Below are 144,179 nucleotides of genomic sequence, written 5' to 3'. Positions count from 1 at the left end.
CCTCATAAGGCATAGCATTTATTTTCCTTCTCGTCTTTACTAGATTCTATGCTGCAGTGAAACTCACATGTTTTGAATTGCCTCTTCCTAAACTCATTGTTTTCCCCTATTCCCATTTGAAAGTGTTTATATTTTAAATATCTGTGTAAGTAACCTGGGAATGTCTACTGGGTAAATAGAATATTTAAATATTCAAGCTGCAGCTGTGCTGGGGATGAACACATCTTGCTTTAAGTCCCTGCAGCTGCAAAATATTTTTTTTTAAACACACACACTTCTGAAGAGAAATAGATTATGACAGTAATAACCAGCCTGGGGGACATGGTTTTCAAGGCATTGTTTATATTTATCATTCCCAAAGACAATCATTTTAAGTGCATCTTATTATAATTCCTTATCCAGCAAATTAATAACAAGCTGGAAAATGTCCTTTCTAACGACTAGTTCTAGAAGCACTCTATTATTATAACCCCTTTTCAGCAATAGCAATCCATAAACAGGGTCGTCTAAAGGTTATAAAGGGCACTTGAGCAAGACATGAGTAACTTTCCCTCAAGCAGCTAACAGCCATTCAAGTAACAGCCATCTAAGAGCTACGGTTCCCAGTTCACCCTCACAGAGCTATAGTTCCCCAAACCCTTAACAAACTACTATTCCCAGGGGTCTTGATGTGGGGTTGTGCTTTGAATGTACGGTACTTTAAAAGGTATGGTGTGGATCTGCCAATTGTTAAAGGAAAAAGACAGGCCGCTCACTAGACCCTGGTACCATCAGGTAACTGCAGGTAGGATTGCCATACATTGGGAACATTACTGACATGTCCTGGTTTTCAGATGTAAAAATGGCATCAGACGATAATTTTGCAGAAAGTGGCAAAACGTAATTTAAAACCTGGATGTATAGCAACACAATGGAAAAAGCAGCGAAAACCTCTCAAAAAAGCTTAAAATCACTAATTTGGGTTTGTCCCCCCCCCCCCAAAGCTCAACAATTCCTTAAAAAAAACTCAACAACTTTGCGGGTGTCAGGAATTTTACTTTTTGACATATGGCAATCCTATGCAAGGGCCTGTCAGTGTCAATGCCTAGCTGGCTTAGGCATCTGAATTTATGAGTTACTACTTTAATCCCCACCCTAATCACCATGACTTAACACCAGGACCACCATTTTGATTTCCTACAATGCTCCAGAGAGATACTGTTGGAGGCACTGTGAGAAATTTAAGATGGGGGTTTGTCACTGCCACCAGAAGGCAACAGCCCCTCCAAGTGTCCCTATTTTCCAGGGACAGTCCTGGATTTAGAGAAGCTGTCCCGGTTTCTGATTTAATCCCAGAACGTCCCTGCTTTTCCTTAGAACAGTGGTGCTCATCACCAGCGCTATAGCCACCCCTGATAGACAGGGCTGGGCCAGGGCATTTTGCTGCCTGAGACAGAACAGCAAAGGGCACCACCTCCTGCCCAAATCAAGGTGCATGTTTTCCACAGCTGGCCAAAGTATTTTGGCATCTGAGACATAAAATCCCACAGCAGCCTTTCCCTGGGAGTGAAACTATAACCATATTTTTAAAAAAACAAAGCACACACAATTTGCTGCCATTTCCTGACAACCAGAACCAGCTGTCTGAGGCAGCCACCTCACTTTGCCTAATGGTAGGGCCAGCCCTGCTGCTAAAGAGACTGCAAGTCAGAAGATAAGACTGGCAGCATGAGGCTGTATCAGTCATGTTGCGTGCACACAAGGGGGAACTTGGTGGTGGGCAACATGGCGAAAGGACATTTCTGCATGAACGGAAAAAGAGCACGTTGCTAACACTTCTCTTCTCAGAACTCCTACAGGTACATGGCCTCAGGGCTCCGAACACAGCAACTCCTTCAGTTGGGGATGGAAGGACAAGCACCACACACAGGTAAGCAAAAGGAGGCCGGTGTCTGTGTATCAGAGTACTAAAATGGCTAAAAAATGCATGCCAGTTATCCATAATCCCATGCAAGCAATGGAAACTATGTCTTTGCTATGGTGTACGAGGAGTCTAATTCACTCCACATTTGGGAGCAAACTTACCGAGCTTGCCCCCTCAGACCCAGGCACAGATCAGAACATAAATCTGCAGATTAAGCCCCATGTCTGATTATTCGATCTGCGGATGGGTTCATTCCGTAGCTACAAGGTGATCCGAGGGCTGCCTTTTTCTTTCCTTAACATTTCCCACCGGCTTAGAAAAGATAACACTTCCTCCGTGGCTGTGCAGTAAAACAGCTGCTTTGAAATGCTCCCAGGAAGCAACTGTACATCATGACATTAAAGTCCTTCCGGGGAATTGTACAGAGAAAAGGATGGCTGTCCCTGTGTACCTATGGGGGCAGCCTTTCCCCCCTCCCCACCCATGGTAGCCTTACAAGGACATTGTACTGGGGGGGGGGGCGCGCAGGCAGAAATGCCTTCCCTATTATACAAGGAAGCATGTACAACTTTCCCAGGAAGAAAGTGCACCTTATGATGTTCCATCACTTCCTCGGAACATTTTATAGCCGATTTTTGTTCTACTCTATTCAGAGGAAGCATTAGAGGCCGTAAAATGTTAAAGAAAGAGACAATCCTCAGACATGTGTGTGTGTGTGTTTATGTGTGTGAAAAACTGGTGGATTTTCCTTTAAAATCCACCCACAAATACACAAAACCTATCTCTGCTTCACAGAATTCTGCGGCAAATCCATACAAGATGGAGAAAGCGTCCAATCAGTGACTATACTCTCTCCCTTAATTCTGGGAGGGAGGGAGTTTACTGGGGCTCCAGATCCAGAGCTTGTGCATTTGTAGCAGCTGACCATTACACTTCTCCTGTCTTCCTTGACTTTCCACAGGCAGCATTCCAGCTGGCTTGGAAGGCAGGACTTTTCTCAGTCAGACTCCTAGTGAGGTCTACAGCAAAACCAGCAGATGCCAGCAGATTCCTGGTCCTTTGCTCCAACCTTCTCAACCCAGCTACTGTAGCTTTGAGGGCATCTTGCTGGACAGTTGTGTAACAGGTGAAGCCCTACTCAGGCATAGGAGACCAGGAAGGTTTGTAGCTCCATTCATATCTTCTTCCTTTTTTTTTCTTCCAGAACCTGCCTGAGCTGTGATGCTGTTCAATAAAAGCTCTGGTTTTGTGGCAGCTGTTATTTCTTTGTCAGCTGGGGTTGCAGGTAGGAATCCCCGTCCATCCTGTTTCTTCCTTGCTTTAGCTGGCCTCGGGGTAGGTCTCTGTCTGGGAGCAGGGCTCTGGGACTTCCTGCTACAAGGGCTCAGGGATGGCAGAATCTCCACCCTCTGATCAGTAAAGTCCAGCAAGGGTAAAGGAGATCACAGGCAGCGCCATCACTGTGGCTAGAATGAAGGAGGCAGGCAATGGCTGGGAGGAGGGGCATGGTTGAAAAGGTCTGCTGATGCAAAAAGCAGGAAGCTCAGCCAATCTGCAAATGAGCAAGGGCGTGGTGTGGCTTGACAGGATAGCTGTAATGGTTATAGGGGTTGCTTGTGCGTAAGTTGCCGCCACTCCTGGCTAGGTTGCCTGGTTAAACCTTTTCTGTCTGGACAGCCCTTCACTTCGTGGCTGTTTCAGTCGCTAGCAGAATCTGTCAGTGGGCGTTTCTTGAACCTCTTCCAGCAAAGACGTTCTTTGATGCCAAGTCTCCGCCTACTCTCCCTGCGCGGAAGTCTTCTGTGCAGGGTGGGAGTGGGCAGCGGAGGACCCGTGCTCTCCCTGCTGGTCTCCGGCGAGGAGTCCTGGAGCCCCCTCGCCGATTCCCCCATCTGCCCCCCTTTATCCCTGGTGTTACGCTGATTTCCTTCCCCAGCCGATGAGCTGCCTCTCTCCCTGCTGGGCCCTTCTCCAGCATCACTTTGGAGCCTTGCCTCCGCCTCTAGCTCCGATGGCAGTTCCCTGACAATAGCTGTTGCAAAAGGCATACAATTTCTAAATGGGAGTGTTCCCACCTTCAGCAATCTCATGGTTAGTCATTGCAATACTTTTACAGGTGTCCCTGTGTGGACTTCTGCCACACAAGACTGGGACTTCTTAGGTAGCAAATACAATGCCTTGCCTGAGGAGGTATGCCATCCTCATTATTACCGGTAGGTGGCATTTTAAAACACTCCTGTTCACTCAAGGGCTGAAAGATACTGAAAGACAGTGGAGTAGCGACGGCTTGGGTTGCCAGTACCCAGGGCCACATGGAAGGGTAGTGGTGGGAGGGAGGGAAACAGATGGAGTATGTATGTGCATTCGGCATCTGCATCACCCAGGAGAGGTCACTCAGCTACAGACATAAGGGGGTAAAGTTGTTCCATTGTCTGGAGAGGTCACTTCCTGGTTTGCATAGAGAAGCCGTTTTCAATGGAGCCCAGTGATGGAAGCGTGTAGCTGTATTGAGGCAGCACCGGGTGTTGCACCCCTAATTTAGGATTGGAGAGCTGAACTTGAGAGCATAGGATCCAAACCGAATGGTTCCCTGGGGGGACAATAGGGGATGATAGAATTGCCTGGCCCAACACTGGTCTCAGAGGATAGGCATAGATCATTCAGAATTGGACAGGCAAGGGCTTAAAAGGTAAAGGTAAAGGTACCCCTGGGGTTGTGCGCCCATCTCACTCTAGAGGCCAGGGGCCAGCGCTGTCCAGAGACACTTCCGGGTCACGTGGCCAGCATGACAAAGCTGCATCTGGCGAGCCAGCGCAGCACATGGAAACGCCGTTTACCTTCCCGCCGGTAAGCGGTCCCTATTTATCTACTTGCACCTGGGGGTGCTTTCGAACTGCTAGGTTGGCAGGCGCTGGGACCAAGCAACGGGAGCGCACCCCGCCGCGGGGATTCGAACTGCCGACCTTTTGATCGGCAAGCCCTAGGTGCTGAGGCTTTTACCCACAGTGCCACCCGCGTCCCAAGGCAAGGGCTTACAACCTCTAATTAAAACCTGGATGAAATCCATCTTCATAATCTTGCCCTTATGCAGAGTCCCAGGGGCACATCAGTCCTACATTGGAACCTTTGCAACTGCAAGAGACCAGTGAATAAGGGATGCTACATTTAATGAATTAGCAGAATATTAACTGCATCAATTATTTAATGCTTTGGGACCCGTCTAAACTATTAGGAAGATAATAGCAGGGATCATTTTGCTACTATTCCACACAAGCAATAAGTTGGTGACCTGTAAGAGTTGGCGCCTGTTTAGCAATATGTTGTATGTTTGCATTGTTCCTATTAATAAACCCTACTTTCCTCTAAGGGGAGGGCTGTTGATCTGTGGAAGAACGTAGACTTTGCAGTCAGATGGGTTACAATCCTTGGCACCTCCAGGGAGAGCTGGGAAAACCTGCTCCCCAAAACCCTGGAGACCCACTGCCGTTCAGTGTAGACGATACTGAGAACCATGAAAAATAGTAGTGTCCTTTCTGAAAGCAATATCACCACCATGTTGATTTATTAGGAGCCTACTAATGGAATGCTTCTCCTGAGTGAGAAATGAAGCAAACAGAATCGAGGTGACTGACAGTCCTTCAAGCATTAGTCAAAAGCTCATCAGCCCAGCCTAGAATGTATTGCACTGATGAGACAAAGGTGAAGGGAGGGGGCAGGACTTTACAAAGGACGAGTGAGCATGGGGGAAGGCGGTTATTCGGGCAATACGATAAATAACATCCACCTAGCTCATACATCAGGATAGCAAATTATTAATGGCTGCTTAACTACTAGCATTTAAGATGCCCCCCTTTCCCAGTTCATAGTTAACCTATTTTCTGTCATTTGACAGCGTCAGAAAATAAATCTTTTGTTAAAACAGCCCAGCCGCTGTTGGATCAAGCCAAGAACAGCATGTACAGCGGACTTTTTGTTCACATCTAGATAGGATATGGAAGTAGAAGTGTGCTTCCATGCATACACTCTCTCACTGGACTGGGGTGATAATGCACATGCTGAAAATGAGTTCCTGCAAGATCTGCCGCTGCACCTCAATGCATATCAGGGAGATGCTACATTTGAAAATTTTCAAACTGAGTATGGTAAGGGTAAAATATAGTACGAGAAACTAAGGCATGAGTAATGGACTATGTGGAAATGGCGAAGCTGACAGCAGTATTAACAGATCAGAAGGATGAACTTTTTAAAGAAGAATGGAGGTCTTGTTGGACTACAGTGGTACACTGGTTCTCAAACTTAATCCATTCTGGAAGTCCGTTCCAAAACCAAAACATTCCAAAACCATGGCGCGCTTTTGGAAAATAATGCAAAATGGATTAATCCGTTCCAGACTTTTAAAGACAACCCCTAAAAAAGCAACTTAACATGAATTTTACTATCTAAGGAGACCATTGATCCATAAAATGAAAGCAATAAACAATGTACTGCAGTCACACAATCAATCAGTAGCTGAACTGGGTTCTACACAGGCACACAAAAAAAGAGAGTCACAAAAACGCAAAAGAAATAGCAAAAACAGACAGATCTCAGTGTGGAGATCAAAATGGAAGTGTGGCACTCAAATTGGAAGCATAACACTCAAATTGGAAGTGTGGCACTCAAAATGGAGCACGTTCAGCTTCCAAAAAAAGTTTGCAACCCAGAACACTTACTTCCGGGTTTGCAGTGTTTGAGTACCAAGGCGTTTGAGAACCAAGGTACCACTGTATTTGAAAAAAGTATTATAGTCAAATGAAATTGTGGGCAGGATTCGAGATAGGAGCAGCAGAAGAAAAATGATAAAACAATTGAATTAGAGGGGTTTCCATAATAGAGTTTGATATATAACACAGTAGAAAAGGGCTTGAACAAAAACACTGTGGAGGTGTGAGTGGGAAGTCCATTTATGAAATACTGTAATGTAATTATTTGATTTGAAGTCAAATTGTGAAATTTAATACAAAATTAGACAAAAGAGAAAGAAACTAAGAGGCGCCACTATTTAGTTATATATATTTTTATTCCACTCTTCAAACAAAAAAGTCTCCCAGAGGGTCTTAGAGATTGCTTTAAAAAAGAGGGGGAGACAGTTGCTGCCCTCAGGCTTTCTATCTTAGAATACATAGCACAGAAAGAAAATGGACAAGGGGTGGGGTGGGATGAGGAAATAAGGAAACTCAGGTACAAGTTCTTAGTTGCAAGTTCTTCTTCTGACCAACTAGGGTGGAGAAGTGGAAGGAGAGGAAGTAAAAGACATTGCTGGTGTGTCGTGAGCAGCCTAATGGAATGGTTGTTGTTGTTTAGTCATTTAGTCGTGTCCGACTCTTCATGACCCCATGGACCAGAGCACACCAGGCACTCCTGTCTTCCACTGCCTCCCACAGTTTGGTCAAACTCATCTTAGTAGCTTTGAGAACACTGTCCAACCATCTTGTCCTCTGTCGTCCCCTTCTCCTTGTGCCCTCCATCTTTCGCAACATCGGGGTCTTTTCCAGGGAGTCTTCTCTTCTCATGAGGTGGCCAAAATATTGGAGCCTCAGCTTCAGGATCTGTCCTTCCAGTGAGCACTCAGGGCTGGTTTCCTTAAGAATGGATAGGTTTGATCTTCTTGCAGTCCATGGGACTCTCAAGAGTCTCCTCCAGCACCATAATTCAAAAGCACCAATTCTTCAGCGATCAGCCTTCGTTATGGTCCAGGTCTCACTTCCATACATCACTGGTTACTGCTGGGTAATTGATGAAGGAGGGAGCATAGCTTCTCAGCAGTGTTGATGGGGCCTGCATCTCTTCCCTAACCTCCTCTACTGCAGCCTGATGTGGTGTCAGTATCTGAGCATGCCATTGAGGTTCCATCATTCATGTGGAAACCAGGTCCTTTGCCACATGTGTTGTGCGGGGAGATGAGAGTTGGGATCCTACCTTTTACTGCTGCTTTGCTAACTAGGGAAGTCTAACTAGATTAAATACCTTAAGCCCGCTTCCCCTCTCTCGGTTTTAATTGGATGCAGTATTGTACCAATATTATAAATATGTTTTAATATTTGCAAAGGGCTTTAACGCTCAGCTGGAAGGTGCGAAAAATGCAGCACGCTAAATATAGGAAGTGGTTATTAATATAGCACAAAGGATGTGAATTGTTTATTGAGAAATAATCACAATAAACAGCAGTTATAATGCCTTGGGTTTTGCACAATATTCTGGAATACAGCCAGGGTGCACAATGATCAAGGCTGGTTTGCATCTTTTGCCTACCTGAGCAGAGCTGGATAAGATGAATTGAGTGCTCCCCAAATCCTCTCTGGATTCACAAATGATTTTTCCAGTTTCTGTGAAGAGACGACTCATGGTTGGAAGCATTGTACAAGCAGAGGGGGGAAAGAGGCAGCACTAAACAAGCAAACCTCAGAAATGGAAAAGGAGTTGTATCTGATGAAGACTTTATACTCCAAACTCATTAAATTTGGCAAAAATAAATAAATCACTTTCCCCAGCATCTTCTCTTTGTCTGCCTCTGTTTGGTTGGTGTGAAGACTTTTATAAGCCTAGATTCACCCGGATCACTCAGAGGGATGATAGCTGTTGCAGGCAGAAAGTTGACTTTCTAGGATCTCCAGTTAACGGGATCGGGGGCTGGCATTAGGATGTTCTGCCTGTGGTGAGTGTAGTGCACCACTTCAAGTCAAAGACAGTACTAGGCTACATGGACAAAACAAGGCAACTTTCTGTGTTTCAGAATTCCTGGCAACATAAGTGAGGGGTGTTAATTCATGCAGGAAGCCAGCTGGAGACAATGTGAGCACTAAGCAGGCCTGACAACTAACAGTTGAGCAAATTGGCCTTGGGGGGGGGGGGTGTATCTTAGTAAACAAAGCTCGTTTCTATCAGAAGACCAGTGTGCTCTCTTTCATCTTAGCTGAGCTTTCTTATTTTGGCCATTTTTGGATGGACAACAAACAAAGTCCAAGGCTTCTCTTTTAGGGGCTCTGTTGCAGCTTGTCGATGCAGTGGGTAATGGAGACAATTGGATTGATATAATAAAAAGGTTGCATCTTATCTATATCTATTAAAGATATATATGGATAAGGAGGGTCTGGAAATGTCTGCTTCATGCATGATAAAATACATTTTGAACTACTGGAAATAATTTTAGAGGTATCTAGGGTGAATTGGGTGTGTGACTTTTCTAATCTTGGCATTTGGCTGCCATCTCGACAGCTAAGTACCTATGAGGCTGAATTTCTAAATTACTTTAAGTAGGTAATGCCATAACCTATAAACTTCCTTTGTCTTATCATGAGTAATTGCCCACTACTTGGCAGGACTGGGCCTTTTTCAGTGCAAAGGACATAATGATAGACAAGATCATTGTTTCAAGAGGAAAGGTTTATCACTTCCCACCTTTGGTAACAAAAGCTACAAATGATTATGAAACACATATAAATAAAACAGACCAGTTCAGCTCAAATTTGAAGTCATTTTTAACTATTAAGTGGCTGTTTTCAGGGGTGGGGAATTATTGGGGTGTTGTACCCGACTTAAAATTCTCCAGCTCCTCCCTGGGCATTTTCAGGGAGTTTCTTCCTGCTAAGGAAAGAGCCAGCAAGGAGAGCAGGCTGGGAGGCTCGACAGGTATGTGTCGAAAAACAAATAAAGTGCGCCTTCAGAAATACTGTTTTATTCATATGCATAATTCATCAATTGATTAGGCAATTCATTAACAAACTCAGAAAATTAATTGGCTAAGGTTTCTTGAATTGGATGGCAGTCTAATTACAAGAACACAAGGCATGATAGATCACTTCGATTCCTTACACTTTCAGTGTCTGTGGTTTAATAGCGTTACCTGGTGCCCTTGGCAAGATATGTCTGCATGATGCCATCTTCCCTTATATCTTTAATTTCTTGAGTTTACCTAGACTTTAATCCAATTTACATCCGCTGCACTGCTCACTTTGACAGGATTTCTCCACCCACCACAGATGTGCAATTTCTGGAAGGTTCTGCATCCATGACTCATAGATTAGTGTGTTCCAAACATCCTTGTTGTTTCATATGAAAGCCATCCTTTGGATTGCTGATGAACCTAAGGCAGCAATCCTATCCACCTTGACCTGGAAGTAACTTCCACTGAATGCAGTGGGGTTTAGTTTTGAGTAGGTCTATAGGATTGCGCTGTGAGCTTCATCTGAATTAGGTACACATCTGAGCCTGTGTAAATGTTCTGCATATTATCCACAAACATCCTGTAACTTTTTTAAAAAGGAATGTATAATAATTAGACTGAAAATATAGACGCTATTAAATTTTTAAAATGCAAACTGTTTAATGTATTAATTATGTACCTGCTTATGTATCATAAATATTTCATACTTCCCTTCAGTACAGAATTCCTGAAGCAATTTATATAAAAGAAAATAGAAAAACAAGCAAAATACAAATATTACAAATCAGAACTGACACAAGCATTCAAATGCAGCATAATCTTAACACTCAGGTCAGATTTCCTCCTAGCTCTTTCTTTATACAGCTAATCATATTTATCTGGAATGGGAAAGTGTCATATAGGTTGGTCCTAAGACCTGAGGGATGCGGGTGGCGCTGTGGTCTAAGCCACTGAGCCTCTTGGGCTTGCCGATCAGAAGGTCAGCGGTTTGAATCCCTGCAACAGTGTGAGCTCCCGTTGCTCTTCCCAGCTCCTGCCAACCTAGCAATTCAAAAGCATGCCAGTGCAAGTAGATAAATAGGTACCACTGTGGTGGGAAGGTAAACAGTATTTCTGTGCACTCTGGTTTCCGTCGTGGTGTTCCCTTGCGCCAGTCATGCTGGTCACATGACCTGGAAAGCTGTCTGTGGACAAACGGTGGCTCCCTCAGCCTGAAAGCAAGATGAGCACCGCAACCCCATAGTCTAAGGTTACCAGATTTTTTTCAATGAATCCGGGGACACTTTTCAACTTCAATGGATTTTGTATGGGGACTGATTTGTAAATCTGGGGACTGTCCCCAGGAAATGGAGATGTCTGGTAACCTTACCATAGTTGCCTTTGACTGGACTTAACCATCCAGGGGTCCTTTACCTTTACCTTTACCTAAGACCTGACAAGGCAGCACCAGGAGTCTGGTCTCAATGCCACAACCAAAAAGGACTCCAAGGCTAAACCCTGTGCAGATTACCATTTCTGAACAGTGGCAGGAGCAAATTATCTTATCGCATCAGCACAGCATCAGTCCCAAACTGGACACATGAAATAAGTTAGTGAGCGAGCCTCACTGCAGGGAGAAAAGACCTGTTAATTTCTATCCTATTTCCAATTGTTTCACCTAGTTCCACAGCAGACAATGGAATGGTGAAATGGGATCAATTTCATCCTCAATATAAACTTGGTTTTAAAAATGTACTTGAATGGCAGGATATGGCTGGCTTGCAGTTTATTGATCTCATTTCATATATTTCTATACTGCTTAATACCTGAACAGTCTCTCAGCAATTTACAAGGAATAATTAATACAATATAAATGTGTGTATATTAAAACAAAACATTTTTTTTAAATGCTACAATACCAGATAAACCCCCCCCAAAGCAAAAATATAGCAACACATAATGAAAACATCTCAAGAGTTGGGAAAATAACTCAGTATATACTTTTGAAATACACTAAGGTAATATATTCGAATCTCCGCGACGGCGTGAGCTCCCGTTGCTCGGTCCCTGCTCCTGCCAACCTAGCAGTTTGAAAGCAAGTCAAAGTGCAAGTAAATAAATAGGTACCACGTCGGTGGGAAGGTAAACGGCTTTTCCGTGCGTTGCTCTGGTTCGCCAGAAGCGGCTTAGTCATGCTGGCCACATGACCCAGAAGCTGTACGCCGGCTCCCTCGGCCAGTAAAGCAAGATGAGTGCCGCAACCCCAGAGTCGTCCGCGATTGGACCTAATGGTCAGGGGTCCCTTTACCTTTACCTTTAAGGTATAATATTGTATCAATGCTGCTTCCTCTGCTGGGTGTTAGTTCTGACATTTCCCAGAACTCCTGAGGGAGCAACAAAAAAAGAAAACAAGCAGTCTTCTGCCAAAACCAGTTTCCTCTGGTCTATGGCTAGACTTGTATGCTATGGGCAAAAACGAGACCTCAACCATTCAAATCTCCACTGCTTCTAAGTCTTTAAAAAACTGTCTTCTGTTTACAGTGTTTTGCAGCCCACTTTTGCCCTTGTACTAATGGCAGGACCCTCAGCACCTCAGCTGCTGTGCTCCCTCAATGCCTCACAGGATGAGGCCTCTAAACCTGTGGCTTTGAATTCTCAACACCCTAAATTTCCCCAGTTGGTGTTCTTATGAGATGACTGAATTTGCTGTCATTACAACAAGAACTCTGTTCTTGGAACGGTTTCTCAAGCCGTGAGATGGTCCCTTTCCCTCCCCCACCCCACCCCCTCCTTGGGGGTGCAATCATATGCACATACCTGTGAGCAAGCCCCACTGAATACAACAGGACTTACTTCTGAGTAAACAAGCATAGGCTTTCACTGCCTGTGCTCCACCCTCTCTTCTGAGAATCTGCTCCTCTGCATGCAAAATTGAGCATATCATTGCTATCTCCTCTTCAGGGTGCTTCTCTCTGCCACTGTCTCTCTTGCTCTCCTTTCTTCTTTTCTTTTTTAAATGCAGCTAGACTCCGTGGGTAATTTTCCAAGGAGATTAGCAAGGAGCAGCAGGAACAATAAATGTTACTTAAAATAATGGGAGAAGAATTAAGGAGACAGACCTATCACAATATATCTAGCCTCCCTATTTTGCTAGGATTTGGTTTTATTGAAGGATATTTTTCTGTAGATAAGAGTAACAAATTGTCAGCTTTTCAAATCATAGGGAAGCACAATAGCTTAATTCTTTGCGATCTCTTCTGAGTGTCTGCGCTTCATCTTCCTACAAATGAGTTCCTTGTAAAAATGTCACATCGCAGGGCTGCTGCTTCAAGGCTATTTAATATTCTTCTTTTCCTAACAGAGATATGGATTCCTTCCCTTACATCTGAGGTTGCTTTAATCAGCCTCGCATAATAGCCTAGCTCCCCAAACTGGTGTGCTTACACAAGAAAGGAACAGAAAAGCAAATTATAACATTCTGACCCGCACAAATGAAGTAACAAACTGTAACGTTTATAAGAGCTAACATTCTTCTTCTCTGCAGCTATTAGACCCTTGCAAACAAAGAATGAATTTCAGTGTATCTTTCTGCAAATGCCAAGTCTGACAGTTTGGGTCCAGGAATTCGGGTCACCGCTGTACAGTCGCAAAGCAGAAGGGAAGGGGGTGATTCCCCCCCCCCCGTCCCAACTTTTGCCCTGCAGCAAATCCCTCTCCCTCTCCACCACTCCCACTCCCAATCCACTGCCTTTCTCCAGCCATATATTTGATGATCTGGAGGGTATCCAAATGGTATCCGAATTAGTGATGTGATGCATTCATAGTGATGCATGTAGATTTTCATCGTAAGTTGACACATCAATTACCAAAATTCTCGCCAAGGCCTTTAAAAACCTATGGATTTGGAAAAAACCATCCCCTCATCTGGTACCATAGTACTGAGTCCTGCTGCACTCACTTTCAGTGGACGACTTAACAGGACTGCCAATATAACCAAGATAAGAATACTGTACTTATATGAGCCTCGGGGGATAGAGTGGCTGTTTACCAGTTACCAGATTTTAATTTTGCTGTATTCCCAAGATTAATGTATATCATTAATCTCTATTATTAGTATTTTATTATTACTATTTTGTTGTTGGTTCAGCAATGGAAAATTCCCTTCCGTTGATGCCATAAGCATGTGCTTATTTTGCTTAATGGTTAATCCAGCCCTGCAGCTTCGCTATACAGAGGTACTTCGGGTTGCAGACGCTTCAGGTTACAGACTCCGCTAACCTAGAAATAGTGCGGCAGCGGTGCGGCGGCAGCGGGAGGCCCCATTAGCTAAAGTGGTACCTCGGGTTAAGAACAGTTTCAGGTTAAGAACGGACCTCCAGAGCAAATTAAGTTCTTAACCCAAGGTACCACTGTATGATGATGGAGATAATGGGAATTCCCATCCTGGCTGGAGTCAGCAGGGATGTAGTTCAGGTTGCCAAAGCTTGACTTAAGAGAATCAAGTCAAAGGCTGGACAAAACTGCCTTCGTCACTTGCTCACAATCCCCCATAGCCAGGGGCGTTCCGTGGCGGGGGCGGGAGAGTGGCTCGCCCCGGGTGCCATTCCAAAAGAGGGGTGACAGAATGCCAATCCCCGATCAGTGGCACCTCCCGGGGCACGCTCCACTCACTGTGCACCCCCTGGGATGCACGCCACTCCCCCTTGAACATGCGCCACTCCAGGTACCAGAGCAGGTTGCTCCGCCTCTGCCCATAACTTCTTGGTGGAGACAGAATAACCAAGGCTCCCTCTACTCTTTCATTCCTTTCCTGTTCTTAGCACTGTAGCAAAGCAAACAAAGAAAGAAAGCCACGCTTATGTATCCAGACATAGCACAAGGAGTCTTGATGTCCAAGGTGAAGTCACTTTCAAAACGCAAATAAATGAAAACCTGAGCAATTTTGTCCTTTAGTGTGTGCCATGGTAGCCTTAACTCTGCAATGTTGCATGCCACGGTAAAATGAATTGTAATGACCTTCCCTATTTCTAGGTGGGTTTCATCACTCACCAGCAAACCAAAGTGGTGCAATTAAAGTTGATCTGCAGATTCTGCACGTTAAACCTGCTTCTCCAGAAGATCCAATTTTTTGCAATAAGGGAAGTGAGGCAGAAATGCGGGACAACTTTTGCTTGAGACAACGTCCTCTAGCCTCTCTTCAAACAAATCAGAAAGATAGTTCAGTCCATAGCCAGCATCACCTAACTTCTGTTTGCAGGATGAATGCTCAATAAACAGGTCGGTGGGAACCGACTGATGCCTCCCTAGAAACCATAAGCATTGTGGAAATGTAAGCATAGCTTAACTGAGCTAAGAGCCATGCAATTAATATTTGAGAGAAAGCAATGACTGTAAACCATGATTTGATTTGATTTTTGAATCATTTATAACCCTTTAAAATGGGGGAAGCCAGTGAGAAGATGCAGAAAGTAGTTTGCATAGTGGATTTGCTTATTTTTTTTCCCTTAGCCGTTTCTACCCCACATTTCAATAGAAGCCTGTTCAAGGCAGCTTCCAGCATCAGAGACAATTGTGTTGTTTATTAAAACAATAAAGTCTGCAAGCCATAAAAAGAACACAAGGATAAAACAGCAGAGCATTTGCGGCATTAAAACGATCACATCAGAAGTTTAAAAAATTAGGAATAAAAGGATGCTGAAAAGTCATTGTCAGGTAAATTTCCCTGTGCAGAACATTCCACCAGGTGGAAGAACAACACATTCCTCTGTGCTATGAAGAAACAACAACATCATTTAGCGCAGGCAATGACGCTCCAGGTGTTGTCGGACTCCAACTCCCATCATCCCCAGCTAGCATGGACAATGGTCAGGGATGTTGGGAGTTGTAGTCTGATGTTCGGAGGCCCACAGGTCCCCTATGCAACATGGTTGTGTATACACTACACTTACTATGCCTATCCCCACAGATCTTCCCCCCACAGATCATTGCTCACCTCTGGGACTTGGCAACCAGGCTACCTAAGGATCACTTCCTCACACGCATACCTACCCAGACCTGAAAATATTGCTACAAAATCCGGGTGCCTGCCCCTCTCTCTGCTGAGCAGCAGCCAGAGCCCATGAGGTCCCAGGCACACTCACAGGGTCTGTGTCCCTTTGGAGAACGGAAGGCATGGCAGAGACTGTTGTGCTTTAAGAAACCAGGTTTATTCACCTATTTACACCTTCAGTCTACATGGAGGGAGTCCAGATCTTACGGCATGCACATTTTCAGAGGCAGCAGCACAAGCAACCTTCAGGCTGCCTCCCTCAAGGATAGACCCCGACTTTTCTTCCTCCTTCTTTCACCCAGAAACCCCTGCTGAAAAATACCGTACATCCCACCACCTTGGCAACCTTTCAAACCCCTTTCTCTGTCCACACCTCAGGGCAGGGGGAAAATTCTCCTGCATTGGCAACGACCCTCAATGGTCCTCTAAAAGGTAAAGGTAAAGGACCCCTGACAGTTAAGTCCAGCCGCAGAAGACTCTGGGGTTGCAGTGCTCATCTCGCTTTACAGGCCGAGGGAGCCGGCGGTCCGCTTCTGTCACAACAGAACACCAAAACCAGAGCAGCGCACGAAAACACATTTTACCTTCCCGCCAGAGCAGTACCTATTTATCTACTTGCACTTTTTGGTGTGCTTTCAAAGTGCTAGGTTGGCAGGAACTGGGACCAAGCAATGGGAACTCACCCCATCGTGGGGATTTGAACCGCCAACCTTCTGATCAGCAAGCCCAAGAGGCTCAGTGGCTTAGACACAACACCACTCGTATCCTCTATTGTTCCCGTAATGGCCCTAGCTTGGCCAGGCTGGTTTCCATAAGCCAGTCGAGGAATTCCCTGAATTCCCTGTCTGGCACAGTTCTGCACTTTAATCCATATGCCAATTAATGATCAAAACCCTGGCATTTATTAATTTCTAGGGTTTACCCAAATCTATAACAATATTCATTCAAGGTTCCAAAGGGTCTTCTCAGTGGCAGTGCCCAATTTGTAGACTACAAATATAAACTGTAGAATACAAATTGGTATTCTACAATGGAAAGACTTACTTAGTGCCATGACTTTGCCATGCCCTCCAACATATCTCCGCTGCATTTCTGTGATTTTATGTCCTGCCCACAATCCCATCCCATTTCAGCTGTTTGAATGGTGTGTATCTTTTCCAGTGTTCTGCCAGTGGAGTGGCACAGTGCCAGTGGCTTGCCTTGAGATTTAGCAGTTCTGCCATATCCTGTAGCTCCTTGACTGGTAGGGTTTTAAGCGCTGGGTTGTTCCCTCAATATCATTTCTATGCCAATATTAGAACATTTGTATTGCATTCACAAGACTCCCTCTGGTGGCTAATTGAACGTTCCAGAACACAAGGCAAGAGTTCCTGGAGGGTTGGCATTGTTTTGTTTTTGGCAGTCTGCGTAGTTTACTGGATGTTGTAAAAGACTATTCCAAAATATAATTGAAAAAATATACAAACTGGTTAAGAAGCAGAGATGTGCTATCTCCACTTTTTGGCAAGGTCCATGAAAATAAAAAAAGCAATCCAACATTATAGGAGAGCTTTCAACAACCTTGCGCCTCCTATAATGTCGTTGGACACTTGACCCTTGACCATGCTGGTTGGGGTGGATGGGAATTGTAGTTCACAACATCTGAAGGGTGCCATGTTGGTGAAGGCTGTTCTAAGGAACTGCATCTATACACTAGAGATGGAAAGCTGAAGAATATGTCTCTAAAACAGGGGTCAACAAACTTTTTCAGCAGGGGGCTGCTCCACTGTCCCTCAGACCTTGTGGGGTCCCAGACTATATTTTGAAGGGGGGGAATGAACGAATTCCTATGCCCCACAAATAACCCAGAGATGCATTTTAAATAAAAGGACACATTCTACTCATGTAAAAACACCAGGCAGGCCCCACAAATAACCCAGAGATACATTTTAAATAAAAGGACACATTCTACTCATGTAAAAACACACTGATTCCACGGGCTGGATTTAGAAGGTAATTGGGCCGGATCCGGCCCATAGCTGTCAACGTTTCCCTTTTTTAAAGGGAAATTCCCTTATTCCGAATAGGATTCCTCACAAGAAAAGGGAAAAGTTGACAGCTATGAGATTCCGGTCCCCGAGCCTTAGTTTGCCTACCCATGCTCTAAAACCTCTTACCAATATGCAAAATGGATGACATTTCCAAATGTGGCATTCTACTCTGCATTCTGATTTAATCTTCCATCTCATTTCAGGAACAAAATTAACGGTCTCTGGATTGGTTCTTTATACTAGGCCCCAGCTGGGAATCTGCAGGTAGATTGTTTTCCTGACAGAATAGCTGTTTAAAATTAAAACCTCTTTGTCAGCACTGGTCCTATCAGGCAAATCTTGTGAAACTTCAGTGAGATCTTGCGAGATCCCACCAAAAGTCAGTGCCACTGCTGTTCCTTTGTAGGGAAGCCGTACAAAACAGGTGAGAGAAGTTCTACGCAGTTGGGGGCACATTCCTTTTTTGTGTCAAGTGGCGAAACAGGATGTGTTGCCCCTGTCTTTCCCAAGCAACATTATTTTCAAAGCGTTCCTTGTCCATCTCTTTCCCTGCAAAGAATCAGAGGTGTTATCAGTATGCATCTACTATCGGATGCTTTTCTGTATGTGGACACAGCAATTTTCTTCTCTGTTCAATTTCTGTGTGATTTAATGTAATCTCCACTTCGCTGATGCACTGAAAAACCTATCCGGAAACACATTTCCTTTGAAGTTCTGCTTTTGCCGGGTGTTTGGCAAGACAAGTATTCTTACGTGCCACCATAATAGCTGCTTTTGATAAGGGCATCTTAAACTTTGTGATGGCAGCAAACTATCTTGGCCACTGTTAATATAGCTCTGCTTAACACATCAAAACACTGCTTGCCAGGTTCTCTTGTTACTAAGAGATAATGAATAGCAGGTCCTATAGACATCCACTCAATTGCATGTAGTGTATACACGTTTTCACATCCCAAAAGGGTTTTTTGCAAACACAAACTGCCTTTAGAAAGGAATTTGAGCAGACTTAAAAAGAAAAAAGAAAGAAATAGTGGCAAGGCTCCCTTAACACATTAATTTATTTTCTCATTTTTATCCCACCATTCCTCAGAACAGTGTACACATGGTTATTCCCTGTCCTGTTATAGCTTTACAACAACCTTTCAAGGTAGCTTAGGCAGAGAGAGTGACTGGGCTAAGGTCAAGTGACCTTGTGGTTGAATGGGTCTCTCTGGTCCCAGTCTGTTACCCAAAGAACATCTGGAAAGTCACAGGTTCCCCACCCTTGCATCACACCCAGGGATGTAGCATGGGTTGCTGACACCCAGGGCAGGGCAAGTGCTGGCGGACTGGGCAGCTAGGGTGGGGCGCACACAAGAGGTGCACGCATGGAGGGTGAATGAACCCTGACTCCAACAGGCTCCTCAGGATGACTACAGGCAGATTCTGATACCAGGTGCGCATCCTGTAACTTTAGAAGCCCATGACAAAACACCCACCAGTTTTAAAGGAACAGTCATGTTTTTCCTCTGCTCAGCAATGCCTACAGATATATATATGCTGGCATGTTAACTCCTTTATATCAGTAACCAGAGACAAGCAGCAAACATGCATTTTAAACCCTGCAGTGGTCATGTGTGTGTATGTGTTTGTGTAGACACATGTGGGGCAATCTGGAGTGTTGAAACAAGGCAGGGAAAGGGTTGATCACACCCTTTCCCATCCCCCCCCCCCGTACAGGCAAACCTTTGGCACGCCAGATGTTGCTGAACTACAACTCCTATCATCCCTGGTCATTAGCCATGCTTGCTGGGGCTGATGGGAATTGTAGTTCAGCAACATTTGGAGGACCAAAGGTTCCCCACAACTGGCCGCCCTGATCTCCATTAACAACCTGCCATCTATACACTCAGTGTTGTTTTATGTGACTCTTTGCTAGGAATACTTGGAAGGGGAGAGCACCCCTTTCTTTACGTCAGTGTACAAAAACCATCATCATTACTCCAGTTTTCAGTATTGGTTTTCATAAGTGTGTCCTATTTAATTAGCCATGTGCATTTTGAGTTCCTACACAGGAAGCCATCCAAGAGCGTCTAATTTTAGCATGATCTGATTTTTCTCTGGTTGCCGTTCCAAACACCTGGGGCCAGCCACATGAGTAAATTAGATTGTACTAAAATGTGTAGTAATGAGGCTCAAGCAATGGCTCCCCAAAGGGGAAGCAGAACTATATTTAGCTTTCTTCCCCTCCCCCTCTTGCAGCTAATGCTTTATTCTAATGTACAGAAATGTATGGGAGGGATGCTGTGCAGAACTCTGAAAGAAAACCACAGATAGCTGTTTAAAGGCAGAAGGTTTACTTCTGGGTAGCAAGTGCATGGCTGGTATCAGCCACTACTTGTTGGGTGGGTCACCTATCAAACTGAAATGGCTGGAAGCATCTCTACAGAGGGCCTCTTCTGAAATAACCTTTTGTGGAACTTGAGAAGATGCCTTAAACCAGGTCAGAGAACAGGTCCATTTCACCCAGCAAAATATACATCAGGAGGCTTCATTTGCAGACCCTGTCCTTATTTTCCAGAAACAGTCCCACATTTACAGAAGCTGTCCTGGTTTCTGATTTGATTCCAGAATGTCCTGCTTTTCCTTATTACATCCCTATTTTCATCTGAGGAATGTTGGAGGATATGGAGTTATGTGACACCCCTGAGCCAAGGAGATAAGTAGCTATAAAACCAGTGCTTTTTTTCCCTGGGGGGTATGCAGGGGTACGCATACCCCTATACATTTTGTGATCAAATTTGGCCTCATTGAGGGGCAGTATTTCAATATGAGTAGGAAAATGAAAGTACCCCTAAACATTATTATTATTTTTTAGAAAAAAAGGACTGTATACAACCTTTATAAGACACCTGAAGACAGCCCTGTATAAACAAGTTTTTGAATGTTTATTGTTTTATTATGTTTTTATATATCTCAGAAGCCACCAGAGTAGCTGGGGCAACCCAGTCAGATAGGCAAGGTATAAATAATAAAATTATTATTAATAATCATCATATGGAATAGGATGTCCCTTTTTTCACCAGACAAATGTTGGAGGGTATGAGTTTGATCAGAATTGAGTATACACTTCCAGAGTTAATGCTAAATACTTTACTTCTGGTAAATGAGCCACCATAGCTGCTAGAGGGCCATGAAAATGTGTGTCCCGGGCTTTTTAGACTTGTCTACCCATTACTACCCATGTAGGGACGCGGGTGGCGCTGTGGGTAAAACCTCAGTGCCTAGGACTTGCCGATCGTATGGTCAGCGGTTCAAATCCCCGCAGCGGGGTGAGCTCCCGTCATTCGGTCCCAGCTCCTGCCCACCTAGCAGTTCGAAAGCACCCCTAAGTGCAAGTAGATAAATAGGTACCGCTTTATAGCGGGAAGGTAAACGGCGTTTCCGTGTGCTGCGCTGGCACGCCCGAGCAGCTTCGTCACGCTGGCCACGTGACCTGGAAGTGTCTCCGGGCAGCGCTGGCTCCCGGCCTCTAGAGTGAGATGAGCGCCGCAACCCCAGAGTCGGACATGACTGGCCCGTACGGGCAGGGGTACCTTTACCTTTACCCATGTACTATCTGAAACCAAAGGGACGCACTGGTTGCCAGATGTGATTTTTTTTTAGCTCTCCTACCCCACTTCCAGGATCAGCTGCTGTTCTCTCTCAAGCATGCAAATAGTTGCAAACCCACTTACACCAGGTGGGAGATGACCCCAAGGTACTGTTTGCAAGAAACGATAAGAGGAGCTTTAAATGGCATAGAGTCACACGCCACCTTAAAAACCAACAAATATGGTGTAAGCCGCTTTTATGATAAGCTTTCAAGGATTCAAACCCATTTCGTGAGATGCATGAAGTGAAATCGTAACTGGCAGGTATATTAATGAGAAAACTGTAAAGCGGGAGTTGAATGGCAAGAAGATGCAAAAAAAATACAGCCAGTGAAAATTAGAGCATAAATGTATGTTAAATAGGCACACAGTAGTAGATTCAAGGTGCCAAGTCCCTGGAGCCCTGGGTGCCTGAGCACCCACAAAATTTCCCATGAAGGGGCTGGGCACCACAAATTTGGGTACCAGGGCCATACACACTGCATAGCACCCACGGCCCCGGGCTCCCAGGGTCATGGGCCAAGCTGGCACTCCTAAGCAGATCGGTGATAAGCATTGTGGAGATGATTGCATCAACCTCTGTAGCGGAGCCAGGAACTATTCGCAAGAAACAGGTCACAGATAGCACAGATACCCTGGCATTGCTCAGTTGACTAACACACACAAGTTGATTAAAAAACAAGCAAACCCTTGTCTTGATTTAACCCACAAACGATAACACCGTATTTCTCAAGAAATTGCAATCTAGCTACTTCATGATGCACTTTTCCTTTGCTCCAAAATGCCTGCCTTAAGGTCCGCCAGAGAGGGTTCTGGGAAGTTAAATTGTTCTCCCACTGTTCTATGAATGTTAGCATTGATTTTTTTTATTTTATTTTTTGCAGACAGAAAATCAGCTAAATTCATACTGCTGGACTCTCCAACAGTACATGCAGGGATCGTTTACAAAGGTCTCCCATCAGAAGCCGTGTAGGACACGGAACTCTAATGAGCTTTTATTTTCCGCATTCCTTTTTGTGTGAGTAACCTCAAAGATACTGGAAATAGAGCTGATATTTAAGTATGCAGAAGAACTGCTCTTTTTTCTTCAGTGCTTTAAGAAGCCCTGAGGAGAGAAGCAAATTAATCAGAAATAGAGGATGATGAGAATAGGTAACAAGGGACTGCCTCTTCATTTCTGTGTGCAGAAGCAATTAATGTGCACAGAGTGCCTATTAATTGGAGCAGATTTTTATTGCTACTGGAGCACAGCTATATACACCAACCTGACTTCCCTGCCAAGTTGCTATTCTTATTGTACGGCGTAATAAAAATGGCATAATAGTATATAGGATACAAATTTAACAGCATGGGAAAGGAAGAGTGCCAGTCATCTATCGCACTAATAAATACTGCATCTTAGAAGAAAGAAATGCGACTGCAGCAACTCTGCAGTCAGATGTGGGAAAAGACACATTTTAAAAGATTTATATCCCACTTAAAGGAAACAATGGGAGAATGTGATGTTAACATTTGTCCCGACTGTCTAGTGTTCCTATTGCTGTCTTTTCAGAGGCCTATGAGGCTGTGTACACTTACTTGGGAATAATTCTTCCCCCATTGAACTCTATGGGACTTACTTCTGAGTAAACATGCATAAGAACGGGTGGCATCGCTAAACTGCAGAAAAGACAAATCGTCCACATCTTTGACAATGCTGCTGTTGATATAACAAGATGTAATCCAAATTAGATTGTGTAGTTTATGTTTCCCCAGTTAGAAATCCTGTTGATTTGCTAAATGTTTTTGTATATTTCTTACATTACTAACCTTCTGAACTAAGAGTGCATTTTAACTGGCTAACAGTGCGGTCAGACTACTCAAACTTACACCTGTCTGCTCAGAAGCAAGTCTCATTGAGTTCAATGGTACTTACTTCCAGGTAAGTGCAATAGGATTACAGCTTCAGTCTACTTCTTCTTTGAAGCAATCCCAACATTCATTGGTGTGATATGTGAAATGCACAGGGTGTGGAGTTTGAGAGCCAAATTATGACTAAACAGCAAATGATTGAAATTCATTGGTTCATTAACTTTCACAAGACTGCCAGCAATTAGTTAGACTGCGTTTTCGTGAATATGTCAATTATACAACATTGCTGCAGAATGTTACTATGATTAATAACCAGCAGAAATGTTCAAAAGGCTGTACAAATTAAAATAAATGTATACCACAGCTATGAGTATCATGTCAATTTTCAGTCCCTGCTCATTGAGGGCAGGAGGGGCGAGATGTCATGAGAATTATCAGAGTCTATGTAAGGGTTTGTATACAAAGGGTAAACCAGGAATCCCTTGATGTGGCTGCCATATGCAAAATGATAGATATGGGCTGCAATGTTTAGTTCAACGATCACTTCGATTAAAAACATTGTGCTTGCTTAAAAGGGTACCCCCTGATGAAACTGGCAGCAGATATTTCACACCAGAGAGAGTGGCTTCTTTTAAGATGAGTCACCCACATGCATCACCTAATAACAAAGGAAGAGTGCTTTGGGCTTAACAATTCTTGTTATCCGTATGGAATTGTGTGCAGATTATACGGTTAAATTAACCAATAAAACTCATAAATTGGTCGATGTGTTTAATTCAATGCCCAGCCAAAATGATCCAACCAAACTTTCAGCACAATCCTATGCCTGTCTAAGTGAGTAAGTCCCATGGAATTCAACAGAAGTTACTCTCGTGGAAACATGTACAGAATTGCAGTCTTAAACATGGCTAAAGGGCCTCTTAGCTGTGACACTGAGACTGCGAAACTCCCGCCCCATCAAGGTTTGCTCCTTTTCATCTTTATTGGCCTTTTGGTTCCAGGCAAAGGCAGTTTTATTCTAGAGACCATTTGAGATTATTTGTATTTTCTGCCATTTAATTACCTATGTTTGCTTCAACTGTTTGTCCTGTTTAATTGTCTGATGGGTGCTTTCATGTATATTGTGGCTTGTCCATATATATATATATATATATATATATATATATATATACACACACACAGAGAGAGAGAGAGAGAGAGAGAGAGAGAGAATATATATATATATATATATATGCAGGTTTTGGTGTCCTCGGGTGTCTTCCCGTGTAAAAGTTGGGGTGTCTAGGCGACGTTTCGACGAGGTCTCACTCGTCATCTTCAGGCTGGTGCTTTCGGCTTCTTGTTACTGGAACAGAGCGGGATCTCAATGTTTGAGTTCCTATAAATACTGTAGAGGGGGTGTGGTGTCTAGCCTCCAATGTTCTGGGCAGAGAGGAAGTTCCCAGGCTAGTGTGCCTTTTCTTCTTTTGTTCCTTAATTACTTGAGAGATACCTTGAGTGATTTCTTGAGTGATATCCTGAGTACCACTTAGGTGGGTCATTAGGTGTGGATTAGTTGCTAAAGTCTTTGTGTCTTGACCTCTTGAACTTTGTGAAGAGTTTTCCTGAGAAGATGGCTGTATTGCACTTAGTTGTGCTTTGGCTTGGCTTCGTGTATAGGGGCGAGCTGTGGTTTTGTGGCTTGTGTCAGCCAGATCTGTGTAGGGATTGCAGGGGGGTGCAGCATCCGGAGGTGCCACCATGGATTGGCTACTGGATGGTGTCAGTAATTCATCTGTGGAGAGGGTCTGGGTTTGGGTCTGGTGTGGTTGATTGGTGTTGGCGTTCTGTGTGCCTCTGGATCTGGTGTCAGTTTTTGTGGAGAGGGCTAATTTCCAGATGTCTGGCAAGCGGGATGTGTCGTCACGCTTGTTCATGTTGTGAGGGTGTTTCTCTATCTCGATGGCTTCCATGATTATTCTCTTGTGGTGATGTTCCGTGTTAAAGAGCAATTTGGAATCTGCAAAATTAATTTCGTGTCCTGTTTCTTTCATGTGTTGGAAAAGAGAGGAAGTTTTTTCTTCTTTTTTGACGGCATTCTTGTGTTCTGCGATACGTGCATTTATTCGTCTGTTTGTTTGTCCAATGTACGTGGCTGGGCAGACTTTGCAGGGTATTTCATAGATCCCTTGGTTTTCCAACTGGATTTTATCCTTGGGGTTTCTGAGGATATTGGCTATTTTTTGGTTGGTGCAAAAGGCTGTTTTGATATTGTGTTTATGGAGGATTTTGCTAATTTTATCTGTAGTGCCCTTGATATAAGGAAGGAGGGCCATGCCATTGTTTTCTTCTGTGTCTTGGTTTTTGGGGGGTGTTTCCTTTTGGATTAGCTTCGTAATCCTGTTTTGCTGGTATCCATTGGCAATTAACACATTTGAGAGATTCTGTAACTCAGTTGTCAAGTGGTCTTTGTCAGCCAGGCGTTTGGTTCTGGAGATGAGAGTCTTGGCTACGGAGTTTATTTGTGCAGGGTGGTGGTGTGATTGTGCATGTAAGTAGCGGTTGGTGTGTGTGTTTTTCTGGTAGATAGTGTGTCCTAGGGAGCCATCAGGTTTTTTGTAGATTAGGACGTCAAGGAAGGGAAGTTGGTTGTTGGCTTCTATTTTTAGGAACTCAAACATTGAGATCCCGCTCTGTTCCAGTAACAAGAAGCCGAAAGCACCAGCCTGAAGATGACGAGTGAGACCTCGTCGAAACGTCGCCTAGACACCCCAACTTTTACACGGGAAGACACCCGAGGACACCAAAACCTGCATTCCTGTACCCGTGAAAATCTACGAAAGCAAATATATATATATATATATATGCATGCCACCTTAGGAATTTCTTTATCAAAAGACTGTAATAGAGACATTCTAATATATAAATTCGTCTGTTTCTTCCATTGAGAGAATTAACCATGTGCTTAATTTTCTCCCATTGAAATCAATGGCCACTTCCTCCTGGGTAAGTACATGTAGGAATGCATCATACATATCTGCTCAAAAGTACACACTCTTTAATTCAAGGAGACTTACTCCCAGGTAAACATATATAAAACTGCATCTTACATCTGGCACTGAGCCCTAATTTCTAATCTGATGCACATTGTCTCATGCCTTCTTTTCCCTCAAGCGCCAAAAATGGTCTACACATTGCCAATGCTTCTTTTACTTTATCCTCTGTGCTGTAATTCATCTTCCCCCTCAGCTATTACAGTTTATTTGGGAAGGTTTTTTATACTGTACAGTACATTGCACATAAGTCAAAACAATTTTCAATTTAATTTGCAGTCCCCATAGGACACTACAAGCATTTGCTTATTGCAGTCTATATAAACGAAGAGATAAAGTATACACTGAGGCTATACAGTTAGGCTGCTCAGTTGGTTTTATAAGATTGTTTATAGAGCATTTTTCACTGTACACAGTGCAATATATAAAAAGTGGCTTGGATAATGTATTGTCTAACACAGATTGAATCACTGTTTCACAGCAATGAAGTTTTGGACATGCTGCCTCGAAAGAGATAAACAATCGAGCAATTCACAGGGTAGTATATAAAGGCAGATTGAAATTGCTTTGCTTCTTAAAGAAATAAATCTTGGAATATTTCCCCCTAGTCCAGGAACCACAAGTGCATTTGGAATTTTGAGGTGGTGCTGTGGGTGCCGGCCACAAAATGGGTGCAGGGTGACATACCACAAAATGGCTGTCACAGGGCAGCTGCATATCACAAAATGGCTGTTACAAAAGAGCAGGAAAAGAGACAGGGATGCAAAATGGTGCAGACGTGCCTGCCCATCAATGGGGGAAAAACACACCTATGTCAATCACTGCTACACTTGCTCCCAGAGAGAAGCTCTTTGCACCTCTCCTCTGTTCAGAATGAAACAGTTGTTCTCCAATCCTGGCGTCCAGTGAAATGTGGGTATATTTAAGGGGATATGTTCAATGTAGGAGAAGCCAAGCCAGTGCAAACAGGAACTGAACATGAACCAGAGACTAATTTCTTGTGCTTTGTTTTTGAGGGAGTATTTCTGAGGGAATACTTTTGAGGGAATATTTACTGAGACCCACAGACTCTGAACTGGTGTTGACTGCCCTAGTCTTCCTATTTTAGTCAACCATGCATATATTATTTCAATGAGAATATAATCCAATGGCACATTTTTCCATTGAACAAATGGGAGCTCTTCAAAGAAATGATAAGTTTGTCGGCAGCTCCACAAATTCCTATAGATGATGAGGCCACCATATGTTTGACCGCCATCTTCAACTGCTGATTCCAGAGCTGTTCCGCAGCAGACAACAGAACCAAATTCAGGCAGCTCTTTCCGTGTAGAAGCTGCCCTAAAATAAACTTTGCCACATAGCATCTGTCACCCCACAATAAACTCCTTATCACATGGAATGGGTTACCTTTGACCCTGCTACTGGAACTTTTTATGATGTTTGCAGTGGTGTACTAAAAAGCACGCAACTCACACAATAAACACAGACTCACCCAAACTATTTACAAAGTGACACCACCTGTTACGCAGAGCAATTTGAAAGAGCCTCCACGTAGAGGCCTACAATAATAATAAATAATAATAAATTTTTATTTACACCCTGCCCTTCCCGGTTCAAAAACCAGGCTCAGGGTGGCTAACAACAAATCTGAAACACTTAATTGTAAAAGCAGCATAAAATACAGTATAAAAACATGAATAACAATAAAATTCTAAGTTCAGAAAACAATTTAGGGGGAATCCATCTAATAAGCATTAAATAATCACCAGGGCTAGCTGGCTGAATTAGTCCTACTTGGGCCAGCGAGGAGGCCAGGGGAGAATTAGCTGTGGGGTCTCAGAGCGGGTAATCTTCATAAAAGTTAACAAGTTTGAGAACAGCTACCAGAATCAGTTATGTATAAACTACAACCAGAATAAAGAACTGCCCTTGCAGACAGAACTGACTGGAATTAAAGATCCATACAGTAATGGGCACAAGTTCAATAAAAACGTATAGATCAGGGATCAGCAGACTTTTCCTATTCTCCACAAATAACACAGAGATGCATTTTAAATAAAAGCACACATTCTACTCATGTAAAAAGACCAGGCAGGCCCCTATAATTTTGTGGGGAGTCAGTACACAGGCTCCCTCCCAAACACATACTATAATCTCATCCATTCAGTCTCATCAGTCATGAAAGAGAAGTTTCTACTTCAAATCTGAAACTGTATCATGGCCCACAGTGGGGACTTTCTATTATAGATAAAACTGAGGGTGGGATTAATTTTATAACTAAACAGAGTGTGTGTGGGGGGGGAACAAAACCCATCCTTTCCCTCTTCTTACTTTCCCAGGTTCTACTGTGGCTTCAGTTACTCTGCTTTCCTGTATCACATAATCTCTAGAAAGCAGCATTGCACACCTAAATACTAAACGGTCAAGCATCTTAAGAACATATTTGCACCTATCACAAAATGCAGACCAGCTACGGTGGTGTTTACTTTTTGAGGGAGAAGTTAAGCTGCTCAAGTCCATCTACAATAATGCATAAAAACATTTTTCTGCGGCTAGGAGTGTGTCGCACAGAGCCACCTCAAGACATTTTGCTGTCTGAGGCAAAGGACAAGATGGTGTCTCTCACCCAATGCCAGGTAAAGAAGCCAACTGGACTGAGAATTGAATCTTACCTCAGTACTGATGACAGGGCATCCTCCACCATACCTGAGGGCAACTGGCTAGCCCAGAGTGTGCATATGAAGATGCTCCTCCATGTGTGCATTGAGATGTGCATCTAATTTACACCCCACAGTTCCTAAACCAATACATGATACAGATGCAGAAGCCAACTTACACAATAGGAATCACCTGCACTAATTTGGGCTGAGCACCTTACACCTTCTTCGTCTATCGATTTGTCTATTATATATACAAGCAGGAATTGTAATTATACACTTTCAATTGGGAAATTCAGGCTTGCAAGAGAAACTGTTCCCTGAAAGTTTCATTTGAGTGCTGCAGATGGTGCATACTTGCTATATTGCATTTTGCTTATAGAGGATAATTTGGAATATTAAAAAAAAGGAAGAACGACAATTAACACGACCTGCAGGCATGGATAAAAAGCACAGGAATGGTTCAAGTAACATAATTTGGTACTCTCGCTTCCTCACTTAAATGACTCCTTTCTTTTCAAATGCTCTTATACCTGAAGGGAATGAGTATCAAAAAATGACATCAGCTACAAAACCAGCTGCGAGACCAACTGGATTTCCTTCCCCAGGGTAAGTATTGCGACAAAATAGCTAGGCTTAGCTCTAAAGATATATTTTTATTTCCTTATAGGCATATGCAGTTTGCATTTGCAGAAGCACTTACTCTGAAAATTGCTTTTATTTCTAACAAAGCAAAATGCAAAATGCATTGCTAAAAGTGTGGCTTGCAAATGGTAATGCCTCCCAGCAAAAGCCTTTTAGTCCCTTCCAATTTTAGGGGTCTTACACTGTGATGTTGTCATTTCTTTCTCTTGCTACAATGCAAATAACACAACTACTGGGTGCTGTCTGTACACAGGAATGGCAGGACTTTATGACTATTTTGGCCCCAGGATCTATATCATCCAAAACCACACAAGGAATCAGTTTCATCAAGGGTGACAGAATGGAAGTCCTATCTGTACTACAGATATATATCATTTTATACCAGTTTCGCTGCTTAAGAAATAACCCCCTGGTTTTACCTGTTGCCATACTTTTACATTGTGACTATCATTTTTATATTTTTGTTGAATTGTGGGCTGCTTTTTGCTGTTAGCCACCTTGATTACTTTAAAAAGTGAGATAGAAAAGGGTGTTTTTAAGTCATTTTAAAGGAACAGAGGTAAAGTAGCTCCTCTGCAAGAAAACAATGGTTCAGAGAACATTTCCAAGGTAAATGTTGCCAGATTTTAAAATAGAGGATTTATCTCCAGAGCCTTTCTTTTCTGATTTATCTGCAGACAATTTAAGTCTTCAATTAGCTCCAGACTTTGCTGGAGTAAAACCCTAGCTCTTGGAATCCTGGAGCTACTAAATTCTGTCCCAGTGCGATTTGGAGCTGTCCGTGGTCCTGAACTTCTGTTTTGCCCTCTCAGTATGGTTCCAGAAGACCTGTTTACTGACCATTCATCCTGATTTGTTTGTAGGAAGATTAGATGGCACGGGCTGTTTAAGGAGCATTCACTCTGATTTGTTTGTGGAAAGGGTAGATAATACCCAGACCCACACCATATATTTACAGCTCCTATACCACCTTAAGACTTATGCCTTCCCCCCAAAGAACCCTGGGAATGGAAGCTTTTAAATGTGGTGATAGTTCTTAGGAGACCCCCGTTCTCCTCACTGAATTACAATTAGGTCCTTATGGCACAAAGAGCTGAACTAGCCTTATTTTCAGCACAGCCATGTGAAATGGAGTATGACATATGAATCTATAAACTGGAAGAACATTTGCAAATAGCCTTCCCTGCCCAAAATATTCCTTATATTGATTGTATTTTTGGTTTTAGAACTGTACCAGAATTAAGTCAAAAGTTGTGTGCATATAGCAATAGCACGCAATTAACTTTGTAATAGATCTTAAACCGTTGAGCTGTGAAAACTGCTCATATTTAGCATGGATCAGCAGTCACTGTCATAGATTGTGGACACTTGTGGACACTCATCTCTGGGACCCTAGTACATGTATGTGGATTCAGCAACAGCAAGCATCTTAAGAGTCAAGATTACGTACATCTTAAAACATCTGCAAATGGCCTGTTGGCTTGACTCACCAGAAGAGCCAGCAAGGCTGGAGCCCTGAGCAATCCTAGAAGCACACAAGTGCATAAATGGCCAATAAGGTAACTTGCAAGGATTTCAGAACAGAATGCAAGATTACTACAGATTTCTAGGCACCAAACTAAAATGAATAGAGTAGTTCAATGAATGCCTCAATAATGCAAGACTGCTTCCTCCAGACAGTTCCAGTGACATCACTGGAGTAAGTATAGGGTACAGTGGTACCTCGGGTTACATACGCTTCAGGTTACAGACTCCGCTTCAGGTTACAGTACCTCGGGTTAAGAACTTTTCTTCAGGGTGAGAACAGAAATCGTGCAGGGGTGGCGCAGCGGCAGCAGGAGGCCCCATTAGCTAAAGTGGTACCTCAGGTTAAGAACAGTTTCAGGTTAAGAACAGACCTCCGGAGCGAATTAAGTACTTAACCCGAGGTACCACTGTACACAGTTTGAACCAGTGAGGCGACAACAGAATAAAGGATTGCACAGACAACCAATCTGGGGAACAAAGGGAGCACCTTCAGCTCAGCAGCCGTGAAACTGTGATGCTAATTCAACTCTGACAATAGCGTGACCACTCTTCCAGCTTAGCATAAAGAATGAATCTTTCTGCAATGAAAGTAGCCTTGCAAACCAAGTGGAAAGCTGCTTGCTTTTTTAAAAAGACAGTAGCTGTGTTCACTAGTGCTGCAGGGAGAAAAGTGCAAGCCCTTTGGGAGAAAACACATTAAAAATATAATGGCAGAATGATTGTAATGACTATAATCATTATCAACACCATCATTATCTGGTAGGTTAAAGTATTTTAAGAGCAGTCATGAGGTTCTTCACCCATAGCATTAACTTGTTTTTGCCTTGCATTACAGATGGACATTCCAGCAAGTCAAGTGCTGAATCGGCCCTCAGTTCTACACCTCAATGCATCTTCAGAGCTGACAGATAGCTCTCAGGAATCTCCATGTATTTCACTCTGCCTTGCTTTTCCAAACTGCAGGTTTCTCTACACATACCTATCTTAACCTCTTCCCTTTCTCTGGGATGGCCTGTGGAGAAAATAAATTCTTTCCTATCACATGGCATCCCCAAAATGGCACTTGTAGGTGCTTTGATAACTTCAGACACATGCCCCTTGGTGCCCCTTGGTGCCCCACAAAGCCCCTTCCCTTCCCTGTTGGTTCTGAGTAACACCAGTTTTTCCTTCTTTGAAGTGGGTATTTTGTGATGTCCGCAACAGTTTTTTAGAGTTACCAATAGTGCCCCCCTGGGGTCCAAAAATGTTGGGGGTCCCTGCCATAGCCTCTGCTTACATCCCAAGGATTCCAGATATGATCTCTGTACATTTGCCAGCCATTAGCTCCCATTAAAAAAATACCTACTAGCTATTCTGGGCCATTGGTTAGCAATCTGCTTAACAAAAGAGACAAACAGTCCAGTGGTCAGAACAATACCTAAGTGTTATGTTACGTTACTAAATTTCTCTCTGTGTCTGTCTCCTACTCCACCCTAACATTTTTTATGTATTCTCTTAATATCTGCTACTTCATACTAAGGCTGCAGTTCTAATCATACTTACCTGGGAGTAAGCCCCACAAAATATAATGGGACTTAATTCTGAGGATATGGTTAGGACTGTGCTGATAATAATAATAATAATAATAATAATAATAATAATAATAAGCATGAAGTGTGAGCATGAAGTGTGGGGAATATAAGAATATCTTAGAGGTACGCAGTTGGGGAAAATATATATACAAGCTTAATTTAGTACTAATTTGTATTACACAAGTTCTTTGGATGCTGTTTCGGTAGCCTCTGTTTTCTTGGGTCTTGCCCTGGCTTCAGTAGACACAAATATTCCAATTTTTAAATATTTATGATATCACCAGCCTCTTTAGATTAGCCCAACTAACATCTCCTCCTCTGTCCTGTCATTTCCTGACATCAGTGTACTGTCCTCAGCCCACTGCACATGAACTGACTAGTAAGCAAGATTATACATAGCAAGTGCTGACAAAATCATGAATCCATGCAAAAGACACAGGCCATTCTGAGTGACATCAAGACAGGAGAGCCTGTTGGACTGGCTGGCTGTTTTGACAACATTTGCTAAAGAAGAAAAGAAAGAAAGAAACTTGTATGCCAACAAAAAGGTTGACACAAAAGAAGCAGCTTGAAAATCAGTAATAGCTCATGGCAGACAGCAACTGTAAGAAGAAAGGGAAGGGGGAAAATAGTCAACAGGACACAGGGGTCATTGCTGAGGGCTGGATAAGTCCTGCTAAACACTTAGCAAATGCTTAAATTATTATCCCATGGAGGCAATTCAGAAGCCTACTACACTGGTGTATTCATACTGACTGCAATAGGGGGTATAAACATATATACCCAGAGAATCTAGCTATTGCTGTGAATGACTCAGCAAAAGATTTCAACAGGGAGGCTTGCTAAAATAAATGAAGACATAATATGAGCAGGGACACTGTATATAAAATCCTTCAGATCCATTTGTGAGCATGAAGTGTGGGGAATTAAATACTGTATATGAATCCATGTGTGGGTAAACAACAAAAAGAAACGGCTGGGTGCCTGAATTCAAAACATGGGGCTAGCACACAGAGATCTTCAGCAGCAGGGTATTAAATTCACAAAATAAACAGCTCAGTGAAGCATCAGGAATATAGGCTGTTAAACCTTTTTAGCCAGCTTCAGCTACACACAGCAGCTAACCTCTTTCTACCCTCTCTTGCAACGAGCACACCACACACTGTTAAGTAAGTTTAAAATGCTATACTTACAGATTCAAGGACTCAGTCATGCATTGTTCCATGCAACAGCAAGGATAAAACAAGCAAAATGCTCTTCAATAGAAAATACAGCAAGATAGCTTCAGACATGTGCTCGAAGTTCTGAACTAGCTTAGACACATCTGTCTTTGTTGGCTACATGATGCAGAGAGAGAGAGAGAAAGGAAGGAAGAGGAAAGAAACTTCACTTCCTCTCTGGAGGAGAGAGGGTGTGACTTAACTATCTAGCAATATGGGAAGCTTTTAGCATTATTTAATGATCAGCATACCAGAAAAGGCTCCACATTTCTGTACAGCAGAATGCTGTGGAAGGAACAGAATAGAGACAGGGTTCCAAGAGCATGGGATGGATGGGGGATAATCTAATAGTAATGATGTTATTCTTTCCTTGAGCCACTTATTCTACCAACTTTTGTCATATATGAATGAATATAACAAAGATTAAGGTAAAAAAGGAGAAAAGTACACATTTAGATTCTGCAGTATTCTTAGCAGATCATTTTCAGGTCCACCCCACCATCTAATTATCTGGCTATCAGATATCTGGCCAGCCCACCAATTGGATAAAGGGATTATTTGGCACAGGTGTCATGTTTGAGAGGATTGCTGTAAGTGTATAGGGTACCTAGGGGCTTGAGTACAGCGGCTGTGCTACATACATCAAGAAAGCACACTTCAGGCCCTTCTAGCTTTACCTTGTTTAACATAATGATAAGGGGAAACAATGCATCAGGCGAGAGCAGCAGGAGTAAGTATGAATGCATTTTCTTTTTTACTCAGTTTTGGGCCTGCTTTGAGTTTTCCTGTATGGCTTACAGTAATCAGCCACACAAACTGACAGAAATCAGGATAAAAATGTGGAACCTAAATAACAAATGAAAATTGAACTTAAAAGCCTGGGTGCATAAAATGGGTTTTGCCCCATGCTGAAGAAGCAGAAGAACAGGTTGTGGGTGAGTGGACAGGTGCCTGGGGGAAAAAGCCCTAGTCCTTGTTCACTTGCCTGTTGGTAGGTGAGTCACAAAGGGGCTCTGAAGAGGATGTACCTCATAGTTTAGGGAGGTTTATGTGGGTAGGGGTGCTTTAAATAAGAAGAAAGGATGAGAACCAAAACACATAGGCCTTATATTCAGTTCCTTAGTGCTGGACACAGTAGTAGGGAAAAAGCTCACTTAGTGTGGGTGTCTTCTCTGTTAGAATTCCTGCTCCATTATTGCAGTCATGGGATTGTTGTCTATCACATGACGGTGTATGTTTTGACTCCACAGAGTGGGAAGTGATGGAGACAGGATGTTTGTGTTACTGTGAAGTGGGACTGTTGTCCTTTGTTCTTTTTCTCTTTGCTGTCTGATGCTAGAGAGAGAGGGAGCCATGTTGCTGTGCTCCGTGTGTGTTTATATGTAAATAAACTAGATTAGCCAAAATGCTGAGTTGCTGAGGTCTGTTACGCAAGCTGTGAAGACTGTGGATCCCTAAGTGTGCCGGTGTCTGTTGGCATCGGTCGTTGTGATGTTTGGGCTGAAGAAAGCTTTTGAAGCTCCCGAAAGAACGACCAGGAGGGAGAGAACATGCCAGTCAGGCTGGGCTTTCTTACCTTCTTAATCTATGCATTGTGTTTCACAGGACTGTTTCTCTTGCCTTTTATCTTGTTTGTTGTTAGCTGCTTTGGCACCATTGTGTGGAAAGGTGGCTTATTGTTCTTGATAGCGACAGAGTTGTTGATAATCCTGAACGGGCATCTATCTAGGTGTGCAAGTGCCTAGATGTGATTTCGTTAGCGTCCTTCCTTATCCAGTACAACATACTCTCAAGATAGGCCTGGTTTTGAAAGAGTAACCTGAAGTTTGCCTCCTAGAAATCATCCAAGCATCTTGTATATTATATTTTAACATGTCTCCATGTTCCTGTTGTGCTTAGTATATCATTTTAGCATGATGGAGAATATTAAGAAGTACTTACAGCTCCCTACAGCTTTAAGAACAGATGTTTGAAACATAATTTCTGTGGTGCACCCAGCCTTTGGATTGAATCAAGACAAAGGCTGCAATCCTAGGCATGTTGACCTGTAAGTAGCTCCATTTAACTGAGTGGGATTTGTCTCTCAGAAAATGTGCAGAGGATTGCACTGTTACACAGAGCCCATTTTTAAAAAAACTTGAAAAAGTTAGTGATGACTTAGGTCTCATTTATTTCTTTGTCTGTTCGTAACTTGTTGAGTTAATGGAACTTACTTCCTCGTAAGCATACCTAGAATGGCAGACTTAGTCTGGCTCCCACCTATTTGTGTAAAATTAATAATGCTTGTGTTGCGTTAGACATGCCAAAAGAACATAGGTAAAATCATAAAATTGTGCCGTTGGAAGCACTCCAAGGCTCATCTAGTCCAACCCCCTTAGAATAAGGACTAAAAACAAGAATTTACCTTTGATAACTTCAAAATATGCAATTGAAAGTTGCTCTGCATGCAGATCTTTATATATGCACATATACACATGTGTGTGTGTGTGTGTCTGCTTCTGTATATTGCTTATGTTAACCAAAACTACCACCAAGAAATAATGACCTTTTAAACTTTTTGTCAGCTCTCCTGACAGAAAAGAGAGAATAATCCTAGATAAGTAGAAGGTTGGGGTGATTGGCACATAGGGTTGAGTAATTTTCAAATAACCACTGCAGCTGTTCCTTTAAGAATATCCTGATGTGCAGACATTAGCAGGATGTAGTGTTTATCAAAATGGCCTGGCTTCATCTGCTGATGTCTGTACATCAAGCTGCTCTTAAAGTCATAGGAGCAGGCTAGCCCGGTTATCTTTCTGATTATCTAACAACTCTTCAAGTTCAGAATAAAATATGAGACTTCTTTTATATTTGAACCGTAGTTTCAATTTTTCACTGTGACCCCATATCACATTTCTGTTTATGACATTTTAGTATTGGTTTCCCATCCTATGAGCAGCACAGCCTTTGTTTTGCAACTTTCAAAAAAAAATATATCTATGTAGTTTCTCTCATAAAAAAAAGCTATATGCTCGAAGTTAAATATGAAATAGTACGGTACCGGCTAAAGATAGACAGGTAGAGGGAATTTGGCACAAGAGGTTGATTTGATGCATACACGGCAAGATATGAATAGGAGTTGAACACTTAGTAACTCAGGGCTCAGCAAACTTTTTCAGCAGGGGGTGTCCACTGTCCCTCAGAGCTTGTGGGGAGCTGGACTATATTTTGAAGGGAAAAAATGAACAAATTCCTATGCCCCACAAATAACCCAGAGATGTATTTTAAATAAAAGCACACCTTCTACTCATGTCAAAACACCAGGCAGGCCCCACAAATAACCCAGAGATGCATTTTAAATAAAAGGACATATTCTACTCATGTAAAAACACGCTGATTCCCGGACCATCCACGGGCCAGATTTAGAAGGCGATTGGGCCGAATCTGGCCCGAGGGCCTTAGTTTGCCTACCAATGCTCTGGACGAATGCCCACATTCAGAGGTTGGCAGGGGTTGAAATGGGCATTTAGGAAATGTGGACAGGTTGAATAACACTATAAACGAGTGCAGAAAAGTTCAGGCTCCTTCAAATGATTAAAAATATTGACTAATCTGTACAAAATCAAGAGCAAACGAATGGCAAAGGAGAAAGAGGAAAGGATAAAGATGAAGCCAATGGATTTGCCCTTGAGGTGAACTGGGGGGACACAGCAGGAAAATCCCAAACCTTTCCAATCTTCCTGGTCCCTGGATTGAGTGGTTTTGTTAGGGTTTTTTTTACAAGTTTGTTTTTAATGTAGTTTAAAACAAGCGTATTGCATTACTAGTGTTGACCAAACCAAGCCCTACAAGCATCTCATATTACAAAGAAGGGGGGGGGGGAGAGAGACAGGGGTAGCAACGTGAATAAAATATTGGGTGGGAGGGCAAGTAAGCCCCACTTTGCATAATTGATTACATGATGCAGTGCACAGACACCATTTGAGTGACAATGCCCATCAACTTGGGGTTTGTGTGGTCCCCTCAAATATTTTATGAGTGGGCGGGGTATAAAGAATAAATTGTTGTTGTTAGGCAAAGCCCCATGGCCTCTAGGAGTTGGTTCCTATGAGTGGGGGATGTAAAAACTGGGTAATTTGTCTTCCTTGCATCATGTTACGAGCAGAAGGTGAATCTTCATGTCACTTGGACCGTATGGGTGGTTTATAATGCACAGTTCTGAGAACCTGCCTCCCCTTTACGCTTAGGCGTCGCCGCTGATGCATTTGCTTGCTGCCTAGAGCTGCCCATGGCAGCAGAAGCGCTAGCAACATTCCAAAGGCCTAAGGACTACATTTCCCATCAAGCCACGGGGAGCGAGGTGGTGGTGGTGGGAAAAAGAACAACGAAGCATCCGGAAACGGGCAGCGCTTCCGGCGGCTGCGCCTGAGAGGAAAGAAAGGCGCGAGACTACACTTCCCAGCAAGCCACGGGAGACGAGCCGGGCCACGTGACCTTCGCCAGACTTTTAATTCTGCCTGCCTGGCTTGCCGTGAGGCGCAGAAGAGTCCGGCGACGGCCGCCGCCCCCTTTCCGCGGAGGGAGCGAGGCGGAGCGCAGGCGCCCTGCTGCCGCTACCACAGCTATGGAGCCGGAGCTGGGGGCCCCCTCGGGCGCCTCCGCCTCCTTCCCGTGCCCCCCGCCGCCGCCGCCCCGGGAGCAGGAGCGGAAGCTGCAGCAGGAGAAGCTCTCCGGGGTGGTGAAGAGCGTCCACCGGCGGCTGCGCAAGAAGTACCGCGAAGGTAAGGCGGGAGAAGTCCCGCCGCGCCTCTGCCCCTCTTCCCGCGGAGCCAAGGGACCGGGCGGAGGAAGCGGGGGGTCCCACCCGCACGGAGGTCCCTCTGTCGCCCGGGGGAAGCGAGGCCTTGGCTGAGGCCTGGCGGGGAAGCGGAGCCCGGGCCCCACCCCCTTTCCCCGCCTGCCCTGTAGGCCTCTGGCCCCACCGGGCGAGGAGCAAGGCAGGAGGGCGGCTGTGTGGGACTGGGGTCGCGGGCCTGTGAGGGGAGAGGGCGGCCGCCTTGGGGCCTCCTTTCAGTCAAGAAACGGTTGTTGTTCCATCTTCATCGCTGTGCCAAAATGGGATCCGATGGCTCTCTCTCTCTCTCTCTCTCTCTCTCTCTCTCTCTCCCCCTCTCTCTTTCCCCCCAACACGCCCCCCCCCCAAAATAAAGAGCCAGAAAAGTGGCCACAGGGATGATGTTAAGCGGTTGCCCACAAAGGTTTAAGAGGGCGTGACATAAACCCCCAAAACATACACAGTATTCTGTATAATTCAGAGTATTATCGGCCACGAATCCAGAGTTTCAAACCTCTTTATTTCAGCTATCTGCTGGGAAGCACCGTGGTAGAGATGGGTTGGGAGGCCACGAAGTGATGTTTTCTTCTGTGATCATGGTCCCAGGGCTTCGCAGTGTTTCCACAGCCCCCGTTTTGAATGCTGCCATTTTGTTCCAGAATGTTATGAAGCTGTACAGCATAATGGGTGTTGCTTTTACTTGGGGGTATTCCAGCCTTGCTGCTCCAGATTATTTTCCTCATTTCGCCTGGCAAGTCCAGGAAGCTAAAGATGTGAAAGAGTTGCGGAAGGGAGATGGAGAAAATGCTACCATATTCTTTTCCTGGCTTTGTGGGCAGTGAAAAGGATGAGGGCATTTTCTGGACTCTCAGGACTGTTTTCCATTTCTGTTGCTTAAAAACAGGTGTAGACACCCATATTTTAAGGCCTATGAGGTATGAAGTTACTTGGATGCAATTGGAGAGGGACCAATCCGGAAAGTTGACTACTGGGAATTCTGAAGCTATCCATTTCGTTATTCCACTTGTTAAACGGACTCTTGCATATGTCTGTATTTCTTAGGCATCTCACCTTGCAAGGCTTCTCTCAGCCTTCATCCTGTTGATACATTGCATCCTTTAGAAAGACATTCAGTCCGGAATGTATGTTGAGGTTGGCAAATATAGCAACAGCTAGTTTAACTTTTCGTGGACTTGCATGAAATCATGTCAATGGAGTAATTAATCCTAGTAACCAGTCCCCCACCCCTCTTCTTGGCAATATGAAAATTCAAGGCAAGAAACAAATTCAGGCCTCTCCTTCCAGCTCTTGTCATCATTTTGCATGTCACATATCCAATATCTAATATATAAGTTTACTGAGAGAGAATTGAGGCCTAGTGTAAGCTGTTTGCTGAAGTGCACAGAGTGCAATAGAAGTGACATACTCAGGCCCTAGATACTTAAGGTCTTGGGCAGGGGTCGCCAAGGTTTACTGGCCATGGGCCAGATCACTCCCACGAAGATCGCCCGTGGGCCGGACTGGCGCAGCACGATGCTGGAAATCGCATCTGCGCATGCCCAGACACCGAAAATCATGCCTGCGCAGAAGCAATTTTTGGCATTTGCTCATGCGCAGATGCAATTTACGGTATCTGTGTGTGCACAGACACGATTTCTGGCGCCTCTCGGCGAGTCGGTGCACTGATTTAGCACAGCGTGGGGGGGACTCGCCGAGTGGGCAGCTTGGTTCAGGGGTGGCTCATGGGCCGGTAAAATGGTCTTCGTGGGCTGCATCTGGCCCATGGGCCACACATTGCCAACCCCTGGTCTTGGGGCTCTTATCCAAGGGCAACTGAATAAATCTCATCAAAGGGGTCAGCTAAAATAATCTTGCATGTTATCGAATAGGTTTAACAAACTTGCAAAACAAGCTATCTGATAAGGGTATTGGATAACATGCAAGATTGTTTTAGCTCATCCTCTTGATGAGATTTATTCAGCTGCCCTTTGAAAGTCCTTGCAACTCAAAACTTTTGTGTTGTTTCTAGCATACCTTGGGTTATCTTCTTTCATTGTCTTGTATTCTAATTTGTCTGGCATGTTTTGGGTGACGGGATATGTGTAATATGTGTGGGGTTTTTTTGGTTTTGTTTGCATTTTGGTGGAATTTGTAACATAATCTGTAAACCATGGGTAGGCAAACTAAGACCGGGGGGGGGGGGAGATCCGGCCCAATCAACTTTTAAATCTGGCCCGCAGTCTGGGAATCAGCGTGTTTTTATATGAGTAGAATGTGTCCTTTTATTCAAAATGCATTTCTGGGTTATTTGTGGGGCATAGGAATTTGTTCACCCCCAAAATATATATATATAGTCTGCTCCCCCCAAGGTCTGAGGGACAGTGGACCAGCCCCCTGCTGTAAGCAAATAGGAGCCCTTAATATATTTAGTGTGATTAATATATCTTAAGCACAAGTGCAACCTAACTTGTCAGCCAAAATTCATGCATTTGTTATATGCTTTGTACTATAGCTATATTTATAGCATAGCTTTTCTTATCCTAGTAAGACACGTTTTAGTAAGATGTATCTGTACCACATCTGTAGAAAACACATGTATTTGTACTATGAGAAACCCTGCTGATAGAAAAAGGATTATAAGGCAGCCCTGGTCTTGAGATGGCCTTAACCACTCCGCTAGTATCATTTTTTGTTTGTTTGTTTAGATTTATATACCACCCTTCATCAAAAGATTTCGGAGGGGTTCGCAAGATCCCATTGTGTGTGGGATCTAATATAATAATGAAATGGCATCCTGGTGCATTTCGTTGCCTCTTTGGTAGATTCAGTCGTGGAATTTTACTGCTGACCCTTAAATAAAAGTCTTGTTTGAATGTGGTACAGATATCCCAAGTCCTCTTTGCATCTCAAAGAGGTGGAATTGTAAATTTCATACTGAGTAGCTAGTTTGACTAAAATGTTCATAACCATTTTCTGTGATGCAGAACAACTCTGGTAATTAAGCTTTTTGTGTGTCCTCATTTGCAACTGAAGGAAGCAAATGTACCTGTAACTGCACTTTCTTGTAACCATGCAATGTGACTCTTGCCCCTCTGGGGTGTATCTTCCCACTGCCCATCTAAAAATTTAGGCAGGGACCTATCTCATTTGCCATGTATAACACGATGGTACCGTGTATATTGATGCTACACAACAATAATTTTACTTCTATATTATCATCAGCTATTTAAATAAGGTATGAGCCATTTCCTTGATGGCAATTACCTCCTCCCAGAGGTTGCAAGATTATCCTGTGGACTTGGCTTGATTACCTTAATAACTGCTGTGGATGAAGGAAATGCCATTCCTGATATGGTAGTTTCTACATATGTTGTGGCATGTTCTTGTCATCCTTGCTTCTAGATTGTCTATGACCTCTTCTAGCTGAAATCTTGGCACACAAGGAGCAAAGTGGGTGTACAGTAGCATTTCCAGTTAAACCATTTCACTTATTTTGAATGAAATAAATGTCATATTGTGGTATTTCAGGGTTTTCTTGCAGAAGATCAAAGAAAGCAAGTACTTGAAATCAGTCCATCGCTGCTAGTATATCTCTTAAGTATATCCACTCTTCTTTAGAGCTCCAGGATCAGCAGTTGCTAATGGGCTCCCATATGCTTCATGATAGAAAATTGGTGGGAGAACCTATATCTAAGAGATTCCATGGTTGCATATGCTGACGGGGCTCGACTCTGCTAGCCTGAGGCAGAACCAAAAAATGGAAATTTTCAGCCCATAGTTGCTGAAGGTAGGACCTTCTTGTAATGGAAAGATTTAAGGAGTAACACTACAGATCTGCCTTTAATTTACTTGTTTGTGTAATAGGTGCAAAAAAAGCAATAGACAAAGTACATTTACTGTTACCTCCTTGGAGTAAAAATGCACGCATCAGAAGAAAACAAGCACTTTATATATACCGTATTTTTCGCCCTATAGGACGCACCTAGATTTTTGGGGGGGAAATAAAGGGGGAAGCCCTCCACCAGCCTCCAAACCAGGTCAGGAGACAGCAGGATGGCGCGCTGCGCCTCCCCGCTGTCCCCCGAGTTTGCGGGGCTGGCGACGGGGAAGAGCAGGCTTCTCCCCCCCCCCCCCCGCCAGCCTTCTATCTAAGTCGGGGGACAGCGGGATGGCGGCGTTCCGCCTCCCCACTGTCCCCCAAGCTTGTGGGGGCCTGCATTCGCCCCATAGGACGCGCACACATTTCCCATTCATTTTTGGAGGGGGGAAATGCGTCCTATAGGGCGAAAAATACAGTACATAAAACCCATCAGTTGTCTCCCATTTGTTAAGCAAATGGGATGAGTATATAGTTTTCACAGAGGCTTAAGTTTCAATTTTCCATAGAGTCAGCTGTGTCTTGAAGTTAATAAGCTGATGTAGGTTTTCCAAAGAATGTACTGTGAAGAAGCCATTTTAATGGATGTGCTCCTTCTGTCACTTTGAAAGACGGTAGTGAAAGGAAATGTTGGCGATCCAACTTTGAACCCTAATCCTTAGTATATGTGGCATACTTTCTGGCATTACCGCAATTACATTAGTGTTGTGGCAATGTTACATGTTGTGGTCTTTTCCAGGCATACTGTTGGAAAGTTCCCCCCACACTCATAAAAGAATTACCACTGTTGAATCTTGAATGAAGAAACTTTGATTCTTGTAGAAGACTTTCTTTTCTTGAAATGTGCAGTGCTTGTAGCCCTGATTTGTGGATAAGATATAGTTTTCAAACACAGGCATGAATGAGAGCCAATATAGTTCTGCTGGGGTATGCACATTTTAGCATGATTTCGTCACCAACTAGTTTCACTTGCCATGCCAGCACTATTCCTCCCCAGGGGCTCTGTTATGAGGACTTAGGGGGGTGAGAAGGATCTTTGTATCTTAGTTTAGCCATTGGAACTTATATTCTCACAGCTTTGTCCTTTCTCCAAATGTTGACGGTGAAGGGCTCCTCCCAAGATTTCTGCATCAGAATTTTGTGAACTAGGATCTCAGTATTATCTTGTAAGGGGAGATGTTACTAGATGAGGGGGTGGTTGCCCTCTGTAGTCACTCCTAATGATTGGCTTTATGGACTTACTTAATATTCAAGTTACAAGTTCAACACTTAACAAAACTGAGTTCTGCACAAGTCTTTCTCCACAGTTTTGTCTTATTTTATCAGTTCACATCTACATTGAAGTGGATGTGCTTCAGCTGTATAGTATGGTTGTTATGGACTGTTAATATGTGACCCACACCTAAAACATATTCAACCAAATATTGAAGTAAAAATAGTTGAACAGTTTTTCTAGTAGTGAAAATTAGTTGAACTGAAATATTTGGTTTGGAGGTTAAATATGTAATAAGGTGCACAGTTTAATTGGAATGTGAGATGCAAAGCTTTTTAGTTGGAATCTTTTAAGTATCTTTAGATGTGACAATTCAGTGGCATACGGTTTCCTTAAGTTATTTATATTGTAAGGGGGAAAATTGAATGTACCGTATGCAGGTGGGGGGAGGGAAAGGAATATGAGTGTCCAGCCACTACTTTTGAACTGTGCCACTGTTCTCTACCAACATACAGATGTGCTTCAAGTAATATTGTATATTGGTAGAGAACACCTTGCTGTATTTTTATGAAATGTAATCTATACATATTCCAAGAAACAAAAATACATGAATATGGCTCCAAGCTAACTAATGTATTTGCCTGATACCCATTGAACACATGTTTGGGACACCAGATCTGAGCCTATCCTGGTCTCTAGGCTTGCTATGAGGCTTTCCTGTGGTGGGGGTGGGGGGACAGGACTTGACTGGTCAATCTTTCACTTATTCACACAGTATCAGATGCCTCTCCACAGAACTCAAGGGTGTTCTGCATGCACAGAAGTCTTTGACCCTTTGCGTCCTTTCATTATGTTGAAGCTTTTTCCTGACATATTCATTATACTTATGAATAACTTTATAATTCAAAGCAATCTAAGCTACCTGTCAGCTCAGCTCTCCTTTAACCATTATGTTATCCTGATACCCAGTATGTGTACAGTACATTATTTATTAACTATATTAAGGTGGGGGCACAGATATATAAACACGAATCGCTGCACTGATTATGAGAGATATAATCTTACATCACAGAGGTGGGGACAGTGTGGCCTTGCAGTTGGTTACAGCTACTGAGGCATTTGTGTATAACTAGATGCATGTGTATTATTTATTTCTATTATTTACTAAATTTGTATAGCACCCCTTCATCCATAGATCTCAGGGTGATCCACAACATAAAAATACGAGATAAAAACACACAAAATACATAATAAAAACAAGAACAAAAACAAACCAATAGCCAACCCACCCCAGTTCACAGTAATACCATGATGAGATTGCAGCTGCATGCCAATCCCAGGTTGTTTACATGAAGGAAGGTGTGATTTGAAGCATCTAAGTGGTGAATAACAGCTGTTTAAAATAATTATTAGGAAGTTGTATGCAACGTTGCTTCCTAGTCTTAAGTGTTTTGTAAAATATTTTGGAATTCAAATTTTGCTTTTGAAAAAGCGAGAGGGTAAAATCTATTAGCACCCATTTTATTTTGATTTATGGCATGCTGCTAATTTTCAGTTATCTACAAAAGAGCTTTTTGGGTGTGTACAAGGAAGTGCAAGAATCAAGTATGTCATTGCCTTTCATTCCAAGTTCTAACAACAACAACCACCTGGTAGTAGCTTTTTGAGCATTCAGTCTAATTACCTTTTGACCACTTAGCTTACAGAGAATAAAATTTATTTGAGTACAGTGGTATACTTCTGGTTAAGTACTTAATTCGTTCCAGAGGTCCGTTCTTAACCTGAAACTGTTCTTAACCTGAAGCACCTCTTTAGCTAGTGGGGCTTCCCGCTGCCACCATGCTGCTGGAGCACAATTTCTATTCTCATCCTGAAGCAAAGTTCTTAACCCGAGGTACTATTTCTGGGTTAGCGGAGTCTGTAATCTGAAGCATATGTAACCTGAGGTACCACTGTATTTTGGCATTGTCTGGGTCAACTTTTCAAGTAACCTACCCTGGTGTCCCTGAAGGGGACACTGAACAAAATGATACTGTACCTACTGTGAGGAACAGGTTACGGGAATACAAGCAAAAAAAAAATATTGGGTAATAGCTGAGAGTTGGAAAAATATTTAAAATGGGTGCTTTAATACAAGCTGAAAGTCTTCTAGAATCTAATTTTTTTTGTAACATAAAAATAGGCTTTCCCTGCCAATATACTACAGAGTGGTAGCTTTCCATTTGGTGCAACACTGAATTGGTTACTAGTTGTGAACTGAACAGAGAACATCAGTCAGTTGTTTAGAAGAGATTATACAGCTTTCCAGTGTCGGTTACATCAGCATAGTTTAGAAGGTTCAGGAAATGGTGGTTAGAGTAAATTCAATCTTGGATGGTAAACAGTTTGTCTTATTAGTAATCTGATATTGTAGTTTGTCTGCTGAGCCAGAAAAACAAGCAAAATTTTCCATTAGGGTAATGAAGGCCCTTCATGGGACCTGGAAGAGAGGGGAGGGAAAGGAGGAATGACTTTTCTCCCTGGATCTCTTCGCTGCAGCACAATCAGTGCTTGTGTAGCTTCTCCAATATGAGCTTGAAAGGGAAGTAGGATAGCAAAGGATAGGTTACTGTGCAGAGTAAACAAGGGAGAAAACCTGAAGTGTTGTAATCTAGTCATATGAGTAACTTCCTTAACGAAGTCAAACTAAATATGCCAGGTATATATTTTCAACAAACGGCTTCAAAAACATTGTAGGCAAGGCTCTTGAGCTACTTTTGAAAATATCTTTTGCTTTGGTGTGGTAATTGTAATCCAATTTTCTGTTCTGAATAATGAGTAATCCTTTCTGTGGGTACTTGGGAGATGGGGCAATAGAATATCTCTTTTGCTCCATAGGGTTGTTTCCTTTCCAATTTAACAAACTTGATGCAATCCTCAAATAGGTTTGAGGGAAATATTTCATACCTTTTTTTTCTATATGACTGAAGATCCAAACTGTATGTTTATACCCAAACAGAAAATGAAGCTGCTAGTTGGTTTCTGCTATTTCTGTTTATTAAGTTTGCACAATTAGGTTTCTCTCTTTCCCTCATTGCAATGCTTCCACAATAAGCCGGACTCTGGGTTTGATGAACACTCGTCCATTATTCTCACCCGTCTCTTTTTTTGTGTGTGTTTTTAGTGGGGGACTTTGATAAAATCTGGCGTGAACATTGTGAAGATGAAGAAACACTCTGTGAATACGCTGAGGCAATGAAAAATCTGGCAGATAACCATTGGACTAAAACCTGTGAAGGAGAGGGCCGCATTGAATGGTGTTGCAGGTAAGTGGTCTAATGCAAACTATTGAGAAAGTTGTTTTTGTTTTTGGTCATAAGCTTGCAGGATTTCTACAGGAGAACAGATTGCAAAAATACATTTCCACAGAATATATGTTTCTGTATGTAATTGCTTTCAGGGTTCTGTTTTTGTTTTCTTTATATTTGTAAGTCTTTGTATTTAACAAATAGTGAATGGAAAACGTGTTTCTATCAAATGTATACAAATGGAGACCTTCTTTCCCAAGCCCAAGGTTTCATGATGTTTTCTGCTGCCACGCTTTGTTTTCAAACCACATGCTTGGTACTAAATTGATGGATTAAGACTGCCTCACTAGACAGGTGGAGATTAAAAGGGATTTTAGTTGTTCGTTCAAGTTTCTAGAATAGATTTACCCAGTAATACTGGAATGTGAAGACCCACCTGTAGTGTAGAAATGGCAGTTCCTTGGACTTTACCCATGCAGTCAAATGAAAGCACTTAGTTTTCAGATTAACAGTTTTAGTTGCTTGTTCTGGTTGAAATGGGATGCGGGATACAGCTGAAGGGAAGCCCTGTAGAGATATAAACACCAGCTTGGTGTGGAAAACACTTCTAAAAAGACAAAAGATTCAGAAGAAGAAAGAAGGAAAGAAACATTAATTGCTTGTGATCCTGAATAAACTGCATGGTCTTGAACAGATAGCTCGGGATACTATATCACATTAATTAACATTTGGCGCAAACCCATTTGTTTAATTTTATGTGTACAATCACTTCAAATCATTCTACCGAGATAAGGAATAATTATATTCTGTTCTTTGAAATATATAGATAAGAAAGTGCCTTTAGAAAATGATAGTGAAAACTATTTTGAGTTTCCTTTCCCCCTCTTTTTTTCTCCCCAAGTGTGTCACGGGAATATTTTCAAAATGGTGGGAAACGAAAAGCACTGGAAAAAGATGAGAAAAGAGCAGTTCTTGCTACTCAAAGTATTCAAACCATGAGTATTCACCCAGCTTCCAAAATAGAGGATTCTTCTGAAAATTCGAATCACAGTTCTATAATGGATGAGTAAGTGTTATCAGAGGGCAGATGTGGTGGTGGTGGAAGTTCATTTGTGTGTGTTTTGTGAATTTAGCATGCTAGACTAAGTAGGCATTTTAGAGTCCTTTTTATTTTACTGAAGGGGGTCATGTATGTGATCTAATGTTTCTGTTAAAATAAGTGGGACTTTAAAAAGCTTACATTTGGCCTAATCATGCCAAACAACACCAGAGGAAGCCTGAAGTGTATTGTCTAAACAATAGAAACTTAATTTTTTTACCAAAAAACCTGTAAGAGTTGTGCAGTTACTAAACTTATTGTGTGTTATAAGCAAAGGTCAGCAGAAGCAGGAAACCTCTATTTTCCCAAGAGACAATAGGACCTATTTAGCTTTCACTAAATAAATTTATTATTATGTTACTTTTTGGACCCATATGAAGTCTCCTTCCCTCCCAAAAGAAAAAAACCTTTCAGAAATGTGTTCAGAACAAGGACCTGCTTTGCTCTCTCAATAGCTGAATCACATGGAAGTACAGTTTGAAGGGGACTAGGAAGAGGGTTAGGAATTGCCTATGTGGGGAGTTGTGGGCTTATGGAGTAGACAAGGTTTCTTGGCAAATGCCTTGGCTTATTTCCAACCAAGTATGACCAGGACATGTCACCATTCACCAGTTATATAAATGCAGCTATATGTTTCCTGTTTTAAAAGATTCACAGATTTTGTTTCTTTAAAGGTTATTTCACAATTTGAATCCCCTTCTATTTAGATTGCTACATCCTTCAGGAAAGATCAGATTACTTGATGTTGGCAGCTGTTTTAATCCATTTTTGAAGTTTGAAGAATTTTTGACGGTTGGCATTGACATTGTCCCAGCTGTTGAGGTATGAAACATTTGTCAGTACAGATAATCAAGAGAAGATTATTAAATCCTTAACATGCAAAAAATTATTCAGTTGGATACTAGCAGCATGCACTTGGTTTGTATCCAGCTAAGCCACACTCAAAGCAGACCCATTGATTAAAGTCCATTGATTTCAGTTGCTCTAATCGTGACTTTCGTCAGATACAGTCATATATGTTTGGGTTTGTTTAAGCATTCTATCCACAAATCAGTGTGTCATAAAAAGTAAAACTTTTAATGGAACAGTGCAATCCATTAAAGGTAGCAGTTTGGTCATTGGATTTTTCACTAAGAACATGATCTATCCAAAGTTGAGCACTGTTGAACCCCTTGATTACATGCTGTAAAATTCAGGTAAAAATCAGTGGGAGAAATGTCAAAACATATTTTACTTCCTGAATTGTTTTAAAACCAATGTTTTGTATGAAAGACAGCTGCCAGGGTGTTCTTTATTTTTATGTGTATTTATTAATGCAGTGAATAATCACTATGAATTTTGAAATATTCCTTTAAATTCCATAGTTCAGTGTTACATCAAAAGTAGAATTCAATTCCTTTGTGCTTCAGAATCAGGACTGCAGTGGTTAGACTACTTAATTGTGGGGGGGGGGGGAGCGCCTCCGATCATCCAACAGATTTCTTGTTAAAAATAATTAGTAATATTTAGTATTGGTGCAAATGCCTAGAAAAACAGCAGATGGCAAACACCATCTTATGTCATTCCCACTTTCTCTCTTCCATAGAAGGGAATGTCTCTTATAAAATGATACCCTCTATGGAACAAGTACATTGTCTAAGAACAAACTATGCCATTGGCTTATTTTATTTTTAAAAAATGCTTTACACATATGCCTGTTTAATTTATCATTTAATTGACTTCTGTAACGCCCTATACAGGGGGTTGCCCTTGCACGATACAGAAATTGTGATTAGGGCAGAATATTACTGCTAGAGTGCTGTCACTTTTGGCATGTGGTCTCATGAGACTTCTGTCTTGGAGGATGGGCAGTGGCTGCCTATATGTTACTGGGCCCAATTTAAGGTCCTCATGTTGACATAGAATGCCATGAACAACTTGGAAGCAAGGTATCTGAGAGAACACTTCTGCTGATACCAACCTACCTCGGCCTTGATATCAGTGGAGGAGGTTCTGCTTGTTGTATCTTCCCTCTGTTGAGTGTTGCTTAACTGCCAGGTATGCGAGGTAGAGCCTTCTTCGTAATGATAAAACTATCTTTCTCTAGTAGGGCAGACAGTTTACACCTTTGAAACTTTATCACCAGCTACAATACCTTTTTATTCACCCAAGATGATGGTGGAGGTGGCTAACAGCTGTGATCTGTGGGGTTGTTTTTTTATGCCGTCCAACTCAGTGGGCTTTCTGATGTTTGGCTGCTACAGAATTGTTTATTATATCTATTTCAATTTCTTACATTCTGTTTTTGTTTTGGAAAATGCTTTGCCATTCTTTTTCTTGATGGAAAATGCTCTACAAATGTTTAGAATAAAATACTTAAGCTCAAAAGATTTATCTGTTCATGGTGTAGCAATGCTTCAAATGCGTAGTTTTAATGTACCTGGCTTGCACCATCCAAGTATATTGCTGCATCTGTGTTTCTTTTCGCAGAGTGTCTATAAATGTGACTTCTTGAACCTTCAGATTCAGCAACCTCTTCAGCTAGCACAAGATGCCATAGATGCTTTTTTGAAACAGCTAAAAAATCCTATTGATTCCCTGCCTGGAGAATTGTTCCACATTGTGGTCTTCTCCCTCCTCCTATCTTACTTCCCTTCACCTTATCAACGATGGATATGTTGCAAAAAGGCCCACGAACTTCTTGTATTGAACGGATTGCTGCTTATTATCACTCCTGACTCTTCCCATCAGAATCGCCACGCTATGATGATGAAAAGCTGGAAAATTGCTATAGAATCCTTGGGCTTTAAACGTTTCAAGTACTCAAAATTTTCTCATATGCACCTGATGGCATTTAGGAAGATCTCACTTAAAACAACAAGTGACTTGGTGAGTAGGAACTACCCAGGGATGTTGTACATCCCCCAGGATTTCAATAGTATAGAAGAAGAGGAATTTTCTAATAACTCCTGCTACATCCGATCTGATGCAGAAGATGAACAACTGGCATACAGCTTCATGGAGCTTCCAGATGCTCCTTATGACTCTGACTCTGGGGAAAGCCAGACCAGCTCTATTCCTTTTTATGAGCTAGAAGATCCTATATTGCTTCTAAGTTAATGTAACAATTAAAATATGCTATGAAGTTCAAACTCCCTTTACTGTAAAACTAATTTTGCTATACTGACATCTGCTCTGCACATGAAAGCATTTACAATAAGGAAATTCGAAAGGTTTTTGGGAGCCATCACTTTTTTCTACTTACGAATTTTAAAATTTATTCTTGTATTGAAAAGTTGAAGTGCATGTTTTATGCAGAATGGCTCATGTCCATAGCATAAACAGGGTTTACTTTAATATTTGTATCGGTAAAATACTCCGGAAAGGTACAATTTCCCCTCCGCCCTCCAGTGCTGTGAACTGTGATTTTGCAAATATGCTAATGTTTCTTGGTGTGATATTTTTAAATCTCAAGATATGATTTTTGAGGTTCGTGCTAGCATTTCTTAGAGGTTTGGCGCAGAACGTTTATAGTATGCACTGTTAGTGTTTGACTTGAACAAAAAATGGACCTAGAACAAAGTTTGGGTTGAGTCAATCTTTATAGGGTAAAATGAAAATCTCTGCAGATTGGTTTTACATGTCTTTAATGCTGCAATTAGAACATTTCAGGAAGAGATTAGATTCTCTTGCCCCTGATGCTGTTGGAATGATATATAACACACACATATATAATGGTAGATTTAAAATATGGGATTATTATTATTTTTTTGTTAACTTCCAAGGTACAATATCCTTGCCATTTTTTAATTACACTAACATCATTGCCCACACTACAATTTTTCATTGTATTTTGTGTTACAAAGTATTTTGCATTGAAGTAGTTCAGTACAAAGCTGCATAACAGTCCCTTCCAGAAGTCTCTGATGCATGAAATCAGCAAAGTATTGAATTGAGCCTCATTATAATCCTACATATTTTTATTAATGTAATTTGTAAGTTTTTCCCGCAGCTATGAATGAAAACAAATAAAGGCACTCTAGTGTTTTGGAGGGCTAGATGACTAATCTGCATAATAAATCTTTTTTTAAAAATTCTGAAGTTCACAAGCTAAGAAACTGGTTTCTTTGGTGGCAGATAGAAAAATGAAGTATAACTTGTTTTCACAAATCTAATCCTGGGTGGAACTGTTTCCTTTTAAACAAAATCTGTTTTATTAACTGCACCAACCTTTTTTAAACTGCACCAGAATTTTTGGACTCCTATATCTAGCTATATCTAGCTTCCATATCAGATTTAATGTGGGTTCAAGCTGATACAAGTTGAAATATATAAACCAACAGCCAAAAGACCAAATGGTTTCTGTAGTTTCATAAAATGAAAATCAGTAAAATATATTTAAAAATAAATAAAATGGCAGTTTTTATAAATGTTGGCCTGGTGTTAAGCAGTCAGCTGCCATTTCAGGAGTGCCACTACACAGCTTGAAAGGGATTTCTGTGTGTTTAAAAATGTGTACAAGCTTTACACTCCCACCAAAATGTCACACTAATGTTTCACAAAACTGACATCTCAACTTGCTTTTTGAATACTGTTAAGTAGTTTTTATACACAACTTTCATACAGTGTGGTGTTGCTTTGTAAACATTTTTTTTTGTACCTCTTGCATGTAACATTAAAAAACAACCCTATGAATGTTCAGATTTGACTGCAAGTAACCATAGGGAATTTATGTTTAAAAGAAAACCTGATTAATTGTAAGGTTTCTTCTTACCTTCTGAAAAGGACAGTGTGATCCCTCTGAAGGCTTTGTGGCACAGCCTCAGGCCCAGATTTGGCCGGCCACTCACTCACTTAATCCCACAGGCAAAAGTAGGGTGTGGATGGGCTGCATCTGTGACAACAGGGTGATTGCCTGTCATATCCCGCTTGTCATAACTGCTATCTTGTAGAGTGGCAGTTGGCACTCAGAAGCATCACACCCCAGTTAGTTTGATTATCCATTGAACCAAGAATAGTTGCTGCATAGGCAGGTAGAGGTTTCCTACATCTAATGCTGAATGTTCCTTTTCATTTATTTAAAAGCTTCCTAGGGTGTTTTTGTGTGTGTTGGGAGTAGGTAAAGCTGCCATGCTGGTGCTACCTTTTCTCTCATTCCAAATATATACTTCTCAAATGTGCAAGATGTGCAGTTTAATATTAGCAGAAAGTCCCTAGGACTTCCAAAGCATAGGTGCATTTCTGTTATATAGTGCATGTTAATGTTTTCTCATTCATTCAGATCCTGAAATTCAAGTCATGATATATGTAAGTGAAATGGTTTAAAACTTTTAATGGTAGAAGTTGGCCAGTAATATCTGATGGCTTGGTGAAAGTGTTGTGGATCCTTCAGTAGAGGAATCACTTTATTATTTTCCCAATTGCCCTAATGTGAACAAATATTTTGGAGCAATTAACCACCCCAAGTAATATTTGCAGGCACATTTTATTTTAAATGGACTTGTTACTGGAATCTCACTAGAAATACAGAGAAAGCTGTGTAAATCTGGGGAGTTTTAGGGTTACCAATAATAAAGGAATCCAGGTCAACGCAAGGAAGAATGTGTAGCACAAAAAAATTGCATTTGTGTTTTCATTTAAGTTTTTTTGTGAACACATTAAAAGAAGGTACGCAAACAGCTTTTGAGTATTGCTTGGTGTGTGCTATATTGCCCAGTTTGCTCTTCGCTATGTATGAGGACACTACTTAAATGGTTAACTTGTTGCAAAGTATACAGTGTGAGTGCAGCATTTTATCACAAACCATAATAATCTGTATATTTATACCAGATTTTATACATAATCTTCAGAAATGTTTTATAGGTATTCAGAACTGGGAAAAGGGGCCTACTTCATCAATTCAATAATGCCTTGCTCTGGTCCCACCAATTTGTTTATTTTTAAAATACCTGATTTATAAATAATATTTTAAATTTTAAATAATATTTAAACATCAACTGTAGGAAACTTTATAATTTTTAGTTTATAATTAAAATAACATGTATTTTACCCATATCAATCATTACACACTCACTTAAGAGATTAAGGCTTATCCATTTCTAATATATTTTGGTTCATATATAGCAGATAAAAATATTTAGCACTCTATGTGCATTCATTTATTTCCAAAAAAAAGTAGTAGAACATATGAATTCATCACTGACGCTTACCACTGAGTTTGCGTTCCTATTTACAATGAATTGTTTAGAATGAAATATTTTGTGAATTGTTTTGTCACTTTCACAATCTTAATCATTCCCCCTTTTTAAAGGTTACTAGTCTGTAACTTGTACAACTTAAATAGCAACAACAGATATCAAACAACAAAGCGACTTTCGGCACCAATTTTACTAAAGCCCTTTGGTCTTTGATGCACCAAATTAAGGCCGCTACCACTTTGCAAAGGTTTAGAATTAAACAGAGGTGTTCTTCAGATATCTCACTTATAAATACTGTTCACACCCAATGTAAATAAACCGTATTTTCCAAAATTAGTTGAGTTCTTAAGCATTTATACTGCCTGTGCCCAGAATTGGCCATTGTTATGACAGCAGCAAACTTGTTCTCAAGGGAGAGCTGTTAAGATAGAATGTGTGTACATGTGATGCTACCGTTTTGGTTGGCTGGAACATGCCACAGATTATTTCGTTTGGATTGTGTGAGAGGTGGCCTCTTGTCCACCAAGATGTGCAGACCAAGTGGCCCAAGGCTCTTGGTGCTCAGTTAAGTTACATGCAAGCAATATCCACCCTGGGCTTCAAAATGTCTTGGGCCAGCCTGCCACCTATATAAGTCTCTAGATCAGGGTTTCCCAGACTCGGGTCTCCAGCTGCTTCCGGACTACAATTCTCATCATCCCTATCCAGCAGGACCAGTGGTCATGGATGAAATCATCTGGAGATCCAAGTTTGGGAAACCCTTCTCCAGATGAACTGGGGTGTACCTGCCTTAAGGAGCCCTTCTCTTCCTTTGACGGCAACCTTCTGAGCTTTGCAGCACCTCAGCAAGTTGGAAGCCACTCTGCCCATGCCCAGAGGCCAACGACGTCTCACCGAAAGCCCCTTTTTTGATCAGGGTGGGGACCGTGCTGGGGGAGCCACTCCGCCCGCTGCCAGCCCAGGACAACGACGCCTCCCTTTGCAGCAGGAGACGCCTGTGAAAAAGCAAACACAGCCAGGGCGTGTCTCCCCCCATACAATCTTCTCGAGGGCTTGTAAGCGACGTCTGGAAAAGGGTCCCACAGAGGCGACTCCTCCGTCGGCTGCGGGTGGGAAAGCGACGCCGCTGAGCTCAGAAGCTGCTCTGGCGTCCGGGATTCCTTCTCCGAACGCCCTCCGGACGCGTCGCTTTTTTGAGCCCTCGCGCTCCCCGTACCCGCGGCAGGCAGGGGAGGAAGCGTCAAAATGGCGGCGGGAGGAGAACTTTTCGGAGTGAGCGGCGGCGGCTGGTGAGTCCAGCTGTGAAGGGGCAGCAGGGGCGGCACCCGGCTGTAAATGGGGCTCGAGGAGGCGAGGCGGAGTAGGGTGTCATGGGCAAAGACAAGAGGTTTCGGCCTCCCCTCCCTCACACTTTGGTGGGGAGGGGGAGCCTCCCCTCAGAAGTGAGCGGCGCCTTTGCCCAGCCTCGGCTACAAGTGACGGTTGGGCAAGTGGGGGGGGGGCGGTTCTTCTCTCCCCCCGGCCGTTTGCTGAAAGGAAGGCGCTCCTCTTTTCTGTCTATCTGTCTATCCAGTCCGGGCCTTGCGATGGGTTTCTCCCCCCAAGGTCCGCCCCCCGCGCCACAAGCGGTTCCTGAACTAGCGCAGACTTTTGGAAAGAGGCCTGTAGACAGGGAAGGGGAAGAAAGTTGAGTGAATGGGGAGGGAGCCAATCAGACGCCGCGTAGACGCGCCCAGGTTGCCCTGCATCTCAGCGCACCTGGCGCGACGTCACTTTTCTTTTCTTTTTTTCACTCAGGAAGGAAGTTTTCCCCTCTTCTTTTCAGGTTTGAAGCAGGGGCTCTTCTCCAGGTCTGTTAGAACGCAAGAAGCAACAATATCGAGGCTCCCTCTAGGAAATTTCCAAAAATGGAGCTTCGGAATTATTTCTCAGGTTCGGTGTTCAACGATGGGAGAGGAATGAGAGGGGGCGGGAAGCGTGTTTGGCTTGATATCAAAACTCCAAGGCAGGCATAGGCAAACTTCGGCCCTCCAGATGTTTTTGACTACAGTTCCCATCATCCCTGACCACTGGTCCTGTTAGCTGGGGGTGATGGGATTTGTAGGCCAGAACATCTGGAGGACCGAAGTTTGCCTATGCCTGCCAAGGTGTGCACTTTTAACAATAAAGGAGGGGTTACGCAGATTTACATTATTTAGCTTTTTTAAAAAAAATATGCCGCCCAGTTGAGCTCTGAGTGATCCACGCATTTAAAAATACAAAAGCAAACAAAAGGAGGGGAAATAGATATAAAACTCACCACAAAGGTGAGTCTAGCATCATCATGATACTGCTTTCACTGCATGCTGGAGATGCACCTCTTTGGAGTTAAGATATATTGTATGGTGGAACCACCTCTTTTGCTGAAAGCTATGCAATATATCTTAACTTCAAAGAGTGTTTATTTTGGAATGGTTTTACTTATTTTTATTGTGATGGTTTTGATTATTTTTATAATACAGTGGTACCTCGGTTTAAGTACTTAATTCGTTCCGGAGGTCCGTACTTAACCTGAAACTGTTCTTAACCTGAAGGACCACTTTAGCTAATGGGGCCTCCTGCTGCCGCCACGCCGCCGGAGCCTGATTTCTGTTCTTATCCTGAAGCAAAGTTCTTAACCTGAAGCACTATTTCTGGCTTAGTGGAGTGCGTAACCTGAAGTGTATGTAATCCGAGGTACCACTGTAAATGTATATTGTATATTGTTGTAACTTGCCCTAGGATCTTATGGTGAAATCTGACAAATAAAACAAAACACAGAAACCTAATAGCAGGAAGGGGGTGTGTGTGTATATGTATGTGTGTGTGTGTGTGTGTGTGTGTGTGTGTATGTTGCACTCAGCATTAAAATTAAGTGTAAAACATTAAAAGTCCATCAGACTGAAAGAGGCTTCAGTTTTCGGCAAAAGACACGATGGTTCATTCAGACCAACTTGGCTGTTCAACTTTATATTCCTGTAATGTTTAAAACATGGATTTTTGTAGATTCAGAATCTAAAGTAGGTGCCACTTGTGAGCACGTATTTTTAAACAAGATTTACATATGATCTGCATTACTGTTAATGTATCATACCAGAATTAGAATATTAAGTATGTGAATGCTGATAATAACTATATAAGCATGCCTATTTACGTTATCTGTAAACTTGTTTAAAATGTATAACTTGAAGTTAATGTGGTTTTTTCTTTTTCTTTCAGTACGTCAGTAATCCCTGGCAGTTATTGATGAAGCAACGCTGCAGGAGGCTGCTTTTGCTTCATGTTTATTGGAGGAAATTCAAACAGTTATTTCCTGTGAACTGGATGCAATCACTACGAGTCAGCTTACATGTGTAGATCATTGCGTTACTGTGTTAGCCACTGTCTCTATGCAGCAATGACAAGACTAGATGAGGCAAACCGAGAAGTGAACATGCACTCATCTGTCCGGTATCTGGGCTATTTAGCCAGAATTAATTTATTGGTTGCAATATGTATGGGCCTTTATGTCAGGTGGGAGCAGACAGCAGATGCATTAATACTTGTAATTTTTATCCTGGGACTTTTTGTTCTTGGAATTGCCAGTATACTTTATTACTATTTTTCAATGGAAGCAGCAAGTTTAAGTCTCTCTAATCTTTGGTTTGGATTTTTACTTGGCCTTCTCTGTTTTCTTGATAATGATTCTTTTAAAAATGATGTGAAAGAAGCAGCAACCAAATATTTGCTGCTGTCTTCCATAATCATAAGAATATTGTTTGCTTTCGTGCAGAGGATATGTGGCTGTATTCATCATCGACCAACTTTGCTGACAACAGTTGAATTTCTTGAGCTGGTTGGATTTGCAATTGCCAGCACAACTATGCTGGTCCAAAAATCCATGAGTATTATCTTGTTGGTGGTGGCTTTGGCAATGCTGATTATTGACTTACGGATGAAGTCTTTCCTGGCAATTCCAAATTTGGTAATCTTTGGAGTCCTTTCCTCTTGGTTATTTTTTCCATCCCTACTCATACCAACGAACCCATTCGCCTTGGGATGCTTTTTCAGCTGTCTAATAACGGATCCTCTTCTTGACATCTACTTCAGTGGACTTTCAGTTACAGAACGTTGGAAACCCTATTTGTATCGTGGTAGAGTATGCAGGAGATTTTCAGTCATTTTTGTTGGCCTTATCGAACTTATTTATTTCATTCTTTCAGCCCTGAAACTAGGCGATTTGGATGTCTGGTATTTTGTGATACCTGGCTTTTCCATTTTTGGAATTTTCTGGATGGTCTGCCACATCATTTTTCTTATAACTCTCTGGGGATTTCATACAAAATTAAATGACTGCCACAAAATATATTATACACACAGGACAGAGAACAACAGCCTTGACAGAGTTATGGCATCAAAAGGAATGCGTCATTTTTGTTTAATTTCAGAGCAACTTGTATTTTTTAGCCTTCTTTCAACAGCAGTTTTGGGTACTGTATGTTGGCAGGTATGCTATAATGGTTTTACGTCCTCTTCTGTTGCTCTTAGAATGGGGGGATTTTGTATCAAAATTCATGGCATGTAGCAAGTTACTGCATCAAATGTGTAGTACAGTTCCTGAACATACCAAACAAGCAACCCAATCAGATGGGTGGCATGTAAATAATACAATTACTATTATTATCATTATTATTTTATTCCACAGTGGCTTAGATGAACTGCAAAATGTAGCCAGTTTACAGCAATGGATTGAAGACACCAGATGATGTTACTTTATGCTCAACATAAATGACAATTTGTATGATAGTTTGGAAGCTAGTTTTATTTTAGAATGCATATACAAGAGCCCTTCATTTTTCCATATAGAAATTAATTGCAGCCTTGGTTGTTCATTCTTAACTATCCCACAATAAGTTTGCAATGCTACCATTTTTGCTGCCATGAATATTTCATTTTAGAACTGGAAAGGTGGCATGTAAGTTTTCTAATAAGCAACAATAAATCAATATATTTTGCTATTTTCAAGGCTGTTTTCATGTTTCCTCATGCAATCCATTATATACTTTCACACCGTAATCTTGTTAGCACTACTGAACTATTTACAGTAGGGTTGCTGAGGAAAATTTGTGAATTACAGATTTTTCATTTATATGTGCTAATTGCTATAATATATCTAATGATTGCATCTGTTTTTATTTTAGAAATTCAATGGGATCTTCATGAGTGTGTTTCTGATTGTCTTGCCACTAGAATCCATGGCTCATGGACTATTTCATGAACTGGGCAACTGTTTGGGAGGAACATGTGTTGGCTATGCAGTTGTGATTCCTACCAATTTCTGCAGGTATTATGCCTTACAAGTCAACAGTTAATGCAGACATCTTATTAGGTGAAGTTATTAGACCAACTTCAGTCTCTCCCTCACCAACTAAATACAGTGGTACCTCGGGTTACATACACTTCAGGTTACATATGCTTCAGGTTACAGACTCCGTCAACCCAGAAATAGTACCTTGGCTTAAGAACTTTGCTTCAGGATGAGAACAGAAATCGCACGACGGTGGTGCAGCAGCAGTGGGAGGACCCATTAGCTAAAGTGGTGCTTCAGGTTAAGAACAGTTTCAGGTTAAGAACGGACCTCCGGAACGAATTAAGTACGTAGCCAGAGGTACCACTGTACTAAATACTAATTTGTTGACTTAGATTTGGATTAACTTCACACACACACACCCATCTTTTGTCCTAATGGTACTCTGAAATGTTAAATATATTGACTTAGCTCCTCAGGTGCACTCTGTGAAAAGAAAGGATTTAAGTCCACTGGAGGGTCCACTGGCGGAAGGAATTTTTTGCAAGTACCCCCATCATGTTCTGGAAGTTCACCCAACCCTCTGGAGCAAATTTTCAGAGTGCATAGGAGCAGATTTCCAGAGGGCATGGGGAAACATAGGGTTCCCCATGCTTGCTGGCAGGAGTATAGTTAGGAGCCAAGCCACTATGTGTATGGATGTAATGATTTGTCTGCCTTTCCTCCTTAACATTTGTTAATAAGAAAATACACAAACATTATGAGAACAAAGAGAGAGGGTTTTTTTGTAGGGCAGGGGGAAGAATAATTGGTGTAATGCCCCCCTGGCAAATGACCAGGCCATGCTGTGTCCTGGACACTCTGCTGAGGGACTTCAGTTCTGTATTTGTAAGGGAGACAGAAGGATAAAGCTGCATCCATCTGTGTGCGCTGTGCTGTGCAACCTCATCTTTGTGGAATGGGGGGGTTGCTGTTGGAGTGAACATGTGGAAGAAGAGGATGGGTAAAGAAGAGGATGATGTGGAAGAAGAGGATGGTTGTGGAGCACAGGGTGGGTGATCACCTCCCGAACTCTGTTTATAAGACCAGTTAAGCTAGTTAAGAATGTACCTCACGACTATTTAAATTGGTAGGTAATAGAGGATTATTTACCACCTAAATGAGAACTGTAGTACAGATCTTCTCAGTGATTTAGAGACCTGTTTTAAGACACTTGTAACTGAACATTCTAAATTAAACTAAGTAAGTCCGCACAGTGGTGAACTGGTTCAAAGCTCAGCTGTGGGTAGTGAACAACGTAACACAGGAGTAACTTCCATTATTGCAACATAAGGACTACCTACATTAATGACAAAAGCTAATTTCTCCCTTTTTCTTCTCTCCCCTCTGTTTCTTCTAGTCCTGATGGCCAAGCAACACTGCTTCCACCTGAGCATGTACAAGAGCTAAATTTGAGATCCACTGGCATGCTTAATGCCATCCAAAGGTTCTTTGCATATCATATGATAGAGACTTACGGCTGTGATTATTCAACAAGTGGAATTTCTTTTGACACCCTTCATTCTAAGTTAAAATCTTTTCTTGAACTTCGGACCCCTGATGGACCCAGACATGATACCTATGTGTTATATTACAGTGGCCATTCTCACAGCACTGGAGAATGGGCGCTTGCAGGTATTCTACGTTTGAAGCTTTTCATAATCCTGATTTCTTTGTCTTTAAGAATATTTAAATCTTAAGATTAGATACTTGATATTTGTAAAATTTATAATCCATTTGAATCATAAATACTATGAGTAGATCAAAGGTAGAGGGAGTAGAAAAGGGTTTTAAAATCTCATTTGTGCATTTGATTTATGAAGTATTAGAAATTTTCATATGGAATCTTAACTAATTATTACACCTTTTGAAAAGTTGCCATGGAAGCTGCATATTCATTCAAAACACCACAATATTTTGAATTTTGCCCTTATTAGTTTCTTAGAAGAATTTCCAGACTACAAAACCAGCACAAACAGCATGGAGTGAGATGTTATTTGCTCTTCTTTCATGTTGTATTATTTCTGGGTTTTTCCCAATTTTATACTATTCCACCTTTGCAGATGCGTTCATGGAAATGGGACTGCAGTAGTATAACTGAAGAATCTAAGCTAGTGTCTGTTAACAATAGTCAAAACTGGAAACTGCAAAGGAGTGCAAGATTATTGCCTCAATTTCAGTTAGTTGTAGTTGACTAAAAGCACTCCATGCTGTTGCTTTTATCTGAAGAGGCTTAACAAAGTTCGGAGCAGTTATAATGTCAAGTTATATGTCAAGAGAAAGTGATAACAGAGGAACAGGAAGAAGTTCCTTGACAGTCATATGCGAAGCTTGTATTTAGGCACTTCACAGAATTTGCATTAAAGAAAATATGGCATAATCAGAAGAAGGAAAGGGGCACTAGTGACAGATTGATTTTGATCAGTTTACTTCGCTCTCACAGTGAAAACCATAGCATACAGTCTATCCCTGCTTTTTGAATACAACCAGAATTCAGAACTGAAGTGTGGCTGATATTGTGTGCCACTTTTACCAGTCCTTGATATCCCGTGCTAGGTAGAACATGCCGTCATTAATGGTACGTATCCTGCAGGAGAGGGGAGGTAAGAGAATTTCAGCTCATGCCCAGTTCTTTGGATTCTAGACAGTGTATCGAGTCTCCTAAAAAGATTTGGTGAGAATGAAAATCTAAACATCCAGTTAGTATTCTAATATGTAAAGGATCCTCTGAGGAATAACTCTGTGTAGCAGAGCAGCATAGACTGAGGACTCTAATGACATCTTTAAGGAAGGTTTACTGTGTTGGACTTGTCTAATGATGTTATTTCATTGTTGGAGGCTTGGTAGTTTAACAGTGGTGTGTAAAATAAACTGCTAAGTGGTCATAAATAAACCATGAGCAGCAAACCAGCTTGGAAAGTTGAGTTCACTGACTGAACGCAGCATCAAGGTTTGGGCAGTAAAGCTTTGTCCGTATTACTGGAACTGCCTGCCTGTATTACTGGAACCTCTTCAAATGTGCGTGTATAATAATGTATTCTGCTTAGAATTACAGCACTTGTATGGAGCAAATAGAGAAAGCAGGAAGTAGCTATATTGTGTTAAGAGAAGTATGTGGACAGTTTGTTTTATTTAAAGATTCTGATCACAGCATGTGATTTTAGGGGGGGAACGTATGTGCTTTTCAAGTAGTGTTTCCTTACTTAGGCCCAGAAACTCTGAATATAATCAGCAATGTTCTTTCAGGATTTTGAAACTATTATTGGAGAGGCCCCAGAACATCTCTATTTTAACAATATTACTCGATAGCATTCAGTCAGTTACCGAAATGCACAAACAAAGGGAGATTTGCCATTTATTTTGTTCATTACAAATGAATTACTAGAATCCTTATTGTTGTTTTTTTTAAAAAAAATATTTTTTATTAAATATTTTCTTGGTTTACAAAAGTACATGCATTGTTTCTTAAACATTGCTTTGTGGTAGCACTTTGTGAATTAATTAAATAAGAAAATTCCACTGGAAGCTGACCATTTTTCTAGACTAGTGCAACCGAGGAGTTCAGGGTTTTGTTTTGTTTTTCTTTTATCACAGTTCCTAAAAAAACTGATGAAAGCCCTAGGGCAACATTTCTCCTAATTAAAAGTCAGCTGCTCCCCCGAGTGGCACTTCTGCTACTTAAGAGTTAGGGTGGCTGCTCCAGTTACTTCTGGTTATATATCATGCTGCTTCTTTTAGGATCAAAATGGAAATCCCTAGCAAGAGCATGGAAACCTGGTCATGCCGAAGGCATCTTGCTCATTTTGGATGCATGGACTTTTAGTGAAGGGTCACAGTTTTTAGACATTTGCAAGGGATTAAAAAGCTAAGCAGAAGTGAGTTTTTAAGTGGTTCCTGAATGCCTTTCCTAAGTTAGTGCCAAAAGCATGAATTTCTCAGCTATGATCAGAATTAACCATAGGTGCAAGGATTGGAGGGATATTTTCAGTTTCTGGGCCCAAACAGGTAATTATTCTTTTAATTATTATTTTTGTCACAGTTGATAGCTTGGGTCCTCTATTCACTAGCATTCACAGCTTCAATCCAGTGTGCACGGCACCCTTTTCATATGCAATCAGTCTAGAAATGGATCTGAATATGAGAACATTGTAGAAATTCAATGTGTTCCGCAAGTATTTTACATCCTAACCTGCTGTGTTAGAAGCTAAGCTCCCATGTGAATGTTTCATTTTCAGTAACAATTATATTTCTGGTTTCCCCACAGGTGGCGATGCATTACGGCTCGACACACTTATAGAATGGTGGAGAGAAAAGAATGGCTCTTTTTGTTCACGGCTTATTATACTGTTGGACTGTGAGAACTCTCAGCCGTGGGTTAAAGAAGTAAGAAAAGTCAGCGACCAGTATGTTGCAGTTCAAGGAGCAGAACTGGCCAAAGTGGTAGACACAGAAGAGTCAGACCTCCCGCACCTTGGTGATTTTACCAGAGAATGGGTTGAATACAACTGTAATCCTGACAACGACATCAGCTGGTTTGAAAAAGGGCGTACTGTGAAAGCCATGTATGGCGTGTCAAAGCGGTGGAGTGACTACACATTGCACTTGCCAAGTGAAAGTGATGTTGCCAAACACTGGATGATATATTTCCCACGCATCACTTACCCACTGATTCATCTGGCAAACTGGTTCTGTGGTCTTAATATCTTTTGGGTTTGCAAAGCTTGCTTTAGGTGTTTGAAAAGATTTAAGATGAATTGGTTTCTTCCCACAGTTTTGGACACAGGACAAGGCTTCAAACTCGTCAGATCTTAATTTAAGAACCAAAGATGATAAGAAAATATGACTGATTTTTATTTTTAACAGTTTACTGTTTGAAGAAACTTTGCTACTTTTGTAGCTGTATTCCCTTTGCTCATTGTCCCAAGCAACTAAAGTATTTGCAAAGGGTTTAGAAACCTCATTAGAAAACAAAAAGCAGCAAAAGTGTTAATTGTTACTGAGCTGAATCTGAATTCCATGAAAGTTGTGAAACATGGCCATGTCCTTGAGAGACTGGTTTGTCTGCGCACTTGCACAAATTGATTTAAATTGGCATAGTTTCCATACTTTTTACTGTTAAATACCTGATGTGTTCTCAGCACACCACTTGGAACTCATATATAAAAGGAAGTAATTATGATCATACGTTGCTTTGATAAATTTCAGGCTTCCAGAAATAACAATGAACTGAAATTAAAACAAAGCAAAGAACCAGGTCAGGAAGCTAGTAGCAGTCCAGGAATGCTTAAGTGAATGTAAGTTTGATAGCTTTTTTTATTGGAATTCCATGTACTTAGAACAGCAACCTTACAAGATGCATATATGGAAACAACTGTCATTGATGTCAGAAGTATTATTTGGATGGCAAGGCATGAGGTTGGACCCAAATCTTAGCCATCCATGAGCAGAAAGACTCCTTCCATCAGTGGAAGGCTTTTGATCCAGTTCAGAAGCTGTTCTCTCCAATAGATCATGGTATTACAGATTTAGAATTCCTTCCAATGCTCTGGCACAGGTTTTTGGAGGATGCAAAGGGCTACAGGAAAAGGAAGCTCAGCAAAAATATTCCCCACTTTCTACCAGTGGAACACCCCCTGTGGAACTCCACTAAGCAGTAGCAAAATCTGGATCCAAGCCATCATGTTTCATCTTGGATATCATAGTTAATATCTTCATCAGAGTTTGTAATGGCCTCACTTAAAAATGATACAAAGATAGGCAGGGCCTTGAATTCACTATTGTTGAATTCAACAAAGTTGGCTTGGTATCAGACCAGCTTTGTTGTCTTCACTTATATTAATCAGGTGGTAACGATCTCCTGAAATCTATTTCTTTCCTCAGACTGAAGTACATTATCTTTCTTAATGTAAGGGAACACAAAAGGCTGTTTGTGGAAAATAATATATGTTTTTGCCTCCTTGAGGCTTCAAAATCTGGCCTTAATCATTTAAATTCCAAAACGGGAAGGGGTTGAAAAAGGTGCTCATATGAGAGAGATGATATCAGTACGGTAACTGCCTTTTGAATATTTCCAGCTGTTGGATTTTGGCTCATTCTATTCATTTAAATAAAAGCTATCATCCACAAATACTTTTATCACTTTGCTAGAACTGCCAGATCTTAAAACTAAAATCCCTGTAAACTAGTATCACATCCCCACACGTTTACTTTCCATGTGGAAGTTCAAGTGTCAAGTTTCTCTGTCATCTATCAAATTATATCAAAACTCTGCTTCATGAAAGAACACATACTGAGACACACGGTGCCTTGAAAGCACATTTGAAACACATGTTCCACTTCAAAGAATTATAGGCCGCCATAGTTTAGTCCTCACAGTTACAATTTCAAGCAACCATTAACAAACTACAATGCCTAGAATCTTTGAGGGGGAAAATGTGCTTCAAATGTGCTTTAAAGGTATAGCGTATATGCAGCCCAAGGCAAGGATGGTAGTGGGTATGTATAACCGTGACTACATGTATAAACGTGACTACACATCCAAATTCCTACATTAACCTTTTAAGGGAAAGGTTTATTATTTTTAGCTACCTGTCAAGCACTGCAAAACAAGTATTCACTATTTAATGCATTAAGAGCAATTCACATATCCAGGCAATTTGCCATAGAACATTAGCTGAAAACGGCCATTTAATAATATTTCTGCACTAAACAAACCTTTCTCTCACATAGATCATGGTGTTACAGATTCCAGAATTTATTGGTAGCAATTTCTTCTCTTGCATAGCCAACCCCAGTGAAACTAATAACCTGCAGATACCTATGTTCCTAAACTAGATATTTGCACAGAGAGATAATGAAGAGATGCTGGTGAGATCAACTGTAGGTTTGTCTGGCACAAATAGTAACGAATATCAGGGCCCCCTTCTCCCACAACTATTATACTGGGATGGAAGTGTGATCAAAAGTCAGGGAGTGCTGTTTATTCCAAAATGAAATGAAACGTGTGCACAGTTAACTGAGGGATGTCAGAATCTGAGGCAAAGGAAGACATTGAACAAGTTGAATGACTTGTCACGAATATATGATGTTTATTAGACAGGCAAGCAGGCCCAAATGAATTCAAGAATATTCCTACCCTGACAAAGTGTTACTGGGTTTCTATTTTCAAGTGCAGGTTCAGCCGAAATGTCATATTTGATTCCAGATTAATAGTTTCCAACAACCTACATCACATTATGCTGAATGGAGTGAATAAACTAGAAAGTAAATGATTTACTGACACCCAACATTTTGTGTGATTCTTTTGATATTGTTTGAGAATGACATGGTTCTGTGCAGAGATTAGCTTGGCTCTTTACATTTCATTTTGCTTCCATTTTATACTTCACATTTCCTAGAACGTGCAAACGTTAATGTCTCCAAATAGTTTTCATCTAATTGAAAAGCAGATAAATGATCTCAGCAAAAGGAGGAAGCCATTTCCTTTCTCATACAATTGCACTTTCATCTGTTCTAATTTCTCAACACTGAAAATGAAACATTTCTGTTGCATACATTGTGCTTCCTTTGGATTAAAAAATGCTATTCTGATTAACATTGAGCTAAACCAGAGTGTTAAAGGAGTTTATTGGCAGCAAATGGATAACATTGCTCTTATTTTTTTCCCCATTGTTACCACTCAGTTTTTTTATTGAATTTGTTCTATAAAGGGATCATTTAAATATATGTGGCTTTTTTCTATGCTTCTTTTTAAATTTTGATTTCTCAAGTTCTACATTCTGTTACCTTTTCAGGTATTCAGTTTCATGGTCTTTTTGTTTGTTTTATTATTTGTTATATTCAAAATAAAAACCACAATAAGATTGACTGAAAGTAACATTCATGAATGACCTGACCTTTATTTTCTACCTGGGAATGAGACAGCTAGACAAAAGGCTGCTTTGCACTTACTGCTAAAACCATGGTTTTGCATTATGTGCTTGACTGATCCTGCTAGCTAGGGATGATGGGATTTGTAGTCCCAAAACAGCTGGAGACCCAAGTTTAGGAAACCCTGCCTAGCTCATGGAATTCGCTAGCATTTAGTTTCACTTTCCATGAATCCTTGTTTGTAGACTGGTTTAAAATAAGCACCGGCTAATTAAACAAGCTAGCTTTGTTTGAAGGTGGTTTGCTTAGAAATTGACCAGAGTTAAGTTTTAAATCACACAGTCCCTGGTTTGTATATGACAAACCAGGATCCTTTGAAAATGAAACTAAATTCTAGTACACAGGAGGGGGACCTCATGTGAATCTCATTTCAGCGGGTGCAGGTGAAAATGTTGATATACCACCCTTCATGATTAAATTCCATGGCAGCTTACAAAAATGTCAAAATACTATATTCAAATCATAAATGTGGAAATCTGCAATAGAAAAAGTATCAAATCAGTGTATCACTAAAACCAAGGTATTAAGATCAGCAGAAACAAACTTAAATCATTAAGTATTTAACAGATGCCAAAACAGGTTGCTGCCTCTCATACCTGATCTTTAGTGCATTAGGCGCTCAGCTCTTCAGATGTCACACCTTAAGACCTGTTCTTTCATATTATTAGCATGTTTTCATAGAAAGGAAACCCATGTGACCAGTTAGAAGGAGTGCTTAAAAGATTGCTTCCTTTTATTTCAGCCACCCCTCGCCCTCCCACATTATATTAGGCCAAGGGCTACATCAGGCATAGGCAAACTTGGCCCTCCAGATGTTTTGGGACTACAACTCCCATCATCCCTGACCACTGGTCCTATTAGCTAGGGATGGTGGGAGTTGTAGTACCAAAACATCTGGAGGGCCAAGTTTGCCTATGCCTGGGCTACATGTTGCCCTCCTCAGCCTTAGTGAAGGGAAGCCTGCTTGTTCTAGTGTTCAACACTGTGCATTTTATGGAGCTCCTCTTAGCAGGCATTCATCAAATTGCATTGTTTGCCATTTTTCTTAAATGGGATGCCTCATTCATATTTAAGGTGTTGGGAGACTCTGATCTAAACAGGAAAAAGCAGGTCTGTGCTGTTGCAGGTGCCTCCTTCCATCTGGATATTATGTAGACATAAATATTGCTCTGTGTTAATGCATATATGCAGTTAGCACATTTCTGTTTAAACATTTGAGGTGAAGAAGAATGGGTTTATGGTAGGAAATAGTTAATGTAAGCCATTTCTTGTGGCATAGTCCTAAAGCAGCCTGTCATCTCTCAGTGTTTCATATGCACATCCTTTGCATAATGCCTTGTGAAAAGTACCACAGCATAAACAGCATGCTAATGTGCCAAGAAATGTCTTCTGAAAGAATTTAATTGGAAAAATGTTTCTACTAGAAGCAATAAGCCAGCTGTTGATTAGGAACCAAATTCTCTTGGCAACATTAGTGGGATTTCGCAACACAAACTTTATTCAGCCATGATCATATTCACTAAGTGCACAATGAACAGAATTAAACCTGCATATTTGGCATATTATGTTCCCATGAATAGTCCAACATAAACAACTTGGGAAGTTAAATAATTTCAATGAACACATCTTCGTTCAACACATTCAATCATCTTCGACAACCCCTCTCCCCAAAACTGAAAATAAAACACTAGAGTGCAGTGTGTTGAACAGTAACAACAAAAAAACAACAGTGTGAAGGCTCAAGAGAGCGCCAACTGAAAATGCAATAAATTATTTGTAATGTGGAGAGTTTCTGAATTTCCGATGCAAATATTCAGACAAGTGAAACTTGTGGCTACTACAGTTTGCACTCTTAGGATCTATTGTGGGCCACTCCTATATTTAAAAATTCTAAAGAGATTTAGGTGGGGTTGACTGCCAAATCTTCTTAGGTCTGAACAGGGAATATTGGTAGTAAAAGAAGAAAAAAACCCTGAGTTTTGTTTTGAGTATACAAGAACAGGAATTTAGGTACTGCCGTGTGTGGCAGCTGTGGAGGAGGGGACAAAGAAACCCACTGTGATGCACAAAAACATGCATTTCCCAGGTTTTTAAGACAAGGATAGAGGAAATGTTTCCCTGAATTCACTTGCAGATTGGCTAAAAATGAATATGATTAAATAGCTGGGAGGTGATGAGTAAAAGACCGTTGTTAAAATTCTACTAAGTTACTAGTGTTGACTCATTCAAATCTCCCCTTAGTGTGTGTTTTTTATTCAGCAAACTTAACTCCCTTTCAGTGATGAGCCTAACCCTGATCAGTGTCCCCAAATACTGTCACTAGATGATCATTTATCAAACACAAAATAGATCATTCCTAGATTGTGCCTACCATGGTTATACAGTTTTTTAAAAATAAAGTTGTGTAGTCATGAAGCGTCTTTTCTTTTAGAAGAATATCCTTATGTTGGAATTGCTATGTGGATAATAAATGGCAGCTCTTTTGAGCAGAATAGCTTCTGCAGAGGCTTCTGTTTTCTGCACCCCTTAAATTTGATGCTGGTAATTTCAAGTGACTGGCTCTCACCCCTTGCACCATCTACCGCCTATGCATTTAAACTGCACACATTACTGTTTTGTGCCTGACAACTCATAGAGCATCTTGGCTGTGCACTGAAATGAGAGGGGACTTCTTTTAGATCAAGGATTCTGGGGCAGCCATGTGGCTTGTCATTTGATACTCAAAATATAATATAATATTTAAATATAATATGGCTGAGTGAAGCCCCATAGTTTTATTGGGGTGCTTAACTCTTTTGCTAAAATCAGTGGAACTTCCAACTTTAGCTTTGGCTACCTCATGCCCAATAACTTTACTTTAAAATATCGCCATGGGGCTAAACAGGCGATAAATGAATGGATAAGCTACAGGTTGGTTTGGCTGACCTAGAGTGATCTGGGGCTTTCAAGCCATCCAGCAGGAAGAAAAGGCAGGCATCACAAAAGGAAAACCCATGAATGGGCCAAGACCTACTGGAATGCTGGCTGCAGCTTCCCAGGAGATGACTGGTGATCTAGACACCATCTGACGCTTCTTTGTGCCTGGAGCCTCACACCCAGCATTGCTGCCTCCACTCCACAGCTGTTGCATGAAGTAATTGACCCCGCAGATGCTGCTTTCCTGTAGTTACAATATAAGTAATTTCAAAATGCAGAGGTTTCATTTAGAAAGTCTGGTAAGTACGTATGCACCGGATGAATCTGTAATGCGGGATTAAACCAGTGCATAGGGGGTTATTTAACTACATTTTTACATCTCCTTGCACATTATGATTACCTGGAACCTGGATTACCTGAAGGAGCGTATCCACGCCCATCGTTCTACCCAGACACTGAGGTCCAGCACCGAGGACCTTCTGGCGGTTCCCTCGCTGTGAGAAGCCATGTTACAGGGAAACAGGCAGAGGGCCTTCTCGGTAGTGGCGCCCTCCCTGTGGAACGCCCTCCCACCAGATGTAAAAGAGAACAACAACTACCAGACTTTTAGAAGACATCTGAAGGCAGCCCTGTTTAGGGAAGCTTTTAAAGTTTGATGCATTACTGTATTTTAATATTTTATTGGAAGCCGCCCAGAGTGGTTGGGGAAGCCCAGCCAGATGGGCGGGGTATAAATAATAAATTATTATTATATTATTACTGGAACCTGGTGTCACCAGCACTTCTTTATTTGCCCCAGAATGCCTCTGGGTCCCGTGTGAAGCAGAGAGGCATTTTTACGAAATGAACACAGTGGCTGGCTGGAGCATCACCTGGTAAATTGGAGGGGTGATGGAGGACATCAGGGAGTAATGGGGTGCTGGGGGGTTGGAAAGTGGGTGGTATAAGGGCAGGAGGAGGGCAGGGAAGTGAAAGGGGATGTATGCGTGATGGTCTTTTGAGAGAAAAGGCATGCTTAGGTGTGCGGCTAGTGACTCACTGCTGAATTACTTCCGCTCTTTAGAATTTCAGGACTTCAACAATTTCAGGAACATCTGCCTTCGAAGAAATCAAGGCAAGGGACGTGGCACAGATACAGTGATGGAAGCCCCCCTCCCCCCCGAAATATTCGTGCCAACAATCTTAAAAATGGGTCACAGATTCCCTTGACATGATGCAAAGTAAATGCAGCTAACCGTAATAAAATGTTGCATCAGCAAGGCTGCTTAATTTTAAGGGAATGGAAGCGTCCCAGCTTCTGCATCCATAATTTAATGTAGCTTCTTCCTATTCTGCTACTAGAAGCACGCATGACTCCATGGCACCTCTAAATCGGTACAACTGGTCTTTTTCAGAATGCCAGCCACAAAGCCCCCTCTTTCTTCGCTGCTATTAAAATGCAGCACAACATACATTTACAGGGCAGTCCTACATACAATCACTTTGAATTCCACAAGGCTTGCTTCTGGTAAACACTGACTTAGTTGGTCTTTAAGGTGCTACTGGAAGGAATTTGTTTTGTTTTGACTATGGCAGACCAACACGGCTACCTATCTGTAACAGGTAAAAATAGGATTGTGTTGCTGGTGGGACTGCCTTGTTGGTGCTATCCTGTGACGGGGCCTTTTCAGTGGTTGTCCCCCAACCTTCCCCAATGAGGTGCATGTGTCTTCATCCTTCTTAACTTTCAGGAGAAATTCAAGAATGCACCTGTTTGCCCAGGCATTTGGTGGATGAAGAATAAATTTCCTGGCAACCCTGATGTCACAGGCTGAAATAAAAGAGTTGCATAGTAATTCTTTTTAGAATGTTTTTCACTGTAACCTTTTTATGTGGCTATGTTTGCACGCACACACACCCGGGCTATGCAGGATGTAAATTCAATCAATCAACGACCTTCCTTAAGTTGTTGCAATTATTTTGCTAAGACCAACTGTGATGGCTTAATGTCATGAACTGCTGCATTTTGCTTGCATTGAAATGCCTATCTTTCTAGGCTTTGTTTAGATGGGCTGTTTGCATGGACCTGTGCATGTTATATGGGATGCATAGTTTCACCTGTTTGTCCATCAGGGGTTATGGGTTTAACCCACTATACCCTGAGGCTCAGATATCATGATAGTAAAATTCCTTAGCATAGGTGCAGAATGACCCATTCCTTATCTGAGGGTGGAGAAGTTAAAAGTTCCCAGTTGCCTTGAACCTGTAACATGAAGAGAGGAGCTTATAATTAACAGCGGAGACCACATCAAGAAGTAGCCATTCTCCCAAGATTCCTTAGGGAAAGCCACACTCTTTAAGGTGCCACGCCACTGCTTTGAACGTATAGTGCAGATGGAGCCTGAGATTGTAAGACCACTAGCCCAACCTTTCTATTATATAAATTAGCCCCAGTAAATAGCTTCAGGTACACCTGAATTAGCCCTTATGGAAAGGGGATTCATGTATTTAAGCAGCATTGGCAATATTACCTTTACACATCAGCTCAGTGACAGCTACAAAACAAAATGTGTTACAATGTATTAATATTCTTAAAATACACATTGGTGGCTTAGCTTTGACTCTAACCTCCTTATGAAAGTAGTATTTGTCAGTGCCACACAGAAAGACAAAGGCACACTGTATTTTAAGGACATGAAGCAGTACATTTCTGCCAGCAGATGGCAAGGAACATACAGTACACACCATATAGTAGCATTTCAGATTCTCAGCTGAAACGTATAAGGGCAGATAAAATTCACATTTCAATCCTTTTAATAAAGCCAAGTATTCATACTTCTGCTTTGCTTCACACCTGACTTCTTGAAACATGTTTTTCCCCATTTTAGTGAATTAATCTTCCAAAATGTTTTCTAAAATTCACATTATGATACATCTGTTCTGCCACCTAAAAGATAATTTAGTTTCCTGAGTGCGGTAGGGAAAAGAAAATAATGAAATCTCAGTCATTATTAACTTTGCCTTTTGCTTATGAGTCCTTCAGATCACTGATCAAGATGAACTGGCTATATTAAGATTGGAGCATGACTACATAAGGGTTCAGCACCAGGAAACAAACTGCATCACGAAGACACACACTGGCATATATTAGCAGTAAAGTTGAAAGCTACTTCTCTTGCACATCACTTTCTACTTTTTCGTTGATAAAATGTTTCAAAAATGTTTTCAATAAACTCTGAGCTGATACTCAAAAGCAACTGCAGAAGGAAGGGGCAGATCAATTACAAATTAAACTTGAAGCTATTGTTTCTTAATGTTGAGCGTGTACAAATGCAAGCTGCACACAGACCCACATAAATGATGAGCAGTATTTGGGCTAAAGATGGGCAACATTAAATAACAATTAGGATCTGAGAAGGGTAAAAAGCATTAAATAATTAATGTGCAGAATCCTATGAATCTGAAGCATATGAAAATCAAACCACACCCATAGGTGCTAACTCCCTGGGGCCCTGAGCACCCACAAATTTCGATGCCAGGGCCATGCACGCTGCATGGCTCCCATGGCCCCAGCCACCCACAGTCGCAGGGCCAAGTTGGCCCTCCTGACCACATCTCTATTTTTTGAGTGAGCTCACAGCCTCAGAGTAGTTAACTTTTCATTCCTAGTCCTGCTGGCTTGCACAATAAGTGTGCTAAATGTGTAGTGCTGACAGGGTCCTATAATCTTTGTTCTGCATTACTGGTATATTTTCCATTTACTAGGAGGATCCTAAGCTTGGTCTCATATTTGTTCCTGTGTAAGTGTATATAAGGGATGTGGGTGGCGCTGTGGGTTAAACCACAGAGCCTAGGACTTGCTGATCAGAAGGTCGGCAGTTTGAATCCCTGCGACGGGGTGAGCTCTCGTTGCTCGGTCCCTGCTCCTGCCAACCTAGCAGTTCGAAAGCACGAAGTGCAAGTAGATAAATAGGTACAGCTCCAGCAGGAAGGTAAACGGCGTTTCCGTGCGCTGCTCTGGTTTGCCAGAAGCGGCTTAGTCATGCTGGCCACATGACCCGGAAGCTGTATGCCGGCTCCCTCGGCCAGTAAAGCAAGATGAGCGCCGCAACCCCAGAGTTGGCCACGACTGGACCTAATGGTCAGGGGTCCCTTTACCTTTAAGTGTATATAAATATTGGTGTGTGTCCAAATATTCAGGAACGAACCCTACATTGTCTGAGTGAAAGCTCAGAAATCATTAAGTGTCATGCAAACTGCACAGCACAGGTCTCTCTAGATATAGGGACACGTTTTAGGAGAACTTCGCAAAGAGGACACTAGTGGACGGATTTAATCCCTTTCACAGTCAGTGAATCTTTGTAAGCACACAGGCATGCCCAATGCCTGAAAAAGCACTGCTGCACTGGGCCACCCGAGTAGTTTACATGGGCATGAACTACTAAATTATCCCCATTCATGTTCAAATTACCTTTTACAGCCCAATCTTATGTATGTTCACGTATAAGTAAGTCCTATCATTGAGGCTTACTCCCAAAGCAAGTGTCTGTATGACTGCAGCCTTGTTCCTGTCTGAACAGGTCACAGTGGGGCACAATAGTTGGAGAAAAAACATGAACATGGTGAGCTGCCTTAGACTGAGTCAGACCACTGGTTCATGAACAGTTTTGTACTGTCCAAACGGACAGGCAGGGCTCTCTCCCGGTCCTACCTGAAGATGCCAAGGACTGAACCCGGGACCTTCTGCAGGCAAATCAGAAGCTCTTCTACTGAGCAGGCCTGTTATTGCTTTGGAAACATCACAAATTGTCGCCAATCCGAACAGCTCTTGCTTAAACTAGCTTGTTGCCTGAGCGGATCTGCCAGGAGCATGTCTTCCCTGAGATGTCATCGTGAGATGTCAAAAGCATTGGTGCTGATCTGCGCTAACTAGGAGACCGTATGAAAGGGATGTCATCCATTCAAGGAACAAGATGTAGTTAAACAGCAAAACAACAATAATTGCCCCTAATTTCCCAAGCAAGAAAGACACAAGCCTGCAAATATCAGAAGAGTCTCAGCCCTGCGTTTCCATGCGATGCTTTATTTCAGTTCATGAATAATGGATACCATTCTTTCTGTGTCTCGTTGCTTCGCACAACATAAAAAGATGTGCGTTATGCAAATATAATGTCTTAAAATGGTCTCCTGTCAAATACATATTGTTTTCTGTTTCTGTTTTTAATGTAATTGACAAAACACTTGATAGTACTGATTATGCCTCCCCCTGTAAACAAGTTATTTTATGGGTATCAGCAGCTGTGTTTATGCCTCTATGAATTTCTGACTTCAATATGAAGTTGTCATTGCACTGTGAAGGAGCACTGCACAAAATCCTAAGCGTGCTACACACCAGCTGGCAAATAAATAAACAAATAAATCCTTTCAGTAATAAAGACAGGTAAAACAATATTAGTATACTCCAAAGCAGCATCAAAAAGTTTTATTGGATTTGCTCTTTTAGATTTTACGTACATGTTTGTACTTTAACTAGGAATACCAAGGAATATAGAAAAAACCTAGATGTTCATGCAAAATTTATGGCATGATTCAATCACCTTGGCTAAAGCAGAGCAAGGCATACTCACATTAGCAAAATCCCAGAGGTGTATTCAAGACTAGAACTGCACTACTATTCTTGGTAATAAACAGAAAGACCGAGAAACAGTTATTATGCTCATAGGCATAATAACCCAGCCCAGAAAGTTTCCAAGCCTGAGAAAACTTTGCTCCACTTGCTTTCATGTTATGCTATTTAGACAGAATATTGTTTTGAAACTTTTGTTAGATGCCTTTTGGGCACGTCAAGGGGACAAAAAGCGAGGTGTGCGTGGTGACACTAAGAATACAGGTGTTTCCCTTCCTGTTCAGAAACAATTTTATGCACAGTGTTCTGAATTAATATAAATGAGTAATGTTATAGCACTGCATAATGTAGTCAATGGGCAAGTTCAAGTCCCTCACGTTTATTTTGAAAAATCTTATGGGCCCTCTCCAGTTATAATATCAAGCTGTGTTTTATCTTCATGACTTGAAGATGAATCATGCCTCATCCCCCATAACAGTGTAAATGCACAATGCAAATAGATTTGGGGCCAGTGTAGGTTTTGGCATGCCACCCACAAACCACTGAGGATCCTGAGAGCCTCACTAAGGAGGTACAATACAAACACACTCAATATATGCATATATTAATAAAGCCCTTTACTAAGGAACGGAATACATTTTAAAGAATCCCAGTTTTAAAATAGAACATATTTTAAGCTCCAGTGTCAAAAACATCACTCGATACCTTGCCGTGTACCAGGCCACCATGATCCTGTTGAAAGCTGATTTCTTCTTCATGCATTCCAGCCTGTAAATGAACTTGATCTTTTTGCCACAGTTTTCTTTAATTTTTCACTGCCTAAGGAACAGGGAGGGGAGGGGTTACTGTAGTCAGCATTCTCTCGTCTATATTTTTGCATTAGTTTAACCATCACCAATATTCAAATGGACTCCGGCCTAATTCATATAATATCTCTTATAAACAAAAAGCCATTGTTTAGGGAAAGTTAGACTACAGCAGCGTCCTTAACTAAGAAACTGCCATGGTAAATTGTGCAGCGGAAACATGCAAACCACTCTCAATGATCTGGTTGTTCTCCTATTGTGTGTGTGAGCTAGTCTGATTCACTCTTTGCTTACTAGAAGAGTACTTCACAGTAGCCATGGTGAACCTGTATCTGTTTCTCATTTTTCAATCTCAAGTTCAGTTCTCCACAACAATTTTGGGTTGTTGTTTTTACAAATCCTCATGAAAATTCATCAGCACTTTAGTGTGAATTTCTCTTTATACAAACTTCTGTATGCAATTTTGCCTAATACACTTGCTTTTTCTAAAACAATTTCCTTACTATAATGTGTTTTAATAGGTTATTTGCACCTATAGGTGTGTTTCAATGCAAACTTGACCCTAGTATAAGCATTTTCATACACAGTATCAAATTTTATTTCTGTCACAAACCAGCATAAGATAAAACATACACATAAACTGAACACATAAGACTTAACCAAAACAAAAAAAAAATTCCTTCCAGTAGCACCTTAAAGACCAACTAAGTTAGTTCTTGGTATGAGCTTTCAGATATCTGAAGAAGTGTGTATGCACATGAAAGCTCATACCAAGAACTAACTTAGTTGGTCTTTAAGGTGCTACTGGAAGGATTTTTGTTTTTTGTTTTGACTATGGCAGACCAACACAGCTACCTATCTGTAACATAAGACTTAAAACAGGTAGGGGATACACATTATTTGGCCCTTCAAAATTCAGAAAGGTGCAAATTTTTTAGGAAATGTTTCAGTTTGCATATTGCTTGGGAAAGTGCAAACTATCTGGGTTCACCTTTAAATGCAAACTAAATTGAATTTCTCCCCCATACTTAAATCATGGTAAGTCCAACTTTAAGTCGTCAGTCAATAGGGTTGCAGAATAGAGAGCAAAGGCATTGAAAGGAGTAGTATCTCTAGAACATGGTGGGACGAAAAAGCTTTGTAGTACTCATTGCACGATCCATTGCAGGATTCTTAAGAAGCAAACTTAATGATCTTTGAATGTCACATGAAGGTGGAGGGTGGACCTCCTGACTATCCTATGGAAGGTTACTGGTGAAGGTTACTGGCCCAAGGAAGATGCTCCATGCAGAGAAAGGGCTCCTATACCATTGCTGGGGAGGCAGTGAGCCTGAGCATGATAATCTAGGCAAGACACTCCATAGCTCCTCCACTGTTCATGCTTCTAGGAAGACATACTTGTGCACTATGAGAAATACTCCCAGGCAGATTAGGATTCTGGGGCCAAGAGTGCAACTAATCTTGACCCAAGGGTGCTCAGCAAACAGCCTTGTGTCATTCCTTATCGCTAGGTGAAGGTGGAGTTTATCTAGTTCTGTAGGTACCAATGCAGGGTGCGACTACAGCCTCTGTATGGAGTTGGACTTGAGAGTTACCTGTCTCTAGGTATTCCTTCTGAGGAAAAATCCAGGCCCAGTAAACAATAGAAAACTAAGAAGCCTTATTCATTGAAATGGCCAGGGCCTAGAGAAGCTCAGAAGACAGCAGGGGGTTTCAAGTTTCCAAGAATTGCTAGCCATAAGGCACTGCATCTCACAGGTAGTACTCTGGCTAATGGCAGGCATGCTGCATTGGGAGGTGGGAAGAGATGGTTCAGTTGCTTGGCAAAAGGATTCCTGCCATGTGCTGAGGTTGCACTGCGCTCCCCGCAATGTACAAAGTGCATCATATTCTCATATTTCTGCAGCTTCTGTTGAACATTTTAAGGCCTTCAAATGCAACCTTTTTGAGATGGAAAACAATAATCACGGATAAGAAAAACTAATTGCCAGATTCCTGTGTGGCTGGCAAATGTGAGTCTTTCTTCACTGAAAACACCAATTCAGTAGTCAGGCACAGTTTTAAAAAAGGGGGGAGCAAATGATAAGATTTATTAGGAGAGCTATACTAAATATAACAAGAAGTATTTTTCCCTTGAAAAGGCATTGTATAAATCCAGTGTAGTCTTCGGGACTCTGCAGGCATCATTTTTATTGTGCATTCCTGATGATTTGTGCTCGTGCTGCTATCAGAGAAGTCACATGTCATTCTACTTTAAATACTGTTTGCACCTGCAAAGGTTGTGGGCTTTTACACAGCTTCATTTCTAATCAGCTTCTTGCCTGAAATCCTGTAATATTTTATACCACCAGTCTGGAGAAGCCGGTTGATTTATTTTGTGGCAGGATGATTATATTACTACAGACTGATCTAAGAGAAAGGTAGAGTATGGCAGCAGGGAGAACCACACAACTCACAAGCCAATATGGCTTTAAATATATGTGGCTCCAGCTGCTTGGAACATAGATTCCTGCCAGGGGATAAGATGGATTACATTGCCTGCATTATAATATACAAAGTAGATCATGTTTTCAAGTTTTCTTTCTGAAGCTTCTGTTGAAGCTTCCAGGGCTTGATGAGCACTTTAATATTTTGAAAGTGTTTATATAAAAACAATTCTGGTACAAATTCTAACAATATGAAAAAATAAAATGATTACCAGATGCTGATGATAAACTGGAGCGATTCTTCCCTGAGAGCACCAATCCAGTATTCAGGCATAATAATAATATAGAAAAGCAAATGTTAGGATGTATTTAAAAAGCAACTGCACACACCTAACAGCAAATATAATATTATTAATATTATCAATGTGTTTTATAAATCTGCAGTGTAGTATTTCATTGATTTTGTGACTATTTAAGGAAATTACTGCGGACTTCTCTTTTCACAGGTTTTAATATACGAAGCCTAGGGCTTGCCAATCAGAAGGTTGGCAGTTCGAATCCCTGCGATGGGGTGAGCTCCTGTTGCTCGGTCCCTTCTCCTGCCAACCTAGCAGTTCGAAAACACATCAAAGTACAAGTTGATAAATAGATACCGCTCAGAAGCTGTATGCCGGCTCCCTTGGCCTGTAAAGCGAGATGAGTGCCGCAACCCCAGACTCGTCTGTGACTGAACCTTACGGTCAGGGGTACATTTACCTTTACCTATATTGTTTTTAGGACTTTCTTCCTATTCTTCACATAGCAGAAGGCCTGTCTATAAGGGTGGAAGGGGTAATGTGCAACACTGTTTCTTGAGCATAGAATCATATGAGTTGGGAGTATGCAGCTGCCCTTACGGGGATCGAACCTGCAGCCTTGGCATTATGAGCACCACGCTCTAAACCAGGCTTCCTCAACCTCGGCCCTCCAGATGTTTTGAGACTACAATTCCCATCATCCTTGACCACTGGTCCTGCTAGCTAGGGATCATGAGAGTTGTAGGCCAAAAACATCTGGAGGGGCGAGGTTGAGGAAGCCTGCTTTAAACCAACTGAGCTATTCTGTTCTTCCCCAGTTTATCCTCCACCCAAAACACTGTCTTGCTGCCTGCTGTGATAAAATGATATAATTTACATCGTTTACAAAATCAATAATGTGAATTATGTGGCCATTGCCTTATTCCACCCCATTCATTTTGATGCAAATGTGGGGGGGGGGGAGAAACCTAATCAATTACATATCAATCCTGGACTCAAAGCAACAACAGTGAATAGCAATTATATTCACTGGATTGATAAGCAAACACCAGAAATTTCTACTCCTGTTTTCGTCAAAATACTCAGACATCCCTAGGTGCATGCATATGTTTGTGTGTGCAAGATTCAGTCTGTGCAAATGCAAGCACTTTAACAATCATAACTACATTTCCAAGCTTGAAGCAAGAAAGCGTCCTATTATTTTTTATGTTTAAGTATCTTTTAAGTATCTATTTAATTATTACCATTAATTCCTGTGACTGATGCCATGCTTTGCCGTGAGTACATCTTTCGCCTTAATAAGGAAATGTTGTCGGAATACGTTGTCAGAGAGCCACATTTAAATGGTCTCCCCAAGTTTTGTTCTTTGTTTTTGCTAATGGCTAATTCAAAAACATGAGAAATTATGTTATGCAATATATATATATTCATAAGAAAAAGTTTTTTTCTGAATTAAAGGATTAAAACGAACTCTAAAACAAAAAAAGCCATGAAATATTTAGCTAAGGCAGAACAGAAATCAGAATGTAAGTAAACAAGTATCATATGTACAGCTTTCACTGCTAGAATAGCAGTCGCTTTAAGAATTCTGCTGACTTGAGGAGGCATATTTTTCTACGTAATAAAACCCAATTTAAGGCACACATAGCACAGTCATGTTTTGTATCCAAGACTTCTGTTCCACTTGTCCAACAGATTTCTTCTTAGGAGTGGAACTTCTCCCTCCTTCCGCCTGCAGTCCCACACCCTCCAAATCTGCTGATGAAGGCTGGAGGACCCTCGAGAGCAATTTCAGGGGCATGAAGGAAGAAGAAGTCCTGTTGCTCAAGTGGAATACTGCTTGCACAGCACCGGAGACAACCTTTAGTCTTTCCAGTAAAACATGGGGAGCACTCAGGAACAACAAAATGAAAAACTGGCATTAGGGTTCATCTTTCCCATAAAACCTGCTTTAAAAATTTCTTCCCCTAGGATCTGCTTGAGATGGGTTGAAAATTACTGAGGCCCACTGGTGACAGAACAATGTTGCAGTGGCAGAGCCTGCCACAAAATGGTGGCAGATAAAGGCAGCAGACATCATGTTCTGTTGCTATCACTGCATTCTTTGCCACGGTGTTTTCCTTGTGGCAGGGACTTGCATTGCTCAGCTTTCCGGAAGCTGAAAACAGATGTTTGTTCTAAAAGACTGTGTTTCAGCCTCCCAATTTTAAGGAGAATTTACTGATCTAGAGGCTCTAGATATGCTTTTAAAAACGTATATTTTCCTTCCAACCCTAGCATGACTCTCAATGTATTTTTACTTCTCTCCTGTAATCTCTTCTCCAATCCTATTTTCACAATCAACTTGTATTTATTTATATTTATCACATTTCTATCTATCTATCTATCTATCTATCTATCTATCTATCTATCTATCACCTTTATATGCCAACTTTATCTTCCAAGGAGCTCAAGGTGGTGTACATGGTTCTCCTCCCCCCCCCCCCCCATTTCATTCTCACAACATCCCTGTGAGGTGAAGAAATGTTGACTGGCCCAAAGTCACCCAGTGAGCTTCACGGCTGCATGGGGATTCGAACCCTGCTCTCCCAAGTCCTAGTCCAACACTCTATTACGCCACACTGGCTTGTACCTTTTTCTCCCCTCCAAACTCCCAGTTTCTTTCATCTCTGTTTTCTGGTCATTCTACATTCACTTGTCCTGTAACCTCTTTTCCCTCTCACTCTCTTCTTTTCTACTCCCAGTTTATTTATTATTAATAATAACATTTTAACCCTTCATTTCGCTTTCCAATTCCCTTCAACATCTCTTTTGGCCCTTTCCCCTCAGAGGAGGGAGACCTTCCTTCCTTCCCTCCCTCCAAACACCCACCAAACATCTGTCTCCCAGCCAGTTCTGCTCAGAATGCAAGGACCTTCTGCTGATAGCACAATCGAAAGGCTACGGCAGGGCCAGATGACAGGGCAGGCAAATGGTGAGAGACAGGACAGGTTGTGGCACTGAGGCCCACCTCCACTGTTCGAGAATCAATGCCATGAAACACTGTGTTGAATAACAGACACACTACGCAAGGCTCTTAACTGAGTAGCTTGGCCCTTGAGTGCATTTTCTTGAACGGGACCTTTGTGCAAGATTTTCTGAAAGCTTGGTAGGCAAAGGAGGCAGGTATTTGACAGGCTTCTTAAATACCACACAGAGAAATACAAAAATAGACCCACAACTCTTTGCAGATGAAAGCCAGCTGTGTGAGCGGATTCTGTAGGTTTATAGCCCAAGGGCAGGAAGTGTTCTGGCGAGGGGAGCATGGGGAAAAGTGCCTTTTTACTTGGAATTTTCTGCAGAATGACAACTGGAGAGGAAAGAAGCATTCCTCAGAACAATGCAAAGCCAGCTGTGTGGCTTGCACAGGCTCTCCAGCCATGCTAATAAGCACCCAGTGGATTCTCCACTCGTCTCTGCTCAAGGAATAAGTTAACTATGAAGTTCCCATAAAGTACTGTTTAGTTAATGTATATTGGTCTCCAGTTGTTGTTGTTGTTGCTGCTGCTGCTGCTGCTGCTGCTGCTGGGTTTATGGTCACATAGAATCATAGTATTGTAGAGTGTAAGGGGCGACAATATCACCGTCCTAGTCCAATTCCCTGCAATGCAGAAATCTTTCACCCAACGTAAAGCTCGAACCCACAACCCGGAGATTAAGAGTCTCATGCTCTACCAACTGACCTAAGGGTGAAGACACTTTAAAAATTAGCAGCCTGTCACCATCTGCTTTTTTTTGGGGGGGGGGAGAACCAAAACTTTTAAAAGTTTAAGTTACTCTAATCTAGAGTTCTGATGTATGGGGTAAACAAAAAAAAATTAAGTATCCTGAACAATCTACTTGCACAGATTCCATACAACCAGCTTCCTGCCACGCAGCAGGACAGAGCAGCTTTTGGGCAGCACCAGAAAAGATGAAGGCAGGAACTGGGAGCCTGAATGGTGCTGCAAGGCTTTTAACCTTGGCCCTAGAAGGCATTGGGGCTCTGCTTCAGGCATCTTGCACCAACACTTCAGAGAGCATTCCATCACGCAGGAAAATTGGTGGCAGCTGAACAAGAGGCTGTGTTTTGTGCTGGACAATATAGTGCAGGCATGGGCAAACTCCAGCCCTCCAGAGGTTTGGGACTACAACTCCCATCATCCCTGACCACTGGTCCTGTTAGCTAGGGATGATGGGAATTGTAGTCCCAAACATCTGGAGGGCAGGAGTTTGCCTATGCCTGATATATTGAATTGGGCTCGTATGCAACTAAGTCCATGGAAATTAATGAACCTAAATGAGCTGTGTCCATTAACGTCAGTGGATCTGCGTCTGTGGTTTGTTACATGAGTTTCCTAATATACCTAAGCCTACAGGCAGCAATAGCCTCCCGGCAGAAGCATCACTGCTATGTACATGGAAGGGGAGGGGAAAGGTAGCAGGCGAGGTTGGGGATTCTTGACGCACCAGTGGAGCTACTCTGGCGTCTCCACCAGAGCAGCCATGCAGCCACGGCCTTGCCCTGTCCCTCTTAGTAAAGTAGCAGTGACACAGCTGCCAGGAGGACATAGCTGAGGCTCACCCCACTGAGGGAGGTGCTCCTATAGGTTTCTATAAGCAAAGGACATTTTCAAGGAATCCAACTAACTGAAAGGCAAGGCAAAGCAGGCATTTGTAGCATAATCATTTCAAGTACATTTACTGGCTCTTACAGTTGGAGAGGAATCTAGCTCCATCAAACAGGTCTATTTCAGTTACGGTGTGAAAAACATTTAGAGACCAGAGGTATCTATATAAAAAAAATCATCAGAAGATAAGAAACTTGGTTTTATTAACATTTATGCATTGTAATATATTTATGCACTATTACCTTCATTTCATGGTTTATTCAACATCACAAAACGTAAGAACAAAGGAAACTGCTTTATACTGAGACAGGCCATTGGCTGGCCACGATTAATACAGCCTACAATGGCTGAATGAAGCTCTCTGAGGTTTCATGCATGAGTATACTTCCCTCATGCTGTAATCCTGTGCCTGATTTACCTGGGAGTAAAGTCCCATTGAGCTCCTTCGGACTTACTTCTGAATAGACATGTCTAAGATCGCTCTGCTAATATATAATTTTAGAAGCCTTTCTGCCCAGATGCAGATTTTTTTTTTAAAAAAAAAAAATCAAGGTATGTCTAGGATGGATTGATTTAAATCAACAAGAAAGGAATGTGAAATCATTAATCAAATTATTTAAAGATCTAGTTACTTATTTAAATATTTCCTAAAATGAAGTGCATGCTAATTGCTTAAGGTAACCACATTGTTTGATAACTGGAGTACTAACTCAGCAAATTGCAGCGATCAGTTAATTTCCGGGCATCAAATAGGATTAAAAGGTCAATAAGATAGATCGGAGGATAACAGTTGTGGTGATGTGCCCCACAATTCTTTCTTGAAAACAACATTTCAAAAGACAGCTATTCATTTATTTTTATGAAGGTTATATATAAAAGGTCAGTTTTAATTTTCAAACGCTTTTTTAAAAAAAGAAAAAAAATATTATAGCAGGAATTTTAAAAATCCAAATTACATGTTAATAAATAATGACAATGATGATGATGATGTGTCTGTATATTATTTATTCCCTAAGGACATGGGTGGCCCTGTGGTCTAAACCACTGAGCCTAGGGCTTGCAATTGGAAGGTTGGCAGTTTGAATCCCTGCAACGAGGTGAGCTCCCATTGTTTGGTCCTAGCTCCTACCCACCTAGCAGTTCGAAAGCACATCAAAGTGCAAGTAGATAAATAGGTACCACTCCAACGGGAAGGTAAACAGCGTTTCCGTGCACTGCTCTGGTTTCACCAGAAGCGGCTTAGTCATGCTGGCCACATGACCCAGAAAATTTGTCTGTGGACAAATGTCGGCTCCCTCGGCCAGTAAAGCAAGATGCTCACCGCAACCCCAGAGGTGTTTGCGACTGGACTTAACTGTCTCTTTACCTTTACCTTAAATCAATTGTATATGTTATTTAAGAGTACATTCATTCTATGCATTTCTGGTAGTGAAGGAATGATTCTGCAGTTGATTCATTCTGATCCCATATCACTGTGGATACACACACTTAATGTACTTCACATGAGTATGTTGTGAAATCCTGGAACTGTTCTTTGAAAATCAAACTACACATTACACAGAAATAAACATGATGTAAATAAATACACAAACACACACCAATCATTCTTTGTGTATAGCTAGAAAAGCCACTTCAGGAGAAGGCAATTGGGAGCCCATTGTTATTTCCTCACTCCAAATCATCTCCCAAGTTATTTGAAAATCCCATGTCAGTGGAGATGACAGCTGACCGGAAAGGGATTTGGAATGGAGAATAGTTAAATATATCCCAGCAACACTTCAAGTCACCCATTCCCCAAATGGCTTTTCCTGGTTGTTGTTGTTTTTAATTGCCCTGAATGAGAAATCCAGCTTCTCTGTGAAGTACAGTGCTGCTGCAACTACAGTGGAAGGTACAAACTGAAATGGAATAAGTGCAAAGAGATTACCGGTACTTCGCTACTTCAAACCCTTTTCAAAAGCACAGCGTCCCCTCCAATAGTTTGCATTTGCTATCATGCAATTTTATACTGCATGCAGCAGCTGCTTGCATTCCTACTCACTTATCATAGAATGAAGGAATTTTCGGACTATAAAAATCTTCCACATCAAAGAAATTCCTGCTTTCCCAGGAAATATCAGATGCCTATTGGGAAACAAAAACAATTAAGTAATCTTCAGAGACAGGTACCGGTGTGTTCTGAAAAATCAGTACTACCAGACATTGGAATATAAGGGTTGATTAAGAGCATGTGTAGGATTTCTAAAAGGTGCAGTGCTGTAAATTAATTTATTTATTTGGAATCTGGATAACTCAGAATTTGATACTGGAGTAGAGGATCTTGGTTTTTGTTTTCATTGTCAGGGATGAAAATAAGTGGAAAGACTATTTTAGGCTGTGCCTATAGCAGATTATTTGGTCCTTTCTTAGTATTGCAATTCCAGCGCTACTAGCCATTCTACAGATGGGCAATTGTGCAAACACAATGGAGGCTTTCCTTCAAGGATGTAACATATAGAGTCATTTAAAAGTGGGGATGTAATCTATTGTAGCGCTAGATATAGAGGGCAATGCTTTCGTAAAGAATATAAAAATGCTGTTCAAATCATGTCATCGTGGGGAAAAGTCTGCATTTGACTTTCCTATGTCAGAGAATAACACTGGACTTAATTAAAAAGAATGCAAGTGGGTGGGTGATGTCACACTTCCTTAAGAATTTCAGAGTTAATCAGAACAGAAACACTAGAAATATAATCATATCTGTAGAAGTCAAGAGATGGCTTCTTTAATGATTGTGTGAACCACTGAAATCCTGAAAAGAAACATGAGTGGGTTCCAGTAATAATGCATAGATTTCACAGCCACTGTCTTATTAATATTACACACAGAGAGAAAAGATTTTCAATATCTGACAAGGAAACAGAACCAGGCTACATAACATTCTATCCACAGTAAATACAGTTATCACATGATAACCTGAATGTATTAAATTGCTACTGCTGGCTATAGCCTTACTAGTCTGCCAGGTCACGGTAATCATACATAATCACAAATAGTGCTTGTTTCTTCACCCTCAGTGCGGAGCTGTGTGGTGAAGAACATGAAATTGATAAGGATGAAAACAAGAGGTGTGCACTAAGCACGAGATTTGGTTCCGACTCCCTCTCAACATTCTGAAAAAAACAGCCTGAGACAGTAGAAACCAATTTTTGAGTCTCCAATTTGGCTCAGGGTCACAAAACAAACCCTAATTCAGAAAAACAAAGCTGTTGGCCCTCCAATTCACTGTTATAATTATTATAATTATTATTTTAATATGACTATAACTTCCGCAGCTTATTGACAGTAATGAGTGAGATCTATAGCTGAATACCCCCTAGCAAGTAGCTAAAGTCTGTTGAATTACAAAGTAATAGGTCCAATGGTGTTTTTTTGTGCTAGACCTTTTTTCAGAATTGGATAAAATTTGGTAGCCCCTTCGGAGGCAATTATGAGGCAAACCAATGAAAACCATAAGTTCCAGGAGAATGCCATTTACCTTTTCATGATCTTTATTTTTCTTCGGAGGAGGCAGTTTCCCAAGGGAGTTTAAAATAGCTCCCCTTAAGATCATAGTGCAAATATGAGATGAATTCAACTTGAAACTAAAGTTCAAATCAGTAAGGGCTCTCATTTTTTCTTTTGCTGAGCTCCACGCAAGAGCTCTGATACAGTACACATCCTAGGAAATAAAAAGTGTAGCAGTCAGCAAAAACTGGAAAAAAGTGTTTTGTCTAAATCACAGCTTAAATCCACAGGTAACTTAAACTACCAGGTTCAAATCCCCACTCAGGGATGGAGCTCACCTTAGGAAAGTCAACACAGGAAGCTGTCTTATAATCAGTCAGATCATTGGTCTGTCTAGCTGTCTAGCTCAGTATTGAGTGGCAGCAGCTCTCTAGGTTTTCAGGGGGAATACCCAGCTCTACCTGGGATTCAACCTGGGATCTTCAGCATATTACTACTGCCCCTCACCAGAAGTCACTACTTTTCAGCTCCTAACTTACTTCACAGGCCTCCCACAAAGATGAAATGGGTGAGAGAACTGTGTAGATCACAGACAGGCTACAAGGGTAGCATTACTCCAAACTGTACAGTTCGATGCAGCTTACAATAAAACAATTATATATATATATATAAGTTCTACAAACACAAATCGCATGATGATTAAGCTAAGAAATAAACAGAGAAAACAGCTGAACTGGTCTACTTTAAGGGAACACTTCAATGAAAGGCACAAGAGAACAGCAGCCTTCCTTCCACCAGCACCAGTCACAGTAGGAAGACATACCTAGAGAAGATGTTCTCCAGGCATTGCACAGCTACAGATACAGTCCTCATTATGCTTCTCTACATTCCTCACCTCCAAATAGAGGAGGAAACAAAGAAAATCCTCTACCACTGATTTAAGGTGATGAGCAGGTCCAATATTTCTGATAGCTAAGACCCAGCCAACTGAAGAGCTTTAGAGGTTAAAAATAGCACTTTGGAATGTACCCAGAAATTAACCGAGAGCCAGTGTGGACGCAAATTGTGGCAAGATCATGACTGAAGCCACACCATTGCATTTTAAACCTTTCTCAAACTGTGGTCTGTGAGCTCCAGATGAACCATGTTAAGGCTGCGGAACTACCAAGAATATCAAGACTTTGTCCTGGCATTGGATTGACTTTTTGTAATGACAGAGGTAGAGAATGCTTTGACAAGGGGCAAATCATCACATAGGGCAAGGAGGCCCCAGTCTTTATTGATTTCTGTAATATGGTGCTGGTACAGACTGCTACTTTTTCCTTTAAAAAATCACCAGTTGAAAGGGCACTTCTCAGCAGCTTGGCCTCAGGTCTATGGCGATGACAGCATGGGGGGATTATTCATCCATTGCACTAAAAAGGCAAGACTATGGTTATTAAAATATCAATTATGTATGTGCTTAGATTAGTAGAACACCAAAAAAAAATATTAAGAGGTTCACCAAGAGCCTCAGGAATTTCCAAGTGGTCTGCAGGGGGGCGAGGAGCTTGGGAACCACAGATTTAGGAAGTATTATTAATCCAGTGTAAGCACTGCACATTGTTTTACATTGTTATACATCTTGCTGTTAGATTTCTGAGAACAGGGAAATCCATGTGGATTAAGGCAACTCCCCGCCAGAATCCTGAAGGTAATAAAGGAGCGTTAACAGTCAAGAATGATGTATTGTAGGCCTCTGTGTGAAAAGAAACAAAAGAAGCTTCAGATTTGACTAAGACAGACAGAGAAACATACACAGTGAAAGAGGAGTTTTTATAAGCTAACAGCATCAGGAGATTCAAAGCTGCTTCTCTCTGGAGATCAGATGAAGGGTGGTAGATTTGGTTGGCTGATATGAATGTTAAAGATGTACCTCCTCCTATACCCAACCTCTATATCTGTAAATAAACTAAAACATTACAAAACACTGTAAGCATCCAGTGTCCTTCTTCCAAAGGGAACCAAATTCAGCTACGTGCTGAGCCCTGGAATTTTTCATCACTCAAGAGAAACAGGGAGAGTGCAACTATGTTTGTGCTCAAGTAACAGCAAGTTCTACTAGATTCATAGACATAGTATAGCAAATGTTTACCGCATCAGCTTGTGTTTATATACTCAGTTTTATGGTGCAGCAGTCTAATTTTTATCAAATCGTGAAATGGCTTTGTGCAACTGAGGCCTTGGACATGGATGCTTGCTTCAACTCTTCATGAGTCTGCAAAGAAATTCGTGTATTTATTTGGGTTTACCTCTTAGAAAATATGGCACAATTTCCCCGACCAAAAATCTTAAAATTCTACAAGAGTATAAAGTGTACATACAACGAATCCTATAGTTACATGAACCACAGCATTACTACTCACAGGATTCATGGGGTCTAAATCCACAGCTCTTGTAGCATCACATATTGCTTTTTTGATTTTGCCTAGGAACAGAGCAGAGAGAGTTTCGTCTATGAGTAGCAACCACCACAAAATATTATATCATGCTCCCTCAACCTCGGCCCTCCAGATGTTTTTGGCCTACAACTCCCATGATCCCTAGCTAGCAGGACCAGTGGTCAGGGATGATGGGAATTGTAGTCTCAAAACATATGGAGGGCCGAGGTTGAGGAAGCCTGTATTATATCAACTTGCTGCTTTTCAGGCCTGGTTTGCACATCACATTTAATTATGATTAAAAACAAGCTATAGTTTAGTATGAATGCACTATGTACTTGGGCATGCTGATGAAAAGTTCCTGCTTCCCTCTTCCTCTGCTCCTGCTAAGCTGCCACATCTGAACCTGGTTCAAGGTTTGTTTCTCTCCAAACAAACCATAAGCAGTAAGCCAAGAACCAACCTTAGTTACCACTAGTAGTTTGTTTGGAAAGAAACAAACCATGAACCCACGGGGAGGAGCAGAGTGAGAACTTCTCGGCAGCATGCACAAGAATCCTGTACATTTGCGTTAAATTATGGTTTGTTTTTAACTACTGTTTAATGTGGCATGTGAAACGGGCCACAGCCTTACTAATATAACTCAGCATGTTAACTTTAGAAAGCAACCAATCTCTATCACTGCAAACTACATTTTGTTACTAAACCTAAAGACAAGGCTACCTGTAGGGCCAGAAAATGTTGAGTTGCCATTCAACTGGTTGGCACGTACAGTGGACCCGCAGGTTACGTTACCTTCGGGTAATGTACTGTAACTCTCGGGTTGTGAATACAGCAAACCTGGAAGTGTATACTTCCAGGTTTCACCGCGTGCACATGCTCAGAAGCGCTCTATCACGCCGCACACAAAGCGGTGCCTCATGTTGCGGACTTTTCAGGGTATGTAAGGACCCCTGGAACAAATTAAGTTCATATCCAGAGGGTCCACTGTAATGCTAAAATCAATGGTTTAGTGCTATGTAAACAAGCTGGAACAAGCCCAAGCAAAATCTTGGCCTCATCTACTCCCCTTCCGCTATTGTTCTCCTGCACAGAGAATGACATTAATTATTATTATTATTATTATTACTACTATTAAATTTGTATACTACTTTTCTGAGCCATAATTCAGCATCTTTTGCAAAACACAAAAAAGGCTTCCCACTTACTTGTAAATGTACCTGCGTAAATCTATCAAAATATTGATAATGCAGTTACTTGATCCATTTAAGAATGCACATGTGTAAATCTGCATCTGTTGTCTGTCTCCATGTAAACCATTTCAATGCAAATTCTATCAACGCTGCTAGATGTTTTGGTTCTTTCAGCTCATTGTCTTGTTTGAAGCAAGCAAAAAATGCAGGAAACCTGCCATCTTGCTTTGTTGCTGCTCAGGTAAACTATCAATTACATGCCTAAATGGGCACATAATTGGATTTCCGTGCGCAGTAATCTATTCAACAGGTGGTGCTGAAGGAAATATTTTTGACTTATTTTCCTAAATAAATACAAACATGTCTTAGTTTTGGATTTGATATCCCACTTTATCACTACCTGAAGAAGTCTCAAAGCAGCTAACAATCTCCTTTCCCTTCCTCCCCCACAACAAACATTCTGTGAGGTGAGTGAGGCTAAGAGACTTCAGAGAAGTGTGACTAGCAGTAAGGTCACCCAGCAGCTGCATGTGGAGGAACGGGGAATCGAACCCAGTTCACCAGATTACGAGTCCACTGCTCTTAACTGCTACACCACACTGGCCTGCAGGGATTTGCTTTAACTTAAACAGGCAAGAATGTTTTTCTCTGTGACTAGGTTGAACTGGGGACAGTTTAACTTAAGCTTGGCATAAGGGTGAAAGTGAAGCCTCATTTTTAAGGGAATCCAAGATCTGTAAAATATGGCATCTTAACAGAGCTGGATTGGTTTCGGACTAATTGCAAAACAGGCTTCAACTCTGAAGTAAGTGGTTGAAATAGCCAGGTAGAGGGTTTTTTAGAGAAAGAGGGATCCCACCTCCTTAAAGATTCTGAACTTACATTACAAAAATATCAGCCAGTTGAGGTAAGTTGGCAATTGAAAAAAAGAGGATTGATTTGAATTGATTGATTTCAGATTGATTGATTGATTTCAGAAACAAAACCCAAAGTATCTGCCCAGGATTCAGTGCACAGATGTCAAATCCCAGAGACACTAGGAACACTGACAATTCACAACAGAACACAGGATGCATCACAGCAAGATATAGAACATGCATGCATCTCTTTGAAGACCTTCAGGTGAATGTATACAGCCTTGGAGAGGTAGGGTCACTACCTGTTGATTTTCACTGAATTTAGAAGAACATCTGCCTTTGGCATGTAAGACAGACGCATAACACTGTAGAATCCAAACTCAGATCTTATCACGCTGTTCCATAGTGATGCCAAGGCGGGTAGAATATATTTCAATTTGACTTATTACTTTCCCTATACAAGCATGCTTATTGAGCTTGGCTACAGAAGCAATATGTCTTACCGCATTTTACATATGCATAAGCTCTCCTCGCAAACGCAGGTGTCTGGTAGTAAGATCCAGAAACACAACCAACATGACAGACACTCTGGAGAAAAGAGGATACTCTTGTGAGCTGCTATATTATTATATTTAATACAGCCCTGCAATGTGATCTACACAGCTATGCCACATAAACACTGCCATTGTGAATCTAATGGAATTCTTGAGCCATTCACATTAGCTCCATTGCTCTTTTATTTATTTCAAATTACTGGTCTTATTTACCTCAGCAGGGTTCTATGAGATTACTCCCCAGACTGTTCAGACTCCTATGGGGATGATTTATGTCATCATTCCAGTGCAGTGTTTCCCATAATTGTACTGAGTTTAAAAAACATTAGAACCCAAGGGGCTAGACAAGGAACTATAACATTAGCAGCATGCTCATATAAATCAATTTATTCCCTTGCAGAGAAAAAGGAACGGAGACAGAATTTAATGAGACTGTATGGGAACTACAAAGGCACCAACAACACTTATAATAACTTATGTTTAATCTGAAGTATAAATAGATCACAGAAATAAAATTTGAAGGCAAAACAATACACACTCTCATTTTTCCATAACTAAAAGTGCAATGCTAGATGCAGAAGCATGTCTGAGAGTATATTAAGTTCAACAGTAGTTACCTGGGTGTTCCGCTTAATGCAATGGGACTTACCTCCAGATAAGTATGAACAGGACTATAGTGGTACCTCGGGTTACAAACACCTCAGGTTACAAACACTTCGGGTTACAAACTCCGCTAACCCGGAAGTAGTACCTTGGGTTAAGAACTTTATCTCAGGATGAGAACAGAAATCGCGCGGCAGTGGGAGGCCCCATTAGCTAAAGTGGTACCTCAGGTTAAGAACGGTTTCAGGTTAAGAACGGACCTCCAGAACGAATTAAGTTTGTAACCCACTGTACAGCCTTTGGACAACAAGAGAGTTAAAGGGGTGCTAAAGGAGGAAAATGAGATTGCAGAGAAGCTGAATTAATTATTTGCATTTGTCTTGACTAAAGAAGACGTACGGAAGATCCCTGAGCAAGTCTGAAGAACTGAAGCAAATAGTGGTGAAAAAATGAAGTTTTAGGTAACACTGACAAATTCAATATAAACAAATGATCATGTTCCGCTGTTATCCATCCAAGAGTTCTTAAAGAACTCACATGTGAAACTGCTGATCTTCTAACAAAATCTGTAATTCATTCTGATTACTTCCTTTTGTACCTGAGAACTGAAGAGTGGCCAATATAGCACTTTTTTTTTAAAAAAGGGGATCCTGTGAGGGAACAGCTGCCATTTGTGGTGAAGCTTCCCCAATAACTGCATCTCTAGAAAACGATTTTGTTGAGTTTCCACCATACAGCTGTTAAAGGCACAATAAAAAAAATTCCCACAATGCCATCCCTAAACCAAAGCCTAGGCTGCCATCACGCATCCGATTATTTGGGAGCGAAGCCCCATTAGACACAAAGAGACTTACTTCTAAGTGGGCATGTATACCATTGTACTGTGAGTTAATTATGAAATGAATTCTTAATGAAAGCCTGGTCTTTGGCACAGCAGGAAACATGCCTAAGCTCTTTGCAAAGTTTACACATTTGCCTTTTTGAGGGAAGAGGATTTCTAAACATCCACCCACACTTATTGTGTAATATGTGCAGAAGATAACTTTAAGGGGCTACCTGATCTCAGATTAAGATGCATTTTGGTTGCTAGAGGGACAGGGAAGGCAAACTATCATGGCCTGGAAAATAAGACAGAAGTAGGAAAAGGGTACTAAAGGGGAGGAGAAAACAACAAGGATTTCTATTGCCTGGTGCTCACTTATCAATCACAGCTCTCACATCACTCATTGGCTAGAAACACTGACAGGTGGGAGGAGGCAGGATGACTCATTTCACAGAAATTGCTTAGAAGGTCTATCTGCACATTTTGCCGCACAACTTTCTTTCTAGGACAGCTAGACATTTACTTTAAAAAAACCAAAAATTGCTTAGGTCTATCTGTACATTTTGCCACACAACTTTCTTTCTAGGACAGCTAGTCATTTACTTTAAAAAAACAAAAAAAAACTATCAATAAAGCCCCAATGCCTACATAATGTCTAATCAACATACTAAATAACATCAACACTACTTAAATGACTCTACAGCAGTGGTTCTCAAACTTATTTTCTCTGCACCATGCTTTCAAAATAAAAATTTGTTCATACAATGGTGTTATATTGTGTTTTGTTGCACTACAATTTGTATTCTATGCAATTCAAATTGAAATATGATAAAATATATAATAAATAAAAGAAGCAATAAAGATACAATTACAATTCATATAGTTTCTAGCATAGCACATTACAATTGGTACAACAAGCAGATAAAATTAAGCAATTTGCCAAGACTTTGAGCAATTTTCGATTTGTCAGTGGGGGGGGGAAGGTTTGGGAATAACTATGGCATAAAATATCCTAACATTTTGAGAAATTAGTTCTTGCTAAAATGCCAAAATACTTATTTAGGTGTTAGTTCTCATGTGATGTACAGTAATTGTTAAATGTTACCACAACAGTAGCTTGTTAACCTAATTCCTCCTAATCATGGGGTGAATAGTATGCTATTTAAAAATTATGTACATGAACAATGCGTCTAAAAATGCATTCCTTTGATTCATTAAACTTCTCAAAAGGTAACAATTAAATGAAAACAGTATGTTTCTCTCCCTACAATACAGAACCGCCGTACAAATTGTACACATAATACAAATGTTACGGAAGTTCCATACCTTGGGGACATTTGCAGCTTCTATTGCATTAGTAAACGCTTCCACAGCATCGCGGTGCAAATCTAATTTTTGGAGAGCAACACCTAGATGATAATAGCTTTCAAACACCTAAAATAAAAAAACCAGGATAGCACATTATTTATAATATTTTAGTACTGGTATGATTAGAACAGCCCCAGAAGTTCAAAATAACGAGTAATACCCACTAAAAGAAGATTTTGTGCTATGAAATAAGAATGCAACCAGGACCATTGGGACTTATAATCAAGAATGACTATTCCCCCAATGTTTAAAAGACAATATAAATAGATTACAGGCACACACCCATTTACATGGGGGTTACATTTCAAGGTGGTGAACGTTTCATGTTGGTGAAATCACGTATAATTGAAACCCATTGAAAAAGCCTGCAAACACCGTTCTGCTTCACCCCGTTCCATACTTTTAGTGATGTTTCAGTGACATCCTTATGACGTTTCTGGGTCACTTCCAGCTTCATCGCAATGCACATATACATGGTCGCTCACATATTGAACACATGTAAGCTGGGGGCTGCCTGGATACCGTAAAAAAAAAAAAATAACAACCACCAGAACAGCTATAGGAAGCTTTGGTACCATACTAATTATAAAAATATCAGTCAATCAAAAACCAACCCATGCTTTACAGCCAAACCCACAAGTGTGTGCTTAATAGTGTGTGTTGGTCCTATTTTTCTTTTAAATGCTAAACTGAAATTACCAGCCGTATACAGCTATGACCAGGAACATATTCTGCAGGAAACTTCATTTTGTTCAAGGAAGATAGCAGCTTTCTATAGTATTCAATTGCCTGAAAACAAAATAAAAATAGCATAACGACCTCGAGCGGGGATGAAAATGTCCAAGTAACAAAATTTCTGTTTCAAAAACAAAAAGCAGGTCAGAGCAGTCACTCCTTTTTGTTGTTGCAAGATTCATTTGAATGAAATATAATTGAGTGTATATTTGTGTATATGTATGCATATATATGGGGACGCAGGTGGCGCTGTGGGTTAAAGCCTCAGCGCCTAGGACTTGCCGATCGAAAGGTCGGCGGTTCGAATCCCTGCGGCGGGGTGCGCTCCCGCTGCTCGGTCCCAGCGCCTGCCAACCTAGCAGTTCGAAAGCACCTCCGGGTGCAAGTAGATAAATAGGGACCGCTTACCAGCGGGAAGGTAAACGGCGTTTCCGTGTGCAGCTCTGGCTCGCCAGATGCAGCTTTGTCACGCTGGCCACGTGACCCGGAAGTGTCTCCGGACAGCGCTGGCCCCTGGCCTCTTGAGTGAGATGGGCGCACAACCCCAGAGTCTGTCAAGACTGGCCCGTACGGGCAGGGGTACCTTTACCTTTTACTTTATGCATATATATACACACAACAGTGTGTATTTGTATCCAATATGACTCATGTATAAAGCACTCGTTTAAAAAGAGTACTATTAGAAAAGGAAAGGAAAATCACAATGGGCATCCCATTTCTCTCAAGCTCTGCCACACCCACTGGTGGAGGAACGGGTGTGCGGAGGGAGCCATCACAGCAGGCTCCCCAGACACGCGCCGTGAATTCCCTTCCCCCCCCCCTCCCGGGCGCTGGGCATCACACACCCCAAAACTCGCACCACGCCTGTGGGTGGTGCACCACGCCCCCGTGGGCAGCGTGCCCCCCCCGGTAGCGGAGCATGCAGCTTCACCACTGGCCACACCATTGTGTCAAAGGAAGAAAATGACTGTAATTCTAAAAGGAATGCAAAAGTATAGTGTCTCAGAATGGTGTGGTGGTTAGTGTTGAACTAGGACCTGGGAGACCAGGGTTCAAATCCCTGCTCAGCCATGAAGCTCACTGGTGGTGACCTTGGGCCAGTCACAATCTCTCAGCCTAATCAACCTCATAGGGTTGTTGTAGGGGTTAAATGAGATGGGGAACAAGCATGTACGCAGCTTTGAGCTCGTTGGGAGAAAAAAGTGTGGCACAACTGTGGCAAAGCCCAAGCAGGGGGCAGGAAATACCCCCGTCCTAAGGCAGAGAAAAAGAAACCATTTGCCCTTCCCTGGTTAACAGCAGCCTGCCAATTTTCACCCCAGGTAGCAACAACTGCCATCTCTCCCTCTAAACTTTAGTCCAGTGTTTCCCAACCTTGTGCCTCCAGATGTTTTTGGCCTACAACTCCCATCATCCCTGACCACTGGTCTTGCTAGCTAGGGATGATGGGAGTTGTAGGCCAAAAACATCTGGAGGCACAAGGTTGGGAAACACTGCGAGTCTAAAGGCTTGTGGTGTGTGTGCCTTTGGTAGCGAGATGCCAAACCAGCTGACCTCCTGAGTGAGGACATCTTCCCTACTATGAGAAAGCAGTGGGAAGCTTCACCTCCCGGAATGATCCTGCTTTTCCTTAGGACGTCCGTTTTCATCAGATTTAGGAGTTATGCGACCCCTGAGCCATCTGAAGATTGGCCTCCATAGGGATTTTTTAAAAAATGTTAAACATTTTATTATGTTTTTTATATATGTTGGAAGCTGCCCAGAGTGGCCAGGCAACCCAGATGGGTGAGGTATAATAATAATATTAATTATTATTATTATTATTATTATTATTATTATTAAAAACTATTAATATTATTATTAATAATATTAAAAACTATTCACAACAGAAATAGATAAAAACATGCAGTAAAAACGTACTAAAAAGTTAAAAACAGGCATCATTTAACCAGTGTGGAAAGATGTATTCTTACTTATGCCCTTATGTGGGGTGTGGGGGTTTTTTGGGGGGGGAGATGGGGGTCATTGGGTGTTTGTTTTTATTTTGGTTATGTATTTTGTGGTTTTATATTTTGATTTTATTCTGCGAACCGCCCTGAGACCTCCGGGTATAGGGCAGTCTATAAATTCAATAAATAATAATAAATAAATGATAAAGATTATGACGTCCCTCTTTAAAATGGAGAAATGACGTATGGAACCCTACGTCACACACAAACGAACGTGCAGCCCATCCAACATAGAAACTGAGGTGAAACTTCTTCGCGCGGGTCAAGCCAGATGATTATATCCGGAATATAAATCCCCGCGAGGGTTTCCACAGCCAGATTCGACCGGTGGAGCCCGAAGGATTCACTACGCGCAGCTGTTTACGCGCGCTCTCGCCCCCCCCCCCCCGGCAGCCGCCCCAGCGAGCGGGGAGGAGGCAGAGGCGCCCGTTACCTCCCGCCAGCGCTTGGCCCGCTCGCAGCCTATGGCCGAGTGCAGATACGTGCGCGCCTCCGTCTGGACGCGCCCCACTCTGCAGACGAGCTTGGAGACGGCGGCCTCGAGGTCGGCCTCGGCCGGGTCCTCCGCCCCGGCGCTCTTGGCGAAGGCGGCGGGCTTCGTGCCGGCCGAGGGAGGCGCCGGGCTCCCGCTTTGCCGCCGGCTTTGCCGAGAGAGGCGCCCTTGCTCCATTGCGGTGGACGAGGCGCGCGAAACTGGCGAGCCCGGCGCGGCGCGGTCGCCATGGCAGCCTCCCCCCACGCGCTTCGGAGCCGCAGCCATGGAAACGGGCGGGAAAGGGGCCGGGAAAGGGGTTTCTGTTTGATTGGGGGGGGGTCTTCCTTTTGCACCGTCAGGAGCTGAAAGAACCCTATAAAAATCCTCAAGGCGTCTCCACCAGATGTCTGCATTCTGTAGGGAGAGTTTGGGCCGCTTAGCAGGCAATGCAATTTTATTATTATTATTATTAAAACAATGGGAATAGTTTCGCCTTTGCTGCAACGCAGATGGACGTGTTTTGCACGCGGGGGAATGTCTTGCAACTCTGCCTGTGTTATGTACTGAGTTGAATAGGATCCAAAAGGCATCAGTCTGACTGGTCCTAGAACGATAGGATTCAGAATGCAGCAGTATGATTGGTCCTAGAACAATAGGATTCAGAATGCAGCAGTATAATTGGTCCTAAAACAATAGGATTCAGAATGCAGCAGTCTGATTGGTCCTAGAACAATAGGATTCAGAATGCAGCAGTATGATTGGTCCTAGAACAATAGGATTCAGAATGCGGCAGCCTGATTGGTCCTAGAACAATAGGATTCAGAATGCAACAGTATGATTGGTCCTAGAACAATAGGACCCAGAATGCAGCAGTCTGATTGGTCCACAGGAGCCACCCAATCCAACTCCAGGTGGAAGTGAATCTGCAACCTGATTGGCCTGCAGGAGAATCCCGGAATTAGCCCATCACGTGGGGCCCATTGTGTAAATAATGTATATAAAGCAGACATTCTGGGGGAACTTGCATTCCTCCTCACCACTATGAGGTGAGCAAAGAGCATGAAATCCACTCAATTTCAGCCGCTTCCGACGTCCCTGTTGCCACCGTCGGGGCAGGCAACTTGGGCACAGTTCCGCCTCTATGGGAGGGGGAAACGCGCAGATGTAACACATTAATATTCTTTTAATTTCTGCCACCCGTCTGACTGCGGGTCTTCCAACTTTTGCGTGCCTTACTTCTGAGTAAATGCGCCCAAGGCCACCCTGCTCCTCAGTGGATGATCATGCTATGTATGGCTTAAGTTGTCTCTCGAGGACCGCGACCGCAGAGTTACCAATGAAAAGGCCAGGGGAATTGATTTAATTAAAATTATCCTTTTCTGAAACAATGAGAAACCTTTTAAGTGACGTTTTTGCTTTTGCGTTGCAAGGCAGGCTTAGGAATAATTCACTCTGACGGTCTTTCTTGCAATAAAGTAACTGATTTTAATCGATACATACTAAGTTGTTATTCCAACTATCTTTATTCAGACTGCCCTTCCTAATAAAAGTGACCCCCCCCCCATTTCTCTTCTGATGGCAGATTTCCGCCACCTAGTGGATGAACTGTATGCTCTCCACTGGAATTCCGTGCAAACACTGGGTTTTCTGCAGACCTGTTTGTTCAGCATTCATTCTGATTTATGCAGCGGTTGACTGTTTACATATCACTCTGCAGCCATTGCGCTTTCGCCACTGGGTTTTGAAGTTGTGCATGCACAATATTAGCCACAAGCCACAGCTAGCCTGTAATTTCTGGAGAAATACTGCTGCCAGATAAGTTTCCTCTAGAATCAGCCTCTAAATAAATAACTTACCGTAAGTCACATTCACTTCACAGACAAGTTGAGGTGCATACATTTGAAACAGGTGTGCATTATATGCAGAAGACAGCTTTGGGAATAGGAGGTTCGGGAGGAGGGGGTTGCATGGTTAAGAAAACCAAATCCCACCACTTCTCTGATTTGTGGAAAACATGCAGGTGTGACTTGAAACACATCAAAAGAAAGAGATCTGCATTTTAAGGAGCTAATGTGTACATAGCAGTGGTCTGAACGTTAGTTCTCATTTGTTTACCACAGGCATAGGCAAACTCCAACCCTCCAGATGTTTGGGACTACAATTCCCTTCATCCCTAGCTAACAGGACCAGTGGTCAGGGATGATGGGAATTGTAGTCCCAAACATCTGGAGGGCCAGAGTTTGCCTATGCCTGGTTTACCAGGTGGTATGACAATGAGCATTCATCCTGATTTACTTACAAGGAGTTTACACATCTTCTCAATTATCATCGGTTCATCGCACAGGTTTCACTGGATTTTCCCATCACTTTCCAAACTGCAAAGAGTCCTGTTTGTGTTTCTTTGTTTTTGTTTTTAATTTGTTGCACATAGGTCCCTCCCCCCCAAACCCTGACAGTTCAGGCACCCATTCAGTTTTCTGGAGACCAGCTGGTAAATGTCCTCATGTGACTCTGCTCAACAACTGTCTTCATGCAAATTCTCCAGTATGAGAATAGGAAGAGTCACTTCCATACAGTGGGTGACTGCAAGGAAAGCCATTAACTTGAATGGCTTGTAAAGGCAATACTAAAAGCAGAAGCATTTGTGTTGAGCTCAGGTTAATATCAGAGCATTAGGAGAGAGTTGAAGGGCACCTTTTCATGCTACTTTGGTACTCAAGTGCAGAATGCAAACATAATGTATACTGGGCATAAAGGTAAAGGTACCCCTGCCCGTACGGGCCAGTCTTGCCAGACTCTGGGGTTGTGCGCCCATCTCACTCAAGAGGCCAGGGGCCAGCGCTGTCCAGAGACACTTCCGGGTCACGTGGCCAGCGTGACATCGCTGCTCTGGTGAGCCAGAGCCGCACACGGAAACGCCGTTTACCTTCCCGCTGGTAAGCGGTCCCTATTTATCTACTTGCACCCGGAGGTGCTTTCGAACTGCTAGGTTGGCAGGCGCTGGGACCGAGCAGCGGGAGCGCACCCCGCCGCAGGGATTCGAACCGCCGACCTTTCGATCGGCAAGTCCTAGGCGCTGAGGCTTTAACCCACAGCGCCACCTGTGTCCCGAATACTGGGCATACATGTGCATAAATTGCTACTTTTACCCTTCAAAATATATGGCACTGAGAGGCATTTATTTTCTGTTTATTTTTTTCATAGATTGATATACTTCGATACAAAGTATTCCCATGGTGGCTAACTACTTAAAACGTTAAAACATGAAACAACACGTGAGACAAAACAAAAGTAAAATAAGCAGTAGATTTTGAAATTGCTGCTTATATTACTTGCTTACACGCATTTTAGTAAGAAAAGCAGCATGCATGCTCTTCATTTTGTACAATGCAATCCCATGCATGTTCACCCAGAAATAAGTCTGAATCCAATAGAATTTACTCCCTAGCATAAGTGCATACAATTGAAGGCTTGAATATGGCTGTATTCTGTATCCTATTTACTAAAGCTGGATAAAAACAATCCAACTGTGCAATTAGTTTCAGACACTGAAGGGGCACCTGGTCTTCTTCTTGAAAAGCAACCAGCAACAAACACAACATAACAATTTGGTTTTGAAACAGGGTATAGTCAAAAGCTGCTGCTTATATGGCAAAGCAGCCTGCTGTTCAATTTTTTTTTACACAAGCAAAAGAGAAAAAAATACAGTTCCATTGGGCATTGCCAAGCTTCTTTATATGCCTGAAGTAACTCCATGGATTCCACCCAGTGTTAACATTTATAAACCATGCATCTCAATTTAATAAATAAATAAAATCACATGTGAAAACGTCCTAAATGTTTGTGTCCTTGCTTTTAAATAACTCATGACCACCAGGGGTCCTTCTTCCCTTAATAGTGCACAATACAATATATTCAGCAATATTGCCTCACATTACAGGACAGTTTGCCACCAGAAAAAACAACAACTTTGCATAGGGGTTTTGCTTTTAACAGAAACTAGATACAGGACATTCACAACCTTCAAACACCAAGTTGACCTCAAAACGCTTACGGTACAATGTTAGGCTTTTTAAAATGGATGGCCTGTCCCATTTTGTCACTAGAGGCAAAACAAGGTACTTTCCCTTCCCCGCCACCATCTCTTGCCACCCACTTACTGAAGTCTTGCTTGCCGGGGTCACAGGTGTGTGGCTTCCAGGTTCCCGCAAAAGGTCTGTAAGGTCTTGCCAGAAGCCACAACAGCTTTTCCTTACTTCTTTGGTGGTGGCAGTACAAGGGGGTGGGTGACACCCATGGCAGCGCCAGATAAGTAAGGAGAAACGGTGGCAAGCTCTCATGAGAACTGTGATATTTCATGATATCTTACCAGAAGCCGCCACCGCTTTTCACTTCTTTGGCGGTGGCAGAGGTGGGCTGAGCACCCTTGTGGTGCCACCCCTTGGAATTTTGCCACCCGAGGCAGCTGCCTCAACCTGCCTGATTGGTGGGACGGTATGTTCAGCATATTTTTCTGAGTATACTTGGAACAAAGGCCCAAATCAAAACTTCAGTGCTCAGAGTTTCCTGGGGCGAGGGAAAGCAAATGAAGTACATCATAATTCCCAACAGCACCCCATGATGCAAAAACAGCATTATTTAGGCATTTACGGGCATGATTATGCCACACACTTAAACTGCCAATAAGTAATCCTGTCATTGTTTCAGCGGCAGGATTAACTTGTAGCATAACTTATTTGCTTGAACTATTAAGATTGCTTTTACATACCCTATCAGTGGCCCTGTATTTGCTCAGTCCTGCATCTCAACTTGGCAAGGTATTCATTAACTTATATTTACAAATTGCTTTTCTGGATCGGATTCTGCCCATGTAAAAGCATGCTGCAGGGAGAAAAGAGAAACATCCAGCTCTCTGGTGAATGTGTTTGGTGTTCTTTGCAACAGTTATATAGTACCTGAAGGAGCGTCTCCACCCCCATCGTTCTACCTGGACACTGAGGTACAGCGCCGAGGACCTTCTGGCGGTTCCCTCGCTTCGAGAAGCCAAGTTACAGGGAACCAGGCAGAGGGCCTTCTTGGTAGTGGCACCCGCCCTGTGGAATACCCTCCCACCAGATGTCAAAGAGAAAAACACCTACCAGACTTTTAGAAGACATCTGAAGGCAGCTCTGTTTAGGGAAGCTTTTAAAGTTTAACAGACTATTGTATTTTAATCTTTTGTTGGAAGCCGCCCAGAGTGGCTGGGGAAACCCAGCCAGATGGGCGGGGTATAAATAATAATAATAATAATAATAATAATAATAATAATAATAATTTTATATTACTATCTGAACTGACAGCCCTTGAAGCATTGACAATCTGTTCAGCAGCAGATATTCTTGCCCACACCCATCAATGCACATAAATATTTTTAGGCTGGGGTCCTGTTCTTTCTTTTATGGCACGCTATACTGCAGATTATATGTGCTGTTCTCTAGATGGCTATTTTTTACAGCTAATAGTCGGCTGCTCTTTGTAGAGTTGATTGTTACATACAGGATGTATCGGTTGGTTTTTCAACAGTGGGCGCTAAAGATCAAAGAAAATCTCCTGATAGATGGGTATTGCTCTCCAGCTTTTGAAATGACATACCCATCGGAACTGAGGAAAGGGAGCAAAGAGGCTGGGTGGGAGGGAGAAGTTTGCAGTTTCAATTGTCATAAAGAAGCACAAGGAAAAGGGATAAGAGTTTCTAGCTCACGTTAGCCAGATCTGGGGATACAGCCTACAGGCAAGTTGCACAACATGTTTTGCTTCCTGGGGACAATCTGATGCCACATCAGTGGTGCTGCTACTTGCTGAAAGAGCACTTATTTGCTGCCAGTATGCTCTGTTCACATGACGCAAATGTTTAAAAGATACCATAAATCTCCAGAGCATTATTTCATCCCAAGAAAATGAACTCCTGTAGTTCTGCCCCAGAAACCATTTATCCCCACTTTAACAAGGATAGAGAGCTTGTAACAATATGAAAATTCTTACTGTAGGAAATTGGACAAGATGACCTTCGGATTCATTTTGGTCCTTCAGTGCAGTGGTTATGTGATGTAATTTGCTCTCTTTTCGGCATAATCCCAAACTTCAGCTGATTCAGTGTTTTCTGCTTTAAGCTTATTAATGGTGCCTTGTCACTTTGCAGGTAAGCTATACTGTATTCCTCAGCCTGGATAAAAGTGGAGTGAAGGGTTGCTAAGGAGGGGATACAGTTGGGAAACAAAAGAAACCGTAATTATTGATAAATGTTGAATGTGCCTTTCCACTCATCTGCAACATTGCTCGTTCTTCGGAATTATAAATGGGCTGCATGGATGTGAGTCTCATTCCTTTGGAACAAGCTCATTGCTATTCAGGACTTTAAATCAGTGCATCGTGAAGTGCATTGCAAACAGTGGCAAACCAGTCTAGAAGACAGCAAATAGTCAGGAAATGCAGTTATATAAATCCATTCCTGAACTGAAAACACTGGAGCTGGTTCTGATAAGCAAATGTAGTTGTTTATGATTCATCTCTGTATGTGAATCCTTTGTTATAAAGCTCAAACTGTAAACCGCTTGGATGTTTTTCCTCCCCTTTTGGCAGGAAGCACTAACTGTAATCATGCCAGAGCTGGACTCTTAGCTAAGCACCTGATTTTTACAACGTTGAGTTGTCACGATTTCAGAAATACTGTATTTCATTCGGTACCATCTGTCAATGACTTTTGCTTTCTTTGGGATTGCATTTTCCTGGTGCTTTAGTTAAATCCTAGTTATACAAGATGTGAGCATGGCAGGTAAACCTCTAATCCATGGAGATATTCCCCATATACATGTCTGGTTGTCACTCATTTTGTGTGGTGTTAGTATACCTGTGGTGCAGCCAGGGCAGTCCCTGATTGCTGGCATGCAAACATAAAAAGCAAATACACACAAGAAGAACACTTCTGTGTTTCTGGAAAATTACTACAGCAAGAACCATGCACAAAAAGAGTTAATAGTGTCAATGAGGGCCAAGCTACATGTTACAATAAACACAATTTTTATAAAATAAAAGAATGCTTTCATTATGAAGAAAAAGCAGCACAGGACTTCAATCTGGAATGTGTTCTGAACCCAGAATGGGGACTGTTACGTATTCAGTGGTCTGTATTGACTTGAGCTTGAGTCTGGACTAAGGATTCTGAGCTCCTGTGTTCTGATTTGATACATGATGTCCAATCACAGAACATTTCAGGATTTGGGCCTCTGCCATTGGCCCTTGAACTCTGAGTCAGGATTCACAGCTTGGGAGTTTAGACACCCAATCTCGTTAGGAGTGGGAGTGGCCCAAGTTTTCAGAAATGTATATAAGCAGTTGTTTTGCCTCTGTTTCCCGGTTATGTAGTTCAATAAAGGTTCTTGCTGTTATCACTGTGTCTTGCCTCGTGGGAACCCACCTACACTTCATTGGGATATGCAATTGTTTCCTGCCATTTTTTTTTACTCCCAAATGCTGTTTACTGAAAGTAGCACATTTAGCGGGCAATAACAGCTGGGAGGGACTTTCAAAAGGATCTACCCGGTGCTATGTCTGGGATCAAGCAGCCTTCATTGAACAGATTAATCACTATAGATAGAACTTTCATATCACCAGATGTCATCTCAAACAATGCTTTTCAACAGAAACAATTCACACATTTGGCTGAGAGTCTTAAAGTGTTGAGAAAGCATGTGATGTATACACGTGTGTGAAACCAGGCAAACATTTGCACTGATGCAAATCAAGGCTTGCCTTAATTGTATAATAATAAAATAACCTAAAAAGTGTGCTTTGCAAAGGAGTAAATCCCATCTACCTTCACTTGCAAATTTTATAACACAAGACAAAGCAGACACTTTATGATGTGCCACTATAAACATATGCAACTTTAGAGAAAGCAGATGCTAATTTTTATGTTTATACTGAACAAGAAACGGGAACCACAATACAGGATGTTGCGCCATCTGCAAGTGTCTGTAGGTGTGGGATCTAGAGGCATCACCTCAAAATCAGACGTATTTTAACTAAGTTCATCCATATAAATAACCAAAGGAATGAGCAAAACCTATGCACCATAGTTCTAGAAACAAATGCTTAGCAGGCTTTTTAAAGTTCACTATTAAGGGTTATGGAGCCTACAGAATGATTGATAAAAAGCTTTGTTGCACAGATGTCAGGAATTAGGTAAGTATACTGAGAGTGGATTTTATCGCAAAAATGGCACACTCTCCTGATCCTTCCAGCTGCTCAGGATTCCCTTAGTCAATAGCCTGGACCTGGTTCCCTTGCTTGCTTTGTGCTGAAGTTTCCTATACTCCCCATCCATTCTGTCTGATTAAGGTATTGCAAAATCATGTCGTTTAATTCCTTAAGGTCATCAATGCTCTTCTTTTCTAGCACTATTTTTCTTGACACTTCATCCATCTTGTCTCCAGTGTGAACTATGGAAGAAAAGGCAATGTTTAAACCAGCACTCAGATTGTCAGATTGAATATGGTTCATAATACAGGGAATTGAAGAAGAAGAAGAAGAAGAAGAAGAAGAAGAAGAAGAAGAAGAAGAAGAAGAAGAAGCAGAAGAAGAAGAAGAAGAAGAAGAGTAGTAGTAGTAGTAGTAGTAGTAGTAGTAGTTTGGATTTCATATCCCGCCTTTCACTCCCTTTAAGGAGTCTCAAAGCGGCTAACATTCTCCTTTCCCTTCCTCCCCCACAACAAACACTCTGTGAGGTGAGTGGGGCTGAGAGACTTCAAAGAAGTGTGACTGGCCCAAGGTCACCCAGCAGCTGCATGTGGAGGAGCAGAGACGCGAACCCGGTTACCCAGATTACGTGACTTAACCACTACACCACACTGTCTCTTTACAAGACTGCTGCGTTTATTACTTTGCCATGTCCCAAGCAAAGTTAACTGTACTTAATAGTGGGGGACAGCAGCAAATATAAATTTTTATCAGAAAATCATGACTAATAGTTTTTTGGCATCCACACGAACCCTGATCCACTGAGCCAAAGACCGTGTTCTTCTGCATTTATTTGGTGTTCATGTCTGCCTTCCTGGAGTAACATTTCAGCAGCAGTTCTCCATTTTAAATGACTTTAACCCCCCCCCTACAATATTATACATTTTATTATATCATGTGATTCATAATTTCAAAACATTGCCTTTGTATTACCATTTGTGACAATCATAATTCCCAAATTCCTCTGAGTTCCTCCCTTTTCATGTACAGAATTTAGCCCACCTCCAACAAACTTCCAGCCAAAATCGCACCAACTGTACACATTTACATGCCCACATACTGCCATTCTCATTCTTTCCCATGCCTATCCTAGGAAAGTACAAAGGAGAGAGAGAAGGGGGTTGGAGAGGAACAGGAGAATCACATAACATTTCTAAAACACCATATGAAGGGAGATCAAATTGCATTACCCAAGTCTCTTTTAATATAAACCACCTGTTCCCTCCCTGCCAGTTGCAAAACAAGGCAATGTTGACTGGATGGTGGGTTTTAGATTTCCATTCACATAAGATCAGCTTCTTAGCTATTCACACAGCTTTATACTAAAATACTTTTTTATTGCCACTGTGAGCATTGTTCGTTCATTCATTCATCTATTCATTTATCCATTGTGCCACATATCAAAGATGAGAACATGCTACAAAACATATAGAATCTAGGCCAGGGGTCTGCAACCTTTAAGACAAAAAGAGCCACTTCGACCCGTTTCTGAAGAAAAAAAAACTGGGAGCTGCAATACTCGTCATTATAAAAATAACTTTTTTGTCACTTTTTAAAAATTATTTCTTTGTTTGACCCCTCAGAATTACTCCTCCTCATAGAAATCAAACGTTAAATTAACAAGTTACCTTTTTGTGTGTGTGTGTTCTTCACTCCCCTTCAAAACAGTGACCAGCGTACATGCCCCTTACAATGCAGTGACCAGCGTACATGCCCCTTACAATGTAGCGGGCGGGCGGGCGGGAAGGTGACATCGGGACGGTGCGTGACTAATGCACACACTGCCCCCATGCGACGTCACAGCCAGTACAGCGCCCGCCACAGTGGGGAGTGTCGGGGCGCACAGTGCGCCTCCTCCCCTCGCTAGTATCCGCCCTGGAGCCGCGGCAAAGGTGTAAAAGAGCCACATGTGGCTCCGGAGCCGCGGGTTGCAGACCCCTGATCTAGGCCATTAAATTCCATCCTATCCTCCCCTTGCAATCGATATCGTAAGAACTAAGGCATGCTTACTTACCTATTAAGATTATTACAAAAGAAACTAGTGCCAAGCTGACAATTAAAGTAATGATCAATGTAACAAAGAACCAGCTTTGGCACCTCATGCTGTTTTGAATTGTCAAACACCTCGACTGGACTGTGTAAGTTCTCTTCCCAGACTGCTGTAAAACAAAGACAAAATTCTAAGAGGAAAACATGCAATAGCCTTTGAGAATAAACATAGCAAGTTGGCTCTGGTTTTAAGAAGACAATAATGGGAAATGCTGATAATTTCTGAACTGGAGCCATGTATTCCCCCTGCTAAGTAATGCACCACCATCATGTCATTCAAGAAACTCTTAATTTCAGCGTGATAAGCAATTATTCACTTAAAAGGTGACTTAAAATGCATCACATGCTTACTCATAGACTGTTACTTCAGATGTGTCCGTGTGTGTGATTGGCCCATGTGGGGAGCCAACCAATCCAAATAACTTTTTTGTACTAGCCATTGACCATGACAAATCTGAATCAAAAATAAATACAAGCAAAAGGGGTGCCGTGCCACAAATAATAGTCTCTATTTAGGTCTCTGTGTCTCCCTTACAATTCACTGCTAAATTGTCCAGAGCATGCTTCCTCAAACTTGGCCCTCCAGTTGTTTTTGGCCTACAACTCCCATAATCCCTAGCTAGCAGGACCAGTAGTCAGGGATGATGGGAATTGTAGTCTCAAAACATCTGGAGGGCCGAGTTTGAGGAAGCCTGGTCCAGAGTCTTCTTTCTGATCTTTTTGGCCGCCAAAGCAAAAAGGGTGACTTTATGAGTCACTGAAGCATTTACATTGCTAAGAAGCCATAGGACCTTCTCTGCTAGGGAGAGACATCTTTCCTGTACGGTCAGGTAAGAAGTTGCCTCCTGGGTCTAGTGTATAGTGGGCAATATAGTAGAAAGTGCAAGATGTCTTCCACCTGCGGTTGCCCATGTGAGGAGCAATTCTGACCCTGGATTGATTCCAGGTTGGCCACTGGACAGGAAAGGCTATAAGAGGCTGCTTGTTTGGGGTCGTTGCCTGAGCAACAACAAATTTCTGACTTTGCTGTGTTTTCTTCTGCCTTCCTTTGACTCTGACTTCTTGGTTCACTCTTGACTGGACGTGAGGCACAGAGAAAATTGTGATGACATAATAAGTAGCTGACTTTTAACAACCTCCTAGGACAGGTGTGGGGAACCTTTGACCTTCCAGTTGTTACTGAACTACAATTCCCATCAGCCCCAGCAAACATGGCTAGGCATGGAAGCTAAACCGGCGGGTCAAAGTTTCCCCACAACTGTCCTGGTTCTTCTCTGCCAGGCATGAACAGAACCATTTTTAAAGTATCTGTCACAGAAAGCCCTCAGCGAATCAACAGAGTGGACTAGCATAAATCCCTACTTGAAGAGTTGGCTATACTGGACAAATTTTGAGAGCAAGTCTAATTTTTCTAACACAAATCTTCCTGCCTGAGGAGAAACCAAAGTTTGCAGCCTTTTAATCGTTGTCCCCCTCTTTCCCCCATTTCCTCCATTTCATAACAAACCTATTATGTGTTAAGTTTATTGAGTTCCATCACGATAGTGGCAGCTTCCCAGTCACAGGAATGAAATGTGGAATACCCTTAGGGTGGGCTTTCAAACACAGTAAGCTATCTTTAACAAATGTCTCTTGTCCGCTCTGCTTAATGGGCAGTCCTTAGAAAGTGAGCTGGCCAAGAGAATTTAGATTAAAGTATTGAAAACCATCCGTGAGCAAGAAACCCTGCCAAGCTGCTGTGTTCTTGGCCAAAATAGAAATGCGGCCTTGCTTCTCTACCCAGGCTAAACTGAAGGCACCTATTTCAGAAGCTCATTTAAAATGCTTCCAGGCTTGCTGCATTATGTATCTCCCATGTTGCGCCCCAATATTATAAATGAGCCCCTGATAATGCATTTCAGCACATAAATATGGGGGGGGGGGAGCCAATGTGGTATAGTGGTTAGCATGCTGGACTAAGATTTGGGAGATCAGGGTTCAAATCCCTGCTCAGCCATGAAGCTCACTGGGTGACCTGCGGCCAGTCACTGTCTTTTAGCCTCATAGGAATGTTGTGAGAATAAAAATGAAGAGGAAGAAAGCAGTGTATGCCACTTTGGACTAAGGATGTTTGCAATTTAGAAAGCTGATCACAGATTCCTTCATAAAAACAGCTGACAGCCATAAAGAGGGCATCTGTCTGAATGTTAGAGGGCAAGAGCACACATCTCCAAGGCTGCATTCCCAAACCGCATACTGGAGAGCAGCCCACTGAAGTCAAAAGAAGGGAAAACAAATGGCTCTGAGAAGCAGTCCTTTAAAAACTCAATGCCTGCATTGATCTGCAAACTCTAGTGCTAAGATGAATTCACCATACTGGAAGCCCATAGTAACCCTTAGCAGTGCTGAGCGGCACCACATAATATAGGTTATCAGGAAACACACACCCCTCTCTCTCTCATGTTTTATAATATTGTTATGAGTTTCTGGGTGTGGTACCTGTATAATCCTAGCAAGTGTTAAAAGCTAATCAAGCCAAGCTGGCTTTCTAGTGAGATAACAGCCGGGAACAAAAGAAAGGCAATGGGCCATTAAGACAATAAAGGAAAGGGGGCTCTGTGCCAGATGAAAAATGAGTGGGGCCCCTCCTTCAGCTCTTAGAGAGTTAGAAGGACAAAGCCTGTGTTTGGAGGGCAGAGTTGGTTGTGATGCAACCTAGAGAGAAAACCTGCAGTGTGCTGGTCCCAAAGGCTAACTGTGCAGTGAGGTCCGAGTCCAGTCTGAGGTCATGGTATGGAGGCTGTCCGTCAAAGCTGAAGCGGGGTCCAAGGCAGGGAGTTGGGTGAGGTCAAGAACTCTGGCAGAAGAGCAGGACAGGGTGCAGGCAGGAACAGGCTACCAACAATGCTGCTCCCGCAACCTGGGACTGGGCTGGCTGGCTTTTATCTACCCCAAGGCATAGGGCGGCCCCGGTCCACAGGTGACTCGCCTCTCCTGGTCTGGAGGTGAGCACTCCTCCTGTGGGAACTTAGTTCCCTCTGCCTCTCTGCCCTGAACCTCTGCAGCTCAGGAGAGGCTGGAGGATTACCAGATCCAGAGGCAACCTCAGCTTCCTCTGACGGGGCTGAGAGTGGAGCACCTGCAGGCAATGGGTCCTCCATCATCTCAGGAGCCAGAGCAGATTCAGCTGGTGCCTGCACCTGAGGATCCAGCACAGGTGAGGACCCTACAGGCTCAAGTTCCAGCCCTGGCTCAGCTGGTTCTGGAGGCGGGGACTCCTGTGCAGGCTGGGATTCCTCAGGTTCAGCCTCCGAGTCCAAATCCCAGGCCATCACATGCAGGCTGGCAAAGGGCACCACACTGAGGGACTGTCCATTTGATCAGAAACATACCATTCTACAGCACACATTTTACCGAGAACTTTCAGACAAATTGTATATAGGCATGCTTTCTAAGTTAAGGACAAGCCACAGGATTCTGTATCTGTTCCAGCATCAAAATGTGGAATGCTGCCAAGAGACAATAACTTCCAAAGAACTTTCAGAACACTGCAAGGAAGTTGAGCACAGAGAGCTAAAAATAACATTTGTTACCATGTGTACAGTAGAGACAAATACACATGAGAATAAAATTAGGGTGGAGCAACTGAAAAATGATTATGGGATGTGGCTATATGGAGCGGGGAAACTTATCTGTCTTGTCAAGAGAATATTATGGTCAACTGAACCCCTGCTGAAGAAATGATGATCCCAGAAAGGGTTGCATTTCCTCCTCTTCAAAACAAGGAGAGGGAAGCAGTGGCCCTTCAGATGCAGTTGGACTTCAACTCTCATCAGTTCCACCCAGTCAGGCCAATGGTAAGAGATGATGGGAGCTGAAGTCTAACAATATCTGGAGGGCCATACAAAACCCTAAAATGTATTTTATATAATTGACTTTTTATTTCTATTCTTTGTATTTAGCGTTGTTGTTTTATTGCTATGGTCAATGGCTGACGCAAATAAAGATTAATTAATTCACTCTGGAGGTGCCACAGGCTCCCCATCTCTGAAATAATGAAGTTTAGAGTCAAATGATTCAGATCGAAATAGAACAACCAGACAAAATGAAAATCTCATAGCCTTCTGACAAGCTGGTTAAGGGCACATTCTGAAGACAAAGGACATAGCCAACTCGATGAAGCTAAGCAGATCTGGGTCTGGTCAGTGTCTGGATGGAGGATAATCTGGGAAGAATGGTGAAATATAAGATCTATCAAATAAGTATATATGGCGTTTTAAGGCAGTCCTAAATGTATTGATTTGGAAGCAAGCACAGTGGGACTGACTTCTCTGGGAACATGCATGGGATTGTGCTGCGCATGCAGCCAATTAATTCAGCGGGGAAATATATGGCAGCTAAAAAGTTCTAGAGAAAGAAAGAGGTACACATTGAAAGCAGCTAATGGACGAAGCACATTGTTCATAGCCTGAAAAGCAGTGAACAAGTAGGCAATTAACAATTTTTTAACAGCCTCAGCATATTGTTCTATTTATAAAAAAACACACCCTGTTTTATTTTCAGAGCGACTCAAAGCAGCTTAGTAGAATGCAATCACTACCAGTTCAGTGTTTATTCATAAATCAGTGATATTATCATATAGCAGAAAAATCAAAGGAAACAGAAGACAGAGTCTCTGTACTGTTCTTTAACTGTTCTGCAGAACAGATTTTTTTGGCCGCTGCAGTTTTTATTACCCCTGGAGCACTTTGGCACGACAAATGGCAGCTGCCAAAATTCAGTCTTCGGAAGAAAATATATTTATCACCACTAAGGCCCATCTTCAAAGAAAAACATAGTTTTGCACAGTTGTGTAAATGAACCTATAGTTATATATTTTGAACTATTATCTTTAAGATGTGCAGAGAAGACAGATAGATTTAAGCTACGTCTCTCACACAAAGCACGCTGTCAACCTATTGTGAATGCCAACTTGTTAATTTAACCTTGCAAGGTGCTGACTCAAGTTGGAGTCTACATTGACTACCCATGGTTTAGATGCACAGTTAACACCTAGTCCCTTCTTACTAAACCACCCTGAGAACACATTTATCTAGACAAATAAGCCACAAAACGAGTAGCGTTAATCTGATATCCTGAAAAGTGGTTGACAAATGGTCTGCAGGATACATACCGGCGTGCCGATATCGATCTGCACAAAGATTTTGTTCATTTAAGTTGTTCAAAGAATCAACTGCATAAAGCTTCCTTTCTTTATGAAAGTTTTGCAAGTCACTTTCCACGGAAGAACTCTCCATCACACCTAGTAGTAGTAGTAGTAGTAGTAGTAGTAGAAGAAGAAGAAGAAGAAGAAACAGAGTTTGGACTTGATATCCCGCTTTATCACTACCCTAAGGAGTCTCAGAGCGGCTAACAATCTCTTTTCCCTTCCTCCCCCACAACAAACATTCTGTGAGGTGAGTGAGGCTGAGAGATTTCAGAGAAGTGTGACTAGCCCAAGGTCACCCAGCAGCTGCATATGGAGGAGCAGGGAAGCGAACCCGGTTCACCAGATTACGAGTCCACCACTCTTAACCACTACACCATGCTGGCTTCTTCTTTTTTTAATGAAACTTGGCAACATGTCTCTAATCAATATATTTGCTCTTCTAGGCAGCAAACACCTATGATGGCAACCTCCAAAAAGAAAGCTAACTTTTCACCAAGGTTTTCCGTATGACCTTGATGGCTGCTGGTATGGAGTTCAGTACCTCCTATGTCACCTGCTCAGTAAATATGCCCTCAAAAATCCAGAATGCACAAGGCACTGTTTGCTTTTCCTGCTCAGCTCCTGTTTGTGGTGACTCAGCTTCTCCTACTTGGAACACACATGCTTACACTTTTGCTAGGATCTTCCCCGCCACTCTGAACAAAGGAGAGGTGCCAAGAACTTCTCTCTGTGAGCGATCATGGCAGTGGTAGCTGACACAGGCGCCTTCCCCCCCATTCATGGGGCAGCTAATGGGGAGACATGAGAAGTCTCACAGGCCTCATCTGAAGAATTGTGGAATGAAGGAGAAAACATGTAAACTAACAGCAGAAACGGAGGAAAATACTGAAGGGTGCAGAGTAGCCCTGTAATAGTGCTTCAAGTTAAGAACTTTGCTTCGGGATGAGAACAGAAATTGTGCTCCGGTGGTGCAGCAGCAGCAGGAGGCCCCATTAGCTAAAGTAGTGCTTCAGGTAAAGAACAGTTTCAGGTTAAGTACGGACCTCCGGAATGAATTAAGTACTTAACACGAGGTACCACTGTAATCACAATCAGAGTGGCTATTTTCTCTTCTTTTTCTTGCGTACCTGATGGCAAAGAATGAAACAGCCTTAGAGGAATAAAAACATGGCTGTGTACACTTTACAGTTAACTGACTGGTTGCTCAGGCCTTATTTCTGATTTTCCCCAATGTGTGAAGCTCAGTATGAGACTTTTTCTGGGTTTCTGGGCAGAAAAATGAATGCAGCAACCAGTTTTTTAAAAATCCATTTGCATTCCACAATTAGTTTCCAGTTGTTTTAGTTAGTACTTTATATAACATCCAGTTAACAGGAAGGAAAATCTGAAGGTCAGGAACAAGATTAGATTGAAATTTTGAAAAAACAAACTCCACACAAATCTTTAACTTTGCAAAGATTATTTTGTTTGTTTTATACCTTTCAGTTTCACCTTGTTCACTGTATCATTAACATCCCTTTTTCTTATAAAGCAAAAAAATATGGCAGTCATTTAATGCCTGGTGCTCAAACTAAATTTTCTGTTAACCTACATAATGGGCTATGTAAATATGAATTTTATGTAAATATGAATTTTACTCTGCATGGAAGAGAAGGAGTAAGGGGAAAGGTCACTACCTTTCCCTCCTCCTGGCCTTCCCACATCCTCTCCCACAAGTAAGTAGAGCGGGAAATTGGCTGGGGCCATGTGCTTCCCCACCCCACAAAAAATGCTGCACCCAGAAATGTGGTCATCCCACTCAATAAGGAAATCTGGCTAAAGGGCTGCTGCAAAGGAAGTTCTCAAACATTGCGAGAGGTTTCTTGTTTCCAACTTGTTCTGATGCAGTGCACAAACGTCTGCTCGGCTTCACCTTTTACCCTTTTGGCAGTTCACCAAGGACAAGCTGAATGACATAAAAAATATCTGGCCAACTTTCTTCCCTGTGCCTTGGTTTCTGTGCCACAAGTCTCCTGAGTCATCTTTTCTTCAGTATTGACTGTAAAGGGCCCTTATGTTTTTATCTCAAACTGAAAAATTAGACTGCTTCTTAGCAACGTGGAAGTATTACAGTGGTACCTCGGGTTACAGACACTTCAGGTTACAGACGCTTCAGGTTACAGACTCCACTAACCCAAAACTCAGGTTATGAACTTTGCTTCAGGATGAGAACAGAAATCATGCTGCAGCGGCACGGCAACAGCGGGAGGCCTCATTAGCTAAAGTGGTACCTCAGGTTAAGAACAGTTTCAGGATAAGAACAGACCTCCAGAACGAATTAGGTTCTTAACCCAAGGTACCACTGTATTCACTTATACTGCTGAAATCTATCACCGTACCTCAGTCTACCTAAGTGAGGTGTTGGAGCAGGAGTGAGCAGCCCCACGACTTATTTTCCTACAGGATTGGCGACGGCATTTCCTGGGTCTCTATTTGCCCGTCTTCCGTATGCCAAATAAATAAGCCTTTCTCAGTGGAAATAGAGGAAGAAATATGTTCCATTGGCAGGACTAAGGCTTAAATTAAATTAAATTTGGAAAAGTCCAAAATCCATTAATTATGACCAACCAAAATGTCATACGCCAAGCTACTGAGTCCACCAGAACTCTCCATCAGGCGAGATGTCCTATTTACACTGTTGGAGGCAGCAAGCCTCTGAATGCCAGTTGCTGTGAACAAGGCCAGCCCAAGACATTTGGACCTTTGAGGCAAACCACAAAATAGCATCCTCCTCCCTGCTAGGGAAGAAGAGGAGCATGAAGCTCTACATTGGGAACAAGGGGGTAATAAAGATCCACATTGGGATCTGCTGCCCCTGTGGATTCTGCCGCCCAAGGCCTTGTCTCATGGGTGGGGCAGCCCTGGCTGTGAGTCACAATTGGGGAAAGTGCTTTTGAATTCAACTCCAGCATGCTGCCTTCCTATAGGCATCTAGTTGACCACTGTCAGAAGAAAATACTGGACTAGATGGGCCATTGGACTGCTCCTACAGGTTCGTCTTATGAATCTCAAGCAAAGTGGGGGAAAGCTGGCTTGGTATTACAGCCATAACAGGTTGGTTAATTCCCCCATCTCCCATTGTATAATAGTTTTAGAATGGACATGACTATGGAGATGTGGCCGTAGGGGCTGTCATGAAGAAAGTTTGCACATCAGAAAGTTCCACTGTACCACTGGTGTACATTTGAACTGCCATATATAAGCTCAGTGGTGGGTAGAACGTCTGTAGGATAACATAACTTTTTCATGCAGCATGTTGGCGCTTGCTCCCACAGGAAGCAGTGATGACCTCAAACGTTGATGGGTTTAAATAGAGGATTAGACAAATTTGTGGCAGACAAAGTTATCAAGGGCTAGTCGCCATGACCTCCACTGTCAGAGACCTCATGCATCTGAGTATCAGTTTCTGGGAAACTGGGCAGGTGACCAGAATACTATTGCACTCATGTCCAGGTATCCGGTTGGCCACCGTGAGAACAGGATACTGGGCTAGATGCTGAACCATTTGCCTGATCTAGCAGACTCATCTTATGTTATCTCTTACTCATACTTCATCTCTTATGCATAGCATTGCAGTGTTGAAATGAGCTGGTTGGCTCTGTAAAGGTAAAGGTAAAGGGACCCCTGACCATTAGGTCCAGTCATGGCCGACTCTGGGGTTGCGGCGCTCATCTCACTTTATTGGTCGAGGGAGCCAGCGTACAGCTTCCGGGTCATGTGGCCAGCATGACTAAGCCGCTTCTGGCGAACCAGAGCAGCACACGGAAACGCCATTTACCTTCCCGCCGGAGCGGTACCTATTTATCTACTTGCACTTTGACGTGCTTTCGAACTGCTAGGTTAGCAGGAGCAGGGACCGAGCAATGGGAGCTCACCCCATCGCGGGGATTTGAACCACCGACCTTCTGATCTGCAAGTCCTAGGCACCCGCAGCGCCACCCGCATCCTAACAGTACTAACAGCCAATCCTGAGGCACAAAGATGAAATTCCTGACAGCTGCATCAGCTTTCATCACATGTGCCTGTACCATTCTGCATGCTTATTTGCTGTCAATCTCTCTTAGAACCGAGCGTCAGGGTATTATATATTCAAATACAAGGAAGCTAAGCAAAAGGTTCCCCTTTGTAAAGAGATGGAGGAAAAAATACTGATTAGTGATAAAAAATAAGATTTGCAGAACTTTTCTGAACTAGTGAGGATTGCAAGGAAAGCTCTGGTTGCAACGAACAGGCCCATTCTGATCGAAAATATGTTATATATGCAACACTGAGTTCAGGACGGAGGGATTATTGCTCCCATGGGAAACTGACACAGGGAAGGGAGCCATATCAAACACAGCCATATAATGATTCATTATTTCTATTTTTTGTTTCCCTCAACAAAGGACCAGACACAGTGCTTTAACCCAAGTTGCACAGAATTCTAAAGGTTCACCTCCAGTATTCATAGCGTTTTTTGAAATCCCTGAGGGAGATGTTTTCTTCAACATTTCCTGTTAAGAGTATCAACAAGCAAGAACTATGGAAGAGTCCTCTAATTAACTCTGCTCTAGTCAATATAATTTGCTTTGACTGACTGGTTTTAAGTATAGTTTGAAAAAGCCAGCTGTCCTGCTATGCACTTAAGTCTAATGAAAAATTAAAACCAAGAAGTTGCATGTGATTTGTGTTTTCTTTCCCTTGAGTGTGGCTGGAAGCAGAAGCTAACAGCATGAGCACTCAAAACTCAGCCGCTCTTAACACGGTAACTATAACCTTTCGTGCATTTGAGTGAGTTGGTGTCAGTATTGATTTGGTCTTTGACTCATCACTTGTCCCCCCCCCCCCCCCGTTTAATTTATTCAGGATGAAGAGAGAAGTTAGCAGAAAAGGTAACTGCAGTTAACCAAAGATCTGAAAATAAATCCAACTAACCAAAGAATAAATATTAGCAGATTTAAAACCATAAAAACTGAAGGTTACTTACATCTTTAACCATGTCCAGAATTCAGAATAATTCTCCAGAGTCTAATTCTAAATCATTTCAGAATTCTGGTATTTTGTTCAAGTAGAAAACATACTGTATGCTATTCCTCTTGTCCTTTGGAACGCCATTGGAGTGTCTCAATTAAACTCACAAGCTTAGCTCTGAAACACAGTGTGCTTTCCATCTATATTTAGTATTCATTTGAGCCAAGTTGTCAGGTTTCAAATACTTCGTTAGAAGACAGTATAATTTTTAAACACACTTATAGAGAGAAAAATATATAGACAGGGTAAAGTTTATAACATTCATGAATAGATATGAACCCACCACGTCAATAAAATATGCTGATGATGTGCAATGTTGTTCTCCGGTATATAAAAGTTGCAAACAAGTATGTATTCACTATCCATTGGAGAGAACTGAACGCCTCAAGAGTTGAAGCTGATACAGCTGGTTTTCTCATCTAGTGGCACCATACCCTCCTGGGTAGACTGAGGCAGGAGACTCATTGTTATGGTAGACAAAACCCATTCAACATAGCCAAGGCTTTTAACTGAATTATGGTCCTGCACCTCTCCACTGGTTTCCTTGTCTGCTGTCGCATTGATCTTAAGTCTTCTTTATTTATTTAGTATTCTAAAATATTTATAGGATGCTTTTCTGAACAAAAAAAACCCCAGCTTACATAGAGGGGTTGCTAACCTTTTTGGGCCAGTGGGCAAATTTGCAGACTGCAGAAACTGTGCCTGGTGCCAAAGACACACAACTACAAGTGCATGTCACAACCTATACTGTTGACTACAATAGAATGCTTCCTTTACGTCGAATTTCAGTGGAGGGAGGGGACTGTGCAGATGCCCTCTGGCTTACAACAATTAAGAATATTAAGTATTTTTTAAAATAAAAAAAATCAGTATTATTAAAACATAAAACAAACTCACCAAAACAGACTGAGAACTTGCTCAACGATGTTATATCAGCTTTCCTCCAGTTAGCAGGACAAAAATTACTCAATCTACTACGTTTGCTCTTTTTTCTTTTTTCTTTTTACTTGTTTAAAAAATAGATTTAGCATTACAAAGTTCTGGTTGTTTAATTGACACTTTGGACACTTTTAATAGGAAAGTGTCTCAACTATTTAAAATAAATGGAGTACCGGCCAGTTGCCAGTAGTCAATTTTCTCAGTGCATATGTAAATTTGTTTGTTGTCCTTTACATAGAAATCATTAATATTGCCACATAAATAAAATCATATTGGTTTGTTTTACTTCCAGCAAGGAGGCTCAGGAGCAAGGGAGGAAAACCCACCGAGTCAATGACATAGGGTCTGAAAAGTGAAGCTGCTGGGAAATGATTTATAATGAGTTGAAAAAAATGTTTAAAATAACTTTTTCTAAAAACCCCAAAGCTTTTCTTTTAGGAATTCTAGGTGCCGAAATCCCAAGCGAGCAGAAAAAGCTATTTATGTATGCGACCACAGATGTTATTGGCCCAGAGATGGAAAGAAGATAGAGTCCCCACCAGAGAAGATCAAGTTGATGGATTATGCCGAAATGGCTAAAATGACCGGAAGAGTCAGAAGTCAGCAAGAGCAGAATTTTAATAATGGGGGAACATTCATAATTTATCTTAAAAACCATTGTAAATAATACTTGTAGTTTAATGGTGACTTTTGGACATAATGGAGATGTAAAAGATTTGGATCAGGCATAGGCAAACCCGCCCTCCAGATGTTTTGGGACTACAATTCCCATCATCCCTAGCTAACAGGACCAGTGGTCAGGGATGATGGGAGTTGTAGTCCGAAAACATCTGGAGGGCCGAGTTTGCCTATGCCTGATTTGGATTATCATAAAAGATGCAGGAGAAAATGATTTAACAACAGGACCCACAAAAGGGAGGAGGGAAGTCCAGGAAATTCTTTGGAATCTTGTTTTTATGTTGTATATTGGATATGTGATTGTAAAACTTTGATCTGAAAACCAAATAAACAAATATTTAAAAAAAGAAAAGCAATCCTTAGAAACTGCTAAACCTTAGTAAGATTGTTCCCAGCATGTGTACCAATGTCCTAAGGCTGTGAGAGGGGTTGTGGGCATCAACAGGTCACTTGTCCCTGACCATTTGCCATCCTGGCTGGTGCTGTTGGGAATCCAACACCTGGAGGCCCACCCCTGGTGTAGAGTAGTTGGACCAATGGTCTGACTCCCTGTATTTCAGGGGACTGGGCTACATGTCCCTCAGGTTCCCTTCCAACTCTACAATTCAGGCTTCTAAGGCAGCTTCCAACCCTTGTTAACACTTTTTAAATTAAATGATAGCATATTTACACCTAATTTTGATGCAGCAAAAGCTTTTACAGATTACATCCTACTTCTGCTCCTGGATAGTACTGTGAAGATGTGTGTGTTTTCTGGTTCAAGGGTACCTAGGTCACATTGCACCATATTGCATATTAGAACATAATGATGCAGTTGCTTTCCATATAAGAAAAATAACTCATCAGCTATCAGGTCCTATTAGATCCCAAAGTCTCAAGTCTCATTTTTAAAATGAGAAGAGTAAGCAGCAGGTAATATCTACATCTAGAAGCAAAACTAAGTCCCCCATTGTACAGAATGGAAGACGTGCAGAAATGTTTAGCCGGTGATTGAAAATTGGGCACTTGAGCCACCTGTTGTTGCATAACCCCAAGGAGTGAGAAATTCTGGAAGCAGTGCTATCTGGGTGTGGCATCCATTGGAGGAGAAAGAACAGGACACTTTCATACACTGGCACCTCAGGTTACATACGCTTCAGGTTACACATTCGGCTAACCCAGAAATAGTGCTTCAGGTTAAGAACTTTACTTTGCTTCATGATAAGAACAGAAATTGGGCTCTGCACCCATCCATTATTCTGGGAACTTGGTGGGTGTGTCACCTTTGCCAAAGATGTATGGCTCTTTCCTTCTGTTTCCCAACCATCTCTTGGCTTCCATGGAGACAATTCACCCAACCATTGCATCATTACAATATTAGTAGCCAACTGGAAGTTGTAGCGATTAAAGCTGAGAGGAAGGCAGACTTGGAATGGATCTCTGCTATCATGAGGTACTGGTATAGAAACATCAAAATTCTTAGCCCAGCTGGAAAATTGTCTTGCACTGAAGTATTGGGTTGAACTCAGGTTACTGTGGAAAGAGAATCTGGTATGGAAGATTTGGAGTGCTATCACTACTTGCCTGAAAAGATGGTATCACCAAGGCAAATACCGGTATTTGGGAAATTACTCTTGCCCTATTTATGGACGTTTATTGTTTGTTTACAGACAGTTGCCTTGGTGATATCATCTTGTGTTGATTGAAGCAGTCATTGTATCAGCCCTCTGTTCATTGGTTTATTGATAAAATGGTATGGCAGCCTGATAATCTGATTTAGCCAGTGGAACCAAAGATACAATTGCCTTCTAGTCCACTTCACTGGTTATGCCCAAAGGCATTCAAGGTGATCTCCTTTACTCTGCAGTTCTTGATCCTTTGGAATAAAGCAATACCAGCTTGTCCATTTCATCCAGTGACCATCTTGGTACATACTAAGCAATACAGTATATTACATTATTAGTGCATTTGTCCGCACTTGCTGAGATTGACTTGAAATATGATTGGATAGGGATTGTCACAGCTTCTGATTCCTGTGCATTCAAGCAGTCCATTTCACCAAGTCGCACCTCATCCAGGAAGAAGGAACATAGATGAAACTGACCTACAGAAGGCACAAGCCAGGGTTGTGGAAATCATCATGCCCTGAAGACACACTCATCTGTCCTCACTTTCATTTAACTTAGACAGACCTTCTGACTATAACTGATTCATGAGCCAAGAGAATCTTTTGCTAAGCTTTGGCTTAGGTGGAGCTAGGGTGATGAGAGTTCAAAAAATATTGAGAGCAACATATTGGCAACCGCTATTCTAGAGGACCATGTGGCATTTCTTGAACTTTGGTGTATCACATTGAATTCTCTCCTGGGTAAGGACAGTCCTTCCAGCATTCAATGTTTAGCTAAGGGAATTACTGCAATACACATTGCACAGAACTACTTCATTAACTTATAAGGTAGGTGGCAACCAAGAAGAGGGCCTTTTCTGGGTGGCAACTGAACATGTATCTCTACCCAGAACAGTTTGGGGTTTTTTCCATTTTTCCTTTCCGGCAACAAGCAGTAATTATTTTTGGCTGAACTTCTGGAAGCGAAAGATTAAGAACATGTAGTTTTCATTTTGTCTGCTGTTTTACTCCTGACATTTACCTGATTTGGGGATTTATGAGCTAATAAAAAGTCTAGATATCATCTACATATAAGAAGCTGTGGATCACCGAAGACAGCAGTGCCAGCACCATTATTAATATTTACAGAGCAGTCCTACTGATAGCTCAACTCAATTTTACAATTAGTGTCAAAAGTGCTACTTCGGTTTAAACAGTTGTAACCCTTTTATTGCCAGTATATAATTTCCACGCAACACTCTTTTAACATAATTTCATTTCAGACAGACGCTTTGAGGAAAAGCAGCTTTCAGATATAAATAGCTTTTATTATCCAAGTTTTAGCATATGATGCGTAACATTTCTTGAAAGATTTCATGTGCTACTTCACTGTAAAGTCTGTGAGCCAAGCTAGAGGGGTCCATGGCAAGTACACCAAGGTCACTGCCACAGCCGGGATGTTTCATTTTAAAACACGGGTCTATAAAATAGCTTGTTCAGAGGCATGCTTAACCCTACAGATATTCTTATTAGAATCCCCCCCATCTTATTAGATTGCTAAAAACAATGAACCTTGAAACAAAGCAACCCGCAGCAGCATTTAACCAAGTGTTAAGAATTATGCCAGATTCATGAGCTATCTTACTCACCAATAAAGTGCTACAAAAGCCGCCTCTCTCCCCCTCATCAGATTACATTCTAATCTACAATACAGATCCATCTAGGGAGCTAATATACAACATTGTTCTATAGATGGGCAAGAAGATATCTAAGAGATACATAGAGTTTTTAAAAGTCTCATTTCACTTTGAACACCACAATTAATCACACTAAACAGGAATTCAATTTAACCGAACGAAGTCGAAGGTCTTCAGAAGAGCTTGCTCTAGAACACTTCACCCACATCGGCCCTTTTATCACGGCACTTGTTTCGAGCCTTCGTCCGGGCTTTGAATGCTGCAGAGTTGTACAAATGCTATAAAAACAGCAGAGAAATGCAATCAGCGTTAACATTCCTTCTGACAAGGTTTTGGGGTTATGCATTCATTTTGCACAGACACGCCCCAGTGTATTTGACAACAGTCAATGTGCAAAAATGAGAGGGATTTGTTAAATCTTGTACGCTGCCAGCTGACCTTTACATAGTTCTGCATCACCAAGTTCTAAATAATTCAAGTGGTGGTCTTAGCATTAAAAATTAAAATTACAACCACAATACTTTGCTGATGCAATTGTTGCCTAAGATATCGCACGGCTGGAAGAAAATTCTGCAATCCTTATGATTGCTAAGCAACCATGCCAACATAGTTGGGCTTGTCAGATTTATTATCTGTTTCCGTTCTGATTTTCCACCATACAAATGTATCACCAAGAACCTGGTAAGAGAGCTGATCGTAACACTGATATCCTGGTCACTGTGAAAGCAGATATGCATAGTAACTGTTGCCAACAGCTGCCACCACTCCCCAACAGCACATTATGAAGGCTGTGGACACAAGTTGTGTATCAAGATAAATGGAATTCTAAGGGAAGGTTTACATACTCAATAAACGTCTCTGCAAAATGTTCCTAAAGGTCACCCCTGAAGAGAAAGGAGTTGCCAAAAGATTGCAGTTCAAAGATGCTCTGCTTGCAAAGGGACACTTATGTGGAGTCAAAGCTGACCACATAAATGAAGTCCCCATGTGAATGTCTATAAATTATATCACAACAACCAAAGCAATTTTTTCCCACCTGGTGAGACCCTTCTTGAGGGAGGGTTAACCCTTCTCATTCCAGCTTCAAGGCCCCACATGGCTTTTTAAAAGCTTCCATTGGCGCTAAGGCTTTTTAAAACCCTAAATGCTACATCAGGGTAGGGACAAACTGGGAGGAAGCCCTGTGAAGCAGAGGTCCCACAACACAAGACAGCATTTATTTTTGCAGGTCCCTCCGCCATGTGCTACTTTTATGATTCTGGGGACGGACTGCTGTTTATTTTTACACTAACCACTTTCTTAAAAGAACTATTTAAACTTATGAACTTCATAAATTTGGAAGCTGCAATATAGTGCTTTCCTTAGCCATAAGGTTAACTAGAAATGAACAATTTGATACACAATTGGAAGGTGTATGTTTCAGGTGCATGGGTGGCTGAAGTGCACGAGCAGAGAGCCCTCAATAATATGGTCTATGTATACCCAGGATCATCTCTTATCCGGCCTGTCAAATTTATCTCAGCCATCACCCCGGTTCTCTGTTATGCCACCTGTACATCCAAACACAGAAAGCCATTCACAGTTGCTATCTACAACTGTGAAACCACCAGCTTCTCTTACAGACTAGAGGGCTGCAACACCTTCTGAAAAAGTAGGCTGTTGGCCCAAACAGTCAAGATGGAACAGATCAAGTTCTTTAAAGTTATTTCTATCAACAAAGTCAAAAAGCAAAGGCCAGGCTTTCTAGTAGTACATCACTGCATATTTGGGGAATTTATTTGGGGGTGATGGACACCTACTCCAACTCTATTTATCTGTACTGCTTTCCCCTCTTCTTTTCACCAAATTACAATGTCTGCCATGACGGAGAAACCCAAAGCCCAGGATTAGGCAGTGCTGAGCCACATGCTCAGGTTGTGTTACTGAAAGCTCTCTGAAGGTAGAAAAAGACCAAGCGAGACTCGGTTTCAGTTAGATCAGGGTTTCCCAAACTTGGGTTTCCAGTTGGACTACAGTTCCCACCATCCCTGAACACTGGGGTCCTGCTAGCTAGGGATGATGGGAGTTGTAGTTCAAAACCCCCGAGTTAGATGTTTTTGTCAGGAGACTACTTACTGTGCACCCCAGGGAAAGTGGCAAAATCACAAAGCAGAAACTGCACCAAATTTAAAAACCAAACCAAACCAAGTAAATCAGCTTAACAGAATGTGAGTAACATACCCTTTCAAAACGGGGTATCTTCATGGATTTAAGTGTTGCCTCATCAAGCATCAGTGGCGGCCCGAGTTCAAAGACATTCCGGAGAAGCTCATTGGACTGGATAAAACATTAAGTCATTAGAGTTGAGCAAATGTTGCACCTTCAAGTGTTCAAACATTGCTTGTGACATATCGGCTATCAAGAGCTGCTAAATGTGACTGTAGTACCATTTTTGTTTTCTTTCAATGGTTAAAAATCTAGGAGGGCCCTACTCAAGTAGAGATAACAACAAAGTGATTTCCTGTTCTATTACCCCCGTTTGTGTTTTTAAAGTAGTTTAAAAGGCAATAAGTACCACTGCCATTCTATTGAAAGTTTTTAAGTTTACCTGCAAATGGTATTGCATCCCCGATCCTAAGATTTCCTTGAAAGTATCGTATGTTTGTTTTTTAACCCAGCAGTCAATGTACATGCGTTCAGGTCCAAATTTGACTGTCTCTGTAGGGAAGTCATGCTCCTGTCAAAATAAACAAGCAGTCAATCTCAGCAAAGTGTGGTTTTAGAAATGCAACTTACAGTTGAATGCACCCTAGCTGCCCCTGCAAACTAAGACAGTACATTGCTTGCCTCTATTTGTAAAAATCATGCTAATTTCATGACTTATTCTCAAGTGAAGATAGCTGAGCCAGACTCCAATGTATGCCTCCCAAATACTGTTGCAGGCCTTGGATTCTCGATAATTTGCTCTCATTATAAACATCAGATTAAAATTATAAGAATTAAAAACAAATCCTGTGAAACACTATTTTTGGACCTAGTTGCTATCTCAATGTACTGGGTTCCCATCCCCCCCTTTAATGAAAGCAATTCAGGAATTATTCATGACTCAAGATTCACCTTTGACTACAGGTTAGTCCTCTGACAGCAGTTTGCTCTTTAGACAAAGCCAGTATCTCTACTGAAAGACCTGAAGTTTCAAAAGCACCCCTCCCCAAAATGCTATTCCCTAAGCAAAAGTGGCCTCCATGGATGCTGTCATTAGTATTAAAAATAAAACAAATGAGATCAGGTACAATATATTCAATAGGTGTATCTTAGAACTGAGCAACGTCCCTTCTACTAAAAAAAAAAACAAGCTTTTCAAAGCACTTGCTTTTCAAAGATGAAGTCTTAACCAGTAACATTTTATACATTTTTTTTACATTTGCTCATTCGTCTTTACCTCTACAGCTCGCAAGACATCTCTGAAGACAGACCGCTGTTTCCTTTTGTCCACTTTGGCACGGTGCTTGTTCCCATCTGTAGCTAGAGCCTTCAGTTTCTGTGTTAGAAGCTCCATATCTTCATAAAAGAAATCCTAGTCAGATGGGGAGGGGGGAATAACATGTTATTTGTGGGACTTGAACTTGTTGAATATTTTGCAAACCGTATTTCACATTTCAGTTAGAATGGCTCAACTGTCATACAAATCTTCATTAAATGGAGAGATCAAGTTATAACAATACTAAAAGCTAGGTGTTCTGAGAGGTTGTAGGATAAAATAGCCCTCCCTTTAAGGGCAAAATGTCTTCTGAAGTCTACATTTGCTTCTTCTATCCATCACCCTGAAATTTAGAAAGGCGAGATTATTCTTTGTCCTAACTGGAAACTGTAAATTAACCTGATGGTTATTGTGCATGCTTGGTTTCGTTGTTTTAAATTGTTTTGTTGCTGCGACCTGCCTTGGGACCTTTTGGTGAAGTGCGAGAAATCAATATATTATTATTATTAAGGTTATAAAGTGTCTTTTAGTAGGGGTTTGTTTGGGAATGTAGCCATCATTTCACTGCTCTGATGTGAGTAGCTTCAAGTGAGTAGATGCTGAAATGGTTCTGCATTTCAGACCTCTGGTTTAACAGGTCTCCTCTTTCCATTCATGACTACTAAAACTGAGTCAGCTATTGATTCCACCTTTTACCTCCCACATTGTTTATATGTGTGTTTCAGTAGCAACACTGAATATCTTATGTTTCCTTCTCATCTGACTACACCTGTCTGCCCAAGTTGTTCATCACACGATCCTATGTAATGTCTTTATTGGCTGTTCCTATGAGTGGAAAAATTTACTAGTGACAGCTCAATCATTGAAACAATGAGTAGGCTGAAAGATTATTTGGTTTTTGGCAGTGTGTAGGAGCCAATGTTAATGAGGTCAAACAGGTGACATTAACCAAAGTCAAATGCTGTAATCAGAGCTTAAAGTTTTGAACGTTTGTTTAGATATTGTGCAATGGACTGGCTGTCTTGATGAATCTAGTTATTCTTTTTTCTACCATCCTGGGTCACCTAGAGTTTTTATAGGTACCTTACCAAGACAGGTACATAGTTAACTTGAGACTTTTTTCTTCAGTACTGTTAAAGAAAACAGTAAAGATATTAATAAAGCCACTTTAAAATATGATAAAGCAAATTATGGAAGTCTGAAACAATAATGAACTAAGATGATCTTATTGTATCAGCTGCCTATATGCTACCAGGTTTAATTCAAGATTTTGGTATTTAAAGAAACCATTGCAATCATTGCCGGTTGTCCCGCCTTATGCTGTTGCTGTTTTTATTAACTGGATTTTCAAAAAAAAATCTCATTGAATTTTTGTGTATTGGTGGAAACCACCCTAGAATAATAATCATGTTATGGGGGAAAGTCTAAAAAATTGGAGAAATAAGTTAATTTCCCATATAAATGGTATCTCATGTAAGTTTATGATTACGGGAGTGATGTGTTCTCCCCCCCCCCCCCCCACTGAACTAAAACATTGCAGAGTCACACGATCTATCGCACTCAAGGGACATGGTAAGACATAACACAGAGCATGACTTCAACTCCTCAGAAATATGATCCTGATTTTTGCAGGTGTTTAATTAGTTGCTACTGAAATATTACATTTGATCCAGATTCTAGTAAGACCTATGCATGATCAAATGTTATTCATATGCAGAAAGCCATTATTTCTCCATCAGATACACGAAACGCCCAAGACATAGCATAAAAGCTATTTACAAAAATATGCTCTCCATCTTTCCCTGCAGAATCATCCTCTGAACTTACCCCATCTGTTTCTCTTGCTAGTTCAAACAGAAGAGCCAAGGATTCCCCAGCAGCAATCCTCATGTTGACATCGTCACAGGATAACAGGATGGGAAATTTATGCAAATGCCTAGGAAATTTGGGAGCATGTTATTGATCTGCGTTACTGCACACAAAGCCATATTTGATTTAAACTGCACTTCTGGGTATGGTTTCCAAGGGAACAGAATACGCACATTTCAAGTTTCTTCTTCACTTCATTCATTGGGCAGATGGTTAACAGAAGCGTCCATGACAAGAGAGCGCTGATGTGAAGAACTGTATTCTGGGTACTGGAAATGCTATTTGAATTCCTCTCGTTCTGATAGGATTTTGTGAAGATATTTTCCAGGCATTCCATGGTTGTATACAATTCCTGGTTTAAGAAACAGACCGAGACCGTTTAATTCACTGTTTGATCTGGAACGGTTAATTCATAGCTAAATAATACCGTTCATAAAAATGCTTACTGTGATATCATCCGTGGCAATAAAGCAACAGACTCCTAAGCAGGTGGCACACTAGAAAAAGGAAACAGAAGTTAATGCTTTTAACTTTACTGCTACATTTTGTGCTCACAGAACAGACAAAAAATGAGCGAAGCTGTGGTTTAAATCATGTAACATGCTTGTGTCCTTGTCTTCAGACAAGACAACAAAGCAGCCTTTAACAGATCAGTCAGCCACACACTTTGCAAGTGGTTTCATACAAAAACAAGGGATCTTTACGGTTTTGTCACTGTCTTGGCCAGATCTCAATGTTTAAGGAAGCATGTTACAGGAAAACACCACTCCCAGCTCCCTAGCGGTCTCTCCTCTCCTTCCTTCCTTCCTTCCTGGCTAGCTCTAACACTTCCAAGGGACATGACCCACCAAACCTGCAAGAAACATTCTGAGTTACAATTGCGGTTTTTATCGCCGTGCACCAGGGGTCACCAATGTGGTGCTTGCAAGAAATCTACATCCACAGAGGCCTCCTTCTCCCTGGCCATATCAAGCTTGAAAGAAACATTTTAGAAGAGGTTGTAGTGTGTGCTTGGTTGCAGGGGTGTGTGTGTGTGTGTGTGTGTGTGTGTGTGTGTGTGTGTTGTCATGCACTGTCGCCAGCAACCCTACCACGGAGAGTAAGCGTGACACACAGGCATTGCCTGAAGGTTCAAGACTAAGTTATAAGCCTTGATGCCAAGTCTTCCAAAGAATAAGACACCAATTGACCAGGGAAACATTTTTGGGCCCTCAGGTTCCAACACACACACCACTGCAATATGGGCATCCACTTGCATTTCTTCATCCCAAGTACCAACTTTTTACGTACAGCTTGCCTTGCTTGTACACTTGCTGACGCATCACAGAGAATCTTCTTCAGAATCGGCGCAAGGGTCTTATATATTTCCTCACTTTCAATTCCTGACCCCAGCTGCACACAAAGCAGACAAGCCAATCCTGCTGCTGCACGCTGCTCATCGCTCTTGCCTAAACACAGAAAGCCAGTCATGACTTGGTAGAACTAAATGCAAGAGCAATTAAACCTGACAACAGAATAATGCTATTTTATAGGAAAAGAGATGCACATTACCTTTCTTTATACAGCGTTCGATGCTATCTGTTAGCGTCATTCTCCTTTCCAGGATGAACTCGTACAGTATTTTTGAAGACAGGGCATTTTTAAGACCTTCAAGAGCTGACTGCCTTGTCTTCGCACTATTGGGGAGTTCATGGAAAAAGGTCAGTTGAAAGCTCTGTGCTGCAAATTTCAATCTGGTTGTGTTATGCATGCTTTAGATTCCACCTCTACCTCCTTCCCAATAGGCAGAACATTTAAGGCTAAGATTTGCAAAGCCAAGATTTGAAAAACTACTTATCAGAGCTTCCCATACTAGCACTCAACCTCTGCTGTGGCAGACACCACATTCGCCCAATTTCTCATTCTGCAATCCTTAATGTCTCAATGCCAAGGAAACACTGCTCATAAAATGTTTTCTCTTCACAGCTCTTTTCCTTTTCTAGGCATAGGGAAAGACTCTTAATCCAACATCTTTAGGAAAAGAGCATTTGAGGGAATGGTAACTGGAGGAAGGTAGATATGGCAGGGAATAAGACTCAGGTTTAAATTGAATAAATTCCCAGTGCCTTTAGAAAATGACAGAATGCTTTCTTGAAGTAGTGGTGAGCTGAGAAATCATGGCAGGCAAGAACATTGAAAAATGATGTGGGTGGAACAAGCTGAAAAAAGTCACTTTCCCTATTATTATCTATTCCCAAATTAAGACATGATGAAGACTGACTTATACAGTAGCTATCCTAAATGTATCCTAATTCATAGGCTTTGCTGCCAAGCTAAGATACAACTTCCTGAACAAATCTGCCCTTGGGTACAATAATTATTACTTATTAAACTTCTATACTACCCTTCATCTGAAGATCACAGGGCTGGGTTACAATATTATAAAGCTCCTATGACCTCATGGGAAAGCTCTAGCCCACAATTTGCAAAATCTTTTAAGCCAGCCTCCTAAACCAGGTATCTTCCAGATGGTGCTAGACTCTTAATTTGCCCACCAACCCCAGACAGTGCTCAAGGATGATGGGACAGGAGTCCTAAACATCCGGAGAACAAACATCCAGATGGCCAATTTAAGCTTTTACTTCTCAGACCTCCCATACCTCTTGTCCAACGTGAGGTCAATTAATCCCTTCAGCTTGTACTCCAAATCTTCTTGCGTTGCTTCCTCATCAACTTCAGGCCCTACACATATGTGACAAGACAGTACGGTTACAATTAATAAACCTAGTCTCACAGAATGAGTCTTCAGAGTCTTGTGGAAATTATACAAATCTGATTTAATCCATGTAAGGTCTCCTCCACTTCTGCCTGGCCACCAAGCCTTCAGTGGAGGATCTGCTCTATGTATTTCTGGTCTGACCCCGTAATAAATCAATTCATTCATACTTGATCTGCTCTGTGTTCCACTGCTGGGCAATAGTGGAGTTGGCAGATAGATGGGGCTGGACCTCCACTATGGCAGCCAGGTTTACGAACTGGCCCCATTACTAAAGGTGTTTTGATGCCATGTAAAAACATTTATTCATTTGTGGAGGGGGAGAATAATCTGGACAAATAACCCCCCTAGAGTTTCTACTTGTACAGTGGACCCTCCGGATACGAATCAAATTCATTCCGGGAGTCCGTCTGCAACCCGAAAAGTCCGTAGGCAGAAACGCTGCTTCTGCGCACGCCGTAATTGAGCGCTTCTGCGCATGCGGCAAAACCCAAAAGTTATGTATCCAGAGCGGTACGTAACTAGAGGGTCCACTGTATACTCTTTCAGAAAGGGGGCTTTGTGAGTACCCAACACAACTATTACCTTGTAGTAAGCAAAATTTGCTTCACTCAATGACTAATCTACTCCAGATAATAATGTGAATGTGTAACACAAATACATGAAACAAATTCTTTGACTTGCCTTAGTTTCATATAGGAGCTACAAATTAGACCCCCCCCCCCAAGTTATCTTGAGGGTTAGGTGCTTTTAAATAAAGTAGCATTTCGAAATAAAATATACCACATTCAATCCAAACCAAACGCTTTCCAAATGTAATAAGCATTTCATGTCTGCAGTAGTTTCCTAATAAGACACAAAGGTTAACATACCATCCTCAGTGATGCTGGAAGGATCACTGAAGCCACTGCAGTGACTCATAGTTTCAATTGATGCGTCTTCATCACTAAAAGACTGCATATTTCTGTGCTGGGCACCTAGGAAAAGCATTTGGAGCAGTCAACATTAACACAGGGTAATACTCTGGAATGTCTACGCCATCAAGACCAATATACTGCCAATTTTCTATTTCTAAACCCCAGAAGTAGGGGTCCACTGCAGACAGAATTATGTGTTGGGAAGGAAGACCAACTGACAGCTGTATCTCAAAGACAAATTATTTCAACAAGCCATAGTTCTGTCTTACCGTATATGCGTGGCAGCCTGTTTTCAAACTATTCTGCTATCATCTATTCTTAACTGCCTAAGTTCTTTTAACCTCCCAGTATCTGCACATTAAACAAAGTGTAACATTCCTCTGCTGTCAACCATTTGCAACATGCTACCCGGCAGAATTTCTCTGGCCAAAGAACAGCCTTGTTGGCATAGAAGTAAGCTTTTACTAAAACAAAATGGGAGGCATGCAGTCCAACACACAGCAAGTATACAAATGTGGCAGGAACAGTTTAAAAGACTACACTATTATGCATGTTGCATTTCTAGACTTCATCCAACTTCATTTGCAGGCCCAATCACAACTATTACTATGGGGCACCACTAAAAAACCACTAAATATAGATATTTTTATAAAGTTTTTAAGTCACAGTATCAAACTTAGGTAGAATAAACAGAAAGCATCAGAATTCTCAACTCTTGGGGCGGGGGTCAAGCAATATCTAGCCAATTTCACCGGGTTAGAATTGCTGTATACTTACCACATTGGCCTCACATGTTAATTTTATCAACAGCCACAACACATAATTACATCACTGAGGTTGCATAAATGTCTAGTGACTAATCGTCTTCCAAGATGCCTAGTTCTCATCTTTTTATTTTGAGCAATGAGCAACACCTTGCTGCTTTTAGACCTATTAGATGATACCTGTCACAGCCTTGCAGGTATTTTCAGATTACCAGGAGAACCGGAGAGTTTATTTCTGTGTATAATTTAAATGGTACCTAAGACTGAAATATATCACTGCATATGAAACAAAGCTAAACAGATTAGATTTGAGTAGCAAGTTGTATTATTAATCTGTGCCTTTACAATTTATATTGCATTTTGAATCTTTTCCCATCAAGCAACAATATGGGTCCGATTGCTCAATCTTTGTGAGCATTTGTTTTGGATAGAGGCCTGAAGGAACATAACCACATAGTTTTATTTATTGCTTCACCACAAAATCTAAAGCTGTCCATAGCAAATACCAAAATGATTGGAGACTTGTCCTCCCATTTAAAGCCTTTCAGTGTCCACAAATACATTTACATAAGTTGTTCTCTGTCTCGATTTCATCTTGGCCAGATATACCTGAAGGAGCATCTCCAACCCCATCATTCAGCCTTCTGAGTCTTCTGGCGGCTCCCTCACTGCGAGAAGTGAGGTTACAGGGAACCAGGCAGAAGTTCTTCTCGATAATGGCACCCTCCCTGTGGATCACCCTCCCAACAGATGTCAAGGAAATAAGCATCTATCTGACTTTTAGATGGCATCTGAAGGTAGCCCTGTATCAGGAAGTTCTTAATGTTTGATATTTTATTATAAAGTGCTGGAAAGCGCCCAGAGTCTGGGGAAATGGGCAGGGTATAAAAAATAAATTAATTTATTAGTAGTAGTAGTAGAAATAGTAGTAAATCTGTCTGTACTTGGCTACCGAGACCATAAACACATGGCCTTTTAAACACATCTATTTGGAGGGGATCCCTAACCTGGCAGAGAGAGAGGACCTGAAATACAGGCCAGGTGGCAACCTTAACAGAACAAGAAGCTCGCTTCCCGCCACCCGTGGGGGGAAGCTAAGCAGAGAACTACAGCCCCCATTACGCCCCGCGGCGGGGGCGCATGCGCGCCGGCTCCCTCACCTGACGTTCCGCGCGGGTTACCCACTCCCCGCCGCTTGGACTTGGGCATGGCAGCGGCCTTGTAGCGGCGACGGCTTCGCGCGCGGCTCCTTCCCGGTGCTCCCTCTCTGGGGTTCTCGTCGGCCTGGCTTTTGTTTCTCCCCCTCGCCCGGGCAGCGCTGACAATCAGCCGATGGAAGAGCAGGAGCGCTTTTTATTATAGAAACGTCTCTGTGAGGCCGGCTTCCCGGACCGAGGCAGCGGATGCGATTGAGGAAAGCAGGCGATAGGCAAAGCTGTAGCAGCGGCAGAAATCCCCGTGGATGCCCGTGAACGGAATCGATACATGTTTCTCCTCTCAGACGCCAAGGAACTAAAGGCGGGGGATTGACGCTGACGTGGCTTTTATAGGGAACCCAGCGGAGGCGGAGGCGGAGTACTGACGTTACAAGGGCGTGGCTTGGAAACGACCAATGGCAGCCGCATGACGTATAAGAGGGGAGCCGCGCATTGACCTCTGGGGCGTGTGGTCCCCCCCAGCATCCCTTTCTCTCGAAGTTCCGCGGTCGTTTACAAGGGCGGTGCCTCTCGCAGCTGCCGCTTCATTTCTTCCCCTTCGAGACATAAGGGATCGTTTCAGGCCCCCGTGGCATGCTGGGAACTGTAGTCTGTACCCTTTCCGGGGCCATTGCGGTACACGGCGGTCTCACGTCGGCCGCCTTGCCTCCGTCGTTGTCCTCAGATAACCTCCTGGTAGTTCACTGTTCCAGACAGAAACTGAGGCGAAGGTTATTCGCTTGCACAGCCCTCGAGCGGAGGGTCGGGATGCATGAAATGATATCACCTCCTCCTTAGCCCTGGAAACTTTGAAAGCCCAAATAGCACTTTAAATATATTTTAACATAGGGACAGTGATTTATTATTTTTATTCTTTTATTGTTAAGTTTATATACTGCCCCATATACGCAGATCACAGGATAAAATCACAATATAAAACCACAAAATACATAATCAAAATAAAAACAAGAACAACCCAATAACTCCCCACAAATAATCAGAGAGGGAAAACAGAATTTAAAACACATGTACACAATACTTGTAATAAAAAAATAAGACGTGAAGAAATCACACCCTAAGTAGACTGGTAGTAAGTACATAGTTACCAGCAGACATACTCTCCAACATTTCTCCGTTGAAAATAAGGATATCCTCTTCAATAATAATAATAATACTAATACAGTCACTCTGGGCAGCTTCCAACATACATAAAAATATAATGAAGCAATAAACTTTTTTTTTTTAAAAAAACCACCTTTCTTATACACTACATGCTTCAGATGATTTCTAAAGGTTGTACAGTTACTTATGAAAATAGGGATATCCTAAGAAATAGCAGGACATTCCAGGATCAAATCAGAAACTAGGACAGCTTCTGTAAATCCAGGGCTGTCCCTGAAAAAGAGGGTCTGCAGAAGACACATACTTTAAACATATATTTGATTTTTCTGATCATTAGGATTTGGACATTGATACCCTTACACATGTTTATTCAGAAATAACTGTAATCCTATCCCCACTTACCTGGGAGTAAACCTCACTGAATTACTTATGAGTGGACATTAGGATTGCACAGTACGTCCCACTGAGTTTAACAGAGTTTACTTTCTTTTCTGTTTACCAGATTGAAGTGCAAATTTAAATGAAAATGCCTACAACAAGAAGAGTACAGTAGGGGACATTTTTAGTACAGATTATTTTATTATGGCACAGCTTTTCGTAGGCACCTGTCTACCAAAGTACATAAGAGTCCTGCTGAATCAGAGCAAGGATCTATTTAGTCCAGCCTACATAGATCTGGGGGACGCGGGTGGCGCTGTGGGTTAAACCACAGAGCCTAGGACTTACCGAACATTAGGTCAGTGGTTCGAATCCCCACGACAGGGTGAGCTCCCGTTGCTCGTCCCAGCTCCTGCCAACCTAGCAGTTCGAAAGCACATCAAAGTGCAAGTAGATAAATAGGTACTGCTGCGGTGGGAAGGTGAACGGCATTTCCGTGTGCTGCTCTGGTTCGCCAGAAGTGGCTTAGTCATGCTGGCCACGTGACCTGGAAGCTGTACGCCAGCTCCCTTGGCCAGTAAAGTGAGATGAGTGCCGCAACCCCAGAGTCATTTGTGACTGGACAAGGTCCTTTTACCTTTACCTTTACATAGATCTGGGAATCTGGAGAGCCTCCCTCATTGTCCCTCAGACAACTAGTATTAAGGGTAACCTGCCTCTGAATGATTCCTTTGAAGAACCTCAAATTCTAGTGTTGTGAGACTGGGAGAGAATTTTCTGTCCAATTTATCCAAACCACATACAATACTATAATCTCTACCAAATCCTGCCCCCTGCCTGGTTGTCTTCATTGTGGCTGGTTGATATTAAACAAAAACAAACCAACCAAGTCTATTATTTCTGTCCCTTGTAGCTATTGTAGACTGTAGTTTACAAAAGCGTATGCCAGCATATATTCATTTTTTCCTAACAACTTTTTAAAGTAATTTAAATTGTGCAATCCGATGCACAATTACATAGGATAGGAGTAAATCCCATAGAACAGAGTGAGGCTTAGTTCTGAGTAAAAATGCATTGTCAAGTACTAAATAAAATAATATTACATCACATTTGCCCAGACACTATATAGCACTGAAGGCTTCAGCTGATGGTCAGCAGAGAGCAGGTTTGCCACATGACCTCACTTTCCATTTGTAGCAGTTGTATCCGTGGAAGCTGCTAAAAATAGAATATATTTCTTATTTCTATGTCATAAACAATCTCTCTAGTTACATAGATTTAGGCTGATTAATAGATACACGTGGTAAGAGGCTGAGATCATTATGACTAATCTATTGTGTATAATTACTTAGGTCATGCATTTCACAACATGATGACAAGAGCTTAGAACCAATTACATGTACAAACTCTCTCTGTGTGTCACTCCCTTCGAAGTCAACTATGAACATTCCTTACATTAGGTTTTCTCCTATATAATTATTGATCTGAGCTTGATCCAAACTATGACAACCACCTATGAAATCTGGATACTACTGATATTCAGTTCCAAAAACCAACATCCTGTCGAAATCCATGTTTCCCAGGGAAATTGTCTATCCAAATTGTAAACGGGACCTTGGCTTTCAGATGGAGACCGAACAGTTTTCTTGTTTGATGTTAATATTTCAGCATAGATGGGTGTCTTGTCTATAACCAAGGTACAGTTCAGCCCCTTGCTGAACAGCATTACCTTAATCTGCATATGTATGGCAGTATACTAAATATTTAAACCTTTGGAAGGAATTTCTCATTGTCTCTGTTCTATGGCAGCTGGGAGCCAGGACATTGTCCTTACATTATTTACTTTAGGAATCAGCTTAATATATATGTCTTCTCAGGCCTATGGTATTGGAGCTAACCTTTTAGAAAACATACAGATTCAGGGCTAGTCTGAATTGTAATTGAATTTGCTTCTGTTTGGTTCAGTGCTGAGGCCTTCTGCTCCTCGGTATTTGCCTTCTGCTCCTCGGTTTGGATTGCATACAGTGACCAAAACCAACTAGCTTTCTCTGAAGCAACAGCTGGGATTTCTGCTTCACGTTGTCCTTTCAGTTCAGATTTTCACAGCTGCACAAAATGTGAAGGTATTAAAAAAAAGAATTAAAAAAAACCAATTGCATGGAAGAACACCTGCTACTTCTACCTTTTAAAAGTTATAATAACTAGAAGAATGGAATTTGTTCAGTCAAAGCAGGGACAATGGCTGGGATGAGTGAAGACAATGAACTATATTGGCGTGGGATGAGACAGAAAACTGCACAGCACAGAAATTCCATGGGTGTGTGTTTGTGCAGTGTATTATTACACAGCACCAGAGCTTTCTCTTGCTCTAGGTTTTTTTGGGTGTGACATTAGAATACCATTGTAGTGACTAGTAGGGACTGACTCAGAACTTTAATTATAGCAGTGGCAGGAAGTCGGACAGGAAAGGGGTTTTCTAGGCAAGGTGTAGTTATACTAATCTATGTAATATACTTTCTGGCGGCAGCATTCTATTCCAGAGCTATGGTAAAGATCAAAATCCAAAGCTCTTTTCATTGGTCACCGGGAGAACTGGCTTTTTGATGTTGCATATTAAGAGACAAGGATTGTAAACTGTTATATACACGCATGTTATTTATAGGATACCCTATGACAAAAAGTTACCTAGGCAACTTGCAAAATAAAAACAAATGCAATAAAAATGCAAGATGCAACACAGCATTAAAACAACAGCTGCGGGAGGCAGTGGAAGACAGGGGTGCCTGGCGTGCTCTGGTCCATGGGGTCACGAAGAGTCGGACACGACTAAACGACTAAACAACAACAAATATGATTTTAAAAATACATATCAGTAGAGCTACAATTAAAAGGTACAACATGAATTAAAAGGCTTGGGGAAATGAAAAAGTATTTACCAGATGCCACAAAGCCTTTAATATAGGTGTAAAGTGGGCCTCTCTTGGGATACCACCAGTGTTCGAAACTCCCATTGTTCTGGGTGCATTTTGCAACAGGGAATTTCATTCATGCAAGCAGTTTCTGAGCTCTGGGCACAGTACTGAGCCTAAGATTTCAGATTAAAACTGCACAGTAGAAGGAAAGGAGGACCCTTTTCTGTCTCCCCACTTCCAGCCACTCTCTGAAGACTAGAGAGGGCACCATCATAAGAATATTAGAGTGGCAGGCATGGGAAGTATGTATTTGAGTTGGGGGTTTTCTGCAGTCCTCAGATGAGGGCTAGACCATGTGAAAAATGAACATAAGAGTTTAGCTGCAGTCCATTCATTTTCAGCTTTGTATTCTTGTTATAAAAAAGGCGTGCCTAAGCACTCCACTGCGGCGCCCATAACCTAGGATTAAGGTGCCATTTAGCTCCTAGCTTTCATATTTCAGTTTCTAACACTGAGTACCACCACTGAAAAATGGTCCTTTCACCACCACAGGGGAACTCAAAGAAGAACCTCATAAGAAGATCTCAACATCTGGGTAGGTAACTGAGGGGTGAGATTATTGTTCAAGCACTAAGGTCACAAATCATGAAGTGCAATTGGAAGCACTGTGGAATAAATGATGAATTAATAAATCTGTAAAATCAGTACATTTTTAATTCTGTAACTCTAGTAATACCCCACAGTACATATAGCCAGATCCACAATGATAGTGTTATTTGTGCCTTGGCATTGTCTAGCATTTATATATGTGTACAGACAGCTACACAAAGAAACAGAACCTAAGGATTTGCATTCTTGTGTATCCTTACTTGATACTGTCATTAGTTAACTGTTTGGCTGATTTATTTGCTCTATTTTTTTAAATCACTTTGTTTTGTTTTTTTAACAATCAAGAGGTACATAAATTGCATTAAATAAAAATATGAAGCCCCATTGAACTCGGGATTCAATGTAAATTTTCAGACAAGTAGGCTTTTGAACACTAGATTTTTCCTTAAAGATTGGAGATTTGATCAGAGTACATCATTAAGGATATTCAGTATGTAGGAATAGACACCTTCCTTTTAAAGATAGAGGGCACTTCCTTAGTCTAAGTTATTTAGATTGCTGCATACACATATATTTCTAATAGCTTTTGTATGCAGGTGAAGGTACAATTGACTGAGCAGCATGAGCACAGTGAATCACCCTGAGTTACAGCGGGCAATTAGCAATTTCTGCCGAACACTAATAAAGGCTCGCACACTGAGCAGCATTGCATTTTGGGAGTTAGCTCTGCAATCAGCATTCCAAAACAGTGAGGCAGATATTTATTTAAAGCATTTTAATCCTGTTCCTCAGCCAAAAAAGTCTTCTGGAGAAGTTTACAGACCGAACCGACTAACCAAACAAACAAAAACTGTTGGGAGTGGGATCTGCTTCCTATTATTGTTCCCTCTGATGCCGTCTGGTAGCTTAGTAAAAGCCAAAGGCAGCTGATCTTTTAGTAGAGCCAATGAGATGGCAATTCTAAAATAGCATCAATCAGCTTGAACCTGTACGCAGAGAGCAGGTAGTGGTGGCCTTTCTGAAGGACCCAACCCACACTTCTCCCACTTCTAGGCTCCCTTGGAGATTCACTGCCAATCAGCGTAGATCAGGGAAGGAGAAACTGTGGCCTTCCAGATGTTGTTGGGTGTTTGCACCAGCACACTGTGAGTTCACCTTTAAATAGTTAAGTGTAACTATTGTTTAAAGTGATATGTAAAACCAGGCCGCTGAATCCAGTAATCATGTTAAGCCTACAGGAAATGATTCCTATGGTTTTTAGCCTTTTTGCAAGATGAGGAGGAGCATGGTCTGTGTCCTAACCCTGCAGCAGCTTTGGGCTCCACCCTGGCCAAGCGTGCCAACTCTAGGGGACAGAGGTGTCATCAGCCCCCTCAATATTCCTTAGCAGGGGGCTCAGCCCTCCTCCCCTCATATTGAGGGGAGGGGGAGGCCAAATCACCGATCTGAGCTCGACGTAGCATCAAAGGCAGGCTCCTCCTGAGCGCAAGAGAGGAGCAGGCATGGCCATTGAAGCTGCACGGCACTGGGCAAGGCCTCCTCTCGAGGAGTGGTGTGCGATGTGCATCACGTGCATGATGTCACACGCATGCTGTACCACTGAGCCCCACAAATATTTGGCCCAAGGCAGTGCCTCTGATTCTGCCTAAACCCTCTAGAGCTTCCTGGGTTCTCACCCCCTGGTTAGGAGGTTTTTCAGTTCATGAGTTAGAAAATCTTTAAGCATTTGAAAATGAGTTCAACTGCTGTATGAAGCACTATTCCCTTCAACATTAATGTGCAGGGCAATTTCCACTCTTACCAGCGATAAGGACTTTGGGTCATGCTACCACTTCTCTGTTAGTAAATAAGTTCAGGTAAAACTGAGGAACAGCCAAGCCAACGTCTTAAGTGTAACTTCAAAATGCAGTTAAATTGAGAATCCGCTACTGCGTGTGGTGCCATTTGTTGCATGGAAATAGAAAACAAACAAACACATTTTATTATTATTATTTATTCATTTTTTACATTTCTATCCCAATTTCCCCCCTCATGGAAGCCAAGATGACATACTTGTGGTTCCTGCACCCATCAGTGCTCTAACCAGACCCAGACCTGTTTAGTTTTGGCAAGGTAGTGGCAACCTGTGCCATCCTTTAAACAATATCCAGAAAACAAATATTATTTATTAATTAAGTAATCTCTATACTGCATTATATTTGTAAGAAATATTTCAAAGCGGTTTACAGCATATGAAACCAATAAAACACAAATAAAACAATCTGAAGAAAGTTAAATATAGAGCATACAGTCAAAGCAACATAACAGAAAACTAAAATATTATCTTAAAGATTTCAAAATAAAACATTACAAAGGAGGTCAAGTACAGAATACTTATTTATCATAGTAGGGCTAGTGAGTGTGGGCCTCGCCCCCTAGGCCAGGTGGAAAGGGCCTTGTAGGGAGCGGCCTTCACGCCCCACAGCCGAGCGATTATCACTAGGCCCGTCACTAAGTTCATATTGAAATGTAGCTGATGCTGTGTACCCTCAGCAAGTAGAGTACAGCGTTACCTCGGATTAAGTACTTAATTCATTCCAGAGGTCCATTCTTAGCCTGAAACTGTTCTTAACCTGAAGCACCATTTTAGCTAACGGGGCCTCCTGCTGCCGCCGCGCTGCCGGAGCACGATTCCTGTTCTCATCCTGAACTAAAGTTCTTAACCCAAGGTACTATTTCTGGGTTAGCGGAGTCTGTAACCTGAAGCCTATGTAGCCCGAGGTACAACTGTAGTTTAGGTTTTACAGGAACACAGGGCCGTAGCTAGGGGGTGGCGAGGAAGGCTCCCGCTGGGGGCGCAGGCAAGGGTGTGTGTGCAAAATCGGCTTTAAAAATGTCCATAAATATGTCTATAAATAAAAATATTGATTATTGCCTCATAAGAATTGAATGGGTGGTGGTGGTGGGGTTGGAAGAGAGGCAGAAAGAAGAGCTAATTTGTCTGTGGCTAGGGGCTGCAATCTGGACAATTCTGCCAGGGGTGCAAGATCACCCAGCTATGGCGCTGCTCGAATACCCCCTTTGTCTATCTTTTTGTTTGATAGGTTACAAAGGCAGCAACCGTATGGTTTGACTACTTCCTACAACTTCCTCTCAGCTGACCATATCCAGAATGCAATTCTCTTTCTCCAACACCGTCTCTATGGAAGGTAGCAAGTGGGTTATCTGCATACTCATCCACATTCGAGAGCCTTGGATCTGAAGGGGTTAGGTCACTTAATAATGAAAAAATAATAATACATTGGTCTTACATTCAAACAAAGCCCAAAGGAAAAATCAGATGACTATGTTTAAAAATGTGTAGGGAGCCTGTGAAGATCAGTGCTCAACCAGGGAGGGTGAATTGATCACCCTTTTCTCACTCCTGGATTGTTCTTCCACCTTTCATGTTGACATCATATGATTCGGATTCTAATATTTTCCTAGCCCCTTCCTTACATTCTGCAGGGTTACCGTAGAAACAGCAAGAAACAACTTTGCATCATCGCTATTCCATTGCTCACTTCTTACCGGACGCTCGATCAGTAAGCAGTGCGAGGAGTGCTCTCAGCACTCTCTATTTGTGTTACTTCAGCATTCCTATCAACATGGCAGGTAGGAAATTGTGCCATCGTGATGTTCACATGTTCCGCTTCATTGACCCATGAAGCAGACAGAGAAGCCAGCTGAGAAGTTAAGGATTTATAGCTGGGGAATGGATTAAATCATTGGATAACTTAGAGACGGTAAGATACATACAAGTGGATGCTATGATAGACAGCAAAAGAAAATGGAGAAAGGGAGATGCCCTTAAAAAGCTACCCCAGTTAGTCAAGGTCCTAGTACCCCGCATGGGGCTTAGATAAGACATGACTAAGGCCCATTCAGTGGCCTTCAATGGGACTTAGTCTTGAATATATCTTTCACTAGATATGCCAATAAAGTCTGAGGCTCCTTCAAAAT

General features: G+C 41.9%; 5 protein-coding genes and 2 long non-coding RNA genes across 8 annotated transcripts in view; 3 read left to right on the top strand and 4 right to left on the bottom strand.

Moving 5' to 3' along the window:
- Positions 1-38,183: 38,183 nt before the first annotated feature.
- Positions 38,184-52,767, top strand: SAMTOR (S-adenosylmethionine sensor upstream of mTORC1). The gene is made up of 5 exons (XM_083699422.1): positions 38,184-38,558; positions 46,865-47,006; positions 47,890-48,054; positions 48,795-48,909; positions 50,557-52,767. Exons 1-5 carry the CDS (start codon positions 38,402-38,404, stop codon positions 51,184-51,186), a joined length of 1,209 nt encoding a protein of 402 aa, XP_083555548.1. The 5' UTR covers positions 38,184-38,401; the 3' UTR covers positions 51,187-52,767.
- On the bottom strand, positions 48,728-52,972 carry LOC310825682. The gene is made up of 2 exons (XR_014555435.1): positions 52,841-52,972; positions 48,728-48,901 (listed from the first exon to the last, which is right to left on the bottom strand). It is a non-coding gene; the product is annotated as an uncharacterized lncRNA (long non-coding RNA).
- Positions 52,973-55,327: 2,355 nt separating this feature from the next.
- On the top strand, positions 55,328-67,483 carry TMEM168 (transmembrane protein 168). Of its 2 annotated transcripts, XM_083699211.1 has the most exons (6): positions 55,328-55,552; positions 56,089-56,195; positions 57,501-58,767; positions 59,462-59,604; positions 60,968-61,242; positions 63,872-67,483. In XM_083699211.1, exons 3-6 carry the CDS (start codon positions 57,631-57,633, stop codon positions 64,417-64,419), a joined length of 2,103 nt encoding a protein of 700 aa, XP_083555337.1. In that variant the 5' UTR covers positions 55,328-55,552; positions 56,089-56,195; positions 57,501-57,630; the 3' UTR covers positions 64,420-67,483. The 2 variants fall into 2 exon arrangements, with proteins under 2 accessions (XP_083555337.1, XP_083555336.1); XM_083699210.1 differs by lacking the exon at positions 56,089-56,195 and having other exon boundaries at positions 55,426-55,552.
- A 9,162-nt stretch (positions 67,484-76,645) lies between these two features.
- On the bottom strand, positions 76,646-99,002 carry LOC310826625 (uncharacterized protein). The gene is made up of 11 exons (XM_083701711.1): positions 98,716-99,002; positions 96,238-96,327; positions 95,497-95,604; positions 92,694-92,778; positions 90,126-90,187; positions 87,752-87,934; positions 86,276-86,358; positions 84,319-84,395; positions 80,830-80,967; positions 79,562-79,594; positions 76,646-76,876 (listed from the first exon to the last, which is right to left on the bottom strand). Exons 1-11 carry the CDS (start codon positions 98,950-98,952, stop codon positions 76,812-76,814), a joined length of 1,161 nt encoding a protein of 386 aa, XP_083557837.1. The 5' UTR covers positions 98,953-99,002; the 3' UTR covers positions 76,646-76,811.
- Positions 99,003-102,610: 3,608 nt separating this feature from the next.
- LSMEM1 (leucine rich single-pass membrane protein 1) lies at positions 102,611-119,619 on the bottom strand. The gene is given in 5 exon segments (XM_083699547.1): positions 102,611-107,234; positions 109,046-109,155; positions 109,157-109,190; positions 114,233-114,361; positions 119,274-119,619. Coding segments are annotated over 4 exon segments (447 nt in total). The 5' UTR covers positions 114,357-114,361; positions 119,274-119,619; the 3' UTR covers positions 102,611-107,055.
- A 4,207-nt stretch (positions 119,620-123,826) lies between these two features.
- IFRD1 (interferon related developmental regulator 1) lies at positions 123,827-135,508 on the bottom strand. The gene is made up of 12 exons (XM_083699385.1): positions 135,142-135,508; positions 133,173-133,277; positions 132,185-132,266; positions 131,097-131,221; positions 130,836-130,993; positions 129,992-130,042; positions 129,719-129,897; positions 129,504-129,612; positions 127,638-127,772; positions 126,804-126,932; positions 126,437-126,532; positions 123,827-124,494 (listed from the first exon to the last, which is right to left on the bottom strand). The coding sequence occupies exons 1-12, from the start codon at positions 135,188-135,190 to the stop codon at positions 124,405-124,407; spliced, it is 1,308 nt and encodes a 435-aa protein (XP_083555511.1). The 5' UTR covers positions 135,191-135,508; the 3' UTR covers positions 123,827-124,404.
- Positions 135,509-142,210: 6,702 nt separating this feature from the next.
- LOC310825761 overlaps positions 142,211-144,179 on the top strand; it is a 4,465-nt gene continuing 2,496 nt past the window's right edge. Inside the window, exon 1 of the long non-coding RNA XR_014555519.1 lies at positions 142,211-143,831. This is a non-coding gene — a long non-coding RNA (uncharacterized lncRNA). The remainder of the gene's footprint in view (positions 143,832-144,179) is intronic.

This window comes from Podarcis gaigeae, assembly GCF_964106915.1.
Source record: "Podarcis gaigeae genome assembly, chromosome: 10".
NCBI classification, from domain to species: Eukaryota; Metazoa; Chordata; class Lepidosauria; order Squamata; family Lacertidae; genus Podarcis; species Podarcis gaigeae.
This window is presented reverse-complemented; position numbering and strand designations above follow the sequence as displayed.

Bases quoted from the DNA above. Each gene is read 5' to 3' on its own strand.
- SAMTOR (XM_083699422.1), top strand. From the start codon at position 38,402: ATGGAGCCGGAGCTGGGGGCCCCCTCGGGCGCCTCCGCCTCCTTCCCG. The intron at 38,559-46,864 runs GTAAGGCGGGAG...GTGTGTTTTTAG, and splicing joins GCGCAAGAAGTACCGCGAAG to TGGGGGACTTTGATAAAATC. The intron at 47,007-47,889 runs GTAAGTGGTCTA...TTTCTCCCCAAG, and splicing joins CGCATTGAATGGTGTTGCAG to TGTGTCACGGGAATATTTTC.
- TMEM168 (XM_083699211.1), top strand. From the start codon at position 57,631: ATGTGTAGATCATTGCGTTACTGTGTTAGCCACTGTCTCTATGCAGCA. The intron at 58,768-59,461 runs GTATGCTATAAT...TTTTTATTTTAG, and splicing joins TGGGTACTGTATGTTGGCAG to AAATTCAATGGGATCTTCAT. The intron at 61,243-63,871 runs GTATTCTACGTT...GTTTCCCCACAG, and splicing joins TGGAGAATGGGCGCTTGCAG to GTGGCGATGCATTACGGCTC.
- LOC310826625 (XM_083701711.1), bottom strand. From the start codon at position 98,952: ATGGAGCAAGGGCGCCTCTCTCGGCAAAGCCGGCGGCAAAGCGGGAGC. The intron at 96,328-98,715 runs GTAACGGGCGCC...TTTTGTTTTCAG, and splicing joins GGGCCAAGCGCTGGCGGGAG to GCAATTGAATACTATAGAAA. The intron at 95,605-96,237 runs GTAATTTCAGTT...TTTTTATTTTAG, and splicing joins GTCATAGCTGTATACGGCTG to GTGTTTGAAAGCTATTATCA.
- IFRD1 (XM_083699385.1), bottom strand. From the start codon at position 135,190: ATGCCCAAGTCCAAGCGGCGGGGAGTGGGTAACCCGCGCGGAACGTCA. The intron at 132,267-133,172 runs GTATGTTAACCT...ACATATGTGTAG, and splicing joins TTCCAGCATCACTGAGGATG to GGCCTGAAGTTGATGAGGAA. The intron at 124,495-126,436 runs GTATGTTACTCA...CTGTTTTTATAG, and splicing joins AGATACCCCGTTTTGAAAGG to CATTTGTACAACTCTGCAGC.